At 41.9% G+C, this 144179-nt stretch overlaps 2 protein-coding genes across 2 annotated transcripts; both read left to right on the forward strand.

The window, feature by feature from the left end:
- Window positions 1-12041: 12041 nt before the first annotated feature.
- Window positions 12042-110137, forward strand: LOC134206279 (uncharacterized). Its single transcript, XM_062681973.1, has 4 exons — window positions 12042-12870; window positions 13302-15248; window positions 109552-109556; window positions 109622-110137. The coding sequence occupies exons 1-4, from the start codon at window positions 12042-12044 to the stop codon at window positions 110135-110137; spliced, it is 3297 nt and encodes a 1098-aa protein (XP_062537957.1).
- Window positions 110138-123438: 13301 nt separating this feature from the next.
- Window positions 123439-128594, forward strand: LOC134227427 (centrosomal and chromosomal factor-like). Its single transcript, XM_062708919.1, has one exon. It carries the CDS (start codon window positions 124607-124609, stop codon window positions 126380-126382), a length of 1776 nt encoding a protein of 591 aa, XP_062564903.1. The 5' UTR covers window positions 123439-124606; the 3' UTR covers window positions 126383-128594.
- Window positions 128595-144179: the final 15585 nt, after the last annotated feature.

The following is a 144179-nucleotide window of genomic DNA, read 5'->3' on the forward strand; positions in this document are numbered from 1 at the left end:
GTTCCTCCAGGAATTCCTCCGGAAGTTCCTCCAGGAATTCCTCCGGAAGTTTCTCCAGGAATTCCTCCGGACGTTTCTCCAGGAATTCCTCCGGAAGTTCCTCCAGGAATTCCTCCGGAAGTTCCTCCAGGAATTCCTCCGGAAGTTCCTCCAGGAATTCCTCCGGAAGTTCCTCCAGGAATTCCTCCGGAAGTTCCTCCAGGAATTCCTCCGGAAGTTCCTCCAGGAATTCCTCCGGAAGTTCCTCCAGGAATTCCTCCGGAAGTTCCGCCGGGAATTCCTCGGAAATTCCTCCAGGAATTCCTCCGGAAGTTCCTCCAGGAATTCCTCCGGAAGTTCCTCCAGGAATTCCTCCGGAAGTTCCTCCAGGAATTCCTCCGGAAGTTCCTCCAGGAATTCCTCCGGAAGTTCCTCCAGGAATTCCTCCGGAAGTTCCTCCAGGAATTCCTCCGGAAGTTCCTCCAGGAATTCCTCCGGAAGTTCCTCCAGGAATTCCTCCGGAAGTTCCTCCAGGAATTCCTCCGGAAGTTCCTCCAGGAATTCCTCCGGAAGTTCCTCCAGGAATTCCTCCGGAAGTTCCTCCAGGAAGTCCTCCGGAAGTTCCTCCAGGAAGTCCTCCGGAAGTTCCTCCAGGAATTCCTCCGGAAGTTCCTCCAGGAATTCCTCCGGAAGTTCCTCCAGGAATTCCTCCGGAAGTTCCTCCAGGAATTCCTCGAAGTTTCTCCAGGAATTCCTCCGGAAGTTCCTCCAGGAATTCCTCCGGAAGTTCCTCCAGGAATTCCTCCGGAAGTTCCTCCAGGAATTCCTCCGGAAGTTCCTCCAGGAATTCCTCCGGAAGTTCCTCCAGGAATTCCTCCGGAAGTTCCTCCAGGAATTCCTCCGGAAGTTCCTCCAGGAATTCCTCCGGAAGTTCCTCCAGGAATTCCTCCGGAAGTTCCTCCAGGAATTCCTCCGGAAGTTCCTCCAGGAATTCCTCCTGAAGTTCCTCCAGGAATTCCTCCGGAAGTTCCTCCAGGAATTCCTCCGGAAGTTCCTCCAGGAATTCCTCCGGAAGTTCCTCCAGGAATTCCTCCGGAAGTTCCTCCAGGAATTCCTCCGGAAGTTCCTCCAGGAATTCCTCCGGAAGTTCCTCCAGGAATTCCTCCGGAAGTTCCTCCAGGAATTCCTCCGGAAGTTCCTCCAGGAATTCCTCCGGAAGTTCCTCCAGGAATTCTTCCGGAAGTTCCTCCAGGAATTCCTCCGGAAGTTCCTCCAGGAATTCCTCCGAAGGTCCTCCAGGAATTCCTCCGGAAGTTCCTCCAGGAATTCCTCCGGAAGTTCCTCCAGGAATTCCTCCGGAAGTTCCTCCAGGAATTCCTCCGGAAGTTCCTCCAGGAATTCCTCCGGAAGTTCCTCCAGGAATTCCTCCGGAAGTTCCTCCAGGAATTCCTCCGGAAGTTCCTCCAGGAATTCCTCCGGAAGTTCCTCCAGGAATTCCTCCGGAAGTTCCTCCAGGAATTCCTCCGGAAGTTCCTCCAGGAATTCCTCCGAATGTTCCTCCAGGAATTCCTCCGGAAGTTCCTCCAGGAATTCCTCCGGAAGTTCCTCCAGGAATTCCTCCGGAAGTTCCTCCAGGAATTCCTCCGGAAGTTCCTCCAGGAATTCCTCCGGAAGTTCCTCCAGGAATTCGTCCGGAAGTTCCTCCAGGAATTCGTCCGGAAGTTCCTCCAGGAATTCGTCCGGAAGTTCCTCCAGGAATTCCTAGGAAGTTCCTCCAGGAATTCCTCCGGAAGTTCCTCCAGGAATTCCTCCGGAAGTTCCTCCAGGAATTCCTCCGGAAGTTCCTCCAGGAATTCCTCCGGAAGTTCCTCCAGGAATTCCTCCGGAAGTTCCTCCAGGAATTCCTCCGGAAGTTCCTCCAGGAATTCCTCCGGAAGTTCCTCCAGGAATTCCTCCGGAAGTTCCTCCAGGAATTCCTCCGGAAGTTCCTCCAGGAATTCCTCCGGAGTTCCTCCAGGAATTCCTCCGGAAGTTCCTCCAGGAATTCCTCCGGAAGTTCCTCCAGGAATTCCTCCGGAAGTTCCTCCAGGAATTCCTCCGGAAGTTCCTCCAGGAATTCCTCCGGAAGTTCCTTCAGGAATTCCTCCGGAAGTTCCTCCAGGAATTCCTCCGGAAGTTCCTCCAGGAATTCCTCCGGAAGTTCCTCCAGGAATTCCTCCGGAAGTTCCTCCAGGAATTCCTCCGGAAGTTCCTCCAGGAATTCCTCCTGAAGTTCCTCCAGGAATTCCTCCGGAAGTTCCTCCAGGAATTCCTCCGGAAGTTCCTCCAGGAATTCCTCCGGAAGTTCCTCCAGGAATTCCTCCGGAAGTTCCTCCAGGAATTCCTCCGGAAGTTCCTCCAGGAATTCCTCCGGAAGTTCCTCCAGGAATTCCTCCGGAAGTTCCTCCAGGAATTCCTCCGGAAGTAACTCCAGGAATTCCTCCGGAAGTTCCTCCAGGAATTCCTCCGGAAGTTCCTCCAGGAATTCCTCCGGAAGTTCCTCCAGGAATTCCTTCCGTAGTTCCTCCAGGAATTCCTCCGGAAGTTCCTCCAGGAATTCCTCCGGAAGTTCCTCCAGGAATTCCTCCGGAAGTTCCTCCAGGAATTCCTCCGGAAGTTCCTCCAGGAATTCCTCCGGAAGTTCCTCCAGGAATTCCTCCGGAAGTTCCTCCAGGAATTCCTCCGGAAGTTCCTCCAGGAATTCCTCCGGAAGTTCCTCCAGGAATTCCTCCGGAAGTTCCTCCAGGAATTCCTCCGGAAGTTCCTCCAGGAATTCCTCCGGAAGTTCCTCCAGGAATTCCTCCGGAAGTTCCTCCAGGAATTCCTCCGGAAGTTCCTCCAGGAATTCCTCCGGAAGTTCCTCCAGGAATTCCTCCGGAAGTTCCTCCAGGAATTCCTCCGGAAGTTCCTCCAGGAATTCCTCCGGAAGTTCCTCCAGGAATTCCTCGGAAGTTCCTCCAGGAATTCCTCCGGAAGTTCCTCCAGGAATTCCTCCGGAAGTTCCTCCAGGAATTCCTCCGGAAGTTCCTCCAGGAATTCCTCCGGAAGTTCCTCCAGGAATTCCTCCGGAAGTTCCTCCAGGAATTCCTCCGGAAGTTCCTCCAGGAATTCCTCCGGAAGTTCTTCCAGGAGTTCCTCCAGGAGTTCCTCCAGGAGTTCCTCTGGAAGTTCCTCCAGGAGTTCCTTCGTAAGTTCCTCCAGGAGTTCCTCTGGAAGTTCTTCCAGGAGTTCCTCTGGAAGTTCCTCCAGGAATTCCCCCGGAAGTTCCTCCAGGAGTTCCTCCGGAAGTTCCTCCAGGAATTCCTTCGTACGTTCCTCCAGGAGTTCCTCTGGAAGTTCCTCCAGGAGTTCCTCTGAAAGTTCCTCCAGGAGTTCCTCTGGAACTTCCTCCAGGAATTCCTCCGGAAGTTCCTCCAAGAATTCCTCTGGAAGTTCCTCCAGGAATTCCTTTGGAAGTTCCTCTAGGAGTTCCTCTGGAAGTTCCTCCAGGAGTTCCTCTGGAAGTTCCTCCAGGAGTTCCTCTGGAAGTTCCTCCGGAAGTTCCTCCAGGAGTTCCTCTGGAAGTTCCTCCAGGAATTCCTCCGGAAGTTCCTCCAGGAATACCTCCGGAAGTTCCTCCAGGAATACCTCCGGAAGTTCCTCCAAGAATTCCTCCGGAAGCTCTCCAGGAATTCCTCCGGAAGTTCCTCCAGGAATTCCTCCGGAAGTTCCTCCAGGAATTCCTCCGGAAGTTCCTCCAGGAATTCCTCCGGAAGTTCCTCCAGGAATTCCTCCGGAAGTTCCTCCAGGAATTCCTCGGAAGTTCCTCCAGGAATTCCTCCGGAAGTTCCTCCAGGAATTCCTCCGGAAGTTCCTCCAGGAATTCCTCCGGAAGTTCCTCCAGGAATTCCTCCGGAAGTTCCTCCAGGAATTCCTCCGAGAGTTCCTCCAGGAATTCCTCCGGAAGTTCCTCCAGGAATTCCTCCGGAAGTTCCTCCAGGAATTCCTCCGGAAGTTCCTCCAGGAATTCCTCCGGAAGTTCCTCCAGGAATTCCTCCGGAAGTTCCTCCAGGAATTCCTCCGGAAGTTCCTCCAGGAATTCCTCCGGAAGTTCCTCCAGGAATTCCTCCGGAAGTTCCTCCAGGAATTCCTCCGGAAGTTCCTCCAGGAATTCCTTCGTACGTTCCTCCAGGAGTTCCTCTGGAAGTTCCTCCAGGAGTTCCTCTGAAAGTTCCTCCAGGAGTTCCTCTGGAACTTCCTCCAGGAATTCCTCCGGAAGTTCCTCCAAGAATTCCTCTGGAAGTTCCTCCAGGAATTCCTTTGGAAGTTCCTCTAGGAGTTCCTCTGGAAGTTCCTCCAGGAGTTCCTCTGGAAGTTCCTCCAGGAGTTCCTCTGGAAGTTCCTCCGGAAGTTCCTCCAGGAGTTCCTCTGGAAGTTCCTCCAGGAATTCCTCCGGAAGTTCCTCCAGGAATACCTCCGGAAGTTCCTCCAGGAATACCTCCGGAAGTTCCTCCAAGAATTCCTCCGGAAGCTCTCCAGGAATTCCTCCGGAAGTTCCTCCAGGAATTCCTCCGGAAGTTCCTCCAGGAATTCCTCCGGAAGTTCCTCCAGGAATTCCTCCGGAAGTTCCTCCAGGAATTCCTCCGGAAGTTCCTCCAGGAATTCCTCCGGAAGTTCCTCCAGGAATTCCTCCGGAAGTTCCTCCAGGAATTCCTCCGGAAGTTCCGCCAGGAATTCCTCCGGAAGTTCCTCCAGGAATTCCTCCGGAAGTTCCTCCAGGAATTCCTCCGGAAGTTCCTCCAGGAATTCCTCCGGAAGTTCCTCCAGGAATTCCTCCGGAAGTTCCTCCAGGAATTCCTCCGGAAGTTCCTCCAGGAATTCCTCGGAAGTTCCTCCAGGAATTCCTCCGGAAGTTCCTCCAGGAATTCCTCCGGAAGTTCCTCCAGGAATTCCTCCGGAAGTTCCTCCAGGAATTCCTCCGGAAGATCCTCCAGGAATTCCTCCGGAAGTTCCTCCAGGAATTCCTCCGGAAGTTCCTCCAGGAATTCCTCCGGAAGTTCCTCCAGGAATTCCTCCGGAAGTTCCTCCAGGAATTCCTCCGGAAGTTCCTCCAGGAATTCCTCCGGAAGTTCCTCCAGGAATTCCTCCGGAAGTTCCTCCAGAAATTCCTCCGGAAGTTCCTCCAGGAATTCCTCCGGAAGTTCCTCCAGGAATTCCTCCGGAAGTTCCTCCAGCAATTCCTCCGGAAGTTCCTCCAGCAATTCCTCCGGAAGTTCCTCCAGGAATTCCTCCGGAAGTTCCTCCAGGAATTCCTCCGGAAGTTCCTCCGGAAGTTCCTCCAGGAATTCCTCCGGAAGTTCATCCAGGAATTCCTCCGGAAGTTCCTCCAGGAATTCCTCCGGAAGTTCCTCCAGGAATTCCTCCGGAAGTTCCTCCAGGAATTCCTCCGGAAGTTCCTCCAGGAATTCCTCCGGAAGTTCCTCCAGGAATTCCTCCGGAAGTTCCTCCAGGAATTCCTCCGGAAGTTCCTCCAGGAATTCCTCCGGAAGTTCCTCCAGGAATTCCTCCGGAAGTTCCTTCAGGAATTCCTCCGGAAGTTCCTTCAGGAATTCCTCCGGAAGTTCCTCCAGGAATTCCTCCGGAAGTTCCTGCAGGAATTCCTCCAGAAGTTCCTCCAGGAGTTCCTCTGGAAAAAATCCCTTCGGAATTGTTAGATAAATTTTTAAAGAAATTCTTAGAAGATTTGAATTCTTGAAATAAATTCGGATGAATTTTCAGAAGATTGGAATTACTAACATACTTTCTAAAGAAACTCTGAAAGAAATGCAAGAAGTTGAAATTTAAAAATCTTTTTGCGGCAGCGCGCCGATTGATTTTTGACGGCGGTGGCAGCGGGGCGCGGCCCCGCACAAGTCTTTGCCAAATGACTTACATCGACGACGTTCGCTTCCTTGAATCATATTTATAATCTCTTGGGTTTCTACAGCAAAAATAATCTAAGATCGGATTTATTAATGAATAACTGTAAGTAAAAGAAACACAAAAATAATTCCATGGATTGAAGTTGATGGGAAGTAAGATATGTTTGCCATGTTAAGCAATTCTGTTGACTATTCTAAGACGGCTGTCCTGATCAGTCAACGTTGGCAGCAATTCATCGAGAAGGTGATTTCCAAATCCGAAAATTACATTTTCCTTTTTCTAACCCCTATCGACGGTTCAAATATATACTTTAGCACTTCCTTTTTCCTCAATTGGAATCGAAGATTCATGGTGTATCGAGATTCACTGATGCACAGAAACGCGTTGGGGAATCAAAGTCTTGTTAATTCAATAGCCGTCGATTCAGCTTCCGCTCCCAGTGCCAGTGGTGCATGACTATATCTTTAGGGCTTCACTCACGACTGATTGAATTCTTTGGTCGAAAGAAGCAAAGAGATACTCTAGCAACAGCGCACATCCTCGAAATCAGAGCTCAGAAATTGATGACGGGTGAAATAAAAGACACTTGTCAATGGCAACGGAAAGCGCACCGGATTCGACTGGTTGTCATCGTCATCGTGTGAAGCCCGGGCACAACCATTGAATATGCCTCGTGTTTGTCTATTCCCTACTCCATTTTCCCTGGATTTGAAAAATAAAAAAAAATTACAAAAGAATCAGTTCATTCAAAGCACACATTTATGTACACGTTTCCCTGTATCCATCCATACGAACGAATAGACAACTTTCAATAAAGAAGAAAAGATCCATATACAAAAGCCGGCCACGACAGTTATGAGGAAACATACGGAAACTGGAGCAACCGGCTTACCTCGGCGCAAAATTGGAAGACCGGGCCACTGAAGGCAGACATGCTGGCAGTGCACGGGGCAACGTGACAAGAGGATTTGCAAGAAGCTGTTTTGTGTCGTTGCAATTCAGACGACACATCACTTGCCGACCGTACGGAACAAAAGACATTGAATATCGCCTCTGTTGGGTCGTATCACGTTCATCCGGGAGCCTATTTGCAGCGCTCCATTCGCACTAGCCGGGGCATTTAGTACTTACATACATATACACATATAGGTGTACCGGCTGGCGAATAAAAGACATAATGGTCGAAGAACGAACGAGCAAGACTCGGTGACAGTGGGTAACTTTTCCAATAGAAAAAAAAACCCTCCAAAGGACACCGAATACCTACTCTTGTTGAGAAACCCGCCGAGGCTCATGTAACACGTATGCGAGCCATTCGAGCCGCCGAACAAACATACATACAAGGCAGCCAACGAGATTATCTTCATCTGCTATTCCGGGCCGAAGGTGATACATTTGATACGGGAAGGGAGTATTAAATTAAAGTTGATGCTTGATTGCGATTTGAATTGTTTGAAAGGAGTGGAAAAAAAACTGGATACAAACTGGAAAATGAAAACGATGGCAGCTCAACGATACGTGAAGCACGTTTCAGACTGATTGAGGTTATAGCTATGCTTCGGAATTTTAATTAGACATTTTTGGAATAAGGTTTTGCATGAGGATTTTTTACGAAAGTGAAATCTTGGAATGGACAAGTAGTACTTGTCTTTAGGGACATTTCGGTACTTCGTAATATCGATATTTCATGTGATACAATTATCGACTCAAAGTATTGATATCACCGCTGCAAGTACTATAATTATGTATGATTTGCATTTGTATTTTTGCATTGTAACAACACGTGGGGAGGAGTTAATTCGAAAAATAGATTGCGAGTGATGGATCATGCGACCAATGTTGGGAATTTGGACTTATCAATATCAGCTAAGTTGCGAAGGTAGACGAAGGAAAGGAGTAACCACAAATGCAGTTTTCGAAATAATTCTTCCACATGCTGTGCACATGCATATCGAGTTTTAAAATCCCTGTCATTATGAACCGCTTTTTATTTGATAAATAAAGCCAGTCATCTGAATAAGTTACAGTAACAAATATGTTCTTTTTTTTATACAGGAACATGTCATTTGGTCGAAATCCATTTGGCTGTAAGATGTTTGGCCGAATATGCCTTTTGGAGTGAACAAACCCTTAGGCTGAAACCCATCAGGCCTAAATGGGCATACGGCTAAAGCTAAGCTAAAGCTAAGCTAAGGCTAAACTAAAGCTAAGCTGAAGCTAAGCTAAAGCTACGCTAAAGCTACGCTAAAGCTACGCTAAAGCTACGCTAAAGCTAAGCTAAAGCTACGCTAAAGCTACGCTAAAGCTACGCTAAAGCTACGCTAAAGCTACGCTAAAGCTACGCTAAAGCTACGCTAAAGCTACGCTAAAGCTACGCTAAAGCTACGCTAAAGCTACGCTAAAGCTACGCTAAAGCTACGCTAAAGCTACGCTAAAGCTACGCTAAAGCTACGCTAAAGCTGCGCTAAAGCTACGCTAAAGCTACGCTAAAGCTACGCTAAAGCTACGCTAAAGCTACGCTAAAGCTACGCTAAAGCTACGCTAAAGCTACGCTAAAGCTACGCTAAAGCTACGCTAAAGCTACGCTAAAGCTACGCTAAAGCTACGCTAAAGCTACGCTAAAGCTACGCTAAAGCTACGCTAAAGCTACGCTAAAGCTACGCTAAAGCTACGCTAAAGCTACGCTAAAGCTACGCTAAAGCTACGCTAAAGCTACGCTAAAGCTACGCTAAAGCTACGCTAAAGCTACGCTAAAGCTACGCTAAAGCTACGCTAAAGCTACGCTAAAGCTACGCTAAAGCTAAGCTAAAGCCGGAGGAATTCCTGTAGGAACTTCCGGAGGAATTCCTGGAGGAACTTCCGGAGGAATTCCTGGAGGAACTTCCGGAGGAATTCCTGGAGGAACTTCCGGAGGAATTCCTGGAGGAACTTCCGGAGGAATTCCTGGAGGAACTTCCGGAGGAATTCCTGGAGGAACTTCCGGAGGAATTCCTGGAGGAACTTCCGGAGGAATTCCTGGAGGAACTTCCGGAGGAATTCCTGGAGGAACTTCCGGAGGAATTCCTGGAGGAACTTCCGGAGGAATTCCTGGAGGAACTTCCGGAGGAATTCCTGGAGGAACTTCCGGAGGAATTCCTGGAGGAACTTCCGGAGGAATTCCTGGAGGAACTTCCGGAGGAATTCCTGGAGGAACTTCCGGAGGAATTCCTGGAGGAACTTCCGGAGGAATTCCTGGAGGAACTTCCGGAGGAACTCCTGGAGGAACTTCCGGAGGAATTCATGGAGGAACTTCCGGAGGAATTCCTGGAGGAATTCCTTGAGGAATTTCTGGAGGAACGTCCGGAGGAATTCATGGAGGAACTTTCGGAGGAATTCCCGGAGGAACTTCCGGAGGAATTCCTGGAGGAACTTCCGGAGGAATTCCTGGAGGAGCTTCCGGAGGAATTCCTGGAGGAACTTCCGGAGGAATTCCTGGAGGAACTTCCGGAGTAATTCCTGCAGGAACTTCGGAGGAATTCCTGGAGGAACCTCCGGAGGAATTCCTGGAGGAACTTCCGGAGGAATTCCTGGAGGAACTTCCGGATGAATTCCTGGAGGAACTTCCGGAGTAATTCCTGGAGGAACTTCCGGAGGAATTCCTTGAGGAACGTTCGGAGGAACTCCTGGAGGAACTTCCGGAGGAATTCCTGGAGGAACTTCCGGAGGAATTCCTGGAGGAACTTCCGGAGGAATTCCTGGAGGAACTTCCGGAGGAATTCCTGGAGGAACTTCCGGAGGAATTCCTGGAGGAACTTCCGGAGGAATTCCTGGAGGAACTTCCGGAGGAATTCCTGGAGGAATTCCTGGAGGAACTTCCGGAGGAATTCCTGGAGGAACTTCCGGAGGAATTCCTGGAGGAACTTCCGGAGGAATTCCTGGAGGAACTTCCGGAGGAATTCCTGGAGGAACTTCCGGAGGAATTCCTGGAGGAACTTCCGGAGGAATTCCTGGAGGAACTTCCGGAGGAATTCCTGGAGGAACTTCCGGAGGAATTCCTGGAGGAACTTCCGGAGGAATTCCTGGAGGAACCTTCGGAGGAATTCCTGGAGGAACTTCCGGAGGAATTCCTGGAGGAACTTCCGGAGGAACTTCCGGAGGAATTCCTGGAGGAACTTCCGGAGGAATTCCTGGAGGAACTTCCGGAGGAATTCCTGGAGGAACTTCCGGAGGAATTCCTGGAGGAACTTCCGGAGGAATTCCTGGAGGAACTTCCGGAGGAATTCCTGGAGGAACTTCCGGAGGAATTCCTGGAGGAACTTCCGGAGGAATTCCTGGAGGAACTTCCGGAGGAATTCCTGGAGGAACTTCCGGAGGAATTCCTGGAGGAACTTCCGGAGGAATTCCTGGAGGAACTTCCGGAGGAATTCCTGGAGGAACTTCCGGAGGAATTCCTGGAGGAACTTCCGGAGGAATTTCTGGAGGAACTTCCGGAGGAATTCCTGGAGGAACTTCCGGAGGAATTCCTGAAGAAACTTCCGGAGGAATACCTGAAGAAACTTCCGGAGGAATTCCTGGAGGAACTTCCGGAGGAATTCCTGGAGGAACTTCCGGAGGAATTCCTGGAGGAACTTCCGGAGGAATTCCTGGAGGAACTTCCGGAGGAATTCCTGGAGGAACTTCCGGAGGAATTCCTGGAGGAACTTCCGGAGGAATTCCTGGAGGAACTTCCGGAGGAATTCCTGGAGGAACTTCCGGAGGAATTTCCGGAGGAACTTCCGGAGGAATTCCTGGAGGAACTTCCGGAGGAATTCCTGGAGGAACTTCCGGAGGAATTCCTGGAGGAACTTCCGGAGGAATTCCTGGAGGAACTTCCGGAGGAATTCCTGGAGGAACTTCCGGAGGAATTCCTGGAGGAACTTCCGGAGGAATTCCTGGAGGAACTTCCGGAGGAATTCCTGGAGGAACTTCCGGAGGAATTCCTGGAGGAACTTCCGCAGGAATTCCAGGAGGAACTTCCGGAGGTTTCCTGGAGGAACTTCCGGAGGAATTCCTGAAGGAACTTCCGGAAGAATGTTGCGACTTGAAAAACTGAAAATAAAAAAAATTATAATAGATTTTATGGATTTTTTATACATATTTAAGATAGCTGCAACTTGACCTTGAGGCAAATTGTGGCAGACAATTTCATACGCATTGTTTGGCCGAATTGGTCGTTTGGCCGAATGGGTCATTTGGCCGAAAGGGTCGTTTGGCCGAAAGGGTTGGTTGACCGAAAGTGTCATTTGGTTGAAAGGGTCATTTGGCTGAAAGGATCATTTAGCCGAAAGTGTGATTTGGCCGAAAGGGTGATTTGGTCGAATAGGGTCTGTTGTATTAATTATAATTTCAAATGACATCGCACACCCTAATGATAGATATTTGATTTTTGATATTGAATTGTATTAGTCAGTAGTACCTATAAAAATAGTTGAATTCGCTCCAAACGCCCATATCTCACCTCTCTTCAACCGAGCACAGAAATTAGATCTATATGATACATGTACAGATACAAGTATGAATATGCGTTACCGAAAACTGATCGTCTGGCGATGAGGAGGAGAGACTGGGCGGTAAAAGTCTAGAATTTGTTAGTATGAAACGTGTTCTCAATCGTGACGCAGTCGTCGTCAATCGAAATAAAGTAATTCAGTCTAATCAAGTAATATTCGCAAGCATTTAATGTGATCTGGTGAAGAAACTATCCTAAAACATCGTACGCTATCGTTGAACAAGTTTAGCCGCAGTTTCCAGACCACCATTGGTGCCGAAACCCGGGATTATTCGGCTGCGGATATCCATCGCCTCTGCAGGAGGTTAGCGTGGGCTCGGCCAGTCATCACATTTCATCGCATTTCCAAGCTCTTTGGACACTCATTCGGATATTCGGACGGACCTTCATTCGACACAAGTGAAGCCGTAACCAGCAGCCTGGCAAGAGTGCAGGGACTTAGTGGATCATCCCATAATTGCTAATAGAACACGTGCACGTAGGTTAGCCAAGTGAGCACAGGGTTATCGCAAACACAAAGAGCAGGTGAGTGAATAGTCTTTATATTCCTACTTCAACAAACCGTCGTCATCGAGAACTTTCTGTAGTGCGAAAAATGGCAACGTCGAGCCACAAGAAGATAAAGGACACCAAGAAGTCCAAACGTTTGATCGTTCGTCGGAACAATATTCTTGGTTCTGCAAAACTCATAGGAGATTTTAATGAGAAATATAATCGTGAAACGGATTTCCTTCAATTAAAGTTCCGCATTGAAAAGCTTGATTCTCTATGGGATAAATTCAATGAGATACAGGCTGAAATTGAATTAGAATATGGCTTGAGCGTAGAACTTGCTGATGAAAAGGCAACGTTTGAAGATTTGTATTATCAGTTGAAGGGCTCCTTGGCCAGCAAGCTCGCTCCAAATGCCGCTGCTCCCACATCAAGTTCTAGTTCCTCATCTCCTGTTGCTCCACCTACCCATGCTTTTGGTGTTCGCCTTCCAGAGCTCAAAATTCCTGAGTTCAAGGGAGATTTCGATAAATGGATGAATTTCTACGATTTGTTTTCCACACTTATACACCAGAACCAACAACTTTCAACTATACAAAAGTTCCAGTACTTGAAGGCAGTGCTAAAGGGCGATGCTCTCCGATTGGTACAATCACTGGCGGTTACTGCGACAAATTATGGTATTGCCTGGGATCTCTTGAAGAAAAGATTTGATAATAAAAACTTCCTTATCAAGCAACACTTTGCCGCTCTTCTGGCTACTCCTTCCTTGAAGAAGGAATCCTCATCGGCACTTTCGGACCTTGCAGATGTCTTCGAAAAGCACATTGGTGTGCTCGACAAATTGGAGGAAACGGAAGATCACTGGAATTCCTTCTTAGTAGAATTTCTCAGCAGCAGGCTAGATTCTACATCCTTAAAAGAGTGGGAAAGTCAGTTGCCTGATAATCAGCGGCCAACATATAAGGATTTGGTTGCATTTATACAGAAACGATCTCGAATCCTTCAGTCTTTAATGCTCTCCCATTCGTCGAACAGCACACGCTTAAAATCAATAACACAGAGATGTGTTTGCATCACACAAAACGGACCTAATGCGGAACATCCCCTAGATGAGCGATTGTAACACAGCCACAAAAATAGCTCGTGTGGTTTTATTGAAGCTTGGATTTCAATATTTTCAACAGTATTTGGTTCCTCATGAAACAAGGAATCTGTACAAACGTTTACATGTTGAAAAGGACCGTTATCACGACCGTACGAGGCATTTTTGTGCCTGTGTAACTGTCGCTCATCTAGGGGATGTTCCACATTAGGTCCGTTTTGTGTGATGCAAACACATCTCTGTGTTATTGATTTTAAGCGTGCAATATGAAGCCCGAAACACGATCCACTCGAGTTCATGTTGCCTCCCACGCTACTACCACCAGTGATACTTCGAAACAGCAATGTGTTACATGCCGAAAAGATGCTCACACACTCTCGTCGTGTGAAGAATTCTTGAAGCTGTCGCAAAAACAAAGTTTCAATGTTGCCAAGAAATATGGACTATGTCTGAACTGCTTGAGGCCCTCACACTTGGTGAAAGATTGCTCCTCCGGTTCATGCAGAACGTGCAACAAACGACACCACACACTGTTGCATATGAATGCCTCTACCACGTTAGCAGTTCAGGTGGACGACCCGTCGAGTATAAACATTCCACCCCCACATTCCCGACCTAGTTCACTATCGACTCCGATCGTCAAATCGTCGTCGTCGGTCCGAATGTGCACTGCCGATCAGCCGCACGTGGTCTCTCGGGAAATGAGATCTGATCTACCGCCGTCGCGAGGCCAAGGTCAATCGGGTTCGTTCGCTTCGTCGCCGTCGGTTACAGCGTCAGGTTCGGGTCAAGGGTCTTCGCCGGTGACAAGTTGCTCTGCAGTCACCCCTTCGTCCACCTTTGCTACAAGGACGAACTCCACAGTATTTATGCTCACGGCCTACGTAAGGGTTCGTGACATTGATGGACATTACTCACTCGCTCGCGCTCTGCTAGATTCAGCATCGGAGCGTAATTTCGTGACCGAACATTTGGCTCAACGGCTACGCCTCAAAAGAGATAAAGCAGAAGTTGATGTGTATGGCATTGGCAATAGCGTACAACACGTTACTCATTCAGTATCGGTCAACCTTTCCTCTAGAGTAGGTCCATTCAGTGCAAACATCGAATTTCTAGTACTACCTAGTTTAACTAGAATTTTGCCTTCCACCAACGTGGATATATCAAAGTGGGTGATTCCTCGCACCCTCCCACTAGCAGATCCCAAATTTAATATTGCACATGGCATCGATATGATACTTGGAATACAATGGTTCTTCACACTGTTGGAGGACGAGCAAATCACAATGGGTCCACAGCTTCCACTACTACGCAAAACAGTATTTGGGTATGCCGTGGCCGGCGATCATGCAAACACTGAGCAAATAACAACAGTAGTTTGTAATGCAGCAATGACAATCGACAAGTTAACTGCCGCGGTACAACGGTTTTGGGAGGTGGAAAGTTTTGAGAACGGGAAGGCAATGTCACTGGAGGAACAATACTGCGAAGACCACTTTCGAAACACCCATACAAGAGCCCCTGACGGTCGTTACGTAGTTCGGTTGCCGGTTCGTGAAGAAATGTTATCGGAACTAGGAGAATCGTTACCGGTTGCTCAACGACGGTTCCAAGCATTGGAGAAAAGGTTTCTCACCAACACCAAATTGCACACCGATTACAGTCAGTTTATGGAAGAGTATGAATTGCTCGGACACATGGAAGCTATCGACCACGGCCCTGTCAATCCACATTTCTTTCTTCCACACCATGCTATATTGCGGCCGGATAGTACGACGACTAAGACCCGAATCGTTTTTGATGGATCGTGCAAGTCAGCAACCAACATTTCGCTCAACGATATTTGCTATATTGGACCAACAGTACAGTCACCTCTCCTCACCACTAGTATGAATTTTCGCATGACCAAATACGCAGTTACAGCAGACACTGAAAAAATGTACAGGCAGATATGGGTGCATCCCTCGGATCGTGCTCTGCAACAAATAGTTTGGAGGAAACACCAGAGCGAACAGTTGAAGCTTTACCAGCTCAATACAATGACGTACGGTTCCGCATGTGCGCCTTTTCTGGCTACGCGTTCATTGAACCAACTCGCAGTGGACGAAAGGGATCAGTTTCCGCTGGCAGCTCAACTAGTTAGGCGTTTCTACGTCGATGATTGTTTGGCCGGCGACGACGATAGGCAGCGCATGATAGAAGGCTGTAAGCAGCTTATTGGACTACTCGCTTCTGGTGGTTTTGTGATCAGGAAATGGAACTCCAATGATCCCGAAATACTCTCCCATATTCCAAAACATCTTCGAGAAACTCGTGATAATATGGAAATTGATAAATCAAGCTCCGTGAAAACTCTTGGTTTATTATGGCATCCTCAAACTGATTGCTTTGGATTCAAAGTGCCACCACTATTGGACACGCAACCAATTACAAAACGCATCGCTTTATCGGAAATGTCCAAATTATTCGACCCCATGGGCCTTGTTGGATCAGTAATTGTCTCTGCAAAAATCTTTTTGCAATCACTTTGGTTGAATTCATTTACCTGGGACTGTGTGTTACCACAGAAATATCACGACTGCACAGTGTTGCTTTTTGTCGATTTCGTGCGCTTTTTTAATAGCATCGTTTCTGTTGATTTTTTCGCTGTAGTTTGTTTGGAGGAAACGTTAGATATCATAAAGGGCTTTTTTTGAGAAAATCTGTGAAATGATTAATCCACCTAAAAGTGAGATAAAAATTTTACTTTTTCACCTAAACCGTATATGCGCCTAGTGTCTTCGAGAAAGTTGTAGCGGATGGTATTTTAGGCCACTTTGCCAAAAATCATGTATCTGTGACTTATACTTTACTAGATATGTGACATTTACCGTGGAAGGCCCTAAAATCAGTTTTTGAGCATAACTTTTTTATATGTTTCAGGCACTTTTACAACCTTCTACAAAGTTGTTTGGCTAATAAAATACACGTTTTTGTAGAACATTGCGAAGCTCTATCTCTTAAAATTGATAAGTTATTTGAGAAAATATGTTTTTTCTAGGGGTATTTGAGAATCGTATAACTTGGTCCGGCGCAAAATGGCGCAGACAACTTTTTAGTTCTCTGAAGCTGCTGTATGTTGACTCTTGCCTAGCGATTGAAGCTTGTGTTTACACGAAATTACAAACGAGTTATATAGATTTTAAATTTTCTTGTTTTTGGCCTTACTCGTACACTAAGATTATGTATAGGCTATAGGATCGCACTAAAAACCAATATTTGATGGTGGCCCATAAGCCCATAGTTTTATATAGAAATTCGATAAACTGAGCTGATGTCTGTATGTGTGTATGAGTGTATGTGTGTATGTGTAGACATTTAAAAGACACCTTTTTTGCCTTTCTCGTACACTAAGTGCAAAACTAAAAGACTTTTTTATTAAGACTAGATATACACATAGTGTCTTCGGGAAAGCTGTAGCGGATAGTATTTTGAGCCATATTGCCAAAGACACCCCATGTCTAACTATTATACTTTAAAAATATGTGACTTTTCAATGGAAGATCCCTAAAATCACATTTTTATCATAACTTTTTTTTCTATTTTTCCAAGACTTTTCCAACCTTCTACAAAGTTATTTGTCAAACAAAACTACACGTTTTTGTGGAACATTGCGAAGCGCTATCTCTTAAAGCTTAAAAGTTATAATGAAAAGGTGTTTTTCTAGGGGTGTTCAGAAATCAAATAGCCTGTTCCGGCGCAAAATGGCCCTAAAACTTTTTAGGATTCAGAAACTACTGTTCTTCTACTTTTCTCTAGTGATTGAAACTTATGTTTACACGAAATTACACGTGTGTTATATAGATTTCAAACTTCCTCTATAAATCTCTGCTTAATTAATTCTGTATAAGGAGGAATCGCTTCTCAATATTTTGTAAAATGATTGTTCGCAATTGAATACACAAATATGATTAAATGTTTTTGAGCGTGTATCAAGCTGTCAAAAACGTTGAAATGTACATCACAGTTCGGTGTGTTCGGTGAAATTTTTCGAGTTACATGTGAAAGTGAATTATCCGTTAAACGAAATTTGAAAATGGCAGTTTCGCTTACTTCAGGTATTAGGGACAAATAGATTTCTTGAGGATTTGAAATAATTAATACACTTATATTAAATGGTCTTTATATCCTAATAATCCTAAAAATGTAATGTAATGTAAATAAAACGTTTGTCATTGACACAGGCGCATGAAGGCTTCTACTTTTGAAGTGCTTCACATTTACTCATTAAAAACTCCGGAAAACATGATAAAATAATGAATTAAATCAACTACTCCTGACTCGAAATCCGTCCACCGTGGACGGATTTCGAATCAAAGGATCAAAATCCGTACAGCTATTTCTTCACTAAATATTTCAATTGAAATAGTCTGATTGACTAAACTAACACTGTAAATAGTTCGATACGCACCTTGAGAAGCGATCCCTTCCATTTCTATTCCGCTTATCTTATGTAATGATTTGCAATTAGCAATTAAAACACAGTTACTTTTGGTGCAATTATGCTCTACCCGAAAACAAAATGGCGGCACAAAATCCGCGTTTGGTGGGTGGAGATTTGTATTTGATTTTTATTGATTTAAATTCAAAGCCTTTTTTTTCAATTCTATGCCCTAGAAGCTTACTGTCAAGTATCTGAACAGGATAAGATTAATTTCCTACATTAATTACCTTTAACCTCCTTTATTTTATTGATATCTCTTGAGGTGGACGGATTTCGGTGCTGTACGGATTTCGGTCCCGCACGGTAATATTAAATACAATTGTTGGCTCTTTTAAATAAGATCGTACTTTAAATTCCTCTTTATTTCATTAACTGAAGTAACTGACCAGCATTTGCTGTTAATGTCGTCTTAGTGACTGAGGCAAAAATACGCAGACCTAAAACACAATTGTATACACATGAGTTCAGAGATGTTCTTTTAGATTTATAAAAAACTTGCTATAAGTTGTTTTTATTACAATCCCGAAATTTTCACTTTGCCGATCGGCAAACAGCATTTCTCGGTATGTCCTCCCTAAATCTCCATCGATTGGTCGACCATCCATCAACCACGAACAAAGCCATCCTAAGAAAAAGGAAAGCGAAAATTATGGACACCTAGAGCGATTTGTAATGAAAATAAATCCGTATCGTAAACAATAAACAGTGCCCATCTCGGGATGGAGGAAAAGTCAAAGGACCCTAAAACTTTTGAAAAGAAACGGCCAAATGCATTGAATGCCGCACGCAACAGTGCAGTGCGTGAGCAGCTACAAGCTGTATACGCATATTGGCATTAGACAACGATGGCGATAATTTACAGTGGAACATAAACATTAAGACCGGAAAGGAAGAGGCAGCTCAGAGCAATAATCAGAATCTGAGCCATGCTTCATAGAGCAAGGTCGTAGAGGAGAGAGTAAATTGAGTGAATGCCGAAATGGATTAGATTAGGGGTCATTAATTAAATATATTGGACAGCAGTAGTGTTTCTGTGCTTGGGTGTGATTGTGATCCTCATTTGAATAGTTTCAAGGAAATCTCTAAACGTTAATGAAATTTGGCTGAATCCAAACAACTGAGAGAAATTCTTCCGCTTCCCATGACCAATATATATCTTTCAAAAGATGTTGATGCTTTACATGTTCTATTGATCGGACTTGTATACTTGTTTGCACTTATTGAGATTCTGGTTTCTTTATAATTTCAACAGAAAATCACGTCTTAACAATTCACGAGCGTGACTAATTCTAATACTTATTTGGCCAATACGAATATTAAATTTATTTTATGCCAGAGAGCTCTTGAAAGATACAAGGGGGGGGTGCTTTGACGGTACTGACCGGGGTGACTCCCTTCGAGAATAAAACCGAACGATTGTTTTTAGCACGACGATTAATAAGCACGACGCTCGATGTGGGGATTTGTTGTTGTGGTTTTGCCTTTGGTTGTTCCGATTACATATTTCGAGATGGTCGTCAATGTGTAATCCGGATTTTTGACTAGCAGGTGGGAAATTCCAATATTCGATTGAGCTCAAACTTCAAGGAATGCATCCAGCATGGAGTAAAAGTTAGAGTTACACATCAACAAATGCTAATACATTCAAATCAGGATGCATATTGAAGCCCATTTTTCTAAATATATGCCCCGAAACCCGACCGAGCTCAGTAGTAGACAATTTAGTAAACATTTCCTTTCCTGTTAAAAGACACGAAGAAAACTTGATCTTTATTAGTTGGATTCGTTCCTTTCCTCGTTGTTGAGTTTATTCGTTCCAGGCACTAGAGGATGCAAGGAAGCAAGGGAACGCAAAAACAACTCGGTTGGTAATGGGATCTACTCTATACGGCTGGGTCTCTTCCTTTGGGTTCTGGTTTGGGCTTGGTTGTGTTATTATGTTTCCCTGCAAACCGTTCCGGGCTGTGTTGAATCAGATGTTGCTTAATTTATATCGACCATAAAACTTTTGGAACCCAAAGAAAGAGAGGAAGAATCCGGGGAAATGGCTTATACATGCGAGATGATAAATTTATTTTCACGAACTGTTGTTACTTGTATAGCATTTTCAGCTTCTCTTCTAGGACCAAGGCCCATTCTATAGCATGATAGGAATCACATGGCGGGGTGGCTCACATTGTTGCAATCTATCTTAGCCATAAAGAAGCCGTAAATAATGGGAAACAGAATTTGAATCCGGATTGAAAGCAAGTGATAAATCGAATTTTGAGACGTTGTAACAAAACGAAGTGATGTTGGCAGATTTCAAAGCAATTATGGTGCATTGAATTCCACCCTTGACGATGATTTATATTTTGGTGTACAATGTACATGCATAGACACTTGAATTGTTTGTTATTTTATTGAAAATATTATCGAATGCTGACTAAAATTGCAATGGATTTGTCTTCAATAGTTCAAAATCTTAATGATTGCTCCCCGTTACCCCCTCTAGATGGAAGTGGCACTGTCAAGTGCTAACTACCAACATGATTGCAAATTTATTTAGAATGCTGCATTTGCGTTTTGTTGTTGATGATGCTAAAAGCGCTTCAATATGCTAAAAAGTAAATGATCAAAATGACGAACCTTGTAGCTCTGTTTCGTGTCCCCAAATCGTGAGGTGGCCTGTAGAGCCTGATTGGTTGCTAATCTTGAACCGTATCCAATTTACTTAATAGCTGAATAATACTGTATTTCACAATTTTCCATCTTCTGGCACAAACATCATTTCAAATTCAAAATCAGTCTTCCCATCGCAACGAATAATCATTTTGTGACATGCAGAAACTGTCACACACAGATACCATCGGACGTCAATTACGATGGACTGAGCGCATGCATTGAACAATATCACACAAACTCGACCCCCTCGACATGACATTAGCCGTCGCCTTTGGCAGAGGAAATTCTTCTCCGCTGCAATATCCCTCCCCGTGCCGTGTAATAATGCCTTCGCGGTGTGCTACTCGAGAACGTCGAACGGCGGTCGGTAGTTTGCGCCACTCTTTATGGCCACCGGGCTAGTGTAATAATCTCTTTCTTCTCTCGACCCGACAGCCGGCCGGCAGCAACAAAATAGAGAAATAAAAACCACATTCATTAAAATCACTCAACAATAAACGCTGTAATTTCGAGCAAATGAAAGAGAAGAAAATAATGGATATTATTATGACGATAACGACTTTACCCGGGTCTCCAACCGACGTCGCCGGTGCGGCAACCAGCAGCGGCGGTGACGGCGACGACGGCTACGGGTCTCCTCTGGATTGCTGAATATTGTCGCTGACCGGCAAGGCCCCAGTTTGTGAGTTTGCCAAGGCAGCGACAAACGAACTCTTTTCGCTCGAAGAAACACGACACGACGACCGGCAGCAGCAATAATGTTGACAATTGTTGACAACGATGAAGATTGCCGCGCGCGCCCGTCTTTGCAGTGCACCGCATTTGTCTGACATCACCTTTCCCAGTCAAGTATAAGTATACGAGTGGTGGCATAGACGTCGAAGGGCTGTTAGAGTGTTCCAAAGGAAATAAAATCTTGCTGTTCAAAAGTAAACTTGCTGACCTAAGAAACACAATTCCAGTTTGTAACGGAAGAGCTTCATCCAAATAAATATTCCGTGGTGCCTACCTCGTTCTAGTGAAAACGCACAGAAAGGTAAAGAAACGGCACTTCAGGTTGATGGACTCGATTATTCTCATAAATTTAATTTTTTTGTTTTCGCATAAATCGACCAATCGACACAATAATGTTGTAACTGCTCTAGTTTGCTTTCAAACTCTAAAAACACAGAATTCATTAACACTGTAAGTACCAACCCCTGCAAAAAGCGTGGAACGGCAACTTTGCTCCGATATATCTCAGGTGTTTTTAGTCCAATTGAAATTAAATGGCCAATTGAAATACGATGGCCTGACATTCAGATCGATGAGTTGGAGAATGGTCCCACAATCTGTTCTACCTTGCAGAATATCGGCGATGGTCAAAGCTCTGGAAACATTTCTTCGCACTCTGAGGGTTTCAAGTTCAATCATGCGACATCGGCTCTCGTAGCTGGGTAATCGAAAAGGGTCTCTCCAAGGCAGCCTTCGAAGCGCAAAACGAAGAAACCGACACTGAATCGATTCGATGCGTTCTTCGCCGTTATTATAAAACGGACTCCAAACTGCAGAGCAATATTCTAATGTGGATCGTGCTAGCGAACAATAGAGCGATTTCAGGCAATGAATGTCAGTGAAATCTTTCCCAATTCTGAAAATGACTCCAAGAGCTCTAGATGCCTTGTCGACGATGTAAGAAATATGATGTTTATAGCTCAACTGCAGTGCATAATCGTAGATAATCGGCAGCCCCTTTCGCGAAAACGTAATAACGGAGCATTTCTCCGGGTTGATAACCATACAGTTTAAACTGCACCAGTTAACCACAGCATCTAGTTGTTTTTGCAGAGTCAGACAGTCCGCTATTGATCCAATCTTTAGGTACATTTTAAGGTCATCAGCGAATGATAGTTTTGGTGTTTCAATAGCAAAATGTACGTCATTAAAATACAACAAGAAAATCAATGGTCCTTAGTGGCTACCCTGAGGAATGCCGGACGTCGCATAGAAAGTAGATGACATACAATCACCTATGCCAACTGTAAGTTGGCGTTTAACTAAGTAGGAATGGAACCACTCGAGAAGATTTCCGCTGACACCCCGCCTGTCCAGTTTGGCGATGGTAATAGCATGATTGACTTTATCGAAAGCAGCAGAAAGATCGGTGTAAACAACGTCAGTTTGAGTCCGTTCAGTCATACTATCAGTGATGTACGATGTCAAGCACAGTAGATTTGTCGTCGTCGAGCGCCCAGCATAAAACCCATGTTGGTCCGAGCAAATGATCTGTTTACCTCTGTTATACCTCGATAGTTGTTAATGTCACGCTTACTTCCTTTCTTATAGACAGGGTACATCTGGGCCGACTTCCAACACGATATGGAAACGTACCACTTGAAAGAGAAAGTCTGAAAATGTGTTGAAGTGGTGAGAGAAGACTGTCGGAATGTTTCTTGAGCAGCGATGAAGTAATTCCGTCAGGTCCTGAATTGAACGAGGTTTTTAATCGCGAAATGGCATCTGAAATTGTCGCATCAGTTAGGTCGATGTTACTAATCGCTCGATTAGACAATGGGACATTTTCTGCAGCAAGTGATATACGGTCTGCAGATAATTCCACGTCCGAAAACACACTGAAAAACTTGGAACTGAAGAAGTTGCTGATTTCTTGTTGTGACCAAGCGGTGACACCGTTAATGGCCCGTTTGCATATTGGCTAGTTCTAGCGGACAATGTACTATCCCACAATACTAGCGCGATATTAGCATAATGTAAACAGGAATTGTCTTGGCTAACAAGCGTTTACATTAGGCTTATTTCGTGCTAGTATTGTCGGATAGTGCATTGTCCGCTAGAACTAGCACATATGAAAACGGGCCATAAAGACCATGGAGGATGGTAATCCGGACTCCTTACGCTGCTCATTCACAAAATTCTAGAAGGATTTCGGGTGAGTTTTAAGCCTTCGTTGGATCCCTCTCTGGTATCGTTGGTAGCAGGATTTGCTCAAGCGCTTGTATTCATGGTTTAGTTGAACGTAGTGCTGTTTCAACGTTAATGTACGAGACCTTGTAAATCTTTTGAAAACCGCCCGTTTAGTAGTCTTTAAGGATTTGAGTTCCCTCGTCATCCACGGTGCGCTAGGGGCAGCGCGAGCAGTCTTCTTCGGTACGTGTCTGTCAATTACGTAAGATAACACGTGTGAAAACGTTTGTGCCGCAGCGTTGACGTCAACGGGGTCTTGAACTCGCTCCCAATCCAAATTAGAAAGTACGTATGCAATTCCACGATGATCAGCCTTCCGGTAATTATATGAGACAACAGTGGGAATAATAGCAAAATCGTGATCCGCATTGCTCTCAATCGCAACGATCTGCGGAGTATGGTGTAGCGCCAGTTTCACCAACGGTATAGGAGCAGCAGCGATGTATGGAGCCAAATCACGGTCGCTGACGAAGCAAAGATCCAAAGATCGATTGTTCTCGTTCCTGGTGCCGTTAATCTGTTGCAAGGTAGCAATGCTGTAGCCATCGAGAAGCTTAATGGCTCCGGCATGAAGAGAAGAGATCGCATAGTCAGGTTGGAAGAAGCCACTCTGCGTTGGAATCCAAGCAATGCCCGCTAGGTTGAAATCACCAAAGATCATAACATCGTCATATGGGGCAGCTGAGTCGGATACGGATGTAACCGAACGACAGTGTGACTCGATTAGCTGAATGTCTTGAGTCCGATCCGGTGGTATGTAAACTGCACAGAGTTTCAATTGTCGGTATCAAAGCTCTATAGCTACCCAAACTTGTTCGACTGAATTCCAAGTGTCATCCTCGATGGCTTTCGATTTCAGCCTAGAACTCACTGCAATGAGGACACCACCTCCGGTTGTCTTCCCTCGTAATCGTCACCGAATATGTAACTGGAGACAGTTCGACAGCCAAGCCAAGTTTCGGTCAGGACGATTATATCGTAGCATAAGTCCGAAACAGCTATACGATAATCATTGACAGGGCTATTCATACCACCTACGTTCTGGTAGTAAATGCAGATACACGAATTACGTTGTCCGGGAGTTGTAACACTAGAAAACAGTACTCTGTCAGGTAGTGAATCATTTGAACGTTGATCATACTTGCCGATCACAGGAGCTCGGAAGACCCCATCCCTCACCCCAAACGCAGGACTAGGATGACTGATGAACGCTGGCAGCATTGGCTCGACTGCGTTGGGGGGGTCAGGGGCTCCCTCAATACTAACGGCAAGTGTGCGTCCCGGTGTTGAGTCGAAAACGGATCCAGAAGAAGTAAGATCTGGACCAGATAGTCGGGTGAGTTTGCCTAAGTCAGAAAGAGATGGAGCATCCAGCATTAAAAAGCGATCGGCATCGGATTGCGGAGCCAGACAGAAATGGGTAGAGAGTGTGCCGGAGATTGTTGTATCGAGGTGTATGGAGTCAGTCTGGAACATGTTAACTCGATTGAGGGCGGGTGCAGTATCATGCTTTGCTTCGGGCGGACATATACTAAAGTAAGCTTTACATGGACCAGTCAGTCGGTTGAGCTGGTGTCCTGAATCCAGTAGAGATGGAGAGTCCAGAGTCAAACATCCTGGTCAAGTCAGTCGGTTAAGCTGGTGTCCTGAATCCAGTAGAGATGGAGAAACCAGAGGAGTCAAACATCCTGAACCAGTTGGTCGAATGAGCTGGTGGTTGCCTAAGTCCGATAAAGATGGACCATTCAGCAACAAAAAGCAATCGGCTTCGGAGAGCGGAGCCAGGCAAAAGTGGGTGGAGTCAGTCTGGAACGTATTAACTCGATTGAGGGCGGGTGCAGTATCATGCTTTGCTTCGGGCGAACATATACTAAAGTAAGCTTTACCTGGACCAGTAAGTCGGTTAGACTGATATTCCACCGTTGGTTGCTACTTAGAGTAATCGACGTAATCGACGACACTTACAAGTTGCAATATGTTGCTTGCAAGTCGTACCTGCTTGTATGAAAGCTGTTTGAATTGAAACCATCATACATTTTAAGCCATTCTGAATTCCCCAAGGATTTTCTCCAGGAGTTACTTTAAGAATGCCTTGTTGGAGTTCTTTCAAGAAATCGCAAAGGGATTTCTCCAAAAGTTGTTCTTGAAGCTCAACCAGAAATTCCTTCTGAAGTTTCTCCAGAATTCCCTCCTGAGTTCTCCGAGAAATATCTTTTTGGAATTCTTACTGGAATCCTTCCTGGAGTTTCTTCAAAAAATCTTGTTTGAGCAGAAATTACTGCGAGAGTTTCTCCAGGATTTCCTCCTTGAATTATTCCAGAAATCACTCCTGGAGTTCCTCCGGTAATTCATCCTAGAGTTCCTGCAGGGATTTCTCCAGGAGATCCTTAAGGATTTTTTCAGGGATTCCATCAAGCGTCTCTTCGGAAATTCTTCTTCGTTTTCCCTCGGGAATTATTCTTGAAGTTCCTCCAGGAATTCTACCTGGCGTTTATCCAGGATATTTTTTTGGAGTTCTTACGGGAATTTTCCCGAAAATTCTTTTTGGAGCTCCTCCAGAAATTACTACTGATGTTCCTCCAGAAATTACTCCCGGAGTTTCCCCAGGATTTCCTTCTGGAATTTCTTCCTCTTATTTCTCCTTTAATTTTTTGGAGCTCTTTCAAGAATTGCTTCTAAAGGTCTTTCAGGAATTCTTCTTAAAGTTACTTTTTGGAGTTCCTTCAACAACTCATCTCGGATTTGATCCAGTAATTCCTAGTGAAGCTCCCCATAGAGTTTCTTCAAAAGTTCATGTCTGTTCTCTCCAGAAACTTGGATGAGATCGCCAAAAGTAACTTCTGGAGAAGCACCAAGTAGAATTTTAGAAAATTCATCCTGAACTTCTTAATGAAACTCCTCCAGCTGTTCTTCTTCAAATTTCTCTGAGAGTTCCTCCTGGAACTGTTATAGGAGTTATTCTTGGACTTTCTCCAAATATTCCTACTGGAATTCCTGAAGAAACTTCTCATGAAAATCCTTCTGGAATTTCTTTTGAAATTGCTGCAGGCATTCACATATTTTTCTGGAATTCCTTAGTGTATTCATTAATGAGTTCCTGCGGTAATTACTTCAACAATATCACCCTCTAGAATTCTACTAGGTTTCAGGAGTATCACTGAAAAATCCTCCTGCATCTTCAATGGGAATTTTTCCAAAAATTCAACTGAAAAACTCTTTAGGATCTTCACTGGTAGCCCATCCTGTCTTAATAGAATAATTTCCTCATAATCTCAAAAGGAACACAGGTACTCTTCGGCCCTTAGAATTTACTCAGAAGATTTTCTAAAATTACTTCAGGATTTCCAAGAATTCTTGTAAAAGCTTTTAGGCTTTTTCCGTGTTTTCAGTTTTTTTTGGTGAGTTTTGAGATAGGTACGCTCGAAGCAAAATTTAATGATAATCCAGTGAGTGGAATTACAACAAGAACCCTTCAAATTTATCCCAGACTGACTATTTATGTGCAAATTGTGGTATCTGGTAGCTTTCAACAAATTACGTGCGTAACATCAGTTTGCTGTTTGAAATCGAAAACTCTAGCGCAGGAATAGACATGACATATTACACTTGGCTTCATTCACGTGATATTACTAAACGTAAGGTTACGAAGACATTGATTACAAAGATTGGTTCTGCTCATAAATTGATGCCTCCTGAAAGGAACTATTGGATACTATTGTAGCCCAAGGTAAACAACTCTTGAGGGAAATGTGAGGTGATGTGGTTTATATGCAAGCTATTTATACTTTTTATTTATATACTTTACTAGCAGATCCGACCTTGCGTTGCCCGGGATCGACACTTTTGCTTTGTAAATGTCAAATATTGCTACAACGCACTATAGATAGATTTATGTAAATTCGTCTTCAATTTCTTCACAACTCAACAATTTTTATCATATTATTGATTTTTAAACTATTCCCGTGAAAAATGATATATTTTTCTACAAATAAACGTAGCCCATTCTACAACGAATCGAACCGTGCATAAATCATACTAATCGGTTCATCCATTAGTGAGTTATGTTGCCTCAAATGAAATTTAAACTTATTTTTATATATAGAGAAGTAAAGAAGAATAAGAAGAAGAAAAAAGAAGAAGAGGAAGGAAGAAAAGAAGAAGATAGAAGAAAAGAAGATTATACATTTTTGCATGTATTTACCTACTTTTCTAAAAAAAAATTCAGAGGCTCAAAGAACATGTTTGGATATGTTGGATTGCTTGTTTGATGTTCGATCAGCACTTCCACAGTTATTACCTGCCAGGTTTCTAAGCCAAGTTATCATTTTTGCGTTCATATATCATGAGGCTAACACGATGATACTTTATGCCCAGGGAAGTCGAGAAAATTTCCAAGACCGGACCGGGAATCGAACCCAGCCACCCTCAGCATGATCTTGCTTTGTAGCTGCGCATCTCACTGCACAACTAAGGAAGACGTAATGTTGGTACCGGAGTAAACAATTATTTTTTAATTTTCATTAGATTTTTGATTCTGTAAGCAATGCAAAATAGAATAGCATGATGAACTAATAGTGTACCAACTTTCCACAATTTCAAAAGATTTTATTCACTTCTTCACGGATATTGGCAATATTTAAACCGCCGCCTCCCTTTGTCACGATCTTTGCATTGAACATCTAAAATCGTCATACTTTTAGAGACGTGTTAGGTTTTGTTTTGGAAGGATTGAATTTATGATTGAATTTATTAAATGTTCTTTGAAATCACAAAATAATCTTTAAATTTTCATGGCTGAACTATGATTCATCTAAACGTTTCTTCTGCTCCACATCATTTTGCATACAAGCAGTGTGGTACAAATAGCATGCAACATGCTGGATGGCCAAAAACAGACTGCAAAAAACGTGGAACGGAACTATCCGGCTGGTTCTCTGTGGCCGTTACTTGAAAATGTAATCTGTCTTCAGTAGCATCCACAGATTGTTTTGTTAAAAAAATCAAGAGTATTGGTTGAAAAACGACTGAGATCTGTGTGCTCAAAGTTGCCGTTCCACGTTTTTTGCGAGCTTGGTACTTTACTTTACAAATCTTGGCTTGGTACTTGTAGTGTTAAATGCAAATATTGATTGGCATAGTAGTGCTACATTCACATTTTCGGTTAATGATAATGACCCAGACTCAAAAAACTGTCAGAGGCATAAAAGAGCGACAAGACAGATTCACCAAATACACCCGTTGGAAGCTGACATACGAACATGGGAAACGAAGAGTTGCAAGGAAGATTCCGCTGTCGAAAAACTCCTTATCGGAATTGGATGCATTCATTATGGACTGGCAATAAACCGCTTCTTTAATGGGAGCTGAATGGTTGTAAGACGCGAGACATTGGATTGGACCAAGTTGATCGTGATCCGTGAGTATGGTGCTGGCTACGCAATATCCAAGATGAATACACAGTGTATTCATCTTTGCAATATCCTTCGACGAAGGCGGGTCTTCGATTTCGGGTAAACTTTTGCCACTATTGAACTCTATATTATAACGCGTTTGAAAAATGTTTGAACCACCTGGCGTTCACATGTACGGGTATTAGGGTACCAATGAAAATCAACTTTTCGAATTCCAAAAACGGGTAGTGCTCAAAAGTTTCATCTCCTCGAAAAAGTCATATTGCATAGGGACAGCTCAATCGGACTTCGTTCAGTGTTTGTTCAAAGCGGTCATAGTTTGACTGTTTTGAAACACGAAAAAATTCCCAAGAGACGATCGATTCGAAAGATTCGAAATCGAAATTTTTTTCGATGCCAAATGTTTAAGAAATGCATGAAACGTCGAGATCTGATGTTACCTCGAAAAAAAATTTGAAGATGATTGCCAAAAATCCCAAAAATACATGTTTTTTGTGGTTACTCCAGATATTGATGCTTCATCAATTTCTAAGACATTTGGCATCAAAATAAAATTCGATTTCTAAATTTTCTTGTACAAACCCTTGCTTTGATCTGTCTGGTAAGCTTCCCTGGGAAGCTGTTCTCGTCCATAATTTTCCATAGCTCTACGCGGTCTATACCCTCGTATGCCGCCTTGAAATCAATGCATAGTTGGTGCGTTGGGACCTGGTATTCACCGCATTTTTGAAGAATTTGCCGTACAGTAAAGATCTGGTCCATTGTCGAGCGGCCGTCAACGAAGCCGGCTTAATAACTTCCCACGAACTTATTCACTACTGATGATAGACGACGGAAGATGATCTGGGATATCGTTTTGTAGGCGGCATTAAGGATGGTGATCGCTCGAAAGTTCTCACACTGCAGCTGGTCACTTCCGTGATTGAGGAGCTCGACCGGTCTTTCCCAGCAGCTATACTGTTTTTCAGTTCGTTTAGAGCCTTCTCTACCTCTTCCAGCGTTGGTGGTTCCACAGCTTGACTATGTCTATTCTGCTCCTTAATACACCTTCATTATTTTCACCGATCAACAAGTCTTCGAAATGTTCTTTCCACCTGGCTGCCACCATAGTCTTATCTGTCAGCAAATTTCCCTCTCGGTCATTGCACATGGTGGTCACTGGCGCAGTCTTATGCCGCACGCCATTGACAGTTGCGCAAAACCTCTGCATATCGTTTCTATTCATGTACATACACACTCTTCGTGTTGCTTTTTACTCTGCGGTAGATTCGTTTCTCTCCTGCCCTTGCTACACTGTACCGCTCTCTGTTGGAACGGGTACGAGCCACTAGCATTCGACTCCTAGCAACATTTTTCTCACTGGCACTCCTCACAAAACCAGCAACTTCGTTGGCGTCGCTATCCAGTGCCAAACACTTCCTGCGCTGTTGTAGTCACAGCTTCGTGGATATTTTCCCACAATCTGTTGACGTCGCCAGATCCGGTGGCATCTCCTATCCGCTCGTCCAGTTTCTGGTGGTACTGTTCAGCAACTCCTTCAACTGACAAGCGTTGGATATTGAAGCGCATCGTTCTGTTGTTTCGTGAATTCGTGACGCTAGAAAGTCGCGCCCGAATTTTTGCAACTACAAGATAGTGATCCGAGTCAATGGTCGGACCTCTGAAGGACATCCGAGAAATGTCGTCCGTCGATCAGCACGTGGTTTATCTGTGAGCAACTGTCTCCGCTCGGTGTGTTTGTGGACATTCTTCCGTGCGAAGTAGGTACTGCCGATTGCCATCCCTCTAGTAGCAGCAAAGGTTACAAGTCGCTGGCCACTAGCGGAATGAAGGCTTTCCGAACCAATGACAGGGCGAAAGAAAATTTCTTTTCCGATCTGCGCATTTGCATCCCCAATGACAATATTTACATCGTGTTTTGGACACTCAACGTAGGCCTTATCAAGGCTCTCATAGAACTCATCCTTCACGTCATCAGGCTTCTCGTTCGTTGGGGCATAGATACTGGTCAGGCTGTAGTTGAAGAATTTGCCCTTCATTCTCAACACGCAAATGTGGTCGCATATCGGCTTCCACCGGATAACACGCTTCATCTGCTTCCCGATCACCATGAAGCCAACTCCTTGTTCTGCTCTGTCACCGCCGCTATAGTAGATGTGGCACTTGAATGAAGTGTTCGCTATGAGATCCACCGCCGTATTCCCTGGATTGCTACCACACTCACGCCGACCTTCTGAACTGCCGTAATCTGGCAAAGTTGCCATTTACCAAAAATGGTGTTAACGAGTAGTACTCATCGTACTCTAGAAACATGAAAAACATGTATGTTGTAATTGTAAAATGGCGCATACGTTACTTTTCAAATTACGGCAGCTGCAGCTCACGAGCCAGGAGCCCAACACGTGCGGGTTCATTCAAAGTTCTCACGTTCCAAGATCCGACTTTCCCATCGTTGTCCTTTATTCGTTGCCGGGTCTATTGCCGTTGAATCAATCCGTTTGCTCTAGTTTTGCCTTTTTTGGTAACTGTAGAATCTTCAGTATGCTACCTCACCAGGGTTGCGCTACCTACATCGCGTTGAAGGGGCTGCCTCCTCGATGCTGATACAATGCTACATGGTGTGTACAGTTTAGTTTAGAGTTCCTCGCTGGCACTCGGACGATGATCAGCCGCCCCTAACATGGAAAACAGACGCTGTTGTGAAACGCTGGATCAGATTTGCACCACCAGAGAGCAGCAAATCCCCCCTTTCCTGTCAGCATACGCCCATAGTTCCCACCGGGGTTGATTACCCGATCTTCCCTGAGGTTATTCGTATTCCGGCCAGCGCCACGAGGAGGTAGGGATAGGAGTTGCTGGGTAAGAGGCTAAGGACCGCGAAATGGGGTCTATTCTAATCCTTCAGCTACGTTTACCCTGCCCAGATTCTATGTGGACACAAACACATACCTAGTTATTTACCAAACACATACCTAGTTTACTAATGTAATGGCTCGCTATATTGACTTAATGCAATCTGTGCATGGGCCTCAACTTAATGCAATCTGTACATGGAATTCATGCAAGGTTGTCATAAAATCATGGATTCTCTGGTTGGGTGTAGTAAATACAGTGAACTCTATCTTACTCGATATTGAAGGGATAATCAAGCTAGGAAGGTATCGAGATAGAGAACACATTTATATTTTTCTTCCAAAATATCAAACCCTTTTCAAAACATGTAGAAATATGGTTTAGGGTCATTTGACAGAATGCCATTTGGTCGAATGCCATTTAGCCGAATAGTCGAATTTGATTCCCTTATGAAATGAAGTGAGAAGTGAGATGTTCGCTTCTCACTTCTGTTTTCTCTTCTCACTTTTTACCTTTCACATCTCACTTTTCCCTTCTCATTTCACGATTCTTACTGCACAAATTTTCCACTTCTAACTTCTCAAGGAAGGCAGGAAGGAAGGCAGAAGGAATGATGAGAAAGAATTAAGATTAAGTTAAAAATTCCAATTTTCACCTCACTTTTTCCTTCTCACTATTTGGTCCTCTTACTTCTCAGTTCGCACTCTTTTCACTTTTCCCTTCTCACTTTTCACTTCTCACTTCATATTTCTCACTTCTCACTTCTCATTTTTCTATTCTCATTTTTTACCTTTCACTTCTCACTTCTCATACGTTTACTTTTACTTTCATGTAATTCTTACTACTTATTTCTCACAATATAAGTTTTTTAACTTCCATCCAAATAGCCCGACATTGTTTACACAGTGAACTCTCCCTTACTCGAAATTGAAGGGACCATCGAGTTAGGGAGGTATCGAGATAGGGAACACATTTATATTTAGCCGAATGCCGTTTAACCGAACAGTTAAAATTTGTTTCCTTATTAAGTGAAGTGAGAAGTCAGATGTTCGAAGTGAATGCTGAACAGCGAGAACTGAGAGGTAAGAAATTAGATTTTTCAAATGAGTACAGAGTAGTGAGAAGTGAGTACTGAGAAACGGAAGTGAGTATTGAGTAGTGAGATGTGTGCAGTAACATGTGAGTAGTGAAAAGAGAGAACTGAGGAGTGAGCAGAAAGTGGCGAGAAGTGAGTTGTGATAGTTGCGAAGTGAGAAGAAGGGTGTGAGTAGTGACAAAAACAGAACAAGGGGTGAGAAGGAGAGAAGATAATTATGAGATGAGAAGCGAGATGTTAAGTAGTGAGAAGTGAGTGCAGAGATATAAGACAGGAGAAGGAAGACAGAAAAAGGAAGAGAAAAAAATAAAGAAGGAAAAAGAAAGAATATCGTTTCTCACTTCTTGTTCCTCGGTCCTCACTTCTCACTTATTATTATTCCCTTCTCACAACTTACTTCTCGCTCCTAATTTCTCACTTTTCACTTCTCACTACTCACTTCTTATTTCTCTCATCGCACATTTCGCTTCTTATCTCCCTTTTCCCACTACTCACTTCTCACTTTGCACTTTGCACTATTAGTTTCTCACCTCCCACTTCGCACATCTCATTTCTCACATTTCATTTTTCACTTCTTACTTCTCACTTATTTATTTATTTATTTATTTATTCATCACCGTCTTCGACACTACATCGTACAGACTGTACTTATCTCCTAATATAACCTATCTTATAACTAAAAAATTCCGTTCATCAGACTTTTAAAAACATGTTTGGAGATATTAAAATCGTAAACATCTGAAGCAGAGTTAAATGAGCGAATGCAGGAGTCTAGCGGATTGTTATAACCATAATGCGTACGGTGATACGGAACGGCCAGTAAGTTAGAGTTCCGGAATCGTCTGGGGGGAACGTAAAACGGTATCTGCCCAAGGATCTCAGAACAGTCGATGTTGCCTTCGATGACGTCGAAGATAAATAAGCATTGCATTTTTATTCGTCTGGTAGATAGTGGTTCTAAGCCGATCAATTGGCACCTTTCAGAATACGCAGGAAGATTGTTTCGATCATTCCAGGGTAACAGCCGCAGTGCAAATCTAACAAACTTTTTCTGGACGCGTTCGATGGAAAGTATGTGTGAGACATGGTACGGAGTCCAAACTGGAGCAGCATACTCTAGAACGCTACGTACCAATGTGCAATAAAGCGATTTCAATACGTATATGTCAGTGAATGTCAGTGAAAATTATAACTTCTTATATCTCACATCTGACTCCTCATTTCTTACTCATCACTTTTCATTTTTAACTTTTCACTTCTCACTTTTCCCTTCTTAATTTTCACTTCTTATTATTATTTGCCTTTTTAACAAGATTTTCAGCCCTAGGCCGGCTCATCTCGATTTTCACTTCTCGCTATTCGGATCGATCTTCCTACTTTTAACTTCTCACTTCTCACCTCTCATTTCTCACTTCCCACTACTCACCTCTCATTTCTCACTTTGAATTTCTCACTTCTCACTTTTAACTATTCATTTCTCACTAATAATTTCTCACTTCTCACAACCCACATCTCTTCTCTGACTTTGCACATATCACTTCTCATTTTTCACTTTTCACTTCTCACATATAACTTTTTATATCTCACTTCTGACTTCTCATTCCTCACTTATCTTATTTCACTTCTCACTTCTAACTTTTTACTTCTCCCTCCATACTTTTCACTTCTCATAGCTCTCTTCGCACTCCGAATTTCTCACTTCTCACTTTGTATCTTTGTATCCCACTACTTAATTCTCATTACCCATTTCAAACTTCTCATTTCTCACTCTCACTTTCCATCTCTCACTTTAAATTCCTCACTTCAGTCTTTCCCTCTCTCACTTCTCATATCTTACTTCTCATTCTTCACTTCTAACTTCTTATTTCTCATATCTTATTTCTCACTTCTCGCTTATCACTTATCACTTCTAACTTCTAACTGTGTCGTGCATGTGCTGTTTCTGACAACATCGAGTTAGCGAGGTGAAAATGCTTCGGTAAATTAGTTCGACTTAGAGAATATCGAGTAAAAGGGAAATATCGACTTACGGAGGTAACGTAGTATGCAAAATTCAAGGGACTTTGAGTTTAGGGCGCTAAAACGCCAATATTCGGAATATGAGTCATATTCGGGATTTGAGTCAAAACAGTATGCGAAGTCCCAACGGTACGCATTACCCGGCATTTGTCAAGCCAGAATGTATTTCATGGAGCTAGGCTTATTTCTTCTGAAAATTATTTTTTTTTGGTACACTCTACTCACATCCTACGAATGGAGGAGCGTGTCAAGTGGAAAGTCGAATGACGGGAATGGGGAAACCAATCGTAACCGCGCTCGAACGGTGCCGTGTGTCACACAAAGGACAAGCGATGTTACTGTGAATGAAGTAAATTTATTGATGACTCTATTGTTGACAATCAACTGGATGGCCGTTACTACCGCAACGGAGACAATGGCTTAGTTTTCTGTTGTTATTGCTGTTGTAAGACTCAGATAAGCTCTCGTCTACCATCGTGGATCACGGTATGCGTTTCTGTCCACGGTCTTAATTTCAGCTCATAAATCATTAAAACCATCATTCATTTGCTATATTGCAACTATATCGAAACACGTTGTTTGATTACCATTTTCATAGGCTGGAGATATAATGAAATGATATCACTGTCTTCTGGGTTTAACCCTTTGACGCGTATAATATACGAAAGCCTAAATTTTGAGTGATAGCTAGATATCGGCTTGACCTATTCTCGGGACAATTTGAATTTTTTCTTAGTCCATGGCCAGGGTCTAAAGGATCCAACGTTGAGAAGAATTTATGAATTCACACGCGCAAAAATTATGCAATTTCAATAAATTTCATTCCATTCAAATTTTGTCTCGAAGAATTGAAATATTACGGACCATATTTTTATTCTCAGATACTTGGAAGTTTAAGCCCCAGCATAAAACATTCAAATTCCAACGCCCGTGCTGCATGATCAAAATATGCTCAATCAGAATGGATGGCTCACAATACGGTTTGCTTTTTGTCATATATACTTTGGTATGTTGTGGAAAAGAATGATGAGACGAGAGCAACAAAGGCGGTTTTCAATTAGGTTGACCAAACGACGACGACCTAAGACGCATAGACAACACAAGTATCACGATCGGCCACCAGAGAACGAAACAAAATCAGTTGGGAAACGATAGACCACATCGCTTCTCTATTGGAACACTGATAGAACGATTGTCGACGTAAGTCCTATTTCGATCAACCTGGGTGTCATCAACGTTATCAAACGACATACTGGTCCCATGGAAGATGAGAAGAATATCTTTCCACTGACTCGTACCGACGCGACGATGCAAACCGGGACGATGAATAGCCAGCGCCCCGACAAATATCATGCTTACCAGATTAGACCCGTTTTTCCCAATTACGAAAATCACGACACGCTCTCAATCACCATTCCTTGCCTAAGCCGTCCTATGGGAGTAATAACCTTAAATCCGTAATTTATTTCACTTTCATTCAATCAGTGGACAGAAAAAAAACATATCCCCTACTGCTTCATTCTGGCACTCTCGTGTGTCAATCTCAAACAGGAGCAATATGCGACATCATCCGCTCGTTGGAAAAGCGAAAACGATGGAAATTATAAAATATGAGAAACCTAAATACACAATAAAACGGCACAACTCCAACGGAGCTCGACATGTTCCCTGCAGATCCACCACACGAGTCGGGTGCTGAATAGTGATGGTGATGCGGGAAAAACGTGTCCGCATCTTATTCAATTCTTTTCGTTACGACGTCAATTATATTTCGGCTCTATACCGTAAATAAGTAGACCATGTGGGTTTTTTCATATTCGTTAGTGTCGACAGAATGTGTGCGAATGTGGAGTTTAAACGAAAAATGTCACGTCACGACATTTGTGTGTGCCACATTAATACCTTTTTTATACTTTTGCGTATGCTTCGTGTGGCAGTTGGCTGTTTGCAGAATAGATGCAAAAGAAGAAAAACGACCTCTTGATGTCTTTGGGAGCCATATCATTGAAATTCTCATAGGTACAACATTCGTCTTCAACATCCAGAGTTGTTACATGGGAAGCTGGCATTGTGTAAAACTGTTGATAGTTCCCTTTTACTTCGAATAACAAAAATATGTTTCCAATTTCAATGGAAAACAATAGCTTCTGCTTCCCGTCGCGATCGCATTAGATCCACTCACATCCAATACATTGCTTGCAATTTTCCAGTCATAATGCACCGAGACAGAAAGTGCTCTAAGCACGAGGCAGACCTCAGACCTCCAACCGTGGAAAACTCCTGGCCCGCTGGCACCAGTTTCACTATGTGGGGCCTCCGTCCGAGCACAATACTCCGAGTAGGGTCGACCTCTACGCCATTGTACGGGCAGGCAGCTCTTTCTCTTTCTCCGTACCTACTCTATCTTTACACGGTCGGTGCGGTGCGGTGTGGTGTTCTGCTTTGGGCTCTCCAACTGCACAAACACCGCATCTCGTCGCCCGGAGTGCAAGCCAAGGCAACCAACGCAACGATAGTGAGCGATTTATTTATGAACAATGTAACATTTTATTTCACTTCACCATTTAGGTATGCCATATCCGTCGCCATCGTCATCGTCGTAGTAAGAGACTCTAGAAAACTGGAAACATGAAATAAAAATAATGTAATATGTATGTAGCGTGCGGGGCCCTAAATGCGATATTTATGTAGAAAACTCTCCCACAGAGCACAAAACGAGCAAACGTTTCTGCGCCGTTTCTATCTACGAACCCGGCCGGGACAAAGCTGATTTTTTTTCGGTACGGGCGGATCGTGCCAAGAATGGAGCAGTTTTTAATGAATATAATTTATAAGCGTTTTTGTTTTGCCATCCGTTTCCTCTCTAGCCCATCTGGCACCTTTGCCCACGGAATGGGTTTTGCAGAAGCGTAGATTGATATATTTAGGACCTACGTAAATAAAAATTGGATAGAAGGAAACAAAAATGTAGGGAAAAGGTAACTCTAACGTTAGCCGCCATCCCTTCTACATAACTCCACAACAAATAAGCAATGCTGTTTCATAAAATCTTTCTAATGATTCTTTTAATTTAGTCCTAAAACATACACTATGTTATGACTCACTCATGGGCCCTGAGCAACTCCAATGAGCACATAGGCTAAAAGTAAAAGATCTCCATCCTGGTTTGTTGCACGCTTTGCCCTTGACCTGGGCCAGGTAAGATTCCCATTAACTTCCTTTATTTCTTTATTTCGCCAAATTGATTTGTATTCGGTCCACCCACCTAGCTCACTGCGGTCCATGCCTTCTTGTACCTGCCAGGTCAGAAGCGAATACCGTCTTTGCAGGGTTGCTGCCCAGCATTCTTGCAACATGCCTTGCCCATCGTACCCTTCCGGCTTTAGCTACATTCTGGATGCTGGGTTCGCCGAGCTCGTGGTTCATCCTTCGCCGCCACACACCGTACTCTTGCACACCGCCAAATATGGTTTCAAGCACGCGTCTTTCGAATACTCCGAGCGCTTGCAAGTCCTCTTCGTGCAAAGTCCAAGTCTCATGCTCGTAGAGGACCACTGGCGTTATGAGCGTTCTGTAGGTACTACATTTGGTGCGGGTGTGAATCGTTTTTGACCGCAGTTTCTTCTGTAGCCCGTAGTAGGCCCGACTTCCACAGATGATGCGCCTTCGTATTTCACGACTACGGATCCAACGTAGACGATTTCATCGACCACCTCAAAGGTATCAATCTCGCTTCTGGCCACTAGCATATACTTATAGTTATATTATATACTCGACACATTCATCACCAGTACAGATTTTGTTTCATTACGTTTTCAATCACGTTTACAGTTCTGTCACCTTTTCAAATGTTCGGCCGATAATGTCCATATTATCTGCAAAACAAACAAATAGATCTGCTGAAAATCGTACCCCGGCTGTTGCACCCATCATCTAGCGCAATGTTGAACAACAGCCATGAAAGTCTATCACCTTGTCTTAAGGTCTGAGGGAACGGGTTTCCGTTAAAAAAACACGTGGTAGCACTCTCTGAGAAAAAAAATTGCCCAATTCAGTCCTCCAGAATGACGCTGTCAGTGTCACCAAAATTATTTCATCATTATTGCGCTTTTTGCACCTTACAAGAGTTCTGTGAGTGCTCAATCTAGAAACAAATAGACGTCAAATCATGGCGAAATCTATTTGGTGTACACGTTTACATGTGACTAACGAGTAATGAGTTATAATTGTGTGGATTTCAGTAACACAAATCGGTCATCCTGAAATGAGAGTGAGTGTGTGAAAATGAACCGGGCAAATCACAATCTACACAGAACTCTTAAAATTGGTGAAATCGGCAATATACAGTTTACAATTGCTTTAGAATTTGCCGTAAACGGAAAACAATAGGAATTGGCAGCAATGAGGATGAAATTTATCACTCATGCAGTGGTTCGGCGAGAAAACAGCAGCAGCAACGACCAATCACGCAATGAGGAGATCAATATAAACAAATAGTGGTGCTTGTGTAAATAAGACAAATGAGACAAATGAGCCAAATAGGAAAAAAGTTCCTCCGGGAATTCCTCCGGAAGATCCTCCGGGAATTCCTCCGGAAGTTCCTCCGGGAATTCCTCCGGAAGTTCCTCCGGAAGTTCCTCCGGAAGTTCCTCCGGAAGTTCCTCCGGAAGTTCCTTCGGGAATTCCTCCGGAAGTTCCTCCGGGAATTCCTCCGGAAGTTCCTCCGGGAATTCCTCCGGAAGTTCCTCCGGGAATTCCTCCGGAAGTTCCTCCGGGAATTCCTCCGGAAGTTCCTCCGGGAATTCCTCCGGAAGTTCCTCCGGGAATTCCTCCGAAGTTCCTCCGGAATTCCTCCGGAAGTTCCTCCGGAATTCCTCCGGAAGTTCCTCCGAATTCCTCCGGAAGTTCCTCCGGAATTCCTCCGGAAGTTCCTCCGGGAATTCCTCCGGAAGTTCCTCCGGGAATTCCTCCGGAAGTTCCTCCGGAATTCCTCCGGAAGTTCCTCCGGGAATTCCTCCGGAAGTTCCTCCGGAATTCCTCCGGAAGTTCCTCCGGGAATTCCTCCGGAAGTTCCTCCGGGAATTCCTCCGGAAGTTCCTCCGGAATTCCTCCGGAAGTTCCTCCAGGAATTCCTCCGGAAGTTCCTCCGGAATTCCTCCGGAAGTTCCTCCGGAATTCCTCCGGAAGTTCCTCCGGGAATTCCTCGGAAGTTCCTCCGGGAATTCCTCCGGAAGTTCCTCCGAATTCCTCCGGAAGTTCCTCTAGGAATTCCTTTGGAAGTTCCTCCGGGATTCCTCCGGAAGTTCCTCCGGGATTCCTCCGGAAGTTCCTCCGGGATTCCTCCGGAAGTTCCTCCGGGAATTCCTCCGGAAGTTCCTCCGGGAATTCCTCCGGAAGTTCCTCCGGGAATTCCTCCGGAAGTTCCTCCGGGAATTCCTCCGGAAGTTCCTCCGGGAATTCCTCCGGAAGTTCCTCCGGGAATTCCCTCGGAAGTTCCTCCAGGAATTCCTCCGGAAGTTCCTCCGGGAATTCCTCTGGAAGTTCCTCCGGAAGTTCCTGCGGCAATTCCTCCAGATTTCCTCCGGAAATTCTTCCGAAAGTTCCGCCAGGAATTCCTTCGAAAGTTCAGCCAGGAATTCCTCCGGAAGTTCCGCCAGGAATTCCTCCGGAAGTTCCGCCAGGAATTCCTCCGGAAGTTCCGCCAGGAATTCCTTCGGAAGTTCCTCCGGGAATTCCTCGGAAGTTCCTCTGGAATTCCTCGGGAAGTTCCGCCGGGAATTCCTGCGGAAGTTCCTCTGGAAGTTCGTTCGGGAATTCCTCCGGAAGTTCCTCCGGAAGTTAGTCCGGGATTTCCTTCGGGAATTCCTCCGGAAGTTCCTCCGAGAATTCCTCCGGAAGTTCCTCCGGGAATTCCTCCGGAAGTTCCTCCGGAAATCCTTTCGGAAGTTCCTCCGAATTCCTCCGGAAGTTCCTCCGGGAATTCCTCCGGAAGTTCCTCCGGGAATTCCTCCGGAAGTTCCTCCGGAATTCCTCCGGAAGTTCCTCCGGGAATTCCTCCGGAAGTTCCTCCGGAATTCCTCCGGAAGTTCCTCCGAATTCCTCCGGAAGTTCCTCCGGGAATTCCTCCGGAAGTTCCTCCGGGAATTCCTCGGAAGTTCCTCCGGAATTCCTCCGGAAGTTCCTCCGGGAATTCCTCCGGAAGTTCCTTCGGAAATTCCTCCGGAAGTTCCTTCAGGAATTCCTCCGGAAGTTCCTCCGGGAATTCCTCCGGAAGTTCCTCCGGGAATTCCTCCGGAAGTTCCTCCGGGAATTCCTCCGGAAGTTCCTCCGGGAATTCCTCCGGAAGTTCCTCCGGGAATTCCTCCGGAAGTTCCTCCGGGAATTCCTCCGGAAGTTCCTCCGGAATTCCTCCGGAAGTTCCTCCGGAATTCCTCCGGAAGTTCCTCCGGAATTCCTCCGGAAGTTCCTCCGGGAATTCCTCCGGAAGTTCCTCCGGGAATTCCTCCGGAAGTTCCTCCGGAAATTCCTCCGGAAGTTCCTCCGGGAATTCCTCCGGAAGTTCCTCCGGAATTCCTCCGGAAGTTCCTCCGAATTCCCCCGGAAGATCCGCCGGGCATTCCTGCGGACTTTCCTCCGGGAATTCCTCCGGAAGTTCCTCCGGGAATTCCTCCGGAAGTTCCTCCGGAAATTCCTCCGGAAGTTCCTCCGGGAATTCCTCCGGAAGTTCCTCCGAATTCCTCCGGAAGTTCCTCCGGAATTCCTCGGAAGTTCCTCCGGGAATTCCTCCGGAAGTTCCTCCGGGAATTCCTCCGGAAGTTCCTCCGAATTCCTCGGAAGTTCCTCAGGAATTCCTCGGAAGTTCCTCCGGGAATTCCTCCGGAAGTTCCTCCGGGAATTCCTCCGGAAGTTCCTCCGAATTCCTCCGAAGTTCCTCCGGGAATTCCTCCGGAAGTTCCTCCGGGAATTCCTCCGGAAGTTCCTCCGGGAATTCCTCCGGAAGTTCCTCCGGAATTCCTCCGGAAGTTCCTCCGGGAATTCCTCCGGAAGTTCCTCCGGGAATTCCTCCGAAGTTCCTCCGAATTCCTCCGGAAGTTCCTCCGAATTCCTCCGGAAGTTCCTCCGGAATTCCTCCGGAAGTTCCTCCGGGAATTCCTCCGGAAGTTCCTCCGGGAATTCCTCCGGAAGTTCCTCCGGGAATTCCTCCGGAAGTTCCTCCGGGAATTCCTCCGGAAGTTCCTCCGGGAATTCCTCCGGAAGTTCCTCCGGGAATTCCTCCGGAAGTGTAGAGTGCGTGTAGAGTGCGTCCTTATAATCTTCAGTACTTCCGGAGTGTGGGTTATGGACGTTGATAATGCTGAAGTTGAAGAACCGGCCTTTGATCCTCAACATGCACATTCTCTCATTGATCGACCACCACCCGATCACACGCATCTGCATATCGCTCATCACTATGAAAGCTAATCTCGTGCTCGTGTGTTGCCGCAGCTCTGGTAAATGGTATGATTACTTCTAAACATTCGCATCATTGATCCCTTCCAACAAACCTCCTGCAGCGTTGAGATGCTGAATCATCGGTCCTTGAGCACATCGGCGAGTATGCCGTCGCTAGAACTCTTTCGTCGCTGTGGTCTTCGCCGATTGTTCGGGTCCGTATTCTCTCGCTGATTATTCGTTGCTTATTTTGTTTAACAGCTGGTTTGCAGGGCCTGGCATCAAGCCCCTAAATTTCCGGTGAGCCATGCTGCACAATTTTGCTTAAAGTCCTTCGCTGGCACGCGGACAATAATCGACCGCCCCTAACATTGGGAACAGATGCTCGACCAGATTTGCAACCCTGGAGAAGAATAATTCCACCCGAATAAGATAACGTGTTTTTTAAAGCTTTATTAAGGTGTTTTTACTCTTCTTACATCCTAAGAAGGGTATAAAGATCGCTTGAATAACCGACTTTTTATCCGAGGCTCCGAGACCCAAGTCGTATATACCAATCAAATCAAGATCTCAGCCGTCCGTGGACCGATTTGCACGATTTTAACACTAAACGAAAGCTATGACTTTGTCATTGTACAAGTTCAATTTTTTTTTGCAATCGGACATTTGGTTCCAAAGATATGTCAGAAATACGAACATGAAGTGTATTTTCAGAAAACTAGCAAAATAATGTCACATGAATATCTCAGCCGTCTGTAAACCAATTTGCATGATTTTATCTTTAAACGAAAGCTATGACTTTGCCATTGAACCCATTGTATTTTGTTTTTGCAATTAAACATTGGGTTCTGGAGATATCTCTGAAATACGAACATAAAGCATTAGACGTATCAACTTCACACATTGGTAATTGATGGGAATTGATGGTAATTGATGGATCTCAGTCGTCCTTGGACAGATTTGTGCAATTTTATCTTTGAACGAAAGCTATGTTTTTGTCATTGGACCCATTAATTTTTTTCTGCAATTGGAAATTCGGTTTCAGAGATATCTGTGAAATACGAATATGAGACATATTTTCAGACTACTAATGAAAAATTGTCACACCAATATCTCAGCCGTCTATGACCCGATTTGAACTCTTTTGGGCTTAAACAGAAGCTGTAATATTGCCATTTAAGGCGGCAAATCAAATCTGCAGTCTTTTTGTATTTTTTTAAAATTGTTAAATTTCCAGAAATATCCCTTTTTACCCTTCTTACATCCTAAGAAGTGTATAAAGATCGCTTGAAAAACCGACTTTTTATCCGAGACTCGGAGGCCCAATTCGTATATACCAATCAACTCAGCTCGACGCACTGAGCATGTGTATGTATGTGTGTGTGTGAGCCGTCCGTGGACCGATTTGCACGATTTTAACACTAAACGAAAGCTATGACTTTGTCATTGTACAAGTTCAATTTTTTTGCAATCGGACATTTCTCGCTTAACTTTTCAAAAGGACCTAAGTAACATTTTTTTCATGAATTAATTTGAATAGCGCAATCAACAGAAAAACATGAAAGCTTTCGATTGCTGTACTCAAATTAATTCATGAAAAAAATGTTACTTAGGACCTTTTGAAAAGTTAAGCGAGATTTGGTTCCAGAGATATGTGAGAAATACGAACTTGAAGTGTATTTTCAGAAAACTAACAAAATAATGTCACATGAATATCTCAGCCGTCTGTAAAGGTAGCCTCACACCTCGGGAATTTGGTCCGCGGAATTTTTCCCCATGCATTTTTGCATATGCGATATTTTCGGGATTTGGGCACGGAAAATCAAAATCCCGGCTCCATTTAAAATGCACGGGGACCGGGAAGCTATGACTTTGTCATTGAACCCATTGTATTTTGTTTTTGCAATTAGACATTGGGTTCCGGAGATATCTCCGAAATACGAACATAAAGCATTAGACGTATCAACGTCACACATTGGTAAAATATGTCCCATCAAGATCTCAGTCGTCCTTGGACCGATTTGTGCGATTTTATCTTTAAACGAAAGCTATGTTTTTGTCATTGGATCCATTAATTTTTTTCTGCAATCGGAAATTCGGTTTCAGAGATATCTGTGAAATACGAATATGAGACATATTTCCAGACTACTAATGAAGAATTGTCACACCAATACCTCAGCCGTCTATGACCCGATTTGAACTTTTTTAGGCTTAAACAGAAGCTGTAATATTGCCATTTAAGGCGGAAAATCAAATCTGCAGTCTTTTTGTATTTTTTAAAAATTGTTAAATTTCCAGAAATATCCCTTTTTTATTTTCAAATCGATAAAAGCATGATAATATCAGTTATTTTATATTCAATTGAAGGTCATGTGCATAGAAATTATAATATGAACTGGGCGCACATAACCATTCAAAAGTGTAAGAAGGGTTGCGTTCACTGTAGGTGGATTAAGTCGGGTTTTTTATTCTAGATTAAGTCAACACCGCCTGGAGAAGAATAACCCAAAACAGATAACGTGTTAGACGTGAGTGAACAGAAACTTATTTCAGTGCAATTTTCTTACGTTTCATATAAATAAAAACCCAGATTAATCCACCTAGCGGTGGTCGGTTTATCAGATTCGACAAATCGTGGTTTGAATCTTTATTTACAAAAGCAGATAAGTCGTTTTGAAAATTTTGTCTTGATAAATCTATAGATAGATAAATAAAGATAGATTGAATTGAAAATTCACATTTGTTTATACACATTGTAATAATTGCTGCAGGATGCAATTTGTTGCAAGCAAATCGGATGAGGTTAAGTGCCTGGAAAATGTGATGAGGTTGTGCAATAGCACAAATCGAGTTTCAGACTTAGTAAAAAAAATTGTATTTTGGCCATAACTTTTGAGCCCATTCCCCAGTTCGGCCTGATTTTTAATGTGAAACAATGGGACAGGATTCCCCGTTTAAATAATCGGTTCAGGATAAGATTTCGAAAAATGAGTTAGATTTTTTTGCACATACACACACTTCTTCTGAAAGTTCGTATCGTTTGCTTTGAATACGAGAAAACAAAAAAACGGTGGTGAGGAAAAACAAATGTTTCCAGTTGTCAAACTTTCGAGTGCTTTCCGTTTTGAAGCCAGAATCCAGCTGAAATTGTTGTTTTGAATAATATGATTCTTCATATAGATAAAAATTCAGTTGACCATCCCCGTCAAAAATTGTATTTCGTTTCATTGTTTCAGTCGATTCTTTGGCTTATTTAAGGTCAACTTTCCCAAAGAAAATATGGGTTCTTTGAAACCTCTAACTATTAAATTGAAAACAAAAACCGAAAACGTGTGCACGTGTTAACCGACCTGAAAAAAAACACTCGATGTTCGTTCAAAATCGGGCTAATCTAAAAAATAGCACTTTTTCGATGTTGGTTTTAAATTTAAAAAATACTTAAGCGAATAAAAATGTTTGACGGGAAAGGTCAATTTTTGCCGATGAGTAGTTCCGTTTTTGTCATTATCATTCAAACACTTTTCAACAAGATTTATGAATTTGATCTGATTTAAAAAAAAATCTGATCAGAATTCTACTGGGGTTGCTTTTCTTTATATGGAAAGCATTTCGCAGTAATTATGAATGTATGGTTAAAATTGATTATTTTGATTTCTAAACTGATTCAAAACTATTTATCAGATCACTCTACAGGTAAACTATCCAAGTACAAAATCTGATAGATTACGCGTGACAGAGCAAGTGTTACCAAAATCAGCATTTTTGAGCTCATACTGTGCAATAATTTATATCGTAATGATTACATACGTGATATACTATCAGAAAATCAAAAATCGTTGCTTGCCTTCGTGTAATTTGCTATGGATTGTGGCAAGGATGTTTTTGATCATTAGTATTGTGCCTTGCAACAAAATGACAACTTTCGTGGTCATTTTCCAAGGTTCTCAAAGATGTGAAAAATTTCTCCGCAGTACAAATACCTAGCACGTGCTATCCAAACATTCACCGCCCGAATGTACCACGTGGCGGCCAAATTAAAAACAAATATCGAATTGGCTTTTTTACTGGAGGTATGTTGTTCTTAGGCGACTATCTGGCGCGTATTTTTCGTTGCGACCAAAAATAAGCGGAGTAGTAGATTTTTTTATGAGCGGTACAGTAATATAGGTTCGATAATTTAGTAGTTTGTCAATAACTCATTCCAGAGGTTAAATTTAAAACGTGATATGTGGAGGACTTCTAGAGCGAAGGTTTTTACAACTCTGCCTAATTGTTGTTTCTATTGCACTAATAACAGAGTTATAGCGCTAGTTGCAGTAACTTATTATACATACTGATCGAAATTTTGTTATCATTTAGTATTAGTAACTGGTGCTTTAACTCTGTTATTAGTTGAATCAAAACAACAAACTATTAGGCAGAGCTGTAGAAAAATATTCGCACTAGAACTCCGCTGTAACACGTTTTGACATTTAACCTCTGGAATGAGTCATTTATGATCTAATTAATTAGACTATTAAATGATCTAATACATACTTGGATTATAGAAAAGTTTGGATACTTTTTCTACTGACTTCCTATAATAGAAAATTTTCTCCGAATCCTTCCAAAACTCAGTTTCTCCTACATAATCCGAGTGCTTTACAAACGAAATTAATATCCTATGGAAAGAACCACGCGAATAAGGTTGATATAGCCATTTAAATGCGAGTGTTCGGAATATGAGCCATTTTCGGGACTTGAGTCAAAACGGTTTATATTTTTCAAAGTCCGATTAAGGTGAAACAGGAAACACAAACAATCATCAAATCGTCATCATTTCATCATTGAATGCTTAATTTTTTTTCTACAACAAATATGAATTCGTAAAACTATCACCGGCGCGTGCTTACTCGCAATCTACATGCTGATACATTTACAGTTACATCAAACAACTGAAAACTGAAATACACCGCTCCAAAGTTGCGAGGTGGCAATGCTAGAAAGAGACAAAAGATAGGAAAAATAACACGGTGTGTAGTGCCTCCCCGAGTCACCTTAAATGCCACCGAACCAAAGCACAGCACCCGGTGCGTTACCGAACGTATGCACAAGCAGCCGATGTCTTGGATGCAGTAAAATAGTTATTTATTGCAAATCGCGTAGCCTCTTGTTCTTCGAACACTGCCCACTCAAGAAACAAAGATAGCTCAGGGGTAACGTGATAGGCTCTCAATCAGAGCATTTATGTTCGGTCCTCGTGTTAGCCATTTTCTTCTTTTTTTCAAAACTCATATTTTCTAGGAGTGTGGTATAATATTACGCATTGCAAGAAAAGTTTTGAATACTAGAAAAATTCAAACAAAATTTTTGTATATGTATATGTAATGCTGTGTATTGTTTATATTTATATTCATGACATTTCTATAATTGAATCCATCTGATTATTTGGGATATTTGAAAGAATTCAGGTCTGAACTTTAGATGATGAAGGAGGTAGAAAATCAAACATAAATGCATAAATTGAGAATCGATATGTACTCAACAGTTTTATTTAATGATTGTTAGCAGAAACAAAATAGCTTTTGATTTACCTTGGTAGTAATCAAACTTGCCCACCGAGTTTCAATAGAAAGTAAACATAAGTGGAAATTATATTCGATTGCTTCAATGCACAAAGAAAAGATGCCTTACTGAATAGAAAAGACATAATTTTCAATAAAATTATAAGCTTGCGAGTTTATGGGGCAGCACACGCTATATCCAAGAAATTAAGAGTGGGGATTTCCATTTGCGCGTTATTTCCGCGGAGCTATCCAAATTTTTCTTTTTTCCCGTAGTACTCTTATGAATCCGTTTCCCCAAATCTCATTGGCTCGGATCAACATTCAACCCAGCTGAGCTAAAAATAGAACATTGCCGCACGCTATACGATGTGTGTTGGTGATGCTTCCTTCGGCAATATTCATCCGACGGCAAGAGACTGAAGCGAATGCAGTGCCGTTCGTTCCCGCCGAAATGTGCTTGCATAGCGTCCTCACGCACACCAGCTGCGCTCCCATATGCTGTTTGAACGAAAGAAAGATGAATATGCGTAAAAATAGAACAGAAGCACCAGAAGCATGGCTTGCCGCTGATGCTACGATGATTAAGCCGACCGATCCACAGTGGCGGAAGCCCACACAAAACCTAAAACAAATCGTTTTTTCGTGAAGCTGATATTATTTTAATTTTGCACATTTAGTCAATGATAATTCCTCAATTTGTTAATTGTAGTTGGTAAATTTAATTTTTGGTGACTTGGTTCAAGTTGATGCTGTAAAGTTTCTCCTAAACATATATATATGGAAAAATTAAATTTGACTAAATTTTTTATCGGGAAAGATTCGGAAAGAACTGATATCATGCATTGAAATATATATTTTATCTACTTAACAGTGGTTAGTTTGGCGAATTGCGCCTTGCTGCACCAAAGCGGAAAATTTACTGTTTCAAGGTTAGAACTAAGACGCTACTGTGGCTGCAGATCCTAAGTCATAGGCTTCCGTAAGCCTTTGGATAGCATTAGCATATGTCGGATAACTATTTAAATTTCAAAATGAATTCAGCGTTACAAAATTACTGTTGCTAAATGTTAAGCACAATCTTTCGTAGGTTTAGTCGAGCATTTGTATGGGGGACCACCACTGCGCGACGGCACATTTCCATTCCTTCTTTTAGGCGCATTCGTACGGGAGAACGTTGAACGTGTTGAACAAAGCACGATGCTTTTTGAAATTGCTACATGAGGATTATTTACAGGCTGTTATATAGGGTATTTGTGCTTTTCTTAGCGCTTGATAGCAAAAAGACTTGAGAGAAGTTATGTCTAACGTTTAGCAGAGAAACGGATTTTTAACTACTGAACGGATATCCTATCCTAAAAAGTTTTGCATTGATTACCTCGCATCATAGTGAATCTACTTTTATCTCCAATAAATAAACAGCGCATCCAAGCGGTTTCAATAGTTTATATATTAGGGGCCATCCAGAAACCACGTGGTCATATTTTTGAAGATTTTCAACCCCCCCTCCCCCCATGTGGCTTATCGTGGTCATTTGGCAGACCCCCCCTCCCCCCCCCTTTGACCACGTGGTTTTTTCTAAAGTACAAAAACTTAACAAAAAACTTTATGTAACTAAAACATATGGTTCAACCGATTAATTTTGAAGATGGACAATTTCAACTGATTCAAAATCAAACTAAACCCAGCATGGAAATTATAAATTTTCATGAATTCGAACATTTTGATGATGTTATGCTGTAATGTTTAACGGGTATTAGGATATCTAGAACTCTTTCACCTTCGATGCATCAGGAGGATACGAAAAAATGTGGACTCGCGAATATGTTATAAAAATTTCGAGAAAAAATTGTAATGGTTTAGAAATTTTCCAAAATATCCCTATATCATTAATTTTTTTTAGAATTTTTTATCAATGATTTTTTTTAAATTAATTCTAAAGTTCATCACTGAATATCCCTATAGATTCCTGAGAGTATTTGGGACCTTCCGTAGCTCTGGAGGTACTGGAAATTCTTAAGATATATCAACCTCAGCGAAGCATCTGAACTGAACTCTTACAGCAAAAAGTTTATCAGAGAATCACAAAGTTAATATGTAATCTTAGATATGCAAATAAAACCTCCTACTGTTGTTTCTTTTGAGTAGCATTCCTGTAGAAATTCCAGTTTTGCTTTCCGAATCATCAAATTAGTTTACATTCCAATATTAACAGGTATTAACAGGTTTCAGTATAAATTAGAAAAAAAAACAGCTTACTTTTTTTACAGAATCCCTAAAGATTTTTTTTTTCAAAATCCTTGGCAACTTTTTTTTTCGTTTTCCAAAAGAAATTCTTAGACCCTTTCAACAGTTTTTCTTTTTAATTTCCAAAACAAATTATTCGGAATATGCCAAAATATTTCCTATGGAAATTCCTAAGATTTTCCAGTAGAAAATCGAAAAAAGTTCATCTGAAACACCAATAGTGAACTTCCCGAGGAAATTCCGATGTTTTTACAAGTGAAAATTACGAAAAAATTGTACTTTTGAAGGAATTCCTTAAAAAATCAAATCAAAATTTTAAAGATTTTCTAATGTGAAAATTCCTTAAAATTTCTAAATCATTTCCTGTGCATCTTTGCATGGTAAAGACTTAAAGCAATGCTTAGCTGAACCTACAAAGAAATCAAAAGGACTTCCCGAAGAAGAATGAATTCCCTAGGAAATTTTGGAAGAATTTATGGTACAAATTAAAAAAAAAACAAGAATCTCGAGAATTCTAAAGATTTATTTTTTGAAAATCCAAAAAAAATTTTGAAGATAATCCATAGACTCTTCCGTGGAAATATTAAATAATGTCTCGAATAAAAAAATTCTTGGAAAATTTTTAAAAATGTGATAGAATTCACAAAGAGCGTAAAAAAGTATTCCAAAAAAATTTCATTTCAAAATTCTAAATTTGAAAAAAAAACCAAAAACAAAAAGTCAACGGAAATATCAAAGTGTTTCATGTGGCATTAGCTGTTTAATATCTTTCGGAAATTCTGAAGAGTTTTTATTAAAAAATTCAGAAGTCTTCTTCTTCTTCTATGGCTCCATATTCCAACTGGAAGTTGGTCTGCTTTTCAACTTAGTATATTCTATTAGCATTTCCTTAGTTATAAATTGAAAGCTTTTATATGCCAGCCATTGCAGACTGAACTGAACATTTTTAAGTGCACTCCTTAAAATGTTCGAGAAACTTCTTTTGGAAATAAAGAAGAATTTCTGGTGAAGATTCGAAAGAACTTGTCGTAGAAAATTTCATTAGAATGTAAAAAAAATATATGAAAATTTGAACATTTTTTTCCACTGAAAATTATATGTATTTCCCACGGGACTGTTTTGAATTTTCAGACAGAATTCACATGGAATTTTTTTCGGAGTTTTAAGGAATTTTTTTTGCAATTTACACTGGAGATGTTTTGTTTTTTTTTCATTACCAATTTGTAGCAAAATTTCCAAGCAAAATTTTTCAGAGAGAATTGTTCAAAAATCATTCTGAATGCCAGCACTTTATCAGGATTATATAAAGGAATTTCAAAGTTTTTACAAAAAATTTCTTTACAGGATTTTTCCTGAATATCCACAAGAAATTCTTTTGAATTTTTTAACATGAAAAACATGAATATTTTTCAAATTTGTAGCTGCAGTCCGCTGATGCAAAAGTGTCGACAAGGATGTTATCGATCATTTAGTAATCTGCATTCGATCATTTAGTCGTTTTTTAATAACTCATTCTAGAGGCTAAATTTCAAAATGTGTTATATGGTGGACTTCTAGTGCAAAGGTTTATCTACTACTCTGCCTAACAGTTCGTTGTTTTAATTTCACTAATAACTTAAGACTAAATGATTGCATATTTTGTTATCATTTAGTATAAGTATGGCAACTAGCACCATAACTCCTTTAGCAGTGGAATTCAAACATCGACCTGTTAAGGAGAGTTGTAGAAAAACCTTAGCACTAAAAGTCCACCATACAACACATTTTTAAATTTAGCCTCTAGAATGAGTTTTTGACAAACTACTAAATGATCGAAAGCAGATTATTAAATGATCGATAACATCTTTGAGTGTCGGCGGCGTGATGCCAAAAACCATCTGCGGCGGTGGCGTGGCACGGAGGAATTTTTTTTATTTTTTCCAAATTTTTGTTGCGAAAATTGAGACTGAATCGCAACCTGTTTTTTCGTTTATTTTTTTTTTGATGGAAAAAGGATCTAAGGCTAAGATGGTCAAATAGCGCAGATATGCATCGGCGTTACGACCGACGCTGCGGTACTGGTTTTTCTCGAAGCACACCTGCGTCTTTTTAACACTGAGTTGAAAAGACGCTACGTGGGCATCGGCCCTAAGATGCGCTTTGCGTTTAATGATTAAATCATTAAATTTTAATGATTTGTATTTTTACACCGCTATTGTTATTCACCAAAAGTTTTTCGTGTAAAAAAAACCACGTGGTTCGAGAGCAACACCCCCCCCCCCATGTGGCTTAACGTGGTCATTTTCCAAACCCCCCTTCCCCCATATATGACCACGTGGTTTCTGGACGGCCCCTTAGAGCATCATTACTGGGTGTGAGTGTTTTGATCATCCTCGCTGCTCTGTCATTTTCACCCCCCTGGCGTCCTATACTATCACAAGGAGTTTGACAATAGCCACCATGTCCACGGACGGTAGCTCATTACCGTCCGTTGTTATTGTACGAAAATAAACAACATGTGTTTTGTTTACTATTTGTTTTGGTTAAATCTGAAAATTGTTTTCAAAATAATTTGCAAGAATTACATCTTTGACCATGGGAATTATGTTATTTGATGATAAAATATAATAAACTTACGAATTGGAGTGAATCGATAGGTGAAATCGAACGCTACACGAAATCATATTTCGTAACTTGTTCTCCCGCTCCGAATCAAACAAAAGATATTATTATTGTTTATACTGTGGTGAGCATCACAGTTGAAATGGTCCGGGGATGCAAATCGAACAACATTCATTAGTGAAATTGAAATGAAATAAATGGTATGCGGAAAGATGTTTTGGGATTATATTTAAATGCTTATAAAAGCTGGTATTATTTTCGATCAAATTAAAAATGTGTAGTCACCAATATTGTAGATAAGATCTAGTTGCTTGTAAACGCACGATTCGGGAGAAGTACTTTTCAAAATGTATGCTGGACATATTCATGAAGATGTTCGCTACGCTGAGAAGCATCTCTTGCCACGGGGTTGGTCATTTTAGTTTAGTCACTCTTTTTCGCACCGGTCGCTATTTTCGGTTATCATTTTGGTGGCTGCATTCCGTACCGGTGACGTTCAATAGTTCATCAAATAGCAGCGCTGTTTATCGCGCTACCAAATTTGATCACCTGTCAGTTGCGCTACTGTTTTAGCAGCGCGTTTAGTAGCGACCGGTAAAGTGTCAAGTAATGATACTGCGCTGCCAAACGGCTTATACTCACCACGGCATCTTGTTCTAAGTTAATGTATTGAAACTGCATATTTTAATAATCAACGAGAAAAATTAATATTTTCTTCTCTCAATCCATTAGTACTTCCAGTATAGGAAACGATACCCTAGCAGGATGAATTCTGTTGCTTATAGAGGCAATGAATATATGCCCAATTCGATGATTTATATTTGTACGAATCTTCTCACATGTTATGTGTATCGATGGTACAGTGGTGTAGTAACCGCTTTCCGGTTCAGAGGTCACGAGTTCGAATCCAGAGCGAAGTGTTTTGCTTTTTTTTTGCACGGTAAAACAGTTTTTTGGCCATAACTCCGAAACGCAAAGTTCTATCGATCTATCGATCTAACCAATGGGACTGTATTCCGCGTCGAATGCAACTTGTTGCGAGCAAATCGGATGATGCTAAATACCCAAAAACATGTCTCACATTTTTGTACACATACACACACACACATACAGACATCACCTCAATTCGTCGAGCTGAGTCGATTGGTATATAACACTATGGGTCTCCGAGCCTTCTATAAAAAGTTCGGTTTTGGAGCAGTTCTATAGCCTTTCCGTGTACTTAGTATACGAGAAAGGCAAAAACGATTTGAATGGGAAAAATCTTACAGGGGAGGGGAGGGGGGTTGAGAAATGTTGAAAAAATGCTTACGTAATTGGGTTGTTTAGGGGTATATATGTTTTTACATATTCTGAATCTGCATAAAAAACTGAGCCTAACCCCAATTTTTCAGAATTTTTGAAGCCCCGGAACTATTTTTAATTTGCATTTTAAATTTATATGGGACTAAAAATTTGTTCTTATGCTGCATGGGCTAACTGTCATTCTATGAATGTTAATGTCATTCTATCGATTAAAATGGCTTATTGTTTGTTGTATAAAAATGTAAATAAAAGGTTTACAAACAAAATAAAAATATGTCGGAGATCAGAAAAGCATGCTCTTTATATTAAACTGCGAAAAACTCGATATTTTTCTGAGCTAAACAACCCAATTAGTGCACGACCCCTAATAATAATGCTCTATTCATGTGCATGGTTTTTAGTGTAAATTTTAGTGGATTTTTCTGTCTGTGTATAAAGGATTAAAAGGTGCCTTGTAACAATTTTTACCTACTAAGATAATCATTATCATATTATATCCGTGTGCATTTGTGTATATGTTTTATGTGTATTTCCGCTAAATAGTAGAAAACCATGTCCTGATGCAACAGCCTCAGTAAAGGGATTGAAGCAAATTGATGTGCTATCACTGGCTACAAAAGCCTCCGGCCGCCATAAAACGAAAAGACGAACGTGTATTTTTTGCTGTTTTAAAGAAATAACATCATAACTGACAGCAACGACAGTTGCAGCCTTGAATACTGATATGACCTGCAGTCAAACAACAATAGGGTTGCATGGGTTAACCCCAAAGCCTTTCTTTCCGTGCCGCTGAAACAACAACGTCGATGATGATGATGGCGAAACTGTTATCATCTGCTACTCGCGAAAATATTGCCATTCGACAATGGCTCATGTTTGGGTCCGTGTCTCGGGGAATGGATATCTTCCGCTCGTCCTCGCCATTCATCGGATGTATTGTTTTCGCGCTGAAATAGGGCCATAAATTTTCACCCGAAACATACATTATTTCCACAATCCATTCCGGCAACAACGGCAACGTTGATGATGTTGATGACGACCGCGACAGTTTGAATATAATTTTTGTGTTTTTTTGGCCAAGAATGGAAACGAGTTTCAATTGTTCCGATTGTGTTCCGCGCCACACAGAAAACCATTGTACCATCGTCGTCATCCATCGTCGCGTCGTGAGCTATTGAGGTACTCAAGCGGCCCGATTGTACCGACGAGTAAAACAACATCATTCTATTTGAATAGCAATTCACGAAATTCGGATAAACGAATTCAACCAAATTGATGCTGAGTGGGTTGGGATGCGGACTGCCGCCGTCACTGCCACCGAGCTCCGATTATGTACTTTCTCACGATGTTTGATCAATCAATTGTTTTCTGAAAGAGTAGAGTACTGCCAGCAGTAACGATAACGACGATTCGCATCGCATCTCCCTCCGGGACCAACCGTATGATGACATGAAGGAGAAGGAGCCTTGGCTATAGCGCCGCGCTATCGTCGCAAGAACGCGAACAATGTGAATGGGTATGATGCCATCAGGAGCTCACTTCGGGTTCGAAACCAAGTGACCCTCTGATTGAGAGAAATTCTTCTTATTGTTATGATTGAATAATTGAAATCAATCAAAAATAATTTCTTCTTTGAAAAGTGCCCTCGGGGCCATCATTTATTGCTCATGGAACTTCGAGACGCGTTTGTGAGAGATATTTTTCTCCTTCTCCTTCTTTGGGACGTCAGCAGCTGAATGAATAGGAAATTTTATGCTGGGAGGGTCATGGGATTCAAGATACGCACAAGGATGAAAAAAAGAGCATTGTTTTAGCACATGGAGTGTTCCTTTGTTGAATTGAATTGCTAAACTTCAAAAGAAAGCATCCTTCAACTTCTCGGAAAGACTTTTTTGCATTGTTGGGATTACAAGTAGAATTAGTCGCTAGGAGCGCAGTTCCAATTGCAATGCAATTGTGGTCACCCTATCATATATGAACGATTCAACTGATTTACACGATTTAACTTCAGATGACCTTTACTCTGAAAAGTTTAGGTTCAGACAATTATGCGACCCCTTAAATCTGGAAAGAATCAAAATCTTCAAAATTAGGAAAGCGCTTGAAATAAAAACAAAAATCCGACGATTGAAAAAGACAATTTTACCGTCTTTAACCAAAGATTGTTGAAAAACAACGGACAAAAAAACACATATCCAGTAATCCAGTGAAGGATGTTTTACTAATCGAAGAGATTCCACAACTGGAGCGGGAATCAAGCCCTTCAGAGTTTCGACTTTCCGTTTCAAGGGAGGCCCAGGTAGAATCTTTCTTCGTTGTTTGCGTTGAGGATCGAAAGACTCGAATATGAATAATACACAACATAAATACGCCCAGAAGCCCGGTGACGCTAACCGCATGGTCATTTGGTCTAGATTGTGAAACATTTATTATTTCAAAGCTATTTTGAAAATCCAATGATTCTAGGGAAAAATCTTGGCTTAGAAACCTCGCGGTTAATAACAGTGGAAGTGCTGAATGAACATAAGTAGCGAGATGGCTATATGTCCCAGTGGGGGATCTAATATCAATAATAATAATAAGAAGCTTGCATGTTGGATGATAAAAGTTCGACGTGTTGATCCGCGACTTGCAGCTTCATGTTCAAGCCATTGAGATGTTTGGTGACATGTACTATAAAGGCCAAGTCACTCACCCATTCAGGATCATGCAGTTTGATTTCCTTTCGAAGAGAATAAAAGTTTTCAAGCAAGGTATCGTGGGTTAGCGAACGAACTAGCAAAACAAATCTCAGTATTATGCTTCCATTTCCGTCAACACAATTTGGAATAAGTGATAGTTGAATTTCCTCGTGTAGGTAAAGAGCGTCGCTACATCACGACTATTGATCGTTCTTGCACATAGATCTTATTTGCTGAAAAATGCAATGTGCAGTAGGGTGGACGGTGGTTCAAAAAAGTGATTTTGCTCCACAGCGCTCATCTGATTCTTTACCATGTTCGGAGTGTCCTCTGAAAATTTGACCTCATTTGGATTAAAACTGATTTAGCACAAACCGTTTCAAGTTTGCATGGAAATTAGTATGGAGAATTTTTTTTTTCATTATACTGTTAATGACGCGCATCAAGCGCAGGTTAAAAGAAAACCTATATAGCTAATTGGAATACTCAACATTGTGCAGTGCAATACCACAAATTTACGTTTGGGTCTCCAGTAGCCTTGCGAGCAAAGGCGTACGATTGCTAATCCGGAGATAGCGAGCTGGATTCTCTGTCCGGTCTAGGATGTTTTATTACCAGGTAGAATCAGAAATAGGTGGCATTTTCACGTAACTTAGTTTTCAAACCTTCTGTGAGAACTTTAATTCTTCGCCGTACTTTATGAGCAACTAAAACTATTGAAGGAGGCTTTTTCTTTTGAACACATTCCCTAACAAATTCTCCGTCCTGGAAAAGATTTATCCGTATTGCCAAAAACTCATTAACAGTAGAACTGGCTCGTGCTGCATTATTCGTCTCCGTGCTTGCCCAGGTTTATTTTTTCAATCAGAAATAACCAACAGTATTTATTAATAAATAATAAGAAGCCATAGGAAAAAGAAAATTTACCAGGATGCTCGGAAAAACCTTCGAATAGTACTTTGTCAGGTGACTTATACCAACCTGAATAGACCAAACGCGTCTGTCTTTTTCCGTCTATCTAGGCCCTCGTGAACAAATCTTCCCGACTGAACATTTCCATTTTCCCAGATCCCTGAGCCGGAAATCTACTCTGCTTGTGCTTCATTGGAAGCGAATGCAGAAGAAGGGATTTTCGACGCCCCAAGTGAGAATTCAATGCTGTACCTCGAGACCAGTGTCGGTCAGTATTCTGTCCAGCGGTAGTGTTCGACGCAATTGTTGAAGACGCCGGACCAACAAATAAACCCCGTTTCTTGCCTGGCGAAACGGACAGTCGAATCAGTTAGGAAAATTATTTTGAGCAGTCGAATCAGCTTTTCTCCATCCATTTGACTACCAATCGACTTTTCGGAGCTGCAATCTGAATCAGTGGTACACTATTTGAATTATCAACCGATTGCTCCGACCACGACCTTCACGCCAATATCATTTAGAGGTTCTTCAGTAGCACCGTAAGGCAGTCCACGACCCACAGTGATCCTTAAAAAACCGTAAGTCTCGCTAGTAATTTTTAGTCACAATACAGTCAAACCGTCATGAGTCGATGTTCTATTCGACTCATGCATGAATGCAAATTATTCCATACTAAAACATGTTTTCTGGGTTACTGTGATGGTCCCTCCAAAGAGCTTTCCAAGGGTTTTCTATTCCACATCTCGATATTTTCATGAGTCGGTAGTCCCATTAATATCGACTCATGGAGGTTTGTCTGAACACCGAATCTAGGTTCCGTATTAATTATCCAGCTTTCTAGCCATAATGGTGGCTGATATAAACAATTTTGGCAGTAACTGAATCATTTGTTTAAGAAACTGCATATACCCATTTTACACAATTTCGAGAAAACCACAAAAAACTGCTTTTGAACAAATTTGCACCGAATTTTGCAATTCTTTCGATCAATAGTTTTTGGCAAAACTCAACACCCTGGGACACTTCAAGTGCGAAAGCTGTGAGCACTACTCCACAATTCGGGACCGATTTGCGATTTGGGCGTATCTTATTTTGTAAACAAACATTGGAAGATGAATTCCTGCTAAAGCAAGCATTTTATGAGAAAACCATGGTATGGATCTGACAGATTAAGCTTTCCTCTACCAGATAAGGGAATTAGTTTTGGGATAAAATCGCTTGCATTCTCCGGAATTCATGGAACAATGTTTGTTTCCAAAATAAGTTACGCCCAAATCGCAAATCAGTCCCGAATTGCTTTTCAAAGTACGTACGTATGTGATTACTCAAACAAGCGAGAAGAAATAAGATACATTCCAGAACATTTTTTTTTCGTACTTTTTGACATAATATGTATTTTTGGACGAGGTTTCAGAATATATAAAAATCTCCTTTTGGCCAAAAATGTTACATATGCAGTTTCTCAAACAAACGGATCAACTGCTTCCAGATACTGAATTCAAACTTAGTAGGTAAACCATTAGTATCTTGATTGCTGTATTCTGCTGTATCCAACGATTTTTTATCATAATTCAACAAGAAAAAATATGCTCGTTTCATGCGTGGATCTATTCTAATGCTTCTTATTGGCATGACATCTCCACACTGGGACAGAGCCGCCTCGCAACTTAGTGTTCATTAAGCACTTCCACAGTTATTAACTGCAAGGTTTCTAAGCCAGGGTACCGTTTTTGCATTCGTATATCATGAGGCTAACACGATGATACTTTAATGCCCAGGGAAGTCGAGTCAATTTCCAATCCGAAAATTGCCTAGACTGGCACCGGGAATCGAACCCAGCCACCCTCCTCAGCATGGTCTTGCTTTGTAGCCACGCGTCTTACCGCACGGCTAAGGAGGGCCCCTATTCTAATGCTACTTTAATAATTGTTAAACAGCAATATTTCTTTTATCGAGTACTGAAAAGTTCTTGTGGTTGTGAATACTATCAAGAGCTCTACCTATTTTCTGCCACAACTGCTCGGTTCTTAACTCGAGATGTTTGAAACCCTCATATGTAGATCAAGTCGGTGGTAGAGAACACGGAAAGCTTGTTCCTCCTGTGAGTGTGAAAGCTTGGCTATGTAATAAAGAGGCACTTTGTTCGATGAAACATTCTATAAAAAAAACATCACAATCTGGGTCCTGATCGTCGCACTCACATATGTAATTCCTGCTGGTATCTAACGCTGCTTAAGGCTACCTTACACCTCGGGAAAGTTTTCCGCCGGATTTTGAACCCCGTGCATTTTAAATGGGGCCGGGATTTTGATTTTCCGTGCCCAAATCCCGAAAACAACGCATATGCAAAAATACGTGGGGAAAAAATCCGCTGACCAAATTCCCGAGGTGTGAGGCTACCTTTAGTGAGCATATCTATTATTTTTATTTATATCATAAATAGGCTAGGTGTACCAGTTGTGGCTATATCACCAGTTGTCGCACTAGTGCTTTATATGCCAAATGACCAATCAAATCACCCCAAACCAAGTTCATATTGATAAAGCATATTCATATGACACGATAACACCTTTGATTTCCTCCAAAACATGCAAAGTATAATTGTAAAAATTGATTTTGCTTAATTGTTAACGTCCTTTGCACCAGTTGTCGCACTAGTGGTCCCAATTTGGCCAGTCCCATAAAAAAACAATGGGATTTGCCAAATAAGGAACCAAAATTAAGAATACTGCCACAACTGGTGCATGCGTTCCTATTATGGATTAATCAATTTTGAGGATAATAACAAATTTTATTGTGGTTTTCACAGCTGTTCTAAGGAGCAGCAAGTAAAACCTTTCGCTTGATATATAAAGTACACCCACATGCCTTCTACTTATTTTTTTTTAAAAAAGTTGTTCTTATGTATGGCGACAATTGGTAAACCGACCCTTTACATTAAAATATGCATATTATCAGATTTGTCTCTGAACAACAATATTACACTAACTATGCATCTATCACTTTTAAGTTCAAATTTTAGTTTTGTTCTGGCGGTAAAACATTCTCTTAAAAAAATAAACACGAATGTTGTCATTCACATATTTATAAGTAAATAAATAATTAGAAGCAACTCAATAACTGAATTATCGTGGGCTGCGTACTCACAAGTCACAAGTATGTCCAGCAAGAACATGTGACTCTAGTGATACATAGACAAAGTATCATCAATTTGTATCTGAATTCGGGACCGCTTTGCGATTTGGGCGTAACTTATTTTGTAAACAAACATTGGAAGGCGAACTCCTGCTAAAACATGCATTTCATAAGGAAAACACGGTATGGATCCGACAGATTAAGCTTTCCTCTACCAGATAAGGGAATTAGTTTAGGATGAAAATGCTTGCATTCTCCGGAATCCATTAAGCATTGTTTGTTTACAAAATAAGTTACGCCCATATCGCAAATCAGTCCCGAATTGTCTTTTTTGTTTATCCCGTTCTGTCAATCGAGCTCACATTAAGCATTCAGAAACCGATTGCTTTGATCAACAGTTTCATTTGGATTCAAATAACACATGCTTTCCACCGAAAACTTTAATTTTAATTTCTTTACAGTCTGCTACTACCACAGATATTCATTTAGGATAGATTCATCAATATAGATAGATATTTATAGGATAGATTAGGATATGCCTTATTACTATTGTGGTGTCCAAGAAGAGTGTAAACGATTTTTAACCTCTCCTATAGATCAAATAATGGTCATTGTTAATAAAAACCATTCGATAAAGGTAGGGAGCGGAAAAATTTGATGGTACTCGAAAGACACCATATTCAGACATATTCACGTAAGTATATCCATGTTACGCCATCATTGTGGGCTTCGTGGCCGTGTGGTTAGTGACATCAATCGTCTAGACGCATGTGCTAGGGAGTGTGGGTTCGATTCCCGCCCTGGTAAGGAGAAAACTTTTCGTGATCGAAAAATTCTCCACTGATCCACTGGGTGTTATGTGTCCTGTCCGTTGTCTCATGGTAGGTGTTTAAGTGTTCAGTCCAAGATGAATACAAAACTAGGTGTTCCAATCTGCCAAATTCACGATTCAGCCATCTTGGATTTTAGTATGGGAGAACAAGCGGGTTTGTTTTGGTTTTGCACTGTAAATGAATTTTTCACCCCCACCTTCTTGTCTTCCATTAACTTGGCAGATTGGATCATCTAGTAGTGTATTCATCTTGGTTCAGTCTGTACGAGCTCTGGTCGAAGACGGCGTTCCTGTCTTTTTTATTTTCCATAATTAGGTCCTCCTTGCTTCTAAAGTTTCAACACGAGCGCGAAAAATATCTCTTTCCAAAGAGACATATGCCATCACTGAAAAGTTTTTTGAGGCTTAGGTCATTCCCTATTATTAGAAACTCAGGCGTAACGAGCAGAAAAACATTAAAGGTATTCACTAAACGGCGTAGGTTGCTGCGTATCTGTTTATAGAAATGTTTCATGGGCGATTTGAAATATGTCCCTTATGATTGTGCGTGAAACATTTCTATAATCAGATACGCAGCAACTTACGCCGTTTAGTGAATACCCCTATTGTTATTCTAGAAGAAATAATTTCACTTAAAAAAATTTAAAAAATGTCTACGAAACCAAGCAAAAATCTCCATGTTGATAAACAATTCTTTGGATTCTAAAACTTCAGCTCAGTGACTGGGAACAGTTCCTGTCAACACAATGTATAGCCTTCCCCCTTATTGCGTGGAAAGCTGGATAGTAAATTCGTAGGACAATTAAACTTAACCCTTTCAGGACGACTTTTTTACATTGATATAACGTACAGATTTGGGTTTTTACGCTCGATCCTGCCAGCACTAGTACAGGAACAACTAAAAAGGTGTTGAAATATTTTTTCGGATGTCCTAGGCCGTCCAAACTGTTCTGGAGTATATATCCTCGAATGAATCAGAAAACATCTCTAGAAACAAAATGTCCGAAACTGATAATATGTCTAAAAACGTTTTGGAGTACCTTGAGCATCTCGTATTCCTGAAAATTTATCACAGGCATAACGTTCAAGATGGCTCAACTTGTCTGAGTATTCAAAACTATCAAACAATTTTTTTTATTCGTATATTTATTTGGTAGGCACTCTGTGTTCTTAACCGCTACTGTGTCGTGATCTACTGTGGTACTCTGCTCTACAGAATCCACATCCATTTAGAAATAGATCTAGATGTCCATAATTCGTCATTGTTGTCGTGGCCAGTCCATATCATCGTGTGTCCATTGTGTTCATTTGTCCAAGTGGTGAATCCAGTGATCGTTGCTTTGTTCGGTTGCCATTAATCGAAGTACGTTCGAGGAGTGCCTCCGAGAAGAACAGTTTTGTCAGTCGTCATCGGGCAGCCGTACCGGTGAGGCGCGTTCCCCAAAACGCCACCGTACGGATTGCCCTTCTGGCGACTGACGAAGGTTTGGTGGAAGGGCTGGGAATCGACCTTAGGGCTATTCGCTTATAAGGCGAACGTGTAGCCAACTATGTTACGTCACCCCCATACATATATCAAACAATTTGTTCCGTGTTAAAAATTAATTTCTGTCTGTCTGACCCTTATAGACTAGGAAGCTACTGAACCTATCGGCGTGAAAATTTGTATGCAGGGGATCTTGAGGCCGGGGAAGGTTCGAGACTCCTACCCCTTTGGAAAGGGAGGCTCCCATACAAATGGAACAGCAATTTCTTCATAATTCGAGATTTCATCAGGCAAATGGTACCAAATCTTGCATATGTTTCTGTGGTCGTTCGAAACCCCTCCCCGTTCTGGAAAAGGGGGTCTTCTATACAAAGGGACGTTATAAAGGTGTTATAATCCATCGGATAAAGACGATGGAATTGTTTTTTTTTTCAATCAGCAAGTGCTTCTGGCGTTTTCCTGATTTTACAGATTTTTTAGATATTTACAGGTATATGAATGGCTTACATTTTACACAATTTCTAATATCCCGATTTTCAGATCCCGGAAGTGACTCAGAGCCTTCTAGCTCAGATCATTATCATGACCACATAATTTTTATTCCATACATCATACTAATTTTCAATATTCCCACATTCTCCAAGCCCTTAAGACTATTCAAATGCATTTATATTCCATAGATTTTCACTAATTCCCAGAATTTTCTACAAATTCCATAGTCTCTCGAATTCACAGATTCATCATGAAATACGGGACATTTTCCCACATGCGGGACAAGTAGACAGGAATGCGAGCCTGTCCTACATAACACGAGACGTCTGGTCACTTTAGGATTGAGGATAGACCACATTGAAAGACATCGTAATAAATCTATAAAATAAAGCTTAGTTCACTTTATGAATTTCAACAATAATATACTAAAATCAGTACGCATAAGTGTTTAGCGGGAAACATAAATACTTGGTATTTTTTATTTGACTAACATATTAAAATTCAGAAGATTATTTCGAACAAAACACGAATGTTTCTATTAGGGTTATTAGATTTAATAGACTTTAAATCGGGTACTCGATTGATTCAAGTACTTCAATTCGATGCTTACTTGGTATCGGACATCAGAGCATCGATTCCAAAAATTGTATCGATTCACCCCTAGTTGCAAACTGCGAAACCTAGCGATGTGCAGTTCCATGTTGCAAGCTTCCAATCGTGATCAATGAATGAATTATTGGCAGTGGCTGATTTTCTACTCGCCGCAGCCACATCCAGGCGCTATAGTATATGCGCAAAATAGCCGGCATGAGTTAACCGCCAGAAATTTGTATGGTGAACGACATCTAACGCGGGTTTTCTCGAAAATAGAAACTTTTCATGTAAAACTATTTGGTACCGGTTATGTAGGAAGGTGTCTGCTACTACGCCTGCCAAATATTTTTTCGATGAAGATGCTTAATTTTGAGAAATCGAACCTTTCGCCATACTGATTTCAGAAAGTTAACTCCTAGTGTGCCGCTGTAAGTACGCTCAAAGCAGGCGATTCATTATTCGTCACCTAGGTCGTTGCCGATTGTATCGTGTCGTATCATCTCTTATTTCGTTCGTTATGATTGGTTTAACAAGCGGTTTATTGGGCCAGCACGCACCTTCTGTCGCTGGAGTGCCGTCGTCGTGTCAGGTTTGTTAAGTGTCCCACTCATCACTAGAACTTGGACTTGTTCGCTACTAGCGGCACACGGCCGCTTTAGTGGAGCCTGCATGCGGATAGAAGTTTACCGGAGCCCACTGTCAACCCCTACCATATCATACGCAAGCCCCACAATTCGCAGTGGCTTGGGGAGGAATTGTTAAGCTCTTGAGCATAGTTTATGCTGCCCCTAAAAGGCACAGACCTTAGTGTGCCAATAACAGAGGGAGCACCCTTTGGAACACGAAGAACAAAACTTTTGACCCGTGTTCTGTTTAACAGACCGAGGCCACTTAAGGAGTCCTTCGTCAGGCAGAGGGCTGTTAGACGACCGATCATATATGTAATTAGCTTGCAGATGAACCAGTGAAAAGAAATGAGCTGTGGTAGATAATGTCTGAATATGGTTTTCCGGCGAATCTGATTAGCCTGGTTCTTGCAATTCTCGAAATCAAAATTTCGAATTGCAGACGAAATGTCAACCTCGTCTGTAACCTGGATTAAACGACATCGTTGGTAGTAAGGGGATGGATTAAGCAGGATGAAGCACTATCCTATTATTTGTTCAACATTACCCTCGAGATGACGATCAGGATAACTGGCGTGCAGAGGAAGGGCTTACGTCACACGGTCGCAATTTCTCTTGAACTAATGCGGACGACATGTCTGAGTAGGCCACCAGTGGAGGCTTCTGTTTAACTGAAGAAGGAGACGGCGAGGATGGGCTTAACCATTAACTCATAATTGCTCCTGAGACTAGGGTCTTCTACGGCTTACGTAACCACCAGTTTACATGCCGACGGAAGCAAAATTTGCTCAGTATAATACTCTGATTCCACTGGTTGCCCTTTATGGACATGTAACGTGGACGTTAAAAGAGGCGAACCAGCAAGCATCCGGGGTTTTCGAGCAAAAATTGATGTGTACAATACGTGGGCAACTAGAAAATGGTGGGATCTCCAGTTAGTCCTACGAGTGGAGGCGTAGGATTGCCAGTATGATGAAGGCGAGTTTGATTCTTCATCCTATACCGGATCAAGGTACGAACATACCATTACCAGAATGTCATTGCTACAAATTTTCTTGCAAGGCCAGCTGATGAAACCAGAAACTTTTATTTTATATGGTTGGATAAAGTTTGCATTGTGTCATACAAACATCTGTTCTTCTTTTGCTAATGCTCTACAATCCAACTGAACCTTGGCCTACTTTTCAACTTAGTATTTTGTTAGCATTTCCTGAGTTATTAATTGAAAGCTTTTCTATGGCCGCCATTGAATGAGTATGTACCTTGTGTGTCAAGTACAATGGTTACATTATGTCCAGAGAATCGAGAATGTTTTTAACCCGAAAACATCCTAGATCGGACCGGAAAACATTCTAGAATCAAACTCGACATGTCCGAATTCTACGCCTTTGCTCGCAAGGCTAACTGTCGACCCACAACTGTATTCCACTTTAATTTAGGTAGGGAAACTGTACCGGTTTTGGCCATGTTCCTAATTTGGCCAATTTTGCGAATAATTCCGAAAATAAAGCAATTAGCGAGGGTTTTATTAGTTCAAACAAAAGATATATTCCTCACGGTTCAACGCTGCTTTCAACTGATCGAAATATGTATTTTCCAGGGTTGGCCAAATTAGGCACTAAGTTGGCCAAAACCGGTGCACTTCCCCTATTCTTGCTAAACTTTATTCAAAATTTAGGTAACTAAGAAGTGGAAATTAAATGAAAGGATTTTCACAAAGCAATGATTTATAATTTGTTTTGTTCGCTTCGAATAATATTAAGGTTCAATTTTTATTCTTTTAACGAATAAAAAAGCACGTCATCAACCAAAAGCCAAACGTGATGGTGACTGCTGTCGCTGTCTAGAGGTCTTCGTTTTTTGCATACAATCTCTTCTGGCTCCTGGAACCCACCCCTCGCCCTAACGGTAACTACTTACAAAGCTACATTGTTCGCAAATTAATGACTTTTTCCTGCTGACGAATGAAGTTTCGAGTGCTGCTTTTCACTGCGCCATCACATCGTCCTCACTCTCGCTCAGGCCTTGCTAGCTTTGCTTGGTCTGTGCAGAACAAATGAGCTCAAAAAACAAGCCGGCACCGATTCGCCTCGACTCTATTCGATTGGCTCCGTAATGGGGATCTGCTACCGCTCTCTATCGCCGCCGCCACTTCCACCAGCACCTGGTAATGCTGATGAGTGAGGGTGGGAAATGCAGGAAAAAAGTCAGAAAGCTTTTAACAATCGCTCTGTATTGTGTCTGTTAGGGTGGAAATGTGGGGATGATGAGGCTTCGAATAGCATTTCGGAGCCTGTCAATTGATGGTGATGAAGCTACTTGTATGGTTCCGAATCGAAAAATGTTTCTTATTAACGATGGTATAGCCGTGGTGACCGTCATAAACCGTCATCATCGTCGATAATTTTTGCATAAACTTGACACCCGGAGTTGGGTTGTCTTCATTCGAATGTGTTACGAGGTAGAAAATACAGATGGGGTTCATGAAAAGGATTTCTGAATACCGGTCAACAACTTCCAGGACACGAAGTACAATAAGCAAGACGCTTCAGTACTTTTCAAAACAAGAGATCCCCATACTCCAGCAGTGCTCTAAACGGAGACGGTGTAACAAAAATAATAACATACCTACTACAGAGTAAAAATAAAAAAAATAAAATCATCATTCGCATCCGTAAGTGCCTGCTACATGTCAAAGCGGTATACACTTCATTGTACGCTGTTGATGCACAACCGCATTATTATCGCTTACGTCGTTCGATTGCCATGTCAGAACCCGCTTCCACCAGTTTGATGAAAATGCTGGTTTAACATTTTTTTGACGGCAACAATAGCAAAAAAAGCATCCAGGTACGTACCGGTGAGGCTTTTGGTCATGACAGGTTCGTCTGTATATTTATATGTGTTGTTGATTATCACCAGTATATCATGATTGGAATGAAAATTTTACCCAAATGGCAACATGTGGTCCCAATGCGCAGCTCGCATTAGCATCAAATTGTCAGTCGGAGATTGACTCGATCCAATGCGCTAGATCGAATACGTTTTTATAATTGAACGGCGAATGCAATCCCCTTTCACCCCGGCTGAACATGCTCGCTCCGCTCCATCCGGTTACCAGACCTCGCCCACATCAATTTGTAATGCTGTCAGTCAATAGGTTTTCTCACTAAAATATGCACCAAACGAGCTCATTATTTCCGCTTGATTTAATTATTCACTTCTCCTGGCTTATTCTTTCTTCTTGCATTGAGGGAGCTGTTTGGTCGGAGTATCATACAGGGAAAACTCGATTATGAGGAACATGAGTTTGGAAAACGTTTGGTCCCAACATTTAATTTAAATTTTGACAGCTAGGTATACGTATTTCTTTTCCAATTTTAATGTTTCCTTTATTTTTGAAATTAATTGTCAAAAACCAAAAATATTCTGTATAGTTTATTCTCAATTTGTTACGGACACCCTAATCAGTTTATGAAGAAAGTGTTTAATCGAAAATAGTGAAGTTTTACAAATAATATGTAACTACTGAAACGTCTTTCATTGGAGTTGGTTCTACTTTATGGGGTAAATAACAAAAATCGATATAAACCTGTAATGCGGAATAGGGAAAGCACCAAGCACTATTCTTCTCCGCTGGATACAAAACATTAATTACTGGCTCGCAGTGTTCACAGCAGATGAAACGACTTATCGCCCTCCGGTATGCGCTCCTCGGTTCCCTTTGCAATTTCTTCCAGCCGGTTTGGGACCGGGAATAGTGTCCGCCCCTGAAGGCAGAGCAGTATCCTCTGCACTGATGCAAGCACGGATAAAGTAAAACCATTCGGAAGTTTTCTATAGCGATTAAAGTTTTCCGATGAATTTCGAGATGATAATAAAATTTTCCATAACACAACACAATGGCAGTGGCGTGGATTTATGCTGAGCAGACAATGACGCCGCATAACGAAGGGTAGTTCGGTAAGTGCTTTGTATGCGAGGAAAAAATGAGTAAGGCTTCACTCATTGCAGTTTATTAATGTGTCATAAATGGAATGCTATCTGATTGCACTCTGGGAGAAAGAATAATATTTTGCAAAGAGAATAGAAAGAAGAAACCAATAATCCATTGAAAACATACTGGAAATGAGTATTTGAAGGTTTATGTTCGAATGAAGTACGCACCATTTATTCTTACTGTCTCCATTGAATATCCTACTGAATAAATAAGCACCCAAGCTGAGCTAATTCGGACATGCTTCGAAATTATTATAATTTAAAATGGAAAATGGTAGGTTGCAAACTAAATTGAATGAATGAAAAAATGTCTATACATTAGGCAATCAATTGTGGATAGAGCCGTAGCATGGAATGCCGGCGCCCTTAGCGAAACATTCATTAGGTGCCCCTTGTTCACTAAGGAAAAAATATGTACAATATTTTACATTTGGATAACAATTTGAATTTCAGGAATTGTAGATTGCATTTTGCGACCTTAGCAGAGCCATGCTGTAAGATTTGAGAAAACTAATGGGGGGTCAAAATAAAATAATGATCGCAGTGCATTTTATGAATAATTTTTCAATTATTTCTGAATGCCCTATGTACTTTATACGTATACAGTACGTATATAGTCAAAGCAGTATGAATTGCCAAATATCCAGAAAATTCCTAAAAAATAATTAATTTCCGAAAGATAGAATAAACTTACGCAAATCAAAAGGAAAATGTTTTTTTTTTCGTGATCCCACGCACTACTAAACCTAATTGGATCAACAAATCCCAACTCTGAAGTAAGATGGTTAATGGTAATAAGAGTCGTTGTCGGAGCTAGTTCGATCACGAAAAGCCCTATGTCCGAAATCACCATTGGCCCCATTCGGATAAAAAAAATGTCGGTCGGTGATTTGAAAGAATATTACTGGACTTAGTAACGTCAAACAAATCCAACTCTGACGTAAGTAGATCGATGATAGGAACCATCATAACCCTGTTTGTTATCCGACTCTGGAATGGCCCAAATCGCCATCGTAACTACCCAAAAAAAACTTTGGAAGCTGGTAAAGCGTTTAAATATTTAGTGAAAATAGACTTCTTCATAAAAAAAACTAACAAATTCAGCTTAATATGTTTGTTGAGACTAAGATCAAGCAAAATTCTACCCTGAAGTATGTCATCGGTTCGAAGACATCATTTGACCTGTTAGTTCAATGAAATTCAGCTAAGAAGTGGGTTGATCGATGATTGGAGTCGCTATCGGACCTAGTCGTATCAAGAAAAACTCAACTCTTGGTGGATTGGTTGGTGACCGAAACCGACATCGGACCTATTTGGTTAAGAAAAATCCATTTCTGGAGTGAGTCTGTCGGTAAAATAAAGGCACTACTGGGCTCTGTGAATTGTTGAGTCAATATTATAATTATATTCGTCAATATTACAATTATAATTCTAAATTGAGTTGAATGATGGTTGGAGTCGCTATTAGGAGCAGCAGGACTAGGAAAAAATACAACTTTGGACCACTATCTGATAGTTTTTCAGAATACTGAGGACACTAAGGACATTCTGCTTCATTCATGCCAATCAACAATCAACAGTTTTACAAAACAAATATTTTTAAGCTTTTCAACTCTTATTTAAATGAAGAACTCTTCCAAATATCAAAATTCACTTAAATAAAGCAAAAAAAAAAAACATCCAATGAAGAAGTCAAAGTCTATTAGGTATATAATATTTAATGGTTTTGCTTTGTTTTTCCACTCATGTGATAGGTAGTACAAGTTTCTCGAATTGGAGATTAGCCAGTTTAGGGCTGCAATGGAAGCCTCTACAATAAAGACCATAATAATAATATTGAATCTACACAAAACCTAAGTACCGTTAATACCCCTTTTTCTGATATTAATCATTAGATGACAATAATTCTTCAGAATTTGTTTAACCGGCTGATCGTTGGGTTGTAGTCTCTGAAGTGCATATTTCAAATAATTTAAGTTGAAAGTAAATGGTCATCACTACTGCATTACATTACGGTTCCGAAGGCTCCTGGGGAAGAGTAGCAAAATGGAACTCATCCGATTACGCAGTGGAGGTATTACACTCGAATAACAATTTAATGATAATTTATACAATACAAAACAACAGTGAAGCACATGTGAAGATTGGACAAATCAAGCATCGGAAAGATATTCAATTTGCAAAAAAGTGCTAACCGCGGTGGATGTTGGTACTCGGATATTGTCGGCGAAGCACCAACTTAGAATTCGGAAGTCGGGACTTCCGAACCGAACTTTCTTCCGAAGTTCTATCTGTCAAACTAATTGATGCGTTGTTTAGCGCATCTTTAGTCGAATCCAGGGCACTAATTCCGAAGTTGGGAAAGTTGCCTGTATCTGGAGAAAAATCCAACTTCGATATAAAAAGCGTTCTAACTTTATCATCGATTTCATATTGCAATCTACTCTAACCAGGGAATCAATATTCGAGCAACGCCTAACAACATACCCTTTGTCATCAACAGAGTTTGTTACTGACAAACGCACCTTGCAACAAGCCTTTGCCAGAACCTGAACACAATATGACAAGAATTATTTGCCTTGCATGCTATGATATTCCCGAGAATACGAGGCTATTTTTGTAATCAGCGTTAGATTCTCGAATATTTCCATGAAAGTAGAAACTACGACAGCATAAAACCGAAATTTGCTCTTGAGAGAATGCAAAATTACGGAATGAAAAATTGATTTCCTGACTCTAACACACTTTGGCAACACATATTGCTCACAGATTGGATTACGGATTACGTGCTGATTGATGGACGGCATTTCTCGGATATTTTTGAGAAGCTACCCACCTCAGTCCTTAACTTTGACTTGAATTTCTACAAGGTGGGTATAACCAACAATCAATACGAAACTGACGATTATTTCGTGATTCCAGTTGCGCATGTTTTGAACCATTCTCGGTACCCAATAACGTGATTAGTAATCAGTACTGGATGCTGGGTTCGCCGTAGAGCTGGGCGAGCTCGTGGTTCATCTTTCGCCGCCATACAACGTCTTCTCGCATACCGCCAAAGATGGTCCTAAGCATCCGTCTCTCGAATACTTCGAGTGTTTGCAAGTCCTCCTCGAGCATGGTCCAAGTTTTTTTTGATCGCAGTTTCTTCTGGAGCCCGTAGTGGGCCCGAGTTTCACATACAAAAAGCTGGAAAATTTCCTTTCGAGAGACCGGAAGCCTCCTTTCAAGAGGCCCGGAAGCCTCCATTCAAGAGGCCCGGAAGCCTCCTTTCAAGAGGCCCGGAAGCCTCCTTTCAAGAGGCCCGGAAGCCTCCTTTCAAGAGGCCCGGAAGCCTCCTTTCAAGAGGCCCGGAAGCCTCCTTTCAAGAGGCCCGGAAGCCTCCTTTCAAGAGGCCCGGAAGCCTCCTTTCAAGAGGCCCGGAAGCCTCCTTTCAAGAGGCCCGGAAGCCTCCTTTCAAGAGGCCCGGAAGCCTCCTTTCAAGAGGCCCGGAAGCCTCCTTTCAAGAGGCCCGGAAGCCTCCTTTCAAGAGGCCCGGAAGCCTCCTTTCAAGAGGCCCGGAAGCCTCCTTTCAAGAGGCCCGGAAGCCTACTTCAAAGAGGCCCGAAAACCTCCTTTCAAGAGGTCCGGAAGCTTCCTTTCAAGAGGCCCGGAAGCATCCCTTCAAGAGGCCCGGAAGCCTCCTTTCAAGAGGCCCGGAAGCTTCCTTTCAAGAGGCCCGGAAGCATCCCTTCAAGAGGCCCGGAAGCCTCCTTTCAAGAGGCCCGGAAGTCTACTTCAAAGAGGCCCAGAAGCTTCCTTTCAAGAGGCCCGGAAGCCTCCTATTAATGAGACTCGGAAGCCTCATTTCAAGAGGCCAGGAAGCCTACTTTCAAAAACCCGGAAGCCTTCTTTCAAGAGGCCAAGAAGCCTCCTTTCAAGTGGCCCGGAAGCCTCCTTTCAAGTGGCCGGAAGCCTCCTTTCAAGAGGCTCTGGAAGCCTCCTTTCAAGAGGCCAGAAGCCTCCTTTCAAGAGGCTCAGAAGCCTCCTTTCAAGAGGCGCGGAAGCCTCCTTTCAAGAGACCCGGAAGCTTCCTTTCAAGAGGCCCGAAAGTCTCCTTTCAAGAGGCCTGGAAGCCTCCTTTCAAGAGGCCCGGAAGCCTCCTTTCAAGAGGCCCGGAATTATCTTTTCAAGAGGCCAGAAGCCTCATTTCAAGAGGACCGGAAGCTTCCTTTCAAGAGGCCCGGAAGCCTCCTTTCAAGAGGCTCGGAAGCCTCCTTTCAAGAGGCTCGGAAGCCTCCTTTCAAGAGGCTCGGAAGCCTCCTTTCAAGAGGCCAGGAAGCCTCCTTTCAAGAGGCCCGGAAGCCTCCTTTCAAGAGGCCCGGAAGCCTCCTTTCAAGAGGCCCGGAAGCCTCCTTTCAAGAGGCCCGGAAGCCTCCTTTCAAGAGGCCAGGAAGCCTCCTTTCAAGAGGCCAGAAGCCTCCTTTCAAGAGGCCCGGAAGCCTCCTTTCAAGAGGCCCGGAAGCCTCCTTTCAAGAGGCCAGAAGCCTCCTTTCAAGAGGCCAGGAAGCCTCCTTTCAAGAGGCCCGGAAGCCTCCTTTCAAGAGGCCCGGAAGCCTCCTTTCAAGAGGCCCGGAAGCCTCCTTTCAAGAGGCCAGAAGCCTCCTTTCAAGAGGCCAGGAAGCCTCCTTTCAAGAGGCCAGGAAGCCTCCTTTCAAGAGGCCCGAAGCCTCCTTTCAAGAGGCCAGGAAGCCTCCTTTCAAGAGGCCCGGAAGCCTCCTTTCAAGAGGCCCGGAAGCCTCCTTTCAAGAGGCCCGGAAGCCTCCTTTCAAGAGGCCTGAAGCCTCCTTTCAAGAGGCCCGGAAGCCTCCTTTCAAGAGGCCCGGAAGCCTCCTTTCAAGAGGCCCAGAAGCCTCCTTTCAAGAGGCCAGAAGCCTCCTTTCAAGAGGCCAGGAAGCCTCCTTTCAAGAGGCCCGGAAGCCTCCTTTCAAGAGGCCCAGGAAGCCTCCTTTCAAGAGGCCCGGAAGCCTCCTTTCAAGAGGCCCGGAAGCCTCCTTTCAAGAGGCCCGGAAGCCTCCTTTCAAGAGGCCAGGAAGCCTCCTTTCAAGAGGCCCGGAAGCCTCCTTTCAAGAGGCCCGGAAGCCTCCTTTCAAGAGGCCCGGAAGCCTCCTTTCAAGAGGCCCGGAAGCCTCCTTTCAAGAGGCCTGGAAGCCTCCTTTCAAGAGGCCCGGAAGCCTCCTTTCAAGAGGCCAGGAAGCCTCCTTTCAAGAGGCCCGGAAGCCTCCTTTCAAGAGGCCCGGAAGCCTCCTTTCAAGAGGCCCGGAGGCCTCCTTTCAAGAGGCCCGGAAGCCTCCTTTCAAGAGGCCCGGAAGCCTCCTTTCAAAAGGCCCGGAAGCCTCCTTTCAAGAGGCCAGGAAGCCTCCTTTCAAGAGGCCCGGAAGCCTCCTTTCAAGAGGCCCGGAAGGCTCCTTTCAAGAGGCCCGGAAGCCTCCTTTCAATAGGCCCTGAAGCCTCCTTTCAATAGGCCCTGAAGCCTCCGTTCAAAAGGCCCGGAAGCCTCCTTTTAAGAGGCCCGGAAGCCTCCTTTCAAGAGGCCAGGAAGCTTCCTTTCAAGAGGCCCGGAAGCCTCCTTTCAAGAGGCCAGGAAGCCTCCTTTCAAAAGGCCCGAAAGCTTTCTTTCCCTCTTCCTTTAAAACCCTTTGGAAGCCTCCTTTCAAGAGGCCCGGAAGCCTCCTTTCAAGCGGCCCGGAACCTTTCAAGAGGCCAGGAAGCCTCCTTTCAAGAGGCCCGGAAGCCTCCTTTCAAGAGGCCCGGAAGCCTCCTTTCAAGAGGCCTGGAAGCCTCCTTTCAAGAGGCCCTGAAGCCTCCTTTCAAGAGGCCCGGAAGCCTCCTTTCAAGAGGCCCGAAGCCTCCTTTCAAGAGGCCAGGAAGCCTCCTTTCAAGAGGCCCAGGCCTCCTTTCAAGAGGCCCGGAAGCTTCCTCTAAAGAGGCCAGGAAGCCTCCTTTCAAGAGGCCAGGAAGCCTCCTTTCAAGAGGCCAGGAAGCCTCCTTTCAAGAGGCCAGGATGCCTCCTTTCAAGAGGCCTGGAAGCCGCCTTTCAAGAGGCTCGGAAGCCTCCTTTCAAGGGGCCCGGAAGCCTCCATTCAAGAGGCCCGGAAGCCACCTTTCAAGAGGCCCGGAAGCCTCCTTTCAAGAGGCCCGGAAGCCTCCTTTCAAGAGGCCCGGAAGCCTCCTTTCAAGAGGCCCGGAAGCCTCCTTTCAAGAGGCCCGGAAGCCTCTTTTCAAGAGGCCCGGAAGCCTCCTTTCAAGAGGCCCGGAAGCCTCCTTTCAAGAGGCCCGGAAGCCTCCTTTCAAGAGGCCCGGAAGCCTCCTTTCAAGAGGCCCGGAAGCCTCCTTTCAAGAGGCCCGGAAGCCTCCTTTCAAGAGGCCCGGAAGCCTCCTTTCAAGAGGCCCGGAAGCCTCCTTTCAAGAGGCCCGGAAGCCTCCTTTCAAGAGGCCCGGAAGCCTCCTTTCAAGAGGCCCGGAAGCCTCCTTTCAAGAGGCCTGGAAGCCGCCTTTCAAGAGGCTCGGAAGCCTCCTTTCAAGGGGCCCGGAAGCCTCCATTCAAGAGGCCCGGAAGCCTCCTTTCAAGAGGCCCGGAAGTCTCCTTTCAAGAGGCCCGGAAGCCTCCTTTCAAGAGGCCCGGAAGCCTCCTTTCAAGAGGCCCGGAAGCCTCCTTTCAAGAGGCTAGGAAGCCTCCTTTCAAGAGGCGCGGAAGCCTCCTTTCAAGAGGCCCGGAAGCCTCCTTTCAAGAGGCCCGGAAGCCTCCTTTCAAGAGGCCCGGAAGTCTCCTTTCAAGAGGCCCGGAAGCCTCCTTTCAAGAGGCCCGGAAGCCTCCTTTCAAGAGGCCCGGAAGCCTCCTTTCAAGAGGCCCGGAAGCCTCCTTTCAAGAGACCCGGAAGCCTCCTTTCAAGAGGTCCGGAAGTCTCCTTTCAAGAGGCCCGGAAGCCTCATTTCAAGAGGCCCGGAAGCCTCCTTTCAAGAGGCTCGGAAGCCTCCTTTCAAGAGGCTCGGAAGCCTCCTTTCAAGAGGCCCGGAAGCCTCCTTTCAAGAGGCCCGGAAGCCTCCTTTCAAGAGGCCCGGAATCCTCCTTTCTAAGAGGCTTGAAATTTATTATTCTAGGACTTTCATGCCTACGTTCAAGAGGCTTAAAGGTGTCATTTCAAGATGCTCAGAAGCCTTCTTTTAAGTGGCTCGAAGACCGCCTTTCAAGAGCTCGGATTAATGAAAATTTCCACGTCGTATACTATATTAATTTTTAGTCCAATTTTTTATATATCTTATGAGTTACATTTATTATCATTTACAGCAAAAAAATATGGGGTACCTCAATTATTTCAAATGTGCGAAGGGGTACCTCTCAAAACAAAGGTTGAGAACCGCTGGTCTAGAGGATCTATACTAAAAATACGCTAGAACAAAACTACTTTAGTTCTGGATAAAACAGGGGATGATCAAGTCTCCCCGGGGATCGAGTCACCCCACCTTCCCCTACAGTGAAGCATTTAGTGCACGTGATGGTATATACTGCTCATTGCACCTGTGATTAACCCTTAAAGGCGCAAGGCGATTTTTTTAGAAATCGTCGGAAATATTTTTAACGTAAATAACCAACACATTGAACGTATTTTCGGTTTGTTGTTTTAAAACAACATTGCGCATTTAAGGGTTAAGATGGTCGCTAATAGTTTTTCTCTTTCGTCTTTGGCCGCCAACGAACCATAGGTAATTATTGGTTTTACTATCGCTGGATATATCCAATGTATCATTTTCCGCATAGAGCATATTTTGCTTTATTAATAGCATGTTCTAAATACTTTTTCCATTTAAGTTTACTATTAAGAACTACGCCAAGAAGGAATTTGACTGTATTTGTAAGTTCCAAAAGACACAATAGTAGTTTTGGAAGGATTTACACTCAATCCTTCTCTATCACACCACGTGGAGACATAGTTTAAAGCAGTGCATTCTGTGGGTGATAATGTTATTGTATTTGCCTCGTAGTATTATAACAATATCGTCAGCGAAACCAATTACTTCAAAGCCCTGGGCTATCAGATATTTGAGAAGATCATCTACTATTAATGCCCATAGTAAAGGTAATAATACCCCTCCTCGTGGGCACCCTTTGATTGCTCTAACACTAATGTGAAAGTTGATGAGCTTAGCTGATATTTCTCTTTTTGTTGACATTTCTTTAATCCAATCTACAATGCATTTAACGAAACCACGATTCAACATTGCCTTTTTTATGGTATTATGTCAAGTGTTGTCAACAGCTCTCAGTATATCTAAGAAAGCAGCTTCAAAAGATTTTTCTAATTTTGTAACAACTGTAGGGGAAGAGGTGGTAAAATGAACAGTTGGCTATATTTGTATTAAAAACACTAATTAATGGTTTGAGTGTGTTACTTCAACGTGAAGTTAAACGATTTACAATGATACGGAAATGCTAATATCATCTTCCAAACTTAGACGTACATATTCATGATAGAATTAGAGGCGAAAGTATAGAATTGATAGTTTCGTTAGGATACGGCAGGCATGAAGAATGTTTTTATAGAAGTCGATTTGAAAGCGAGCGGAGGGCAATATTTGTGATGGCACATATCGCACGACCTTCCTTCTGCCAAGCTCCCGTATGAAGGGGGAGGGAAGAATATCAGTTTGGAAGCTGATTTATCTCCACTGGCGAAAGGAAGGTGGTTTGGTTTGCTCATATGCCATCTCTACCCGTTGACTTGAAAGGTTCAAAGGAATCGATAGCCCATTCGACTTTTCTTTCAGAAAGAATTCCTGGATCTTTCTAGCTCAGTCATTTCTGATAATAGAACCCGGAAAATGAGTGTTCATTATCAATTCTAACGTTTCACTCACAGATGTAGTGAATAAGCCGTTTTCTTTTTCTAAAGTACCGAGTCCATTGGAATGATCCTTGGCTAGATTTTTTTTGCAACCTGGCAGCTGCTGGAGTATTTTCTATGTTTTCACAAGTATGCCTCCAATGTAACCTTTTAAATCGCCTAATCTCTCGGTTGTAATCGTCGAGGGATTGTTTGTATTGTTCCCACTGTTGTGTTTGCTTAGCCCGGTTAAATAGTTTTCGGGTTCTTTTGCGCAGTTTTTGTAATTTGTTGTTCCACCATGGTATGTCTCTATTTGCAGAGCGTAACTTAAGGGTAACAACTTTCATTAAAAGAGTTTTGGATTAGCCTAAAAAAGCTGATTTGAGCTTCCCTCAAGTTCATTTCAGTAGTTTAAGTTAGATACAATCAACAGTAAGCAGTACTCCACAATTGCTCTTCAAAGTACGTGGACATATCAAGACAAAATTTTCAAAACGACTTATCTCCTTTTGTAAACAAAGATTCAAACGACGATTCGACTAATCTGATAGCTCTCCCACGCAAACCAACACCATCAAGAGGTAGCAGAAACCTTCACCTACCTATTGATGGTGTTGGTTTGCGTGGGAGAGCGATCAGATTGGTCAAATCATCGTTTGAATCTTTGTTTACAAAAGCAGATAAGTCGTTTTGAAAATTTTGTCTTGATATGTAGTTTCTCAAACAAACGAAATTTTTTCATACATTCCTAAACAAATTTTTTTTTTTCGTTTTTTTTGCTAGAATATGTATTTTTGGACGAGAATTCAGAATATATAAAAATCTCATTTTGGTCAAAAATGTTACATATGCAGTTTCTCAAACAAACGGTCCAAATGTTGGAGCATCTCCTCTATTACATATATCTATTTCATTTTTAGAAATGTAATCTAAAAGATACTCACCTCTGTTGTTGATGTCCGTGCTGGCCCATACGGTATGATGCATTGGCATCACGGCCAATGAATTATTGGCAGTGGCTGATTTTCTACCCGCCGCTGTCACATTAAGGCGCTATAGGCGAATTTGAGTAAAGCTCATCGATCATTTCGACATCTGGTGGTCGTCACAAGAACCACGAAAAAAGTGTCGTTGGCCAAAAAAGTGCATTGGCAGCATACGGAGGGAGAACGATTTCCGCGTTTTCTGGTTAATACAACCATTTATGAAAACTGAAATAGTCGCAAATTGGAAGAAAATTTTGTTTTCTTTGGGATGAGCTTTCATCCGGTGGGTGCTTGCATATGATTTTTCCGATTTAATAGCACATCTCTTGCAGTGTCTCCACCGCACTATCTTGGTTATGAATTCCCGGATTTTTAATTCGCGGCTTATTTGAGTGGGATTCGTCTTTAATAGCTGCTTAGAGAATGTAAGAAGCCATTGCCAGTGGAAAACATGTGACAATATACCAAAAAATGAAGTAAATTTTATGGAGAAATTTTGATTTCAAATGTAAATAATGGCTTCTGACGACTTTTCTCCCAAACTCTCGCAGCGCACTCTACCACTGGATCCTTCTCGAATTCGCCTATAGTATATGCGCAAAATAGCCAGCATGAGTTAACCACCAGAAATTTGTATGGCGAAAGACATCTAACGCGGGTTTTCTCAAAACTAGGAACTTCTCAGGAAAAACTATTTTGTGCCGGTTATGTAGGAAGGTGTCCGCTACTACGCCTACCAAATATTTTTTCGATGAAGGTGCTTAATTTTGAGGAATCGAGCCTTAGATGCCTTTCGTCATACTGATTTAAGAAACTCCTAGTGTGCCGCTGTAAGCACGCTCAAAGCAGGCGATTCATTATGAACGCCTTGTTTTGTTTCTTACAATAAGATACGAAAGCTGCTACTTCTGGTGGAGGTACATCGCCCACGTCGCCGGGCAAGTATGCTGAATCAACATATTTTACTGTTGTACAGTACTTTGTCCCATGGCCTGTTGGCACCTCCATCATTACCGCAGCAATATCTCTTGATGAATTCAGTAATTGGAATTCGTACTGAAATTTGTAGTTACTCCTAATATCCTACTTTTTATTGCCCATGACTCCTGGATGACTGAGACATTCAGTTTGCTCTTCGTGAACCATTTGCAAAGTGCGGTTGATGCCCCCTTTGTGTGATGTTTTTAAAGGTCTTTTTTATGTTTACCGCTTGCATGGGGATCTTCCTGTCTTTGGTTTCGTGGCCTCCTTTAATTGGATTTTTGTCTATTTGGACTTTTATGTCTAGGTTCATCGACTTGATCCGTTTGTTTGATATTCGAGGCTCGCTCTGCTTATGAACGTCGGTGTTTGTAGTGTGGCCAGAAGTATTATGGTTTGTTTTTGTCCTCTCTATTCCACTCGGCCCTGGGATCTGAACAAATTGATCGACTATCATCTTGTCATCTCCAGCTCCTTGACGTGTCATATGAGAGTCATTTTCATCCCTATGATTTGGTCGTTCACTACCTTCTTGTTGATTCTTCCAGCGGAATTTCTTCCTCAGGGTAGCATTCCCAAACGTATAGTCAAGTGAGAATTCACATTGTTTGATTGAGTTCAATGAAGCTCCATCGACTGTGAATACTAGCTCGACATGTCAATGGCTAATGGTGTTGCGCTGCGGTATTTTTCATGCATCAACTGCTAGCCCATCGTTCTTTCCAAGAGTGCAAAAACATCTTCATTCTTATCTTCTGAACTCCAAGGAAAGAGGCCGATCAATATTTCAGGTTGCGGGATGTTTTATCATCATAGTAGAAACTATGGTTTCCAGCCAGTCTGCTAAATCCTTGTTTTTGAAAACTATTATTAAATAGCCAGATTTGAACACGCAGTCATCAAATTTTGATTTCAGTTGTTTCTTCCTTTGACCAACTTCTTTCGCCAGAATGGCTTTTTGGGAAGTTTTCTACAGTTCGGTTGTAAGCTCTGTTTCAGGGTATCCTGTCGAGAGTATCCCTAGCTTCACATAATTCGTAATATCTCTATACGACTTTACCCTTGGATTTGCTTGTTGATGCCTATGATCATTATGGATTACCTTGGACATCTCATGTTCATGGAAAGTAGGATCATATTCTTATTGAACTAGATTATGCATATGCCGATGATGAGGACATTGCAAAAGCCTTGGTCAATCCAGTAGATATTTGGGTTGAACTCGAGTACGTTTTGGAGTACCTTGGGCGTCTCGTATTTCTGAAAATTTACCCCTGACCTATACTTCAGGGTGACTAAATTTGGTTGAATGTTCAGAATTATCAAACACTATGATGGTATCGCATTCAATCATTTCAGATTCATTTGCATGCTTTCAGAAGTGAAATCTTTCCAAGGTTCGGGATATCTAATGCCGAATCTGCTTAAAAAAAGTTCCAACCTAGACGCTTTCAAAACGTTTTTTATTCACTCAGGTTAGGTTCGCACCAACCCCGTGAAACAAGCACTAGTTCTTGAAGCCACCGTTTGTTGGAGTGGCGCTAGTGCTGTTTATGAAGTTTAAAGCTCCGTTCATATTGTACCGATTGCATTTCGCGCGGGTTTCAACTATCGCAAAATGATTTTCGTTATATTGTTATGTTTTTGTCTTTTATTTAGCATTTTACGTGCGGTAATGGCTGCCAAAATTTAACTCATGTTCAGGTACGGCTTGTGTCGTTTGAGATCGCAGCGACCACCATCACCATGAATTGACTTCTCTCGTCAAAAATTTTTATTCGCTCAATCGATTTTTATTTATTTAAGGTCAACTTTCCCAAAGGTATATTTTTTGACGCCTCTAAGTATTTTTAAAATTTAAAACAAAATTAAAAAAAGTGCTGTATTTTTAAGATGTTGGTTTGGCTTGAGCCGTTTGATAATCTTCCAGTCATCGACAGTTGATTTTTGGAAAACTGTTGGAATCGCGTCTATTTCTAAGAAAAATCTTTTTTCTTTACATTTGATCTGATTCAACTGGAAGTGGATATCATATAGCATTATGGATAAAATTTTGCTTTAAACTGTACCATCTGTTGTTGAATAGAATAATAGTTTTTTTTAAGCATAATGGACTTAGCGTAAGATCAGGAGTTTAAATTAATTAACTTTCAAGCTGCCAATTACCATGCACCGAGGATAAGTTATTTTTAGCAGAAGAGAAACCTAACTATATTGCCCGTGTTGCAAATGTATAACATTTGTATTTTTGTCGATTATAAGTTAATCTTAAGAATCGTTTCCAAATTGTCAGACTAAATGAAATCTGAATGTTTGTTCTAGAAATGCGAAAAACTGCTGAGATGTTTTGTAGCAGAAACAATGGAAAATTCTGTCGTCGCTATGCCGTGAACAGGAAGTTTCGTTATTAATTTGCACTCAAATAAAACATGTCGCTACCAAAGATTTTTTTGCCATTTTTGGCAATTTTTAGAAAGGTAATTAGTTTTCCATACTAATACATCTCATAAACTCTAACGTCCCATTTTTCAAATGCCTGCTAGAAAATTCGACAGGAAGGTCAATTGGCTTGCAGCTTTATTTTTTCCATTTGCGAACATTGGTTTTTAAACAGAAAGATGCATTAGGAATTAAAGGTTTTCTAATGTTAATCTGGGTGCTGCGGATAGAGCCGCTTTTCTGCGCTCAAGCGAGTAGAGGGATATTTTGAAACGAACATAACCACAATCTTCAATGTTTGGCTCCGGCACAATAGAAAATTTTGGCTTCAGTTTGAAATCCAAAGCGATTCTATTCGCACCACCCAGATGATAATAAGCCCGTACCCCACTCTTTGTCACAATGACAAATTTTCAAGTTCGAATCAAACACACAGGCAGATTTGACAAATAATTGTTATTGTGACAAAGACTGTGTGGATAATTTTTGCGCTAGGTGTATCTGTAAAAAAAATATTTTAGTTACTAGATAAAGATTGTCGCTTCGGTTCCCTTTGTTCTGCTGTCCGGAACATGTTGGGTACCAAGCTGTCAAATCGTATGGATTTTCCTTCTTTGACATTTAGCTCACCTATCCTCGCAAAAGATGCTCCGGAGAGAGACGACAGCGACAATCTTTATCTGGTAACTAAAATATCTTTTATCTGTAATGAACGAATCAGTTATAGCAGGGCTGCCCAACGTATGGCCCGCGGGCCGGATGCGGCCCTCGGCTCCATTTTTTGTGGCCCGCGCAACGTGGTAGAAAATACATCATAACCGGCCCACAGGTTTATCTTTGCGACACGAGAAGCTTCTTTCTTATAATTTATCAATAAATACTGTAAGATATCACTGGTTAAAAAAAAAAGTCTGGTAATCTAGCTCTTTAATTTATATGTTCCAATAATAATTTTATTCGCATTTGAAACAAAAGAATAATATTGCGCATGAATCCCAAAATTTTATTCCCACCTTTGGGTTTCCGCGCCGAGCACTCAGCGCAAGACTCGGCGACAAGGGGAAAGTTATAAAGTTGGTAACCATGGTTTTTGACAATTAATGTCGATTGTTTGTGTGAGTGCACCGATGTCAAAAAATAGAGCTTTTAGCTGAATTTTTCATTGTCAAATGCAAGTTTTGACAGTATTATTCATGTATGAGTGAAAAACATGTATAAAAGGACTATCGGGAAAGCAGTCGCTGGAGACAAATGTCATTGTCTTCAACGACGAAACGAAAAGTTTCAATGCAAACAGCAATATTTTAAAATACATATTTGGAAATGGCTGGATTGTTCGACCCGATTGACCCAATGAAACGAAAGGTTGATATGAAACACACTGCGTTTTCACGTTGTACGTTTGACATGTTGGCAAAACGAATGAAACTATTCTATGACGGAAAACTTGTTAAGGGATGCACATCGGCTATTGTCGGCATTGTGTGCCCTAAGAAAAAAGTCTCCTTCAATAGCATTAATTTGCCTCGAAACACGGTGAGTAAAACTTCTTGCAGAAGATTTGAAAACTACGTTACGTGGAAAAGCCGTATACTTCAAATTCTACTCTCTCGCTATCGATGACAAGATAATTCTAATATTGAAAACATGGTGCAAGTAGCTGATCATCTTTAAATCACAGCGGAATTAGGAGCTATATAAAGCTGCTTGACGCTCCTCTAAAAACTTAAGTAGCCTTACAACCGATGGGGCCGGCACTGACAATGACGGGAAAGAACACACAGAAAGGCATTGTGACACTTCTGGGGGAGTGACTTAGCTTTTCTGGTAGATATTACCGAACATCTCAATGGCTGGAACATAAAGCTGTAATGCACGGATCGGAATTTTTATTATCCAACTTGAAAGCTTTTGAAACGAAACGGAACATTTTGGCACAGTTTGTTGCTGAAAACTGCTACATTTCCCTGATCTTGTTGATTTTATAGAACACAGTTACGATTTATTCATTCTCTCAACACCGTTTTATTATGTGAATTACTAAATGTATCCGAAGTGTTTCAAATGGAGATTATCGACCTTCAATACAATGACGGACTCAAACCTAAATTATCATCTCTCATTTCAGCACATTTCAAGAAAAAAGCAGTAAAAAAATTTGAATTTTGTTTGCAAATTTTAGTCACCGATTTCGAAAACAATATAAGGTTGGGCAGTCCTGAGAGATAATTGCAATAAAGTTTTAAAACATATTTTAGATGTTGCGCTTTTTTTTCAACAACAGCCTAAAAAATAAAAAAATAAACACTGTTTATTTTTGTATTTGAATTAAATCTGCCCTCGAGCGATATTGCCGCATGGGTCACTGTGTTCCGTGCTTAAAGCCGCAACTTGACAGCTAGCACCAAGTTTAGCACCATGTTTTCGGCGTCAATCGCATTGTATGCAGATGACAGCCGTTTCAGGGGGCTGGTTCGCACTAGTTCCAACTCAAAAGCTGTCGTTTCGTGTGTTGTGTGTGTTGTTTCGCGGTTTCGCACCAGGTTCACCAATACAACCGTACTTCAATTGTCAATACCATATGGATGGAACGGGCGGAATAAACAAGCAGAAGGCTAAATAAAACGAAAAAAATCCGCATCGGAATCCGTTTTCTCGGGAATTTTGTATGTAGTTTTACCGGTAGGGGAAGTGGGGGTAACACGCCCATAGGGGTTAAAACGCGCCACCCCTGAATAAGGTTAAATATCCCCATTGTGATTATTTTAAATAGTCTATACGATGAATCAATGAAAAATATTGCCATTGGATACATATATTTCATGATTTTTCTCTAGTTACACATGAAAAACTCGAAAAAATGATTTTTGCGTGTTTTGATGCAATTCTAGCTCGGTGAAATTTAGTCTTTCTATCGCTGTTATTCATTGGTAAATTGAAAATTGAGCCATGAGCCATGCTGCTTACTCGTGTTCTTTATGTTCCACACGAAATCGTCGTCAAAATTGGTCTTAAAACGATTTGATGGGCCTTCAAACTTCTGAGGTCGGTGTGGGGCAGTACGCCCATGCTCATTTCGTATGACCGAAACAGCTGAAACATTCGGTTAATTGCCTTAATGTAGGCAATTAAAATGAAAATCAGTACGATAAACACATGCGCGTTTTAACCCATCCACTGGCGCATCTCACCCCGCATGGTTTCAAAATCAATATTTTTCGGGTGCTTTTAAAAAATCAAATTTCTGTGCAATAAAATGTACAATTAGATATCTGTCATCGGTAGTCAGTCGCAGATATGCTGTTCTTTAGTATGCGCTGATGAAAACTGGCTGAAATGGTGGTTTTCATTGATAAAAATGGCATTTTCCTTAACGTGGGCGTCCTACCCCCAGTTCCCCTATCACAGAGTCTCACTTAGAACAAAATGCAATCAAAATCATTGTCACGAAAACATTTCGGCCCAATGCTAAATTCATTGTGTGTTGCCAAGCGGCATCCAGATGGCGGTAATGCCCAAACATCAAACACAAGCAATAACAATGGAAGCGCCATCGGTGGTCGATTGAACACCTACAAATAATTAAATCAACCGTTAAAAAGGTGAACGATGGAACATGTGTTGAGTGAGATGTCTGTTTCTCTGTGCCGGTACTGTTGTCTAGACTAAGTATAAAAATGTCTTTGGAAAGTTATTTGAGAAGTTATCCAGAAGTTCATTGAGAATTTTCTCCACAGCTTGTGTCCTAAGTTAGGTCGGTGAATGGAAATAGTTTGGGAATTCTTCATGAAACCCGTACAGAAAATCCGATAAGAATTGTCAGAAAAGTGTATGTGAGGAACACCGAATAGATAATATTTAGTATTTCTAATGAAATTTATCTTCATTTCTTCTCTTCTTCATTGGCATTACATCCCCCACTGGGACATTGCCGCCTCGCAGCTTAGTGTTCATTAAGCACTTCCACAGTTGTTAACTGCGAGGTTTCTAAGCCAAGCTACCATTTCTGCATTCGTATATCATGAGGCTAACACGATGATACTTTTATGCCCAAGGAAGTCGAGACAATTTCCAATCCGAAAATTGTCTAGACCGGCATCGGGAATCGAACCCAGCCACCCTCAGCATGGTCTTGCTTTGTAGTCGCGCATCTTACCGCACGGCTAAGGAGGGCCCTTTATCTTCATTTGGATTTTTTAAATAATTTCCTTATAAATTTATTCCAGTAACCCATTAGGAGTATTTGATTTGAATGGAATATATGGGCCTTGATTATTTAATTAGTTTTTCCAAAAAGAAAAATCTATCGAGAATTCTTCTAAAATACCCTCTATGCGTTCTTTCAGGATTTCCTTCGGGAATTCTGTAAGAAGTTCTTTCGGTAATTCTTTCTCGAATTCTTGTATGCATTCCATGGGGATAGGTGGCCGATATCTTCCAAAAATTCCTTAGTGACATCTTTCAAGCATATTTTTTTCAAGGAATTCCTTAGTGATGAATTCTTTTGATAATTTTTCTAAGAATGTTTTGAGTACTTTCTCTGGAAGTTGCTCCAGAATTAAATATGGAAATTCCTGCAAGAATTCTTCCGGACAGCCCCTTTGGAATGCTTTCTGAAGCTTCTTCAGGAATTCCTCTCTAATTTCCACCAAGCATTTGGAGCTCCTTAAGAAATTCCTCCGGAAGTTCCTTCAGGAATTCCTCCGGAAATTCCTCCAGGAATTCCTCCGGAAGTTCCTTCAGGAAATCTACCGGAGATTCCTCCAGGAATTCCTCTGGAAGTTCCTCCAGGAATTCCTCCGAAAGTTCCTCCGGAAGTTCCTCCAAGTATTTCTCCGGAAGTTCCTTCAGGTATTCCTCCGGAAGTTCCTCCAGGTATTCTTCCGGAAGTTCCTCCAGGAATACCCTTGGTGAGCAATTCTTATTCATCTTCTTCTTCAATGGCTCTACATTCTAACGGGAACTTGGCCTGCTCTTCATATTAGTATTCTATTAGCATTTCCTCAGTTATTAATTGAAAGCTTTTTTTATGGCCGCCATTGCATGAGTATGTATCTTGTGTGGCAAGTACAATGGATACACTATGCCTAGGGTTTCGAGAAAGTTTCCAACCCGAAAACATCCTAGACCGTACCGAGAATCGAACTCGCCGTCTCCGGATTGGCAATCCTACGTCTTTGCTCGCAAGGCTATTGGAGATCCCGATGAACAATTATGAAGATAGAGAAAAGTGAGGACCTAGCTCATTTATGTGATTTTAAATTTCCAATCTAAAACGCAGGGCACATCGGCCCCAAAAGGTTTAGCCACTTTTCCAAAGACTGCCCGTACCTATTATACAACACGATGATGTTTTCAGTGGCACGAAGCGATAGCCACTAGACTAACAAGCTCGTCCAAGCTACTGTCTGTGTATGATTCGTATTTATACGGGATGTGCATAGCAATTCAACACTTTGGTGACATTTGGAAACATTTCGGAGAGACAAATCAGATGACATTGTTGTCGAGTACGAACATTGAACCACAGAGATTGATTGTGATTGAACTGCCATATGAAGCACATTTTGCGCAGCACTGCTATTTCTTGCCTAAACTCTGTTACTCTGTCGCATCCCAGTCAAATCATCAGTTGTATTGTACATCCTTTGCACCCAGTACCCACAGGTCATGAATTAAAATTCAAGTCAATTGACTCAAATACGAGTGAGCATTGAAGCCTGTAGCAGACAAATTCACTTCTTTTCTGTTCGAATTACGGCAATAAATTGAACAAATGTGTCTCTCCTCCGTTAGCGGCACACATTTATTATTCGTTTCACCTTCAGATGTTTTATATGTGGCGGTCCACCTTTTATTAGATTTGAAATAACTGCGTTTCATAAATTGCGATCAATATGGTTATACGCCATTGAAATTTTTACCCAATATCTCCAGAAATAAACTTTTATAAATATGAAGTTTATTCGAGTTTAAAAATTCAGCCCCAGTACCACGTGAAGATAATAATTTAAAATTATAGCCTTGCTACATCCACAATTTTCGTTGAATGTTTCTTCTCGGTAAAACCTACCCAACCATCAATCAGCTCTCCTTTTGAAATGCCTGCCGTTGGAAACAGCTTTTACAAGAAATCCCCATCCTTTTCCAGCGCGCCGCTATTCAGACGTGCTACAAATCCTCGCCGAACAATAAACAATGACCTGACACAATTGAATAGTTTTTCGATTTTCCCATCTCCCTTGACCTGCTGTTGCTGATCTCCCATAAAGCAGCAGCAGCAGCAGCAACACAATCGCTTTTTCTTGAAAGCAAATCAACCTTCAGCACTGCTTAGCTCATTATCCCGACGAGAGAATAATGTCACCCGACCCGTTCCACTGCGGATGGCGATGCGAAGACGACAGCTGCAGCAAGCATTGGATTCTGTGAATGTAATTTGCCTGCCTGGCTGTGCTTTGGTTCGAAATAAAACGACCTCCTAACTGTGTGAGATCGGAGATCCCACAGAGAACTTTCCAACCATACCCTACCCTTAGTTATCTATCGCCGTTCTGCCGGTCCAACAACTTGGCCTCGGGCTCCGGGAGAACGACAGATTAAAAAATTCGATAAATCTCCTTCCTTTTAATCGCTGATCCCATGCTGTCACGCTTTTTAGAGTTCGCTCGTTCGTTCATTAATTGTCTAATGTGTCCCATCATTCCGTGCAAGGCGCGCTCTTGCGCTCGTCAGGCTATCTTATCGAGGATATTTTCGCTTTTAATTTTTTTTGAAGCGGAAGGGAACTTTTTGCGAGCTCTTTGAAAATACAATTTGACACGTCCCATTGGTTCCGCCGCCATCGGATAATTCAACGGTTTGGGAACCGGCGGTTTCTTTATGGGAATTTTATCTCAGTGTTGTTATATTTATTTTAATCGAAATAAATTCATTTGACAACTCATTTCAAATACAGAATTTGAAATTTAAGATGGAACGAATGCCAAGTAGAATCATGTGGAATGGGGGGGATTTATGGTATTCAATTCTGCGTTCAATATTAAATCTTCCGCAAACATTGATCCACTTCCCCCAACAGACTCTATATTGGCGCCAAATACGAACGCGGATTTTTTTTCTGATGCTGGACTCGGTAAATTGCTTAGATTGCTGTTTATTAGATATATACTGAAACAAGGAGTGTGCTGTTTGCATCCTCATCCCCCTACTTATTACCCTTTGGCTATACCCCTATGAGCATCGTTTAGTCACGAAAAAGAATTCCACTAAAAATTCCAATATCGTGGATCTCAAATTGAGAGCGGGGATCAAACGAGGTATCCGCCCCCATTGAAGTAGTAAATCAAGCGGGGAAATTCAGACACGTAATAGCCGCCTGCCACCATCAACGACAAACGACCAGTGCTGCAGCTGACAGGTTACAGGTTCGTTCTCGGCTGTCGCCGTGGATGGATAGCAGGAAAAGTATTTTATATTATTAAGTGGCCCAGACAGCTCGCAGAATTAAACTCGGAGCTTTGAACTAGTGGACACCCTCGTGATTTGCATCGTTGTCGTTATTCACCCATCCAGAGGGGGATTATTATTTTTGTATTAACTACCCAAGTGCTCCAGTATTGAATATGAATTTCACTCGCCGAGTGGGAGGGACGTTCACTTCAAACGATTTTATAATTCAACTTGGATGAGGGTTGATGGAGGAAACAAAGTTGCAAAAAATAGCATCATCATCGTCAGATTCCGTCTCTCATCAGGGAGAATCAAGAACGTGACCAAAGTCACGATGATTGACACGGTTCCGGAGCGAAACCGCCCGGGAGGGGATGATTTGGGGATACTGCGCGCAGCACATGGCTAAGTAGAGGCGGAGTGCAAAGATCACGATTTTCCGCCGAGCAGAAACGATTCAATTTACAAAGAAACCATAATTGATCCGATGGACCTGCTTACTAGTAGTTTGGCTTTATTAAAATTCGTTGGAAAAGTGGAATGATATTTTTAAAAGAAGTAATTAATATGCAAAGTATGGAGCGAATTTTATTTGTATTCGGAATTATAAATGTTCGATTTATTATCTGTTCTATAAAAAATACCGACATATCCTAAAGTCAAAAATGTCAATGAATGGTGGATCAACATAGGTAACTAAAAATTAAATTGTTAGGTAGCCATGTTGTCATGATGCAAAGACGAAAAGCGTTGGTTGAGAATTGTGATTCTGAATGCCTAAAATAATCCTAAAATTATCCTAAAAATATTCTGGCTCGGAATGTGAAACTGTCCTGCGGTCTGAACGTTAACAACTTAAATGAACTTTTAATTTTGAATAATTTTCTGGGGCACCTATCGTATCTTGTTTTAGTTTGCGTAGTTTTTAACATATGCACTATAGGAATACGTCCTTCGGGAAGATAGAGGGTCACTCTGAGATACAAATTTGAGCAGTATACTGCAATTTCTCATTTTCAATGAGAGATGTCACGCGATGTTTACATATCTGCCCCTTTCAAAATCTATAGAACCGCATAGGATGAACGGCATGATACAAAAATCTCAAGAAAAAAAAATGTTCCGTGACAGGGCATGAAAGTGTGCATTATCTGCTTAAATTTTGTGTTTATTTCCACTTTCAACTCGTTGAATTAAACGAATATATTTTATTAATCGACTAATCATTATTCTTTGCATATATTTGTTAAAAAAATTTGGAAATTTTAATTTTAAAATACAGCGCAACATTCTTTCAAGACTGCTTTTCATGCGAAATTGATCAAAGAACCCACGATTCTTTCATTTGGTTGCCTGAGATAGAAAAAGGGGCGTTTTGCTCTCTGTCTTATGATGATCACGACCTTTTCTGCCGTAATTTGGCAAAGTGGCGTATACGTCATTTTCCAAAAATGGTGTTAACGAGTAATATTCATCCTACCCTTCAACAATCACTATGGGAGCACTGAGCACAAAGCGTTCTTGGTTTGACCTGGATGTGATTTGTTCGGAGTGGCGATGTTATAGTTTCTTGGAATCACAGATCAGATGATGAGCAATTCCCAAGAAGGTCTGCATGCATGATTAGCATCATCATGTGACTCACATATCGGGAAAAATTTCCACTGGATTTTGTTTTTCCTTGCCCAAATCCTGAAAACATGTAAAAATAAATGGGGAAAAAATCCAAATTCCTGAGGAATGAGGCTACCTTAAAGCCTGTCCACGCCAAATTTCGAACACCCATCTTTCGAATCTTAAAGTGAACAGCTTTTATTACTAGATATAAATTATGTTGGTTTAGGTACTAGTTTATGTACCTTTCAATTAGGGAAATGTGTCTTGAAGTATCGTATATTTTTTTTGTAATTTTGTTTTTCTTAAAATGAGCTAGAAGCGATACATTAATTAGGTTTTTTTAAGCCGGTAGATGGGAAATAACTTGGAAAAAAATGGAAAAAATATCTAGATTCGTGCATGCCGATATTGACTTTATGAGCACCTAAAATGAGTAAAAGAAATAAGAGAGTTTTTAGAGAAACAATTGATTGAAATATAAAAACCATTTTTAAAGCATCAGCTTTAGCATTAGCATTTAGCATTTCGCACAAATTCGTAGGTGGTACAAGCCAAGACTATTGTATGAGAGTAGCATCATTTTCATCCGTTACCACAGATATTAATGCTGTCCAATGAGAGCTTGAAGTAGCTCGAAGTTTCTCCCTGTCCTGCTCATGGCCATTTGTTGACAAAAAAGAACGAGCAGGACAGGAACAACTTCGAGCTACTTCGAGCTGCTCATTGGACAGCACTATTGTTTTGCGACTAATTCCTATCTCTTAGATCAGCGGTGATCAACCTTTTTCTTGTAAGGTACCCCTTCAAACTTTTGCATTCATTGAGGTACCCCTTATTTTTATCGCCGTTAATGAAGATAAGCGTAACTCATAAGATATATGAAAAAACGGAACTTAGAACTAACAGGATTTATGGCTCTCGATTCACATGGTTTTTATAAAAAAATTGGTCTTACAGTTTTGTTATTCCGTGAAAATTTCCAATTCAAATTAAGTTTATACGTCAAGCTTCCTACAAGACTTTGAAGATTTTGAAACGCTTTCGATCCTCTTGAAATTACAGTTCCGAGCCTTGTCCCTAAGTTCCTTAAAAAGAGGCTTCCGAGCCATTTGAAAGAAGGATTCCGAGCCTCTTGAAATGAGGCTTCCGAGCCTGTTGGAAGGATACTTCCGAGCCGTATAAAAGGTTCTCTGAAAGAAGGCTTTCATGCCTCTTGAAAGGAGAACTCCGAGCCGTTCGAAAAGGTGGTCTCTAAGTTTCTTGGCACGGCAAATGCTGGGTAAAGCGTACCATTGGTACTTCGCGTACCTGAAGGAATAAAATAGACCCCATCTCGCGGTCCTCAGCCTCTTACCCAGCAACTCCTATCCCTACCTCCACTTGGTGCTGGCCGGGATACGAGCAACCTTAGGGAAGATCGGGTAACCAACCCCGGTGGGAACTATGGTCGTATGCTGACAGGGAAGGGGGGGTTTGCTCCTCTCCGGAGGTGCAAATCTTACTGAGCGTCTGTTCTCCATGTCAGGATCGGCTCACAACAGCGTCTTTTCTCCATGTTAGGGGCGGCTGATCATCGTTCGAGTACCAGCGAGGGACTCTAAGTGAAACTGTGCACCATGGTCCACCGGGAATAAGGAGGAATGGTCCTCCGGAAATTTAGGGGGTTTGGTGTCAGGCCCTGCAAGCCAGCCTTTAAAAAAACAGGGTATACCCCGTTAGGCATAAGTACGTTAGGCATAAAGACGTTTGGCATAAGCACGTTAGGGATAACGGACGTTAGGCATAATGTATGTTAGGCATAATGTACGTTAGGAATAATGGACGTTAGGCATAAAATGACCCAAAGAACAGCCCATGACATAAAGAAGGCAGAATTTGCCTAACATACATTATGCCTAACGTTCGTTATGCCTAACGTCCATTATGCCTAACGTACTTATGCCTATCGTCCTTATGCCTAACGTCCTTATGTCTAACGTCGCGAACCCAAAAAAACATACAACATATGATAAGGACGCATTCTATGCGCAGCTGGAACGTGAGTACGACAGCTGTCCAAGCCACGACGTCAAAATCATCATAGGAGATATGAACGCTCAGATTGGCCAAGAGGAGGAGTTTAGACCGACTATTGGAAAGTTCAGCGCTCACCGACAGAACGTGGAACGTTATAGACGGAAGCGGAGACAGCAGATCCGCCTTTTCAGGAGAAGAAACGCCGCCTGGAAGAAGCGGAGTGCGAGGAGATGGATCAGCTGTGCCGTTCTCAAGAAACACGCAAGTTCTACCAGAAGCCCAACGCATCCCGCAAAGGCTTCATGCCGCGAGCCGAAATGTGCCGGGATAATGATGGGAGCATCTTGACGGACGAACGTGTGGTGATCGAAAGGTGGAAGCAGCACTACGAGGAACATTTGAATGGCGCTGAGAGTACAGGCAGTGAAAGTCAAGGCAGCGGAGGAGATGACTACGTCAGTTCAGCGGACGATGGAAGCCAACCTGCCCTCACCTTGAGGGAAGTCAAGGATGCCATCCAACAGCTAAAGACCAATAAAGCAGCTGGTAAGGATGGTATCGGAGCTGAGCCCATCAAGATGGGCCCGGAAAAGCTAGCCACTAAGGGGACTAAGACAAGGTGATGGACTTTCGTGCCTGTTGTTCAACATTGCGCTGGAAGGTGTCATGCGGAGAGCCGGGTGTAACAGCCGTGGTACGATTTTCAACAGATCCAGTCAATTTATTTGTTTCGCGGATGACATGGACATTGTCGGCCGAACATTTGCAAAGGTGGCAGAACTGTACACCCGCCTGAAACGTGAAGCAACAAAAGTTGGACTGGTGGTGAATGCCTCAAAGACAAAGTACATGCTTGTGGGCGGAACGGAGTGCGACAGGGCCCGCCTATGAAGCAGTGTTACAATAGACGGAAATACCTTCGAGGTGGTCGAGGAATTCGTCTATCTCGGATCCTTGCTAACGGCTGTTGGGTTGAACTGGGTTGTTGAAAGGTTGAACTGTATTCGGCTAGATGTCGTATTCGGCCAAATGTCCAATTCGGCCAAATATCATATTCGGCAAAAATGTCTTATTCGGCCAAATGCCCCGTTCGACCAAATGTTCAAATCGGCTAAATGTCCTATTCGGCCAAATTTACTATTCGGTCGAATAACTTTTTCGACTAAATAGCCTATTTGGCCATTTTTTTTCCTTGTTGGGTATTTTAATCACTGCGACAATTTGTTAGATCTATTGTGATATATGCCCCATTTGATCTAGCTTTGTCAAGTTGACGCATCATTACTATTTAGAGCAATTGCATTACCTTAACTACCAGTGTTATCCCAATGCGGTATTATGGTTCTGATGGATCGTACTACCGTATTAGGATTTGTTCTACAAACTTCAGAGGGTTTTATCAGCCCCTGTTAAAGAACAGAAATCTATTTCTAAAAGTTGCCGGACAATGGCATAACAGATGTTCCGAGTCTTCTACATGTATGCCGCAGAAACGACATACATCATCTTGAAGTTTTCCTAACAGCTTCAAGTGATATCGGCTCGGGCAATGGCCTGTTATAAGGCCTGTGTATGTGTTAAGATCTTTTTTTGAAAGATCTAAAATTTTGCGAGTGATAGATACGTTTGGTGTGATGAAACGTTTAGACTGCCTCGCAATCAATGTGCTTTTCCAAATGTCCTCTATTTTAGAATGTTCCCAAGATTTGAGTTCCATTCGAAGAGAACACGCAGATACACCACAAAATGGTTCGGGACGTATGAATTGTCGAGATGAACCAAGTCTGGCCAGCATATCAGCTTGTTCATTGCCTTCAATGCCACAATGACCAGGAACCCAATACAGGTTCACTTTGTTACGACTACCCAAGGTTTGGAGTGACTGAACACATTCCCAAACGAGTTTGGATGTGCATGTTGCTGATTTCAAAGCATTCAATGCTGCTTGACTGTCACATTATTATGCAAATATTTGAATGCCTGTAATTTCGGCGTAAGCATAAATTAGAGCATTCAAGAATAGCCTGAACTTCAGCTTGGAAAACAGTTGGCCACTTGCCCATGGAAATCGAGATATTTATCCCTGGGCCAGTTACGCCTGCTCCAACTTGATCGTTCAGCTTTGAACCATCGGTGTAAAATACAATTGATCCTGAGCGAAGACTTGGTCCACCGTTCGCCCATATATTTCGCTCAAGATTAATAACATCAAAGCATCGATAAAAATTGTATTTTCTCCTCATCCAATCATCATTGCTTGTGATAAGTGAGTTGATACTTATTTTGTTTAGAATACTAAGATGTCCTTTTAGGTCACCTTCGAAGAGGTTTGAATCTCTCTTGACCTTCAAAGCACTCTTCTCTGCTTCTAATTGAATAAATTGATCCAATGGTAGCATGTGGAGCAAAGCGTCTAGCGCTTTATTCGGCGTGCTCCTCATTGCACCAGTTATTGAAAGAGTAGCTAATCTTTGAAGTTTTTCCAACTTCTTCTGCACCACCCTTTCGTTTGTTTTTGGCCACCATACTAATACGGCGTATGAAATTCTGAGTTTCACAATCGCCGTATAAATCTATAGAATAAATTATGCTTTAGTCCCCACTTTTTATTTAACGTCACCTTACTTATCCATAGAGCATTTGTAGCTTTGATGAATGCTTCTTCAAGATGTAGGTAAGTTTCAAATCAGCTTACTGTCATGGCGCACTCCAAGATGCTTGACTGAGTTTGAAAGTTTCAAATCTGCTCCTTTCAATTTTAAAGTAGGAAATGAATTATTTCTTCTCCTTGTAAACTCCATTAATGTGGACTTTGAAAGATTTATATTTAATCCTTCTTTTCACATCATAGTGTGATGAAATTTAGAGCGATTTGCATTCGGTCCGAAATAACACAGTCATATTTTCCTCTTACTAATATGACTATATCATCCGCGAAGCCAATTATTTCAAAGCCTCGAGCCTCCAGTTGTTTGAGAAGATCATCAACGATTAAAGACCACAATAGAGGTGATAGTACGCCTCCTTGAGGACACCCTTTTACTGCTCTCACACTAATTGATGATCTTCCAAGGTTGGCTGATATTTCTCTTTTTGATAACATCTCGCCAATCCAATCAACAATACATACATCAAAACCTCGTTTTAACATAGCATTCTTCATTGAACTGTGAGATGTGTTATCGAATGCTCCTTCAATGTCAAGGAACGCTGCAAGTGAAATTTCTTTTGCTTCAAAAGTTCTTTCCAACTTTGTAACTAGCTTGTGAAGCGCTGTTACTGAAGATTTTCCCTCCTGATATGCAAACTGATTTTTGCTTAGAGGAGTTTTCGTTAGATAAGATGATTTTATATACTCATCTATCAGTTTTTCCATTATTTTAAGTATAATGGACGATAAGCTGACTGGTCTGAAGGATTTTGGGCATGATTTATCCTTCTTATTGGCTTTTAGGACAAATGTAACCCGCACTTCTCTCCATGCAGTCGGTATATAGCCTAATATTAAGCTTGATCGGAACATCTTGGTTAATATGGGTGTTAAGATCACTTTTCCCTTCTGCAGTAGTACAGGAAAATTCCATCCCTACCTGGAGCTTTGAAGGGTTCAAAAGAATCAATCGCCCATTCAACTTTCTGTTCAGTAAATATTTCATTGGCCAGAGCGCTAGTATTGCTCCTGGTGTAATTCATCCCAGTGACTTTATTCGTTTGTTGAATGTCTCTCCTGGCTTCATTTACACTAGTTTGCGTATCAGATGCATTCTGGTCTTCATGTGAATTAATGATAGAACACGGGAAGTGTGTTTGCATCATTATTTCTAATGTTTCATAACTTGTCTTGGTAAAAGACCCGTCATCTTTTTTAATAGTCCCAAGACCATTTGTGTGATCTTTAGCAAGGACTTTCTGCAATCTAGCAGCTACTGGAGTACTTTCAATGTTTTCACAGGTGTGCCTCCAGTTTATCCTTTTAGATCTCCGAATTTCTCTATTATAAGAAGTGAGGGATTCTTTGTATTGTTCCCACTGTTGTGTACGTTTAGCCCGGTTAAAGAGTTTCCGGGTTCTTTTCCGCATCTTTTGCAAGTTACTGATCCACCAGGGTACGTCTCTGTTTGAAGAACGTTCCTTAGCAGCACAGCTGACTTGAAAAGACTTCAGTATTAAGCCAGAAAATTGCTTAGAACTTTCTTCTAGTCCACGATAAGAATTTGATGGTGCTCAAGTTTTCCGCCTCACTTATCAAATTTGAGATATAAAATTCCCAGTTAGTTTTCCTGGGATCTCTTCTGGTTTCTATGAGTTGATTTCCAGCCTCATATTCGAATAATATGTGCATGTGATCAGATAGAGATATTTCATCTGAAGCATGCCAATTTGTGATTTTCTCCGAAAGTGTATGACTACACAAGGTTAAATCTAGAACTTCTTGCCTGATAGCATTTGAAAAGGTAGGTTTGTTTCCCCTGTTACATATATCTACATCATTTTTTGCAATATAGTCGAACAGGTTCTCACCCCGTCTGTTGATATCCGAACTAGCCCATATTGTGTGATGAGCGTTTGCGTCACAACCGATAATGAAAGCTTTATTTTGCTTTCTGCAATATGAAATAAAAGCGGCTACTTCTGGTGGAGGCACATCATCAGCATCTCCTGGGAAGTATGCTGAGGCGACAAAAAATTTTCGTTTTCCCACGAATTGTCGGTACCTCCATCATAACCGCAACAATATCTCGATTAATAAACTCTGTTATTGGAATAAATTTTGCTTTTCCATTCACCAAAATTGCAGCCCTGGGAGGTTGCTGTCCTGTTTTGTAAATTATTTTGGATGTATTTGTAGGAATACCCATTATCCTACCGTTGTTCGTCCATGGCTCCTGGATTAACGCAATATCCAGTTTGCTCTCAGCAAATTTCTTACAAAGTACAGCTGTCGCTCCCTTTGCATGGTGTAGATTTACTTGAATGAACTTAACTTTACTATTTTGCATTTTTTGTTATTTGGATATAATTCCAGCATAATTCATAGTATGGCCAAAGATATTGGGTTTTTCCCCGTGATTGTTTACTCTTCAAAGTCCTGGGATATTTACGTTCTGATTAATAAATCATTACATCATCGCCAGTATCTTTAAATGTTTTACTAATTCACGGTTAGCCCTATACTCTGGTCTTTCACTACTGATGATTCGATTTGTAAAACAAAACAAAATTGTATAATTATATAACTATGAATACACCAAGCCGCGATGTAATAAAATTATAGTATATAAATAAAGGTATGGAGATAAGAAGATATGTAGTAAAATCACAATAAATAAGACGATAAACTATAAGGAAAATAGAAACGATAAACTAATAAGACAAATAAAAAAAAATGGTTCAAGCAAATAAGCAAGTGTCAAAACATGTAAAAGAAAACGATTTAAATCGATGAATAGTAAAATAATCTATTGATGTATTTAAAGTTATATTATTAATACCGGTATAGAGCTTTTATGATCAGCGTCCCCTATTCTTGCGTTCTGTGCGGTATTGTTTTGCCGCCAGCAGCGCTGTGAGTTCTTCGTCTCACTGTCTCGCTGTGTTTTATCACTCGCTCGCCAAAGCAGAACAATAAAAACCAGTTGTTGCTGTACCTACCGTCATCGCTCCATACGTTTGGATGGATAAGTCGAGTTAGCAATAAATTATATTTCACTTCGAAATAGCACTTTGGTGTGTCAATAATGTGGTATGAAACACACTTAACCACTAGTTTAATCAATGCTCATAGATGAACAAATAAATTATCCTTCACGGATCATAACTTGCATGCAAGATGAACTTGTCTTTTTGCACACTCTCACTTGTTTCCTTCCTAATAAGTGCACTTCACCGGGAGTTTTAACCATTAATTTATACTAAAATTTGCAGTCCTTCGCCTGCTTGCACAATTTACGCGATTGTTAGCACTTTATCTCCCGATTTACAATCCACTCGCGAATTTAATTACTCGATTTCGAAAGTAATTTCGGTTGATTTCCCGACTAGTTAGTCATAACAAAATTTTATCACAATTATATCAATATGTGTTACAAATAAACAAACTTGCAATAATTTTGTTATAAATTCTCTGCCAAAGATGGAGGAAATAAAATGTTATGATCGTCATAACATGATTATAACATAATGTGTTATGTTTATTTCTAGCGAATAAAAATTGCCTACATTTTTGGTAGATAGGAATTGGAAAAAAAAGTGTGGTACCACCTACAGTATAACTTGAATCTACATCCAAAGTTGAACCAGCTGGACAAACTTAATTGCCTACATTATGGATAATCATAATCGTTCCAGGAACATAATTTGCTATAGTACAAGCTATTTTCACCCCTTTTTATGTAACACAACGAGTTATATTTTTGTTCAATTGATAACATATTTAGTAATAATTTTGTTAAAACTAGAAGAGATTTTGTTACAATTTTTGTTATTTTAACTACTAATGGTACATTAGACTGGCCCAGGAAACAGAAAGTTGTCTAATTCCACGGGGCTTCGGCTGATGCGATTCGACCAAAAAACCCAAAAATACACAAATCAGCTCCTAATAAATCAGCCACAAATTATATAAAAGTTCATTTAATCATCATGCAATGTTCTGTGAAATTGTTCTGTAGCATACCAACTGCCGTTTTTGCAATTCTGAGGTCAATCGAGCAATCAGAACCAATTTCCAGATCGAATGAGTGACGGAGGTGTATTTTCCTATACATTTTGACTGAAATCCCCATACAAACTTCAAATCAAATGCGCCAGCTTATGCAACAAGCGATTGAGCTGAAATTTTCAGAGATTGATTTTCTCACCCAAAGACACAATTCTGGGGGGTGCCCCGTGGAATTCGACAGCATTTTTTTCTCTCCATAGTAATCTGGGCCAGTCTATGGTACATGTTTTATAACAACCGCTGTTATAAAAAACTGCTGTAACAGAATAACAAGGTCTGATATAAATCTGTTACTATCTACTGGTCGGGTTTTTATGCCGATACAATCACGTCACGAATAATCGGCAGTGTTGCCAGCGCGTTTTCTCTCGTCTCGTCTTATGACAAGAGATAATTATTTAAAATAAGTCGGTTCTTTTCAAGACCAATATTTGATTTAAGACATAGTTGATTCGAGAAGAATTTCCATCACTGTACAAAATACAACCGAATGGTGAATTTAGGAACTTTAATGGCGTCAGTACACTCAACCAGCGGATAGAAGATTCAAATACAGAACCTTGCAAAATCTATATAAAATTTTGGCATATACAAATTTGAAAGATTTTAATACAATCGTTTGATGTAATAATAAAGTTAGTGAATTGTAAGAACTATATTGGTTTTTTGTTTGAAAATCTGGTCTTTTGACGACAAAATCTGCCCTAGGAAAAGTATTGTTTTGGACTGGGAGTACAGTGGTGAATGTTATGGGTGAAAACACAATTCTCGGTTAGGAAGCAATCCGACAATCATGATATCAAAAAACATGATCAGTGGAGCACATTTAAAGGCACTTAGTATGTTCTGGATAGGATCCACGGTGTAGCAGTAATTTTTTATGTACATATTCTGAACCCCATCATTCGGCACATCAAACGGAGAAAAACCAGGTTCCCGGAATGTCACGGAACTTAATTTAGAGTTCGAGTATACCTCTGCATCTCCACGATTGTCTTGGGATAGGATATCGTTTTAGTTACAAATGATAATTTTTCTGGATTCACTGGGTCATTTGGCCGAAAAGGTCTTTTAGCCGAATGTTTTGTTTCACGACTCACATCTTACTTCTCACTATGAAAAGTTATTTGATCTTCTTACATTACGCAAGGAGAAGTCTTATTCAGCCAAATGTCCTATTTGGCAAAATTTCCTATTCTGAAAAACGTCCTATTCGGCCAAATGTCCCATTCGGCCAAATGTCCCATTCGACCAAATGTTCTATTCGGCGAAATGTCTTATTCGGATAAATATCCTACAGTCAAACCTCCATAAGTCGATTTTGAAGGGACCATCGACTCATGGAAATATCGAGATGAGGAAAATAAAATTCTTGGGAAACTGTTTGAAGGGACCATCATAGTGACTATCGATTGTAAGTAAGCTATCTGATAAGAAAATTATTTTGAGCTTTTTAGTGGAATGTTTTCACCTGTCATAAGACGAGTTTATACTATATACTATATATTATAGTATAAACTCGTCTTATGACAGGTGAGTAAGCTATCTGTTGAGAATCAAAAAATTTAAGATTTTTAAGTCATTTTTTTGTAAATGCAAATCTCAAAATACTACCAATTTCAGAATTTGTGAAACGTGATATTGTAGCAGCAATTATAGAGGTTCCTACTACGCGTGGGAAAACAGAAATATACGTGGCTTCAGCATATTTTCCTGGGGATGTAGATGAAGTACCTCCCCTTGAAGTTGCATCATTCATGACATTTTGCAAAACCCAGAACAAAGCATTCATAATTGGGTGCGATGCAAACGCGCACCATACGATTTGGAGTAGTACGGACATCAACACAAGAGGTGAGTGTCTCTTAGAATATTTAACTGGAAACAATATTAACATATGTAACGAAGGCACTAACTGCACCTTCATGAACTCTATAAGACAAGAGGTATTAGACTTGACACTATGTAGTAATACAATTTTAGGTAATATACACAATTGGCATGTTTCCGATGAAGTATCATTATCTGATCATAAACACATCATATTCGATTATGGCGTTAATGAAATCATAAAAGAAACATTCCCAACAAACATTCACTAGTTGAACTAACATCAGTGTGATAATTTAATTCAGCGCTGTGTTGAATTATGTCTGTTCTATTTCTTATCACAACTTCTGTTCAAGCATTGTTCACACAATTTTGGCGAAGTTATACAACTACATCATCTCATTTTGAAAAACAACTTTATTAACTGATTCGTTAAACCTTTAATAAGCATTTTACTAAGCCTCAATTCAGCTACATGTGAATTCTTCGAAAATAATAACGCATAGAAGGTAACATCAGTAAGATCTTCAATGAACGTATTTTGAAGCAATTGCTATTTTCATATAATCATTTTAAAATTTTCCTAAATCGGGTCTCGAACTGCTGTCATTTGATCATCCGCCGGTATCGTTGTCATCCGCGCCATCCTTGATTTGTTAGATATGGCTCACTCAATGCATAACATAAATAATCTTATTGCTGAATATGAATCATAATTGGACTCTTATTCAATAAGTCGATCTGTCAAACTACAGTTTGTTAATAACTGTACAATTTTTTATTTCAACCATTGTTCAACCAGTCATAACGATCGCACACTAGGAAAAATACGTAAAAATAATGTCGATAAACGATAAAATAAAATCCGTCCCCAATGCTATTTATGAATTTATGAAAATAAAATCAATGTACATTCGGCCTTCCTCAGAATCTCTTGATAATCGGTTGCGATATGATTGTCAAATGCTAAGATAATTTCAATTATTTCGCCGCAATAAAGATCAACATCCATGCGATAATATTGGGATTCCACACATCAAAGATTCAATAATTTTCCGATGTTATTCAACGGCGTTATGTCCGGCTTTTAGTAAATTTAGTTCCGCATTAATGCATGATTTTTTTGTATTGCTCCAGCAGTTTTGTTCGTTATAATCTCCGACAGTTTAATAAATCACGAAAATAAAAAGCATGTCTTGAAAATAAATCATTATTTTTCTATAAATCAAATTTCCCAGATCTAGAACCCAGATTTTTTCTCAAACTGAAAAAAGCATGTTTTTTCCCACTGTGCGATAGATCAGATAAATTTGAAATCCAATGGTTAAGAAGGACAAAGGTTAAGAAGGATGTCTAATGCCTGCTTATTAACTTACTATTCAAACTCAATTCGACCACCCTTTCAGAGCATCACATCATAGTCGAACAGAGAACTTTAAAAATCATTAGTTCAGTACATTGTTAAACTTCCCCAATGTGCTGAAATGTGATAAAACGAAAACGTAAGTTCGACTTCAAATAAAGGTAGTAAACAAATAAATAGGCCATGTCGAATATTAGTTAGATTAAATGCTGAAATGAAATCTGTCTAGCAAATTATTCAGCATCCATTTTATTCAGCTACAAAGATCACAAATAAACAATAATTCAACCTAGATGCTTATTTGTAGCTTGTCGTTGTTTGTTGGGTTCAGAGATCCCAGGAAAACAAACTGGGAGCTGTACTGTATAAATTTAGCTTCGGGTGGCAACTTTTTAGCTTTCAATAAGAGTTGCCCAGTTAAGGTATGATCAACCGACAGGGATGTACCTTGGTGGAATAAAAGATTAGAAAACTTACGAAAACAGGCTCGCAAAATGTTTAATCGAGCAAAACGTATTTTACAGTGGGATGAATACAGGAAATCACTCACTGTATACAATGAAGAGTTAAGGAAGGCTAAACGAAAAAACTGGAGGCAGACATGTGAGAACATGGAGAGTACTCCTGTGGTTGCTAGACTTCAAAAGGTTTTATCTAAGAACCATTGTAATGGTCTAGGTACTTTAAAAAGAAAAGATGGATGTTTTACTTCCAATACAGCAGAGACACTGAATTATTTGATGGAAACACCATTCCCAGGCTCTCTTCCTAGCTTGGATGAAAAAGCGACACCCTTGGATTCACATACTGGATCAATAAAGACCAGTACAAATGAATCAAATAAACACAATGATGTTGTGGTAACATCTGGACAAACAATGAACAGAGATAATACGCGTCATCTTGCAAGTCGTATTTTCACACAAGCCAAGGTGGAATGGGCAATACACTCGTTTGAACCATATAAATCACCAGGTAATGATGAAATTCGACCTGTGATGATCCAAAAAAGTAAAGAAATATTAATTCCTTGTTTGACTGAAATGTTTAGAGCTAGTTTACAATTAAACTGTATACCAAGAACTTGGCGCCAAATGCGCGTACTATTCATACCCAAAGCTAATAAAAAGGATAAAACAAGCCCAAAATCTTTTAGACCAATAAACTTGTCGTCATTTATGCTGAAAGTAATGGAGAAATTGATCGATGATTACATTAAGAAGGAATATTTAGAATTAATGCCATTAAACAAATATCAATTTGCATACCAACATGGAAAATCAACAATAACTGCACTTCATACGCTAGTGACAAAAATTGAAAAAACTTTAGAAGCTAAAGAAATAATGTTAGCTGCGTTTTTAGATATTGAGGGTGCATTTGATAATGCATCTCATAATTCTATGAGAAATACTACGATAAAAAGAAATTTTGATAATTCAATTATATATTGGATATTTGAAATGTTACAAGGTAGAGAAATCTCTTGTGATCATGGATCTACAACAGTGATGGTTAAAACTGTAAAGGGTTGTCCTCAAGGAGGAGTTCTCTCTCCTCTGTTATGGTCGCTAATAATTGATGAATTATTATCGAATCTCGAAGCGAAGGGCTTTGAAATTATTGGTTTTGCAGATGACATAGTAATTATAGTTCGAGGAAAATATGAGCATATAATTAGAGACAGACTTCAATCTGCTCTCAACCTAACTGTACGATGGTGTGAGAATGAAGGGCTTAGCATAAACGCTCAAAAAACTACTATAATTCCATTTACACGTAGAAGAAGTATTAGAGTTCCCGATATATATTTAAAGGGCATCAGGTTAGAACTTTCTCTAAAAGTGAAATATCTGGGAGTACTTTTAGATAGCAAACTAAATTGGAACTCTCACTTAGATCTTATAATCAGTAAAGCTACAAATGCTTTATGGATAAGTAAAAGAACCATTCTGTGGCGTTTCGGAATGTACTCTTAAAATGGAACTAAAGAACTGGGAAAAACTGAAAATAAATGAAATCTGGAATAATACAAGGACAGCACGACAATCAAGGAGATTCATAACTCCAAATGCAACAATAACTAAAAAGGTTTTGAGCTTATCAAAAAAAGACTTATGTACATTCAGTGGGCTAATAACAGGTCACTGTACCAGTAAATACTATTTAAAACAACTTGGGGAGCTGGAAGACGATATCTGTCGTTTCTGTAACTTTGAGATTGAAACTTCGGAACATTTACTTTGTGATTGTACAGCACTTTTTCATAGAAGAAGAAACATTTTTGAGAAGGGTTTTATTGAACCCTCGGATGTTTGGATAACTTCTCCAATAAATAATAAATAAACTTCATTCGTTTAATTATACCTTACTGGGATAATAATCATAGTCAGTAAGTTCAAATCACTCTTCAATAGTGTTTTAGACTATCTGACTTCTACTATACATTAAAAAGGGGCCCGCCACAATAGATCAAATATCTGGTCGCAGTGGATATTGTATCCGACAGGAAAAAAAAGTCATTTTTTAGTGCCTGAAAAGTATCAAGGACGGATTAGGATTGATGAGCATGATGATTATACAGTCCGTGTTGCTACTCCGTGGTTGCTCACAACAATCGCAATTCTACAGGGAACCAACTGAAGGGTCATGGGATTTGCTTGCGGGTCATGGGATGATAAATATGTACAAGAAAAGATACAAAGTAGGAGAATGAAACGGGCCTCGGATTGAACTCACGGCGTCCTGCGTATGGAGCACAAGCGATAGCCATATGATCTTCGAGCCCGTTTTTGAATAATTCTAATTTTTGAAGATTGACACATTCTATGAAGGGTTGGCACGAAAAAAAAATTCTGATTAGATTGCTGGCACTGTCGATGTCCATACAAAATATTCGAAAAAAATCAGCAAACACCTTTTTATTCACATCGAGCAAGTACATCTAGAGCGATCAATTTTTCAAAACATTTGAAAAATTTAATTTTTGACTACACTCCAAAAAATCGATTATATAGCAATAGCAACAATAATTTACAGACAATCTCACATCAATAAACTAAAATTGTTTGAGAAACATGAGCTGTGCGATAACCACGTCAATTTATTTACTGTTGGCTGTGATACATTGGAATCGAGAAAAAAGGATCAAGTTTCGTGGATCCAATTAAACGAATTCCAACTATATTTTTTGTATGAATTTAGAACCAACTTGAATAGGGCATGCTACCTGAATTAACAGCATGACCGTTAGTTTCCGTTAGGAAATGGGTATAAAGCTTATTTAGAAGCGAAATTTTGTTTACCAACAGCAATATTTGAATAGGTAGGCATTTTGGAGAATAAGAAGGCCACTGAAGTCTTCACTTAATGAGGTGAACTGATCGACTGAATAATATGGGATTTTGAGTGTTTCTATTTGGCAAAGCAGGGATCTGATTAAAGTTCTCCTTCATCGCTTTTTTGTGTGAAGAGCATTTTCGTACATTTATATTACGATTGCCAAGGTGCGATTACGAAGGTGTGAGTGGAGCAACCACAAACCATGCATCTAGCTTCCATGTGGCCATGTTTCGTTACATTACTCCAATTTTGGTACTCGCGGTACTGAGCGGTACTACTTGGCCAAGTAGTTTGGATATGAGACATAACATTCGTCTTTTCTACGCTCTTCAAATTATTTAGTTCACTTCTGTTAAAGTAAGATATGAAAAATTCATGGGACATCTTCTCTGGTAGGAAACAGGTGGATTTATTTTTCATTTTCATTTCATGAATTGTCACAAAACCTAGCAATTGTGTTGTTTTCATTACGATCTCAGTCGGTGATTTATGATCACTGGATAAACTTTTTAAGAAGAATTTAAACAATCATTCAGTTTTGTTACAGGCACCTGCCATGCCTGTTAGCACATCAATTTCCCTTAGCATTATTCTCTTAATATTGAATCAAACCAAAAGGTACAAAGAGTGCTTGGATCTCGATCGGAGGTTCGTTTCGTTTCAAGAACAACAAATTTTGAATTAATGTAATCGAAAACACAGAGTTGACAGTGATTATGACGTTGTATTAGTTTTGGAGTGAACAGAAGTTTTATCGGTGCTTATCTCCAGTTCTCCACTAACTGGAATAGCTTATGGCACAGGTGCCAAGTCATTTACGGTGTTCTTCCAGAACGCACCACAATTCACCTAGCTGTAGAAGGCACTGCATTGTGCCCTTGTGCATGGTATCCTGGCGTGTGGATATACATAGAGCGCCGCATATCAAGAAACTTAAATGGTTAAAGTCGAACGTGCTTAATATTAATGCATACGCTTTTTTCTCCGTCGGCATCTCGTGAACCTTAATTGCTATTGTTCAGAAGATTGAAAGAACTGTAACAACTGTAACTGTAACTGTCTTGTTTTTTTTTTTGTGTTTTTCACTTTTCAAAATAGTGTGTTTGTCAATGAATCTTGCAGTGTAGCCGTTGGCGATATCTTAATAATAATTCGACTGGTATGAAAATAAATTACGCCCAAAGATAGATAGATCGATCAAGTGGCAGAGTCTTCTATGGTTGAAGGCTGCGTTAAATTTCTCCATCGATGAGTTGCCACGAACTATCACTTTCTGTGAAAATATTGATAAATTGTTTCGCATTCTCGGTTTTCCATAATTTTCAATTTTGAAGACCATCCGAAAATAGCCCAACAGTTCAATTTTCAAATTCACATTCGGCACAGAATACATATTACTGCATTAAAGCTTATTCATACTACGAGCCTTTTTACTTGACTCTGCAATTGAGTTAATAAGCGCATCAAGGTATTTGCATATTTTCAACTTACTTATGAAGGTTCTAAATATTCTTGAATAAATTGTGAAAAGCTTTCCGTTCTCTGTGTCGAATAATACATATGATTGAAATTGTTGACATATTCGTCACGAGTGCCTTATTGAACATTTGCACATCTGACATCATCAGCACAACCTACAAAATTAACCCATCAAACATTTCAACGTTTATTTAATATATCCTGCTTAGAAAATTCCCATCGCGGAGACGTAAAAATAAATTAGTCACATATAGCGTGGCAATCCTTGAACTCGTGTTGCTACACGCATCCCATCGTACAAGTTCCGTCCGTTCGCAAATACCCACCATATATATACGATTCCGCGCTTGTACATATCAAAAACACGGCGGCCCCATCCGACGACACGACCAGAGATGGAGACCCCACGCGGAGCATGAATATGTCGCCTCGCCGTGTGTTAATTTCCTTTTCATTGTGCATTCATTCCCATTCCTCGGCCCCACCCAATCCGACTACCGATTGCGCCCAGCAGTTCTGCAGATGCCCCTTCTGATTTACATTCATGCCGGTACCCGTCTACCATTGCTGAAGCGAATTCCTCCATATACCTACCATGCTGTGCCAACGTATCCCAATGTTTACGACTTGTCTCGGACGGTCGTCAGTCTCCGCTGAGTGACTTTTTTTTTCTCTCTTCGGTCCGTCCTCCGCCCCTTCCATCCGCGTGCGACATCAAAGCTCCTCCTATGCTTCCTTCTAATGCTTCGGTTGGATGACTCTTCTTCCACCGAATTATGCTCAGTGATCCATTTTTCCATGGAATACAATGTTGTTGCTTTGTTTAGCTCTTCCGTGCCATCCATGGCCCATCCGATTCTGAGGAAATCAATGGCTCACGATGACAGACACTGGACGAAAAAACAGTCATCAAACAGTATGTGGGTACGTGGCTAATGGGGAAGGGAAAGGGCACGAGTGCGGAAAAGTGTGATCGTAAAACAAGAAAGTCGATCGTGTCGAGCATGTGCTAGGGATAGGGAGCCCTTTTCGATGGGAAAGACGAGCGGCAAACGATGGCACCATTGTTGCTGCGCTGTGGTGGCAGCCAGCTATGCTCCGGTCGGTGTTCTGTCTTCTTCGTATTTTGTTCTTCCGAGTGTTTCGGACAAATCAGCCACCATTGCATTGCCCTGTTGTATAGCTCGGATTCGTTTCTCTATGCTCCCTGTGCTCTCTCTTTATGTTTCTCTCTTTGGGCCTTCGAGCACGCGAGAGGAGAAACACAGAGTTCACGCACACCATTAATGTCCGGTGGTTGAACGGGCACCGACCGACCCCCCTGGATGTTCGTATTGCCATGAGTCTCTTCGATTGTCGGTACCGGGTGCGCACCACAAAGCGACAGGCTTGTTTGCATTATGGGAACCGAACGGGCAGGGATTGGAAATTAGATGAACGTGGAAGTGACTACAATGTTTGAAAACTCGATGTGTACATGTACGGTATGTGAAAGATACCCAAATATGCCACAACTCGTAAGGTCCTTGGAATTCTCTACAATAGAGACACAAATCGTTAACGCCTATGGGCGATGACATACTGACGCGTCGAGCGATGCGGAGCGCGTCCAAGCACTCATAAAGCAGAATATCAGCAAGAGAAATTCTTTTGTCTTGGACGCGTTCGCGCACGCACACGCGTGAGTATGTCATCGGCCTATGGCACTGAGCTCCAGCCATGACGAGGAAAGTAGGGGAGTACAGTGCAGTGTTGTGCGGTGTTGGGTAAAATTTTAATTTTTATTTTTACAATTTGGCTGACAAATATAGTTGCTGTGCATTCTATTGTACCCATTTTTTATAATAATTTACGTAGCGTCAAAATAACATTTCAAATTCATGAACATACTTTTTATTTGGATCGATTTAAAAAATAAAAATACTTTCTTGACAAAAATACATCCGTTACCTTATATGAGAATGAACCGAGGTGAACTGACTGTTCACAAACAACTGTCAAAAGTGCCGATACGAATAAATAAATGTTGTTGTTTTTCTCTTAGCTCAGGTAAATAAGAATCATTATTTTAGGTATTTGGGACAGAAAAATCATTTAAATTTGTGTATTAACAGGCGATAGAAATGGGATCCCACGAGTATTTCAATGATGTTGAACAAATGCACATTGAATTCCTGGAGGAGGATGAATCATATGTGAATCAGAGCAGCAAGCAACGGGAGATAGACGATGAGAATTTCTCCTTCGATCCACTAGAAGATAGGGATACCGATGAAGAGATCGACGACCAGCCTCTGCGTATTGAAAATGACCAGAAAATGTTTTGTTTTCCCGTAACAGTCTACACCCGGAATTTTAAAGGACATAAATCTGGCCCATCGATTGGAAATATTCAGGTGAGCTGTGAAAACGCCGAAGAAGTGATGAATACGGTTTCGAATATTGTGCGAGCTACGTTCGAAGAGAAGCCGTATTCGAGCCCCTGGTTCCTGGTTGGTGGTGATGCGAATAAATATACCGTCCATTGGCATGAAAAATGTACTCCAGACCAAGTGGACATGGACAAGTTCGTCACGTTCCAATGCAAAGCTTCCAAACGAACATACAACCCAGCTATTGGAAAAACCTGAGAAAATATAGAAATTCCTCAACAAGGATGTTAAAGTTTTCGTCCATGTTTACTCAGATTCTGTTGCTTCAGCCAATATGTACGATATACTGCGAATGTAGCTGTTGAAACCGGAGGAGCGTGACAGGGCTGGTGCGGCTTCTAATCAATCAATTCGAAGCGTTTCCGATGAGCTCAAATTGATCCACGAAAGTTCCTACAGATCTTCACAAATAAACTGGTCGGTTTGGGCATCCTTCTTGCTCACAAAAGATGCGTTTGAACGAGAAGAATTAAAACTGCGGGGACCACCCCACCACGTAATACACCTATTCAGAACGGTGCCTTCGAATTCACAACAAGTGTTGAACAATACTCGCAAAGATATTGGTATTGCGCAAAATGTTGGTTGATTGGTTGGTCTTATGCAACGTACATACCAGTCAAGCAGTTTGACGAACATTGACTCCGCTCCCAAGAAAACGCTTCGGTTGCTGCTTTGTTTGAACGTATGTGAAGTTGTTCGAACAACCATTTGACAGTTGGCGGCTCGGTTGGAAAAAATTAAAACGGTTTGATTTTGGTTTGAGTTGTCGGGGGTGAAGTCAAAGTTCGCCGAACATGTTTGAGCATTTGTAGTGAAGTTGCACAAACCCCCGTATATTGCTTGATGGTTGGTGCTCAAGTTGGCGCTTCGGTCGTTCGAGTGTGATATTGTTGGTCGAATAAATTGATTGTTCGTGCAGCTGTTGGTAAAACTTGATGGATGTTTGAAAAAACGAGAGGTGGAGTCAATGTTGGTCAAACTGCTTGACCGTGTGTACGTTCCATTGCGGTGGCGCACAATTATTGATCATGGCGCATGTATGTATCTTAAGGTCACTCCTGACAGAATCCAAGTTTCAAAGTGCTCGCGTTTTCGGGAGCACACCACTCGATACGGAAGCAACGCACAACTGTCATTTTTATTTTTTCACGCATGCTGCGACGCAGCAAAGCTGAATCAACAGGAGGTCAGGAGTGACCTTAAATTTAACGATTTACGAATCCTTCACCTCACCCGTAAAATTGTCGTTTAATCCATTTAGAACAAACAAACAACCATGCGTTCACCACTATTTTAAATTCGATTGACCGCCCTTCGGGCGTTTCGTCGCACGCTCATTTAAAAAACTTATTTTGAATGCGTTAGAAAGTCATTAAATGTTGTTTTGAAGAGGAGATCATTGTAAAATGTAGCTAGTTTTGTAAATTTTGCATCTACACGTTGAAATGGTTCGATATTCTTTTTTATTGTGGTGAAAACATCGAAAAAACTTAAAAGAGGTGCATTTCATACAGCAAATCGAAATACTGGAGCAGATTCCACCTTTCCCCAAAGATTTATCAGCGAGAGGTGAACCAGCCAAGGCCTCTTTAATAAAGAAGAAAAAAAATCTGAAAAACTGCGGTATATAATTCGGGCCTGGTGTCCTCACAATTGGATCTCAAACAACGAGCTCCATCATCGTTGTCACCAGAGGCCGATAGCAACAGAAATTCGGGATCGGAAGTGGGGCTGGATCGGCCACACTCTACGTAGGGACGGAATCGAAATCTGTAAACAAGCATTAGACTGGAACCCAGCGGGACATCGCAGCAGAGGCAGACCCAGAGGCTCATGGCGGCGAAGCCTCAATAAAGAAATAAAAGAAGTCGACCGAAATCTAACCTGGCAACAGGTTAAAGCGATAGCCGGGCAACGCTCAGGATGGAGATCTTTCAAGTCGGCCCTTTGCACTACCGGAGGTATACAGGATCCATAAGTAAGTAAAATCCAAAAAACTATTGGAAGCTCAGCAGTGCTCCCTTGTAAACGTTAAAATTGCGGTTTCACTACCCAGCACTACCAAGCTGCTCTTATCCATGAGTATGGATCTGCAAGGCGTCGCGAAGGCCGACAAAGAGCGTTTTCTACATAATAATTTATGATTTTGAGTGAGTCCATTCATTCATTTATTTAGTCTACATCTATACAGATAACACTGAATCAACAATTTGACGCCACAATACACGGTTCGAGGCCGCATCTCTCCATCCTCGAATACGCCCCACGCTCGCCAAGTCGTTCTGCACCTGGTCTGCCCATCTCGCTCGCTGCGCTCCATGTCGTCTCGTACCTGCCGGATCGGAAGCGAACACCATCTTTGCAGGGTTGCTGTCCGGCATTCTTGCAACATGCCCTGCCCATCGTACCCTTCCGGCTTTAGCTACCTTCTGGATACTGGGTTCGCCGTAGAGTTGGGCGAGCTCGTGATTCATTCTTCGCCGCTACACACCGTCTTCTTGCACACCGCCAAAGATGGTCCTAAGCACCCGTCTCTCGAATACTCCGAGTGCTTGCAAGTCCTCCTCGAGCATTGTCCATGTTTCATGTCCGTAGAGGACTACCGGTCTTATTAACGTCTTGTACATGACACATTTGGTGCGGTGGCGAATCTTTTTCGACCGCAGTTTCTTCTGGAGCCCGTAGTAGGCCCGACTTCCACAGATGATGCGCCTTCGTATTTCACGACTAACGTTGTTGTCAGCCGTTAGCAAGGATCCGAGGTAGACGAATTCCTCGACCACCTCGAAGGTATCCCCGTCTATCGTAACACTGCTTCCCAGGCGGACCCTGTCGCGCTCGGTTCCACCCACAAGCATGTACTTTGTCTTTGACGCATTCACCACCAGTCCAACTTTTGTTGCTTCACGTTTCAGGCGCGTGTACAGTTCTGCCACCTTTGCAAATGTTCGGCCGACAATGTCCATGTCATCCGCGAAGCAAATAAATTGACTGGATCTGTTGAAAATCGTACCCCGGCTGTTACACCCGGCTCTCCGCATGACACCTTCTAGCGTAATGTTGAACAACAGGCACGAAAGTCCATCACCTTGTCTTAGTCCCCGGCGCGATTCGAACGAGCTGGAGTGTTCGCCCGATATCTTCACACAGTTTTGCACACCATCCACCGTTGCTTTGATCAGTCTGGTAAGCTTTCCAGGGAAGCTGTTCTCGTCCATAATTTTCCATAGCTCTACGCGGTCTATACTGTCGTATGCCGCCTTGAAATCAACGAACAGATGGTGCGTTGGGACCTGGTATTCACGGCATTTTTGAAGGATTTGCCGTACAGTAAAGATCTGGTCCGTTGTCGAGCGGCCGTCAACGAAGCCGGCTTGATAACTTCCCACGAACTCGTTCACTAATGGTGACAGACGACGGAAGATGATCTGGGATATCACTTTGTAGGCGGCATTAAGGATGGTGATCGCTCGAAAGTTCTCACACTCCAGTTTGTCGCCTTTCTTGTAGATGGGGCATATAACCCCTTCCTTCCACTCCTTCGGTAGCTGTTCGGTTTCCCAGATTCTGACTATCAGTTTGTGCAGGCAAGTGGCCAGCTTTTCCGGGCCCATCTTGATGAGCTCAGCTCCGATACCATCCTTACCAGCTGCTTTATTGGTCTTTAGCTGTTGAATGGCATCCTTAACTTCCCTCAAGGTGGGGGCTGGTTGGCTTCCATCGTCCGCTGAACTGACGTAGTCATCTCCTCCGCTGCCTTGACTTTCATTGCCTATACTCTCAGCGCCATTCAGATGTTCCTCGTAGTGCTGCTTCCACCTTTCGATCACCACACGTTCGTCCGTCAAGATGCTCCCATCCTTATCCCGGCACATTTCGGCTCGCGGCACGAAGCCTTTGCGGGATGCGTTGAGCTTCTGATAGAACTTGCGTGTATCTTGAGAACGGCACAGCTGTTCCATCTCCTCGCACTCCGCTTCTTCCAAGCGGCGTTTCTTCTCCTGAAAAAGGCGGGTCTGCTGTCTCCGCTTCCGTCTATAACGTTCCACGTTCTGCCGGGTACCTTGCTGCAGCGCGACCGCCCGCGCTGCGTCCTTCTCCGCCAGAATCTGTCTGCACTCTTCGTCGAACCAATCGTTCCGTCGACTTCGACCCATATACCCGACGTTGTTCTCCGCTGCGTCGTTAATGGCTGCTTTGACTGTATTCCAGCAGTCCTCAAGAGGGGCCCCATCGAGCTCACCCTCTTCCGGCAACGCTGCCTCGAGATGCTGCGCGTATGCAGTGGTGACATCCAGTGAGTCCATATTCTTCTTGAAAATGTCCTCTATGTGAGATTATTTTCATCGGCTTTTTTCGGTAAACATTAAGGTGGTTATACAACAAAGCCACAAATCGGCCATCTTGGAAACCACGTGCTTTTTCTAGTGATTTTTCAAGAGCACGAATTGAGAGAACCACAATGCCCATGGGGATAAAAACATCCGTAGATCATTTACTTACTTATGCTGAACAATCGACTTGAATTTCAGCATTGTACGGAAATTATTACGCTAGATTAGAACTTTTGATAATAGGAGTAGAAAACCGTGTGGTGAATTTAAAATTCACCACTTGGCTTGATTGTATAATCACCTTAATCAAACTAAGCAATTACCGGACGTTTCGACCTACTAATACGTTCGATCATCATCAGTGGATCATGCTATAGAGAGAATCTACTCCCATTACTTCTCTGCTTTTGTGGTTGTCAAAGGACAGCTTGTCGTCTATTATGACCCCAAGAAGTTTCAGGCTTCACCTTGACGTGATCGAAACTTCACCGACATGAATTACTGTATGTTGTACCGACTTGCGGTTGTTTACATTGAGCGAGCTTCTGGCCTTTACTGCCGTCATACGCATATCTGTCCCATGTTTGCTGGGATTTCCTATGTACATGGGACAATTATGCGTAGAACGGCAGTTTAGCGCTCATCCAATCTGCTACTCGCTGATCGCGCCTGCTGTGGTCAGTTCAACATCGGGAATCGCCTCCCCATAGACCTGCAGGGTTACGTCATTTTAACACCAGGAGGGAACTTGAGTCTCAGAACCCCGTTGTACTTGAAATTCCGTAATACCGGGCCCAATATTGAACTTTGCGCAACTCCTGCGGTAATAAAAACGTTTCTCTGACCGGGTAAGTCTTGTATAATAGTACACGGTTCTGTAAACAGCTTTCCAAGATCTGGTACAAGCCCTCTGGCAGGCTAAGCCGGTGTAACGAGAGCGCGGTGTCACTGTTGAATGCATTTTTCACATCAAATGTCACTAACGCACAGTATACCTCGACTTTATTGCTTGACAGGCCGTCTCGGCGGGGGCAGCAGGGACTTTGTCCAAGGGCTTAACGACCCCTCCCCATGGCCACTGCGAGTTAGACCGGGACCATCGTCCCTAACCCCTAATCCCAAGGCGTCAAGCGACCCGTGCCGAGGGGATGCATGGCCAGGGGGGTGAAATAATAAGCTAGGCCTTTAACGGAGCCTGTGGAGTACCTGGGCACCCTCCACAGTAATTGTCCCTTACCGCGTCATGCTGGGCTCTGGCGTGTTGGACCTCTTTTCCCGAGCATCTCGTGGGACCAAAATGGAAAACCAAGTCAATTCTTCAATTAATGGTAGTAGTGTAGGCGACAACCCCTTCGCAAGAGGTGGGTTGTTCAGGTCTCCGCCTAGGAGGCCAGAGGCAATAGTCGGCAGCTCAGTGCGCAGCGCCAGCGTGGGTCACTCAACCTTCCTCTCGGCTATAAAAACGCCGGTAGGGGTTATTGACGGCCTATGGCTTGCGGAGGCGATGAACCGCAAACGCGATGGGCTTTCGGCCTTCGAGGTGGCGACGGAACAGCTGGACGTCATCATCGACTTTGCGTCATCGAAGCATAATATCAGTAAGGACCTCAAGAGGAGCTTGCAGAAACTTCGAAAGTCGATGCTGGACACCAAGCTGGAGAGGGCGGTCGGGACGGCCAAGTGTAAACCCGTGAAATCGGTGGAGTCGAGGTCTACCCAGACTGAGGCCCAAGGATTCGCGGACTCGGGCAAGGTCGAATCGACCGAAGGCGTGCCAGCGAAGACGGTGGTGCCAAAGTCTACCCAGACTAAGGCTCAAGTATTTGCGGGTACGTCGGGGGTGACTGCTCCAACGGAGCAGACACAAAAACGGGGGAGACAGTCTCCAGGGGATGAGCTCCCTGGGGGCCGCTCCAAAACGCGGAGGGTTACTACCCCGAACAAGGGTAGTGGGGCTGGGAAGCTGAACCCCGGTCAGGTACCTCCAAAACCGGGGGAGGAAGGACCTGGGAAGGTCCGTCCACTCAGAAAAGACGGTGGTAAGGGGTTACGGCAGGCTGAGAGCTCTCAGCCACACCAGACCAGGGAAATAGAGGGGGATGACGCCTCCTGGACCCTGGTCAAGAACAAGAGGAAACCGAAGACGTCAAGGGCCGAAAAGAAGGCCCAGGCGAATGAGGGTAGCAAGAAGTCTAGGGTAGGCGCCAATCACTCCAGGGGCGATGCCCTAGTCATCACGGCGGACGAGGCTAAGTACTCGGATGTTTTGAAGGCGATGAGGAGTGACGTCAAGCTCGGTGAGCTCGGCGCCGACGTACGTCGAATAAGACGTACCCGGATGGGCGAGATGATACTCGAGCTGAAGCGGGGCGTCTCGCAAAAGGGCGCCGCCTACAAGAAGTTGGCGGAGGAGGTCCTAGGCTAGACGGTCAAGGTGAGGGCACTCACGACGGAGGTGAATCTAAGGGTTAACGACCTGGACGAGATCTCTGGAGTCGAAGAGCTCGTCATGGCACTGCGGCGACAGTGTGAAGTGGAGACGCCCACCGCAGCCGTTCGGCTACGGAAAGGTCCGGCAGGGACGCAGGTAACATTGGTTCGGCTATATGCAGCGGACGCCTCCAAGGTAGTCAAGTTAGGGAGCGTTAAGGTGGGATGGTCGGTATGCCCTGTGCGCATATACGAGCAACCCGAAGTTTGCTTCAAGTGCCTGGAACCGGGGCACTAGCAATGGGACTGCAAAGGCCCTGACAGAAGCAATCTCTGCCGACGCTGCGGATTAGAGGGACATAAGGCACAATGCTACACGAACCCTCCCAATTGTTTGATTTGTTGCAGCAAAGCTGTGAACAGCAAGCACCCCATGGGGGGTTCGATGTGCCCGGCGTTTAAGCGTGCTGCAAAATCAAAGTGCAGGTAACGCAGCTGGCTTGCTCGACCTCGCCCGAGTGTTTGGTGTGCGCAGGTTTAGAGGAAACGGCGGAACACGTGTTGTTCGTGTGCTCACGTTTTCGCGCAATGCGTGACCACTAGGGTGGTTCAAAAAATCGATTTTACTCCACAGTACTCATCTGATTCTTTACCATGTTCTTAATGTCCTCTGAAAATTTGTGCTCATTTGGATTAAAACTGATTTAGCACAAGCCGTTTCAATTTTGCATGCAAATTATTATGGGGAAATTTATGTTTTCATTATGCTATTAATGACGTTTCCCAATTAAGCGCAGGTTAAAAGAAAACTTACATAGCTAAAAGGGATACTCAACTACTTTCACCCAACGAAAACCGCATGTTGATTAATCGTCCCAATAATTAGTAATCGATTTTTAGACAGGTTACGAATCTTTAGTCATGATCGTTAAACTTCTTTGAGGGCATCACTGAAACGTGCAGTGCAACATAGTAGTCTGAATTTGTGTGTGCTATCTTTCGCGCCACGAGCAGCAATGTTGCCTGTTGATGAGTTATGCAATTAGCTCCAGAAAACCACGGTATAAATTAAATTCGATTACTAATTATTGGAACGATTAATTGAGATGCGGTTTTCACTGAGTGAAAGTTGTTGAGTATTCCTTTTAGCTATGTAGGTTTTCTTTTAACATGCGCTTGATGGGAAAGCGTCATTAACAGTATAATGAAAAAATAAATTTCCCCATACTAATTTGCATGCAAACTTGAAACGGCTTGTGCTAAATCAGTTTTAATCCAAATGAGCTTAAATTTTCAGAGGACACTCAGAACATGGTAAAGAATCAGATGAGCACTGTGGAGCCAAATCGATTTTTTGAACCACCCTAGTGACCACATGCTTGCCACATGTGGTCTGGACACTACCCCGGACAACCTAGTTCGGAGGATGTGTAAAGATGAAGTTGGCTGGAACGCCGTTTTATCGGCTATCGCCCAAATCGTCTCGGAGCTACACAGAAGGTGGCGCGTGGACTCAAGGATGGCTAGTTCAGGCGCAAATAAGAGGTGGTCCAAGGGATCGGAGTCGGCTTCATGGGTCATACCGGTGGTCATGCTCTGTGGTCGAACTCGATCCTTTTATCGAACAAGTGGCCGCGCGAAGAACAACATGGTATCGTCGCTTTCGCGGCGTCGGTCAACCAGGCGGGTTCCGAGCCCGAGGACGGAAAGGGGTCCTCGTCAAGGCTGGGGCAGGCGTAGGCCTCGCGTCGGCAAGTCCCTCTGTGTGCTGGCGAATAGGCCCTATCGCAGAAAGGTCAATTTGGGGTGCACGCGGCATCATCATTCTTGATACCAGTCGTGCAGAGGGAAGCAGGCGCGAAGTCGACCCTTCCCACCTTCCGAGGACATAGGGCGTGGTAAGGCCACGTGGAAAGCCGGCAACGCGCTGGCACGATACCATGGTGTTCTTCTAAAAAAGCGAGTTACGATGTTCGGTGCTGCAAGGACACGCAGCTAACCTCGAGGGTGCGTTGTGCACTGGCCCCCTTTGAAGCATTACTTTCTGGTTGTACCGAAGGGACTATGGGCTTGGCGGCAATGGAAACGGTTTAGCTGGTCGGGGATGCAGTCCTGCCTCCCTCATTGGAGGTGGCCCCTAACCCAGCACTTCCTGGTCAACCCAGGATGTCTGTTGAGCAGATTCCCCCTCCATTGTTTAGGAAGAAAAAAAAGGCCGTCTCGGCACTCCACTCCGCATCCCGGCTTAGACTGAGTTGTTGGCTTCCAGTCTCAAGGCCGCGGTAAAAACTTCGCAGTTGAAGTGATTGGTCTCAAGAGCCTGACAGGGATCACCTACCCTCGAATGCTGTACACCATAGTTGATCTTAAAACGAATTGCTAAATGATCACCCATCCACCCTCCAGTCCATGTCCAGTGCCAGACCAAGAATGACATAACTCGACCTCATTCCTTTTGAATGTGCTAGTGGAACCATCATATACTTGCACTGCTTCTAGCTTCGCTAGCGCCTGTGACACCTGGGATTGGTACAGCGACTGCTCCACTTCACTGCCCAAACTTTGAAATCTTCCGCTACGACGACCAGTTTCCGGCTCACTAGGTCAGACGATAACCCGTCGATCATCTGATTGAACTGTTCACCTTGGTGGTTCGTTGCAGCTGCCCTAGATCGCACCATTGATCTTGTCTATCGCGACACTCTCAGCGGAGGGTTGTTTCACCTTTTGAATTTGGTACAGTACCGTCGGGCAAATGGTCGCAAGACGATTGGCCTTTATGATCGCACATCGTTTGGCTTTGCTTCGAACGCTTTTGCCGGATATGATAGGTGCAATCTTTTCTATGATGGTCAGGGCGAAGTCAATCGCTTCTTGGGCCGTTGTAGCACCACCAAGGAAGGAGAAGGTCTCGGTTTGAACAACTTTGTCGGCCTTCTCGCTTCCCATCACTCGCCTGATAAAGGCGCCTTGTTCTTGGCTTGCGACTCAAACAGCCTGGTGGAGCATCAGAAGGTTCTGTTTCAATTTCTTACTGATGTTTTGCCTCACGCTCTTGAACTCGATAATGTTATCGAGTTGCTCGACGATCTCCCGCATCCCGGGTAGCAACCCCCCGAGCGTGCTAAAAGGGATATCCGCTATCATTACTGGGAAGACTCTGGTGCTGCTAGTTGCAGCCTCCGTCACTCCGCTCTTTGCACATATGATAGGAGACCTCGCAAAACCCCTTTCGGCAAAGAGGTTCACCAACTCCATAGCTACCCGTGAACGGAAAGTATTTTTAGAAGAACTCATTCTACTGGAAGAGTCCCCTTTAATGATCCCATGGTTATCTATACATGCCTTGCATAGACGGAGAAGGCAAAGAGGATGGCAGGGTTAGACAGCGTGCTACAAGGCCGAACTAAAGACAGCCTAGCCATTAGCCCACTAGCCGTTTCGAATCAGTGTATCCCGGATTTACCAAGACAGCCAAATGTTAGATTGCCAGCTCCGCTTTCACAGTAATATGATATCCAAAACCAGATCGGTTAACACGCTGCAAGAATGCCATAATTAAGATCTTTCTGGTATTGATCGTGATGTCCCAATTGGCATTCCCTGGGCTCCTGCGCGCTTTGAGCGGCGCTCGATGGCTTTGGTAGGGCCTGCTTGAGTACACATGCAGCTTTTTGTAAGGGTTTAACAGAGCCTTATGCCGCAGAGGCCATGAAGGAAAGTGTGTAAAGCCCTTGGCCATAGTCCCTGCTACCTCAACATATGCAGCTATATTTAGTCTCTTCTGTAGCTGCAGCGGTGGAAGAACCGGAATCGATAGCCAAGGGGCGGGGTTTCCGTAAAATTTCGGTCGTCAAGCGGTGCATGAGAGCTCCGGTATGGACGGTTTTCTGGAGATGCACTCCAAACGCTTCGGACAGGGCTTCGTGGTGACCCAGTGTGTGTCCTCACAACTGGTACACATGGGGTCCGCTTCATCAAGCTGTTCGCATTCTCCGATTGCTTATGATCTGTGGTAACGAAACGACGCACTTAGTGGCAGTTCTGTTGACCTGCTGTCTAGTTTTGTGCTAATCAGTCTCATTGACTTCATTAGAGCAGTAAGGTAAGCGCTCTACTTTGTAGATTTTAGAGCTGTCATCTGCTAATAAATACAGAGTGGTATTGATTGTTTTTCATTGGCTTTTATCGGCGAGACAAACTACCTGAGCTCAAAGTAAAAGGTAGCATTTTTTACAAAGCATGACGAAGCACAGAATTGAAAGTTATTGCAAGCGGCTATTCCCCAATCGAAGGGGTCTTAAATAGAGGTGACTTAATGTGCCAAATGAAGAAAAAATTTAAGTTCTTTTACTGGAATATCTTCATCAGTCATAAGATGAGTTTCGTACTATTCCATTTAACTCCACCATGTCATAGTTAGTTAGGGCCCTCCTTAGCCGTGCGGTAAGACGCGCGGCTACAAAGCAAGACCATGCTGAGGGTGGCTGGGTTCGATTCCCGGTGCCGGTCTAGACAATTTTCGGATTGGAAATTGTCTCGACTTCCTTGGGCATAAAAGTATCATCGTGTTAGCCTCCTGATATACGAATGCAGAAATGGTAACTTGGCTTAGAAACCTCGCAGTTAATAACTGTGGAAGTGCTAATTGAACACTAAGCTGCGAGGCGGCAATGTCCCATTGGGGAATGTAATGCCAATGAAGAAGAAGAAGAAGATGTCATAGTTGACCCGACTCGACAAGTCTAGGTACCTTGGTCCAAATATTGGTGCTTCCCTACCAGCGATGATGTATCGTCAATACTTGAAAAAAAAAAATGAGTGGAGCAACCGACGATCCATCGCTATTTGTTTGGTTATTGCATCGATGGTAAATATTACGGCTTGAACGGTGTTTTACTGGAAACTAAAATATTGTGATTATTACATTTCATTAAAACGAATCGCTCTAACTTAGGCAAAGGAATGATTGTTAAATCGTAATTCTCGCTTAACTTTTCAAAAGGACCTAAGTAACATTTTTTCATGAATTAATTTGAATAGCGCAATCAACAGAACAACATGAAAGCTATTGATTGCAGTATTCAAATTAATTCATGAAAAAACCCAGATTAATCCACCTAGCGGTGATGATGCCTTTCTCGTGCATCGTAAAATGTACTGAAAAAATCACATAGGAAAGGTCAAAAAAGCACTTTAGAGGGATAGATCGCATATTTTCTATCATTTTGCATGTTTTTGCATTAATTACTATGCATTTCCACCATTCTTGAAAAAAAATTTTTTTTTCAATTTAAAATTTTTTTTCCAAGGGGGGACCCTTGGGAAAAAACAATGATTTTTCAATAATTCCGAAATGCAATGTCCGATCAAGCCAATTTTCAATAGCAAACAATGGGACCGCATTCCCCGTCGAATGCAACTTGTTGCGAGTAAATCGGGTAATGCTAAGTTCCAAAAAGTGTGTCTACAAAATTTGTACACATACACACATACACACACACACACATACATACATACACACAAACAGACATCACCTCAATTCGTCGAGCTGAGTCGATTGGTATATAACACTATGGGTCTCCGAGCCTTCTATCAAAAGTTTGGTTTTGGAGTGAAATTATAGCCTTTACGTATACTTAGTATACGAGAAAGGCAAAACGTTACTTAGGTCCTTTTGAAAAGTTAAGCGAGAATTATTCTTGGTTTACAAAAAAATAAGTATGTATTATAATCCCCATCAGAATAACTTTGCAAACCCTGTCTGCGAAGAATCCACCATCATTTCCAGCCAAAAGTTAACCCTCAAAACTCCCAGCCGGTTAGTGTGGGTATCTTCGACCGAGAACCTTTGGAAAATCCTCTCCACCAACCAGCGCAGAAGCTCGTGCCGTGCCCAGCAAAAAATCCAACCCAACCTGCCAGAGCGCATCGGCAACATGAAAGCGGTCCGAAACCGACGGCACGAGAGGCGCTGTGCAAGGTGGGAAGTGTGAGTATTTCCAGTAGCTGCCGGCTGAGAATATTGCTGCAGCGCAACGAGCGCGCAATCATCTGTTTCATTCGGTGGTGTTAGTTTGGCCGAATTTTTCGGCTCTCTGTCTCTCTTCGGTGATGGTAGCGACGCGGCGCATTCAAAAGAAGTCTGTCTGACGCAACGATGGCTGCTGTCTGATAATGTTTCTCTCGATCTCTTCGGTCGGCGCTCGCGGTGATGCACTGGTATGAGTCAACAGCGGCAACGTAACCATCATGATTTTCCTGCCCAGTAGCCCAGTGCTGTGTCGGCACACAAACACCACCAAGCGGGATTCCCAAATGGATGACCTGATACGTCACTTTCTGATTAATTATGGACACTGGTCGGGGGGATTACTGAAGGTGATGGGTGGTCGATGGAGGTTTTGCCAGGCCAGGGCTGGCAGATAACGATTATGAAAATTTCCGGAAATAATGGATTGTGAGGTAGAATGTTTCATGTACCACTAAGTAAGAAATTTAAGGAGGTACTGTAGTGCCGGAGGAAAATTATATTAGAAATTTCAATTGTCGCCTTTTAGATACATACCCATGCTTGATATCACTGGAACCGAGCAGTATAAAATAAATATGTGAATACTGTGTGAAGAATAATCGAAAAATTGAGAGAGCGCAGTCGTACCCGAGAGAGGAAAAACAATGAAGTGCGCATTCGTGCCCGCTGGAGCCTAGCATAGCTGGCCGTGTGCTGCCTGCAGTCGATTCGCTTTAGTCGAGGCGCAACGCCCGAAGAAGATACACCATTCGAGAAAATAGAACCCACTACGAGCAGTGGACCGGGCTCAGACAAGAAGAACAAAAACATACATAACAAGCTAAAGCAACAAAAACAACAATAAGAGAAGATCGGTTGAAACGTGCGTGACAAGGACCGAGCGAACATTAGTGAGTGAGAACGAGAGAGAGCGAGTACGAGAGCATTCGCGTACGTTGTCGGTCGGGGTAACGAAGAAACAGGACAGTAACAGTAAGATTTCAGCAATTCAGTGTGTCAGCTATTCGAGCCGTACAGCAAGAAGGAAAAGCGTGAACCAAGGAGAACGTCACCGCCGACGTCCTCATCGTTGTCGTTCTAAGTGGAAAGAATCAAACCAGCCGCCGCGGAAGACGAGTGCGATTTACCGTCGAGTACGGCCAACTGAGTGTGTGTGTTCAAGGGGAAAGAGAAAATCGATATTATGTGAATGCTGTCAAAATCAGGTCACTGTGGATTTAAAGCAAGAGTGTGTGCCTGATTAGTGGCTTTAATGCAAAGGCAGGCAGTGGAAGATTGCGTTTGATTTCACACGAAGAATAAGTGGAAGAAGTGTGATAGCGAAGCAAAAAAAAAGGAACTTTGTTTCCTGAAGTGAAGACTGAGCTGAACGGAACGGTTGGAGTCGAGAGAAGGAGAGATTGCGAGGAAGCAGTTGATCGAATCTCACACTTCTGACGGCGAGGAGCATCGTTCTCAAATTCATCAGCACCATTTAATTTCACCAAGACTGAGTTGTATCAGCCAATTCAAGTCCGCAGCAGACTGCCGTCGGAAGATCGAGGCTGAAGCGAAAACAACAGCAGCAGCAGTTGGAATTTTCTTTGTGGATTAATGTTCCTGAAAAAAAGTTTATGAAATCTATTTGTTAGAGAGTGAATTAAATTAAAGCATATCGATTCGAGTGTGGTGCCAAATGGTTGAAGAGCAGTGAAAAAAAGCGCAGGCACTAATCAGATAGAAGAAAAACCAAATTCAAATGAATAGTGGTAAAAGTGTGCAGTAAGTGTCGTTTACCCGTGGCAAGTGGTTTCGCTGCCACGTCGGGGTTCAACGTTGGAGTGGAGGAAATTCCGCAGCAGCAGCATCATCAACACTGGCAACAGAATGGCGATGGCAGCGTGCTATCCAAACTACGACTTGTCCTCGTCGGCCGGGATTGGACATCAGCAGCAGCAACAGCCATCGTTGCATCATTTGTCGTTACCATCGCGGTTGACGGGTGGTGCACCAACGATGGCCCAGAAAGACTACAGCATACCACTTCACGTGGACTGTAGCGTAGAATACGAGTTACCAAACCAGGCAAAGCCGCCGGTGGGTGCCCGAGTGGAACCGTTGCTGATGATTCATCCGTGCTATTTCCGCAAGATGGAGAGCCAGCGGAGGAGTCCTTTCATTAACAATATGCCAAATTCAACCCGTAGTTCTAATTCAATTGTTGCCAACGTTGTTGATTCATCTTCAATGAGCCGACGGAGCTCCAAGTCCAGTTCCCAGCAGCAGGCTCAACAGCAACAACAGCAGCAGCAGCAGCAACATGCTGTTGTTACGAGCCATCAGAGTACTATGCAACGTCATCAAAATCTGCAACAACAGATTGACGAGTACGTTCAAAGGCAGATGGCTCAGCGGTCCCAACAGGCACACTACCCTGTTGGGACGAGTAGCCAGCAGCAACAACAACAACAACAGTCACAACATGTTCAATCTCAGCAGCATCGCCATCATTCTCATCAACCGCAGCCTCAACAGCAGCAACAGCAACTTCATCAACAGCAGTCACATCTGTCCAGTCAACAGCAATCCACCAATCAATACAGCTTGCAGAGTCAACAACAGCAACAACAGCAACTAGTAAATACCTCAGACTGGAGCTGCTACATGGCCCCCGATGGGGTTGTCCGAGGCTACAGAAAACCCAACCTAGCTAACCAAACTGCCTACAGTAACAGTAATAGTAGCAGTAGTAGCATCGTTAGCAACAGCAGCAAGTCAAAAGTCATCAAGCGTAGTAATACGGGTATGCCGCCGCAACTGGCAGCCGCCGGGTCCGGGGGCCATCAGCAGCATCAGCAGCAGCACCAACAGAATCTTATAGCTGCCACCTGTGCCGCATTCAGCAGCGGCGGCAGCAGTTTGGAGGGTGGCCTACCATCCGGTCCCCGGTGGGACATCGAAAAGACTTCAATGGCCGCTGTGCCTCGCGATTTCCAGGCTGGTCCGGAATCGTTACCGATCAAAGCGAATGCTAGTCTACTGGCCGCTGCTGCCATCAGTTCCCAAACAGCCCCCATGAGCAGTAACAATAATAACAACAATAGCTATCAACCGTCGGCAACGATGTACCGAAACCCGTCGGTAGTTGGCAAACGAGATGCTATGCTTTCCGGAGGCTGTGCTGTATATAGTAATAATAGCAACAATAACAATAACCTTAGGAACAATAACAACGGTACGGAACTGGGCGGAAGTGGCAGTGGCAGCGGAAGTCTGTGGGACTCAACGGCTGCCCTGCTGGAGAAGAGTCCGATGGCCACGATACCGCGGGATTATCAAGCTGGGCCGGAACATATGGCGTGCAGCAAGATGTCCGCCGTGGCCAACGGAATGCTCGGCGCCACCGCTTCCGGTCACTCGCTGATGCGTTCCGGCGCAACAGGAAACACATCGGCCAGCAGTTACCATCATAACCACCATCATCACCAGTCATCGTCGTCGGCGGAGAAGGCCGCCCTGTTTGCGGGCAAGTACCGTCAACATCAGCGGGCTTCCCATCGGCTGCATCCGTACATGATGACCAGCTCGATGGGCGGCTCCTTTCCGCCGTTGATGGGTCCAGCATTCCCGCAGATGCAGCAAGTGTCGTGCTATAATGTGTGATTCTAAGAAAACGCAGAAGAAGATTGGGCAAAGAGAGTTGCCGTCGCCGACGAAGCAGAAGATGAAATAATTTAATGAATGGTTAATCATCGCTATAATCTCTTTGTTTGTGTCTTAGGATGACGAAGAAAATGAATGCAAAAGTATGGCAAGAAAAAAAATTATAATCGAGCAACTTTTTTCGTTGCATTTAAATGTGATAGTAGTTTTACTCCAAGCAACTTCGAAAGATAGTAAAGAAAATAATAATTACAAAATAGGATACAAGTTAAGGGAAATCAAGAAAATATCGCTATATATTAAAATATGTGTTCCAAAGAAAGTCAAGCGAAACGTAGTGAATACAACAGCAAAAATAGAAGAAAGTTTGTGAAGCCGTCGGAACGAAGCCGCGGAAGCGATGCTACATTGAGCGAAAATTCCTAGTGAAGATGATGGGATGTTTATGTAGAGGGTGCACGCTGTGTAGATCGAAGTTGAAGTGAAGATTGTGATAATTGTTCGAAAAAAAAAGTTGACCGAAGAAAAAATCCGAGAAGACATCATTTTGGATTACCCTCAGCAGCTGCCAATCTATCATCGTCAGCTTCATCCATAGGAAACTGTCACTGCATAAGAATGTCGCCTACGTATCATCAATATTAATCGGTTCTCCGTCGTGGTGGCTGTCGCTTTATTGTCTGACGAACGGAATCCATCGGGAGGACGATGCTGGCGACGGCTACCACCACCGCCGCTACTAGCTCCTATTTGAACATCTTTCGATGAGACTTGGAGGCCAGAATTAAATTGAACTTAGGAATGATAGTAGCAACCGCGAGCTTTGTTCTTCACGCTCCAACACTCATCTCCTCGCTAACAAAAAATGTACACCTACACTCACTCATACATAATGACAAACAACCACATGCAGAATTACATTGTAAAACCCTCTTCCTATTCGAGAAATGAAAAAAAAATTATAAAACAAATATCGAGGGATTAGAACTGATTACCGCCTATAGAAAGATAAAAAAGAGAGATAGAGACGATACACAATACAGACCAGAACGCAAGCTCTAGAATGTAAATGAAGAACAGAACCTTCTCCCGTATCCCTACCCCCGTGTCATCGCTACCGAATACAGCCGGAACAAAAGTCTCTTTTGAAGCTTACCCTCGTATTCTATTGTTATGTTTTTCTTTTCTTTTTTAGTGTCATCTTTTTTAAGTTTTTTCGTATTTGCATAGATTTGTATATTGCCTTTGTTCTTAGTGTATTTTATGTTTCCTAAAGAAAATCTTTTATCTAAATATAAATTGTATCTCAGTGAACGTTATCCGTACACACATTCATAAAACCGCATCGCCTTTGTTTTTATTTTAATCTGGGTAACTCCGTGGTACTTTCACTCGATTCTCCATTGTTTTCGCACTTTGTAATAGAAGACGCAACAAAAAAAAAACACATTTCATACTCTCAATAAACTGAATCGCTTTGGAAGTCGAAACAAAAGTTACACACTCACAAATCTCACATAGTCAAACAAAAAGTAAACTACACACCTTCTCGTTGGAATAAAACCAAAATCAAATAATCAAGCTGAACAAACAGAAAGCATTGTATTACACACAAAATTATATCCAAAGTAACCAGAAAAAAGTAACTATTCAGTAATAGAAGAAAAGTTAAAATTTAAATGAAAAAGTAAAAACATTAGTGAGAAAGGGAGACACGAAGAAGCTGCGGAGAGAAAAAGAAAAAGTTACGAAAAGGGAAGAGCGTGGGGGGAGCGAGCATAAGATACTGAGGATAGTGACCGGACAGGAGAGCAGAGTAAATAGACGAGAACACTAAGCGGAACGGCGCTAGCGTAGTCAGCAGATCAGAGAAGAAGAAATCTTATGCGAAACCTTGAATCGGCCCAGTCCGAGTAATCTTTGTTTGTACATATTCTTTGGGTGAGAAACTGACGGACCGGACGGGACGCGACGGACCGACTGATTGACAGCCAGACTGACGACCCGACGTATACAGTTAGTAGAACCGCGCCCAAGTAAGCGGGACACAAAGCCCTTGCATGTATGCATGATGAAACCAATTGTATAAATTATGATAATTTAATTATTTAAAACAAAAACGGTGAAAACAAATGGAAAAATGCAAAAAACCAACAAAAACAGATCAAATGGAAAATAATAATCGCTCTTATGCAAAAAGTTGAAAACAAAATCTTCTTTTGATCGTTTTATTACGCTTGAATTCGAAACAATCTCTCTTTTGCCAAGATAATGATGATGATGATATGGGTTCCTTCCGGTTCGGGAATTCTGATGAATCGAAGATAGGTAGGTATGATGTTGGTCTGCTCCATCTGCGACGGCGGTGGTTTTGTTGTTCTTGTTGTTGGTCTGGTTTTCGGTCTGACGTTTGTGGGGCAATGGTACTGACGATAGTGCGCGAGGGCGCATGCGGCGAAATACAGACGGTTTACAGCTGTGTGAGAATGGAGATTTTTTTTTCTCGGTTGGGTGGAAACGGGATGATAGGAATATAACTTGATGGGAACGTCGTCGGTCGTCGCTGCAGATCGATTTTTTCCAGAGGATCAACTGTCTTTGGTGGGATGAAATTTACGACGTTACATCCGTTTCGACAGCTGTGGCTGGTTTGATTATATTTTTGGTAGATGGTTGTCTAAGGCCTGTTGTGCTGAAACTTGCTTAAAATATCCTCTGGCCAAATTTTAAAGGGATTCACCTTAAATTGCGCCATAGTCTGGCAAAGTGACACATCCGCCATTTTAGGCTTTTTTCATATCAACGATTAGTTTTCTACAAGCTCTTGTGAAGAAGGGACCATGCTTAAGATAGCTGTATTTTATCTCTTGTCTGGATTATGATTTGTTCGACTGCCCTGAGCATAAGCTTAACGTCGTTTTAGCCACCTGATACGGTAATGTTAAATTTAGTTAGAAACATCGCCGTAAAAAAAACTGTGGAAGTGTTAAATCAACACTGAGGTGGCAATGTATCAGTAGCGATGTAATGCCAACAAAGAAGAAAAAAAATACAAAAATGACAAAAAAAATAGAAAAACGGTTGCTGGTATTTAACCCAACCGGCGGTTGTTAGATTTTCCAACAATTCTGTATAAGAATCTACCAAAATCTGTATAAAATCTGGGCATATGCGAAATTGCTAGATACATATATTGTATAAGAATCTAACAATTTTGTAAGCTTTTCTTACATTTTTTGTATGAGAATTTAACAATTTCGCATATGCCCAGTTCTTATACAGATTTTGGTAGATTCTTATACAGAATTGTTGGAAAATCTAACAACCGCCGCTTGGGTGTGTAAACGCATTTGTCACATGGTCACAATTATGACAAAATATATTTCTACCAATTAGGGAACGAAACTGCCGTAGGCTCTATGGATGCATATCTTGTAAGATCTGAAACTGAAAAGATTAAGCTTCAAGTGTTTACTTGCGAACATGTGTTGTATTTTTTCTATTGCATGCAGACCTGCAGTCGTGGTAGGCCGCGATTAGTCGATGACTAACAAGCTGTTACAGGATGATTTTAATTTTTAAAGCCCAATATTCTTACAAAAACAGTTTTCCGACTGTTTCGCTTCGAGAGAAGAAAAGGAAAGTAATATACTCCCTGGACTTAGACGAGAACTTTATTCACTATGAACGCCTTTGAGAAACCATATTCTATTCAAATTGATACTGGGATTTAGGCTCAATTCACTATGATCGCCTTAGAGCAGCAATTATGTGCAGAAACTGATACTGCGCCGGTTATCATGGGGACTCAGTCGAGTATTAAATCCACTATGAGCACCTCTGAGGAATCATCTTGAACCCAGATTGATATTGCGTCTACCCTCGTGGGACTGAGACAAGCGCTCAGTCCAATATTATCGCCTTAGTTCAGCCATATGAGCATGAGCATGCTCATGATTGACCGCCCACGGTTGCTACTCCGTTATTGCCAGGTCAGCAGTAATTACACAGAGAACCAACAGATGAATTTTGGGAATAACATCATCTTCAATGTGTAAGAACTGGTGACCCAAAAGTATGACAAATAAAGAAAACTAAGTAAAGAATTGGAACTTGCTCACCACTTCAGTTCGTCCGCTTTCAATAGCTCCAGATTTGAACAGGATGCATCAAGAATATCCACAATTTTCATGCATTTATTGCTTCAGATCAGCCATATGAAATGACAACAATAATAAGAAGGAGCCAAATTCATCCGCATTTGGAATATAAAACTATTGATAGCTCATTCTTATAATACAAACGTGAAATTAAAGCATTCACTGTTGCAATGCACAACGTCGCGACTGAATTGTAAAAAGAGGCAGCGTTTTTGTTTCCTTGGTGTATTTAACATTTCATATCCATGGAAACCTTATTAGATACATGAAAACGTCAGACATTAAAACTAAATAATTTTGAAACACCTCAGTCAAATATTTTGAAGCTAATCTCTCTTACTCGGGTATGAGCATCTCATAGCAATCATATTAGAAATGGCATGGTTACAGTATACTGCACAGGTTGGACACTATTGATGATACTCATGTTTTTCTTTTGAATGAGCATCTCATAGCAATCATATTGCTCTCAAATTGATACTGCGTCTACCATCACTGGACTCAGAAGAGTGCTCAATTCAATATGAGTCTAGTCTAGTCTACACTTACACAGCCATCACTTGGAAGAATCCTGCAAAGTGATAGATTCGACTACATCTATCACTTTTCTTATCAATATTTATGCTTGAAGTACATTAGAAATGGGGTCCCTCCTTAGCCGTGCGGTAAGACGCGCGGCTACAAAGCAAAACCATGCTGAGGGTGGCTGGGTTCGATTCCCGGTGCCGGTCTAGGCAATTTTCGGATTGGAAATTGACTCGACTTCCCTGGGCATAAAAGTATCATCGTGTTAGCCTCATGATATACGAATGCAAAAATGGTAACCTGGCTTAGAAACCTCGCAGTTAATAACTGTGGAAGTGCTTAATGAACACTAAGCTGCGAGGCGGCTCTGTCCCAGTGTGGGGATGTAATGCCAATAAGAAGAAGAAGACATTAGAAATGTAACTCAAACATAAAAGCGGCCAGGCCTACAGTGCAGCGTTGTTAATTTTTAGTGAATATCAGCACTTAACTTGATTTCACATTTATGTCATAGAACGGGGACATCTCGTACCAACCGCTCCGTTTATAGTATTAGGTTATGTTTGACGATTCGTTGGGAGTGACTTAGCTAAGAAGATTAATGTACACTCCATAAGTCCTCCATATCCTGGGATGGGACACAGTTTTTAGTCTAGTGCCCTGGCCTATCCAGCTTTCCACGTTCGCCATAATGGCGGCTGCCATAAATAAATTTGACAGTAACTGCTTCCGACGCCGCTAAATTATTTTCGACGCTTCCACCGGTGGTCGTTTCATAGCAACTATTTTTACACTGTTTATTTATTTTTACGTTAGCAGGCACAACATGGAAAAACTGGAGGATTTTCAATTCTCGTAACAAGCTTACAACAATTATAAACAAATTATTCGTTTGACGAATATATATATTCATCTTTTTTTTGTATTTTAGGTGGAAGAAGAGCAAATTGGCATTCAAGTGCTACATTCATACAAAGTACCAGTTCTGTTTTAGTTTGCAACATAACTAATTTTAGTTTAGTTTTAGCACTCGGATCCAAGTTTTTCCTAGGAGGTCTGATAAAAGGAACGTGACTTAATGTTCTGGCTTCTACGTGACGAATATCCTGGCGATCTGTTCTCCATTCAACTGCACTGCACTTAGTTGATGAGTGAAAACGAATCCGAAGTATTTTATTAAATACCTAATTCATGCTCGCAAAAGCCAGAATGTGCAGTTGAGTGCACTTGACCGTGTTAAAGAAATTCATACTTCTCGGTAGAACTGATGCTAGATGTTAACTGTTCAGTCTGTGCGGTCGACCTCTGGTCCAAGACGATGATCTTGTCTTTATAATATCAACCTTTTATCATAACGCAAAATAAAACTAGTACGAGCAGAATGCTTAGCACCATATATTTAATTCCTACCTATGATCGAAGTTAAGGATTAGAATACCAGTCTTGGGCTGTGGATATGTATCTTCTATATACATAAAAATGATTTTCTGTCTGTCTGACCCTTATAGACTGGGAAACTACTGAGCCGATCGGCGTGAAAATTTGTATGAAGAGGTGTTTTGGGCCGGGAGAAGTTCTTAAGATGGTGCGAGACCCCGCCACCCTTTGGAAAGAAGGCGTCACATACAAATGAAACACAAATTTCTTCATAACTCTAGAACTAATCAAACAAATGGAACCAAATCTGGCAAGTGGAGTGACGCGATTGAATTACGTTACCCTTACCTTTTGGCATAACAGAATAATTGTTTTTTATCACTGAACGACGTAATCATTTGCTTATCTGATCAGTTCATTGGCTTTATACGCCGTTAAGTGAATGCATCTAATATAACGGAATGCTATAGGGCACTGCACGGGAACATCTCTTTCTCTTTCGTTCTTCATAAATTTTGACGTTTACTGGCCTTGTTGTTTTCTAATTTCTATGCAGCGAGAAAGAGACAAAGCAGTCCGTGCAGTGCCCTATTGATCGATGCAGACATGGAGACACTGCGTTTCCGTGTTAAGTGCAAGCGATTTTATCCTTGAGCATACTCCATATTTTACTCCATCCTTTACTTGCATCGAGGATAGAATGTCACAAAATTAGTTTCGTAGAGTCCAGAGCATTAAGTCGGGTGCATATGTCCACGTATCTTCAATAAAATCCCCTCGGAAGAACTTGGATCCGTGTTCTAAAGCTAAGCTTAATCTGGTGGCGTTGCAAGCTCAATAAAAAGAATGTTGCGTTGAATAAATTTTGCATTTGAATGCCAAGTCCTTCTTCCACCTAAAATATAAAAAGATAAATATATATTCGTCATATCAATACATTGTTTTTCTAATTGTTGGAAGTTTGTTACGTGAATTGAATATACACCATTTTTTCATGCTATTCCATGCTATGTTCACGTAACAATAAACAATGTAAAAATAGTTGCTATGATACGACCACCGTCGGAAGCGTCGAAAGTAGTTCAGCGTCGGAAGCAGTTACTGTCAGATTATTTATGGCAGCCGCCATTATGGCGAAAGTGGAAAGCTGGATACAGGCCTAGGTTTAATCGCCATTACTCGCTCTCTGGCACGAGAGAAAAGAAGCATACCAACAAAGAGGCTACAATAGCCCTAAGAACATATATTGAATTGAATATAATGTCTGCATTTCACTAATATCAGTTGGGAAATAGCGAGTTAAGTACATATAAATGTGAAACAAGCAAAAATGAAATAAATTGGAAAGAGCTCACCGAAGTCCCGTTAGACTCATCGCTGGATGGTGGTTGGTGGCGTAATTTAAATGCCACCCTGTTCCTCCCCCTCACGATCCTTTTTCTTCTGAGCAGCGCCGGTCACGCATTTCACCAATTCCTCGCAGACCACAAAGTTTTACAGCGATGTGGTGATAACACCCAAGTTGATTCCGCGTCCCTCGTCCTACTCTTTGGACATCTTGCCGCACTCCAGCAAACAGTAGTCTTTTAACCCGGGGGGAACTTCAGCTATCACAGCAAAAAAATTTGACTTTTACTGGTAATGTAATCAATAAAACTAATATAAATGCAGATCATGTAATCGTTTTCTCAATGTAAGTATGCGTTGAAAATCATGCACATAAACAGAGCATGAATTAAACCGTATAAATACATCACCTTACAATGATTACTACACTTTATTGAAAACAATACTTTATTCACCCTGAAAATTCATTTATAAACAATTAAGTTTACATGATATTATGTGAACCGAAACTATAGATGGCCACGCTTGTGACGATCTCGGTAGAATGTAAACAAAACAAACAATTCCATCAAGGCAGCTGCAAATGCAGCGGGAAACCTTCGATTTCGACCACCGTTATACTAAAGTGAAGATTTTCCATTACGACTACAAAGCAGCATCCATGATGCTGCATTTCATCGGTGTACTTCATCAGGCGTTTACTTAAATCGATGGAAAAACTTCAAATTCTTGCACTTCATCCAGTCAGATATTCCCCCTTGACGAGGCGCATGCGCCTACTCAGAGCATGTAAATTTACATTACCTAATCAGAACCCGATCACGACGGGTTCGATACTGTATGTTTGAATCGCCATAACTCAAAACCTGTTACTGCTTAGACAACGTCGGTTTCAAGAAGTGAAGACGGTAGAGTGGTATCAGAACGGGCTATCACTCTGCGGGCCTGAGTTCGATTCTCATGTAAACCGATTTTTTTATTTATATGGCATAAAATAGAACATGTAAATTTAAAACAACAGATGATAAGTGATGTAAAGATAAAATGAAATGTATATTTCTATCGTTTATCATGCTCCAATTATGTGCATGATATTTGATGTAAATGTACATGATTCGTTCGAACAGTGACAGCTCCAGCTCTTCATTTATAGGAACGGAAGTTTCACATTCCTCCATCAGATCTGAATTTAAATGAAAACTTTTTTTCTCTCTATTTTCTAGTATACTTCCATTTTATCAACAAAACTCAAATTTGACAGAGTGACAAATTTTCATGTCCGTCTTGTATCAGAGCACACTATGATCTCAGAAGAGCGCTCAATTCAATATAAGTGCTTAAAAGCAGCCAAGAATAGACTACCGTGCATTTTTTTAGAACTACCAAAACAAATGCTCACACGTCCAATTGTATAGAAATTAGCGAAATCACAATCCAGAACATCAGTCTAGCACCTTTTTCCACACATCAAAAAGCTCTTTCTTCCAGTAGAGATGTCACCCATATATGGAGGAACTGGGGGGAACATATTTTGGTGGGACAATATTTTTTGCATGTGATTCGAACATGGCGCAAAATTAGCAATAATCAGATTTATAATGCGTCCGCCCTCTCAATTCCATTACTCGCAACATACTTTGATACACGGATCGCTAGGTTGGCAGTTTTCTTGAAGTTTATTTCAATTAGGAGACGCTCTGATGACTCTCATTGCACCGACCGTGGACGTGAGCGGATTTCGAATCAAATGAGCTAAATCCGTACTGCTGTTTTTTTTTACTAAACATTAAAATAAAGCAGACCGATTGACTAGCCTACATATTTAACTAGTTCAATACGCACCTTGAGAAGGGACCCCCTTTGATTTCTATACCACTGTTCTTACTTAATTCATTACGATTTTGAATTTTAGCACAACATTTTTGCAACAATTATAGTCAACACGCAATCAAATGACTCCCGAAACTTTGCGTTTGTTGGGTGGTGATTGAAAAGATATTTTAGTTAGGGACACGGCAGGTATTTCCGTCCATCGTCAAAGGGGCTAAAACCATCGACAACAACGTCCATTTACTAGAACTCCACTATTGCAGAACGTATCTCCTGAGCTTACAATTTGATACGGATGAGTTTGTCAAAAAAATGTCTCTTTTATTGGTTTTCGAGACTATGACGAAAAGACGAAAAGCCCGCCTTAACCCTACTAGATAAAGATTGTCGCTTCGGTTCCCTTTGTTCTGCTGTCCGGAACATGTTGGGTACCAAGCTGTCAAATCGTATGGATTTTCCTTCTTTGACATTTAGGTCCCCTATCCTCGCCAGCAAAAGATGTTCCGGACAGCGACAATCTTTATCTGGTAACTACAATATCTTTTGGCGATTGTCTTCGACTTGTGCTGTTCAATTTTAAAGCCTACTCTCATTTCAATTGCTGAAAAGCTTACTGTCAAGTACCGTGGGGCATCGAAATCCGTACACTTGAGCAGGTCTGAAAACAAATGCAAATGAAGCATTTGTCGTTGATACAGGAGCACGAAGGCCTATTTTTTCAAAGTGTTGCGCATTTAGACATTAGGAATTACAAAAAATATGATACTATAATGAATTTAAGCAACGCCACTTGAACCGAAATCCGTTCAAAGTGGACCGATTTCGAATCAAAAGATCAAAATCCGTACAGCTACTTTTAAACTTGGAGGTTGTTAAAGTTGAGGAAACTATCATTGTAAATATTTGAATACGAACCTTGAGAAGCGATTCCTTTGATTTGTATTTCGCTTAACTTCTTCTTCTTCTTCTTCAATGGCTCTACATTCCAACTGGAACTTGGCCTGCTTTCAACTAAATTCTAAATTATTAAATATCTTGGCTGTGCATATGCACAGCACATGTTTCGAAAAGGACAAATTGATATGAAATTTGCAAAAAAGAATCCACGTGTCTTGGAAGGACTCGAAACCTCAACCCCCTACTCTCTAGATAGGCGTGATAACCCCTACACAACAAACCACTTCTTCTTCTTCTTCTTCGTTGGCATTACATCCCCCACTGGGACATTGCCGCCTCGCAGCTTAGTGTTCATTAAGCACTTCCACAGTTATTAACTGCGAGGTTTTTAAGCCAAGTTACCATTTCTGCATTCGTATATCATGAGGCTAACACAATGATACTTTTATGCCCAGGGAAGTCGAGACAATTTCCAATCCGAAAATTGTCTAGACCGGCACCGGGAATCGAACCCAGCCACCCTCAGCATGGTCTTGCTTTGTAGCCGCGCATCTTACCGCACGGCTAAGGAGGGCCCCAAGACCACTTAAAGATCCCATTTGCGGAAAAGCCGTCAGAATCAGAGTACCAACCTCCACCGCGGTTAGCTCTTTTTTGCAAATTGAATATCTTTCGGATGCTTGATTTGTCAAATCTTCACATGTGCTTTACTGTTGTATATCCACAGTCAAGCGAGTGAACATTGTTTATTAAACAAGAGGAATACACTCTATGCCCCCAACAACGGGCTGGGCGGATCAAATGCTTTAGCCAAGCAAGCCTTTGGCACAGCAGAGTGTGATTGATTCACACTCTATATAAATACAAATGTTTATGATAGAATTAGAGGCGAAAGTTCAGATTTGATAGTTCCGTTAGGAAACGGCAAGCATGAAGATTTTTTATAGAAGTGGATTTGAAAGCGTGCGGAAGGCAATTTATGTAACGATGTAAATCTCACGACCTTCCTTCTGCTAAACTTCCGTATGAAGACGAAGAGAAGACTATCAGTGTGGAAGCTGATATCTTTTTACTGGAGATTTTCAAATCGAAATCTAGCTTTCAAATCCACTCTTATAAACATATCCTCCCTTATCCTAACTCTAGTATCAAATCTGTACTACCTTTCTTTCTTCTTTCTTCAATGGCTCTACATTCCAACTAGAATTTGGTCAGCTTTCCAACTTAGTATTCTATTAGCATTTCCTCAGTTATTAATTGAAAACTTTTCTATGCCCGCCATTGCATGAGTATGTATCTTGTGTGGCAAGTACAATGGATACACTATGCCCAGGGTGTCGAGAATTTTTCCCACCCAAAAACATCCTAGACCGGACCGAGAATCGAACTCGCCATCTCCGGATTGGCAGTCCTACGCCTTTGTTCGCAAGGCTACTGGAGATCAAATCTGTACTATCGCTTCTTTTTTTTGTGTCTTTATTAGGGAAAGTTTCAGCCCAAGGCTGGCTCGTCTCCGTACTATCACTTCTAATTATATTGCCAACAACGCTATGTTTTTGTAAACAAACGTTGTAGTTTGTACATGGATTTGCATTTGATGACACTTTTCGAAGTTCATCTTTAGTAATTCAGTTTATAATCCATATAGCCATATGCTCCAAGAGACTAGGAGTCTTTCGAACTCTACATCACTCTACTCACTGTTTCTAGACTCAGAGGAACAATGAACACAGCTTGTTCCTTGCATGTGATCATGAGATCCATCTCACCAATCGGCCACAATATCTTGTTAGGTTGCCCACAAAATATTTAAATTGTTTTCAATTTTCATAAATGCAAATGTTTGTTGGGTTTTGTAATTTTACTTCCGCTTCAATTTCTGAATGCTTCACCAAACCATACTATGCAAAGATACAAACAAGTGGTGGAGTTAGATTGGATAATAACAACTCGTCTTATGACAAGATGGGCCCTCCGTAGTCTAGCGGTAAGACGCGCGGCTACAAAGCAAAACTAGGCAGAGGGTGTGTTTTGTCCTTTTTTGTATTACAGTCGCCTCTCCACATCTCGATATTGATGGGAGATGGGACCATCGAGATAGGGAGAGATCGAGGAATGGAAGAAAAACTGAAATGGGTACTAGATCCAAAAAAGCTCGTTGCTATGAAAAACGTCAACAAGACAAATGTCATTTCCTGTTGTTGATATATTTGTTATTGTTCGAAGATGGTCTAGTAGCTTGAAAATTTGAACATATCGACATAAGCAGAGTGGATCCAGAACAAAATATGATCAGATCACATCGAGATAGGGAGGTTATCGAGACGTGAAATGCCCAAATATATGTAGATTGAAGGGACCGAGGAAATCATCGACATAGGGAGAGATATCGAGATACAGGACATCGAGATGTAGAGAGTGGACTGTATTACATAGGACATTTAATTTTATTATGGAAGGAAATGCTGTTATAGCAACTTATGTTGAATTACCTTGGGGTGCAATTCGACAAATGTTTCTACCGTTGAATTCGCATTGAACTTCAAACCGTTAAAAGATTTGAAACAACATTATTAAATTCTTATTTCAATGTTCTAAAGCAATTTTAGATTTACGGTGGACGACTTACAGCTTGACCCCCTGATAGTCAACGGACCATTCTAGAGTCCTATAATTATAGTCACTGTAGACGATTCATACTCTTCAAAACCTTTTCAGTAAAAAACAAAAAAAAATCCACAATATAGCGCACGGTGAATAATAGAATGAATATGTTACCTGAATTAGCCATGATTGAATTAGTTAACTAGCGATTCAGACAACAGGCCAAATTTGGCAGCTTCCCAAAATGGTCAAATGTATGAATCAGTAAGCTCGATCAAATATGCGATTTTGCCTAACTCTCTAAATCAATTAACTGTCTTACCGAATTTAGTCAAGGTAGATTGCAAGATTTATCAACTGTCGTGTTGGTCGTGTGAGCGAATTAGCAGGAAGAATTTGTCAACTAGCCCAGTAGCCGACTTAGTGAACTGATGCAAATGATACCACTGACTGGTAAAACTGGTTATCTGACTGGTATCAGACAAATGAACGAAGTGGTTAAGCCTGATCGTTGAGACAAATCAATAGGGGGGATTGCAGGAGGAGTTTTCACAAAATCACGACTGTTTTAAATCGTTGTCAAAACCAAACAATCAAAAAAAAAAAATCGATGGCGATGAACACTCACAAGCGATCTTGCATTTAAACTATCAATTGATGAAAAGTCGCCATCGAGTAGGATTTGATTGAAAATCGAATATTGATTTGAAGCATCTGTCGTTACTTTTCTCACGTGAACAATATATCAACTGAAAATAGCAATCATTACAGTCCGAGAATGATTCTTTGTGCTGAATGGCCTCCGGATTTGCTACAATAAGTGATGCTCCCCCATAATAATGGCTCAGATATTTACAATTAGATGAGAATGGTGAAAAACGCACCCTTGGAGTAAAATGGCCCAAAATCACTTATATCCAGCTTTCCACGCTAGCCATAATGGCGACTGCTATAAATAAATCTGACAGTAACTGCTTCCGACGCTGAACTGTTTTCGACGCTGGTCGTAACTCAGAGCAACCATTTTCCATTATTTTATTTATCGTTATGAAAATGGAACAACTTGAAGCAAAATAATTATTGTTGTGTAACAAGCTTTTAATGTTTAAAACCTATTTTTTACCTACAAATATAATACGCAGCATTATGTTTTAGGTCGAAGTATTTTTTCCAGGAGTCAACAATTCCAGTACACACTTGGAGACCCATATATATACTCTTGATGTGAAGCTCTATTGCATGATAATTTCCAGCCAATAAATATTTAGATTGAAGACAAGAATTTCGCTTTCACGCCCAAATCCCGTGAATCCCGCTCCTTCAGAGGGACCCTCCAGCACGAGGGACCAAATCCCGTGACACGTTTTCCGAGCTGTGAACCAGCCTTCAATTCCAATGCTTTCTATAAATTATCTTAGTTCCTGTACTCCGAGGTGTAAGTTCTGCTTTAATGATTTTTACATATTTCATGCACAACTAATTAGCCTTCACTGGACCAAAGAGTAAAGATCAATGCTAGTTTGTTTTTCCGAAAATAAATATATTCAGAAGAAGCCTCGAGAATATATTTATTTAAAATCCGCAGTATTGTTATGAATGCTCAACCCAGGTAACAAAACCTGGCGCTAACTCGTTTATTGGGTTGCGTATTGAGCATGAAGTGAACCGGTGCCAGCGAAAGTGGTATATGCTACATTGAGTAAATTTTACAGGAGACGCATTTTTCCAAAAACTTCAATAATAAAAATCAAATCTGCAATTTTCTGCAAATCAACTGTACCAACGTGTTATGAATGATGTGCCTAAGGGTAGTAATGAGAAATATGCAAAGTTTCTTGACAAATTTTAAATTTGTTGGAACAAAATGCACATGTACCATTATTAATGGGAACAAAATGCAACAGAAACCGTAAGCCGTTGCCAGAAAAAGTGGTACATGTACATTTATAAAATTATTTTAAACGGCAGTAAACCATCGTGAAATTCAAAATAGGATTAAAATCTGTTGCGGAAACATCCATGTTATCAAATTTCCTTTTTAAAAATCTGATTTTAGCGGGTAGAACTGTACATGTACCACTTTTCCTGGCAACGAAATTGCCATTGTGATATATACCAGAAATTAAAAAGGGCGTAAATCCAGATTTTATTGTCAAAAATCACTTTTTCGCTATTCCCTTGCTAAATCTTTGCTAATAGAAGCCGTTGGTGTAAAAAACGCAAAATCAGCAAAAATGGTTTATGTACCACTTTCGCTGGCACCGGTTCAAGTGTCTGTGCTGGTTCAAACTCAATAGTATTTATTTTTCTAATTGGTTATGTCTCCTACGAAGCGTTTCCTCACTAACTTACATTCATTCTACTTTAGGACAATTATTAACATTCAAAAGTGGGAGCTCACGACTCAAAGCTCATATGTTCACTCACCATACAGAGCAGAACGTGCTCGACCTGCAGCGAGTAGCCGGCAGGTTCTCCACTTCGGCACGCTGCCGCTCAACAATACATTCAGACGATGATATTCGATTATAAGCCTCCGATTCCATTTGATAAGTTCCAGAAAGTGACACATTGTCAACCTCGTCCTCGCCTGCGGAACTAATCAACATAGGAAAAATAAACCTACACCGAAGATTTGGTTGTGATCCATCGTAAGAATAAACTTTAATTGGTCAGTGTTTTTCAATTAATATGTTTTAGCGAAAAAAAAAACTTTGAATTAGATACATAATTCTGAGCTTAGAGCTTTTTTTTTCATTTCGTTAGCAATTATACACTAAATATAAATGAAACACGTCAGGCTTTGTCACAAAGAATTACTTGGATATCCGATTTCAGAACCTTGGACTGAACACTGTTGTAACTGTATAAAATACCTCTCCTAGATTTTCAGTGGAACCAGCTAGTATTCGTCTCTAGTCGTCGGTTCAATTTTAGCGCCAACTTTGAGGAACCAGAACACACAGCTCGCCCAAGTTTAATTTAAATATCTCGGAGCTATTGGAATCTGATTATTCAATTGTTAAGAAAAAGTTGAAGAACATCATCTGAGTTGCTAGAATTATTGTTGCCGGAAAACATGACTTCGACCTAAAATATAAAAATTGTATTTATTTGTATTTCTTTTTATAAAGAATAAGTTTTTAAGTGTTAAAACCATGTTACAAAAATTGTTCTCCATTTCCTCCATTGTTCTCCACTTCACAATAAATAAACAATGTGAAAATGGTTGCTCTGAGTTACGACCAGCGTCGAAAACAGTTCAGCGTCGGAAACAGTTACTGTCAGATTTTTATAGCAGTCGCCATTATGGCTAGCGTGGAAAGCTGGATAATCTGCCGTAATCTGAAAAATGGACGTTTGCGCCAAAATACAAACTTTTTTTTCCATGTTTTGTCAAAGAGCTCGATGAGTACCGTTTTGGTTCAAGTTCCGAACATGACTCATATTCCGAACACTCGCGTTTAAATGACCATTTTGGCTTTAATCATGTTATTTTCTCCATAGGATCTTGAATTCCTTTGTGTTCTTAATTTTCAATGCGAAAAACTGGTGAAAGTTTTAATTTCAAGGTGCTAAAACGCCAGTATTTGGAATATGAGTCATGTTCAGGATTTGAGCCAAAACGGTACTAGTCGTTAACACAATTTTTGGAAAATGACGTACATTTATATTTTATTATATATATCGAGATGCGATATACTATCCAAGAACCAGTGATCGTGGTACTTTCTTCAGTATGGCCGGAAATGTAACCAGCTGGTAATTCCATCTTTGTTGCGGTCGTGACAACAGCGCCAGCGCGTTGGACTAGATTTCTGCACCAGGGGCCTATGAAGTACTCTTGGCTGGAAATCAGTGGAAGCAGCTCTCAAGCCACAATTTTCTTGGAAATCCAAATCATCTAGTGGTTGCTGTTAGTGATTCGAAAAGTGCATTATTGGGAATAAATCGTTCCTTCTGAGAACCAACTTTCAATACAAGCAAAGGTTGAGTCGAGACAAGATTTGTTCACAGTGCATATTATTCACTTGATGACGGCAGAAAGTTGTTGTCCGCAGCAGTATCACAAGCGCGCGTCGGAGGGTGACGCTGCAAAAAAATATTCGCATGGATGACAACAGTATCAGTAATGTGAAATTTGATCTCAAGATTCTGATTTGGTTTTGTTGTTGTTAGACTGGTAAGGCGGAATAATTCGCTTCTTTCCAGCACCACAATTTTATAGAAGAGAGGTTGAACGGAGACAAATTTTCTCCAAAGTTATTACAAGAAAGCTGCTTTTTTCGCGCACGCGAGTCATTCCGTTCGCAGCATTTTTTTAAAATAAAATTGAGGTTCTTAAAAGAACCCATTTATTTTCAATAATGCGCCTTCCCAATTAACTACAACACAACCAGATCTTGGACCATGAGAGAAAATTATACTTGAGTGCCGCTGACGCCGACGATAGCCATTCGATAGTTTGCCACCGTCATCGATGCTGGGACCGCTACCAACACCATCGTTCTGATCGCTCTCTGTGACTACTCACCGTGGATCGTCGAACAGAAATGACGCGCGAGCGCGAAACATGGGCCTTTTTGTACCCGGAGAAAAAGTCAAATTTCCAGTAAATTACACCATTCTGATGTCTGTGTTGGGAATGCATGAACGAGATTGGTTAGTTCTGATGTTTTGCTCGGTAGAAAATGAATTTAAATTTTAAATAGTTTATCGTAAATAATCAAAAGTTTAAATGAAATTGACAAGTTGCCAAGCAAGTTGCTGAAGAGTTCCTAAGTCGATTGATATATAAACCTCGAAAATCCATCGAAAGATGAAGGCTCTATTAACGGTCACAATCTTACATGATTTCGCGACGGTCCCCAATTTTAGATTCTGATTTGACATTTGACACTAGAGTACCTTCGGGTAAGATGTTGTCCAACGTCAAAATATTTCAATTCAAAAAACCTTGTTTCCTTAAAAGTGTCAAGTTTGCGATGCATGGACGGTTTTTTTTTAATTTGACTTTTAGTTTTTTAAATAATTTTTTTTTCTGCGCCAGACTTACT

The sequence above is a fragment of the Armigeres subalbatus genome, chromosome 1, assembly GCF_024139115.2.
Source record: "Armigeres subalbatus isolate Guangzhou_Male chromosome 1, GZ_Asu_2, whole genome shotgun sequence".
In the NCBI taxonomy this organism is placed as follows: domain Eukaryota; kingdom Metazoa; phylum Arthropoda; class Insecta; order Diptera; family Culicidae; genus Armigeres; species Armigeres subalbatus.

Excerpts from the sequence above, each read along its gene's own strand:
- LOC134227427 (XM_062708919.1), top strand. The coding sequence starts at position 124,607 with ATGGCGATGGCAGCGTGCTATCCAAACTACGACTTGTCCTCGTCGGCC.
- LOC134206279 (XM_062681973.1), top strand. The coding sequence starts at position 12,042 with ATGGCAACGTCGAGCCACAAGAAGATAAAGGACACCAAGAAGTCCAAA. Across the intron at positions 12,871-13,301 it reads ATCCTTAAAAGAGTGGGAAA|CGTGCAATATGAAGCCCGAA; the intron begins GTCAGTTGCCTG and ends ATTGATTTTAAG.